General features: G+C 36.8%; 1 protein-coding gene and 1 pseudogene across 1 annotated transcript; one reads left to right on the top strand and one right to left on the bottom strand.

Moving 5' to 3' along the window:
- Positions 1 to 20,811: 20,811 nt before the first annotated feature.
- LOC120781198 lies at positions 20,812 to 58,557 on the top strand (the record flags this gene model as incomplete). The annotated part of the gene is made up of 5 exons (XM_040113316.1): positions 20,812 to 20,984; positions 41,938 to 42,048; positions 45,029 to 45,167; positions 48,725 to 48,833; positions 58,427 to 58,557. Coding segments are annotated over 3 exons (308 nt in total), but the record flags the coding sequence as incomplete, so codon positions are not given.
- A 17,767-nt stretch (positions 58,558 to 76,324) lies between these two features.
- LOC120781197 lies at positions 76,325 to 132,069 on the bottom strand (annotated as a pseudogene).
- Between the last annotated feature and the right edge of the window lie 10,437 nt (positions 132,070 to 142,506).

Genomic DNA, 142,506 nt, shown 5'->3' with positions numbered 1-142,506 from the left:
AGCGAATAGATTAAATGTGATCTTATCACTTTATATTTTTTCGAAACATGCTATTTGGCGGCAGAGGCTGACTTAGTGTTGCTCATACGCTGTGATGTACGTATATTTAATGCAATACATTTTTATAATTTCAATACAATAATTTACGCGGTGAGGAAAGGAAAAAATGTTAGTTTGGATAATTCAATAGAGTAATTGCCTAAGTAAAAAATATAATATTAGGAGAAAAATGATTGATTAAGGATTATACTATAAATTTCTTCTTACTTACCATCTTGTACAAACACTAATAGTAACAGAAGCAGATAGAGTATCAGTGTTTTGTTATAAAACAGAAATTTATAAATTCTTCTACTCTTTAAGGGGGTTACGGTTTCAAGATATAAAGAACATTTTTGCGAATTTATTTCTTAAATATGGATCGAGTAATTTTATTCGGATCATTTGTACATTATTGAGCACACTTTTGATAATATAGTGTAACCCATCCCTGAAATGACAAAAAACTTGATATAAATGATAGATGGCAGTTTCAAAAAGCAAAAAATAAAAATCTATTCTTAACTATGTCATTTCCGAGAGAATGTTCACCTATGTGTATAGGGGAACGTTTTAAAACTTCTCAATAAAGTGCTCTTACAGTACTTCTTATTTTATTTGATCATATATTAAAGTTCGCTACTATATATAAATTCCACTCCTCTAATCAAGAAAGTAAAACAAACGGAATAAAATGCTGGTATGGAAACCTTTGTCATTTGGCGAGATATCTTCAAGAAGTTAGACATGGGTTATTGGCTTGTGCAGCGTTGCAATCTGCGAAGAAATTGTGCAATCATTAAAACTACACAACCTATGCGGTTTTTTTTAATAGATAGAGGAAAGTTTAAATGTACAATAATATACATCAAACATTGGAAAAATACTGTTATTTTTTAGTTTTCTAATGTTAGGTCGAAAATAATTAAATCTTTTCCGCTAACATTGCAAACGCAGGTTGAACTCTACGTGATTTATCAAAATAATGTATTGTACCCATTGAAAAGGTCTACAGAAAACTTCGGGATGGTATAAGTCTATCTCTTATGGATATCCCATAATAACATTTTTTGTCATTTACTTTTTACGACAAATAGTGGCTAATTTTCGAAGCGGTTTTAACCAATACAGCATTAATCCTTATTCAATTAAATATCTTAAATACATTTTTGATTTAATATAGATAAATATTAAATACTGTATTTGATTTAAATGAATAAAAGACATTACAGATTTCAAAATTGCGGGACGTAGCGTTTGCGGTAGCGGTATAGGCGGTGGGAGCGTGCATATGAATATCGCGTCGGAGGCCGCCGTTCTCCCTATAGCACTTCGAATTTAGCAGCGATCGGACGAGTTTATTAGCTCTCTGGCGAGGAATATTTATACACAAACGATGAAGTATATGCGTACAATTCAAACTGATCCATCCTCAAAAATAATACAGTTCCTAAATATTCGGAATAGTAGATTAGAACTGCAACCAAATACACAGTAGAATGGATTGTAACTGGCTCAGTAAGCAGTCTATGAATATTATACCACGTGCATCGCAAAAGACCGATGTCATAACTTTGCCAGCCGACTCTTTCGTTTTTCCACGCTTGAAGACTGGTTCATCATGTGCAGTCCACTATTATGTATGTTGATTGTACACACGAAATGCTTTTATTATAGATTTTTTTGTAAACTAATACAAGTTACTTCACAAAAATGATATATCTCATTAACTAATAGTTATAATCTAACTAAGAGAAATCATATACATGGTAGTAGTAGTATTATCTATGGATCACCCACAGTAAAGCGTAGACGGGTCCTCTAGTTTGAATCTTTTTTATTGATTTTTCGGGTTTAGCTTTTAATGAAACTCTACTGTCAATATGTGACTGACAGAAACTTGTAAATTGTATTGTATAAAGCATAATGCGAATATATTTAACTGATTCTGTGAAACTTCCAAAAGTATTTTCAATTTCAATCATATTTAATTTTCTTTATGAAGATAGTTTTATCCAATATATAGTATATATATATATATATATAAGTCTTTGATTCCCTATTTCTCTGCTCACTTTCCTTACGCTCTGGTTTTTTGTCAAAAAAAGTTCATGTAAAATCAGTAGCACAGTTATTAAACTGAATAGTATAACATTTATAAAAACAAGAGTAAGAAAGATCTAAGTTTGGGTGCAACTGAACATTTATATTCTCGCAACTTGCAAGAATCAACGCCAGGGAAAGACCTTAAGATGTAAAACGTCTACCGCCGAACTTAGCTCTTTCTTACTTGTTTATATAAGTTTTGTCACATGGAATTAAATTTTCATGTAAATATGATGTACTGGCTTTAGCTTTACTGTATCGCACAAATACAATATTGCAGCGCATAAAGTGTAGTATTTTTAAAAATTGCATGAAAAGAGCGTTAACTGACCGCATCTTACATATATTTGGCTCAAATATGTTTGCTTTGAGACTAAAGTGGTTTTCCCAAGCAAAGCCGGTTTGGATATACACAATCTTTCTCTTGTCACTTTACAAATTATTAAAAATATACATACAACTCAGAAGGTATATTTAAAGGATTGTATTTATGACAAGATTCATATCAAGGAAGGCTTTGAAATGTTTTTAGCAATATCGCTTCACCAACACCCACATCTTTATTACATACATTTCCACTTCCCTCATCACATCTTGTATGTGCTCAAGGTGGTTGGTCTTTAAGCTTAAACTCAGTTTGAAGTTAGAAATTCATATATTCGTTTATTGACTGTCAGTATAGTATGTTAAACATACTATTCGGTATCGAATTTCGCGAAAAAGGATAAAATTGTTGGTATCATATTCCTGTTCGACACATTCCGCATACATTCAGGACATAACGCATTTCCTTCAAGGCTATATCATTAATTTTTTAAGATAACTAATTATAAAAAAGATTACGAAATTAATCCGAATTTATTATAGAAACTGTGCTAAAGTAAAAGTAAAATCTTAGGTAATTTAATTACTGAACTTAGCTCCAAATATCCGAAAATGTATTTAAATAAATGCTTTGTCAACTAGCAAATCGCCGAAGTTATAGAAGAAGTATACAAATATGTACATGGCCAACTGAGTCGTAAACAGAAGCATTACCCAACTGTTGCTTGCTCTCAACGTATTACACCAAAGGGAATTTGGAAACCTACACACACTCATCTAGTTTAAAGTGAATATACAGCAAGTTGTTCAGGCAATAAATAATGAGGGGAGAATGCTTGCAAGCATTCTTCAAGCTATAAATCCATCAGTTTCAAATGTGGAAATGTGTGGCCATAATTTTGGGTTCTAACTGGTATTAAAGACAGAACCACAGTAAATGTGTGACTGTGGTAACGACAAATATACGTACATATATGTATTTACTTATCAACAACTGAGAACCGGAGGTAGAAAAATATACTCAACCGAAACGCTGAGACTTTGAATATGAGTTGCAAGGTTGCATAATGACAACGTATTTGCTGTTCCTAATACGGTCGTCTGTATCTGTACGTATATAATCGCAGTTGACTGCAGAGAGACGGTCAAGTGAACTTAAATTCAGCCTGTCACAACATTCATTAAATTTTGCAGCTACTACTTTTTGGTTTCTAAATATGCAATTAGATAACCAAATATGTATAGTATATATATTATTAGTTCTATATTATATTATATATCAGGCGTTAACGTAAATTCGCACTTTACTATAGTTAGAAAGTGAAATATCTGACGACGGAGTCATTACAAACCAGAGATAAAGATATGTCCATCTCATGTTATTGGAAATGTGAACCAAAATCACCTCCTGAACTTTGACCGTTGAGTTAAGTTCAGGAAGTTTTGACGTTTTGCAACTGGAAAAAAGGGACGGGAAGTTGAAACTCAGCTCACACAAGTAAGGAAGGGTTAAGTTCTGATGTAACCGAACATTTTATACTCTTGGAACTTTCATGTACATTAATAAGCCTATTGTTATGTCTAGAACGAGTTTTCACCCTATTTTATTAAATCTAAGAACAAAAATGCACCGCTATAAGAAAAACATGCTCTCTCAATTTTTTTAAGATAACTTACATATTAGCCGATATATGCGGTATAAGGTCACCCGGAAGTTCGAAAATATTTACATTAGGTGTATGGAGGCTAAGGATAGTATTGACCCGATTCAACTCATATTTAATACACAGAATAACTATTGTGAGGAAAGGATTTTCTTCGAATTTCAACAATATATCTGATACATTGACCGATATTTTTGGTAAAAAGTCAACTTTAAGCACTGGAGCCACATATGGCAAAAACGTTGTCGACTTTATTCGTAAATAAAATTTTCACTGTATTGAATTGTTTATTATACTATGCATAATAGTATAAAATGTATACCACAAAAACGCGTGGTCGGATCCACTAGTTTATTATAAAAAATCATATTCTGTAAATAATGTATTACCATCACCCATCATTCATTATTGGATACTATTCAACTGAATAGACCACGTCTAGGATGCAGTGAAGTGAATATAGCAGTGATAGAGTTCACTAAGACCGTTGGAAGTCGATTGCTTCACTCTATGGGCTCTTGAAAAGTTCCAAGAAGATCTGACATTTCCGAGCCAAATTTTTTGCAGCGATAAGGCCCATTTCTGACTCTATGGGTATGTAAAAAAGCAAAATTGTCGCATTTGGGATGAAGTTTTTCAGTTTTTTAAACAATATTATTTAAGTATTTCATAATGAATCTGAGAAGATAATTGATTAAGGTTCAAGTCGTGATATTTCTCTCATTTCTGAACATAGAATATATTGAAAAAGATACGCACCACTTTAATAATGTACAATTGTGAACTTTGTTCAAATTTAAATAAATATTATATAAGTATTGCAATTCCGACACCATGGATTGAATTTTATAAAAAAAAGTGCCAAGTAAATTTTGTCTACAATTGTAACATCTGCTATTAAATAACTAAAAACACTTATACTAAGCTACTAGTATAATTATGGTCTATTACAGTAAACAGCAATGTTTTGTCTCACCTTTTGGGTTTACTCGTACTGATATATGTACATATGTACATTAGGGTGGCCCTTATTTTCCAAAGTATTCCGATTCTCGATCGCACCCTCTAGAAATATGAGAATAGCCAAAAAACTAGTATATACAAAGTTTTAGGTCAATCAAAAAAGATTTAGAGGTTGCGCAAGGAGCTTGAAATCCTGAAAAATTACGAATTTTTACATTTTCTTAAATTTAGTCTACCCTACTTCATTTGTTATGTGCGAAAGGTAATTTAACTCTCAATAATAAAAAATATAATATTATTTCTTATGATCTAATTAAAGATGATTTATTATGTGAATCAAATTGTTTTTTATAATCAGTTACAACTTGTAATAAATATTGTTTTTGTTGTTCGTCATTTGTTAGTATTCTATTATATAAGTTTTACTCCACGTTCTGCTGTGTCGTTAACCACTTTTATATTTATAACAATATCCTTAGCTTTTTGATAGGTTTCTGTATCCTTCCAATAAAGTGGATCTACCTGCAGAAATTGAGGTGAAATTCCAAACCGTCCAAAAAAATCAATTGTATTTGCTGTTACAAAATCATGTAGTTCTTTTCTTATAAATTCATTGATTTCACTGGATCTTACGTGTACCCTCTTTACATTTTCCGTTTCCTTGTCGCAGTTGTCGATGTTTTTAATTTTTTCCACAATATTTTGTTTCATGGCATAAGAAACGTCATCGTCGAATAATGTCAATGCAATACATTCTTCAGACAGGTACCAGAGGTGTTTACAAAATTTTTTTATTGCAATTTCAGAGATTAATTTATTAACATTTCTATACTCGTGAATTTCTTTAATAAAAGATAAGTCTTGAAGAGGTGCTTTAGATGGATTGGTGCAGTTAAACCAAAGCTTGACGTAGAATCTTATAATAAATGCGCATATACTTGCTAACGAATTCTCTTCATATTCCGTTAGTTTGAACTGTTCACGAAATAAAGAGATCTTTAAACAATATAATGCCTTAGCCATCCACCGCGCATGATGAGTTGGACCTGGTACACGAAATTTTACGCCGTTATTTGCTCCTAGACATATAGACGTCAATTCCAATAATTCCCTATAGTCATCTCTAACTATTTTCTTTTTCATCTCTTCCTTACAAAAATTTAAAATAGTATCTACGTTATCATTCAAACGTAAATTTAATTCATTGTTTTGTAACAAGTCTTTAAAATTGTTTTTATCAATATTTTCCCAATTCTCTTGAAACCGGCGAAGCAATTGGACGTCTTTACTTGTATTTACGGGAAGATAACACTCGAAAACCCCTCTCAACAATATTTCATATATATGTATGTATGATGCCGACAAGGTAGATACAAAAGCTTTCGCTCAAGTTTTTTTTTCAAAACAACAGGCCACAATATGATCCTTCAAGTCCCATTCAAATATCAGTTCGTACAGCGTATCAGCTATTTCTGAGCCCGTTGCAGCATATAGTTTTGGAGCCCCTATTAAGTGTTCGCCATTCCTGTCAGTAACAACAACTGGAAGTCGTTCCACCTTTTCTCGACCTGTTATTTCCGGAAGGAGTTTTCCATCCCAATGCAAAGTGCCACAGTGTATCTATTTAAAAAAATTTACCATTCAAAATTTGTTCATTCAAGTGCTATATAGATGTAATGTATATTTTTTAATTAAAAAATTTCAAGGGATATACATATGTAAGAAAATTTGTTTGAGAGTTTTATTACCCGAATACCGCGATTCAATGATCTAATCCGTACACGACTTACCTTGAGGTTTTCTTTGTTGTTTTCTGATTTTTTTAACCGATTTAAATGCCTTTGGCGCTGCAATGACGTACGGTTTATTATGAGTTCATTTGTATTATGTCCTAGTGCTTCAGCAACGGCAGTGACAATATGCATTGCTGAACGATCACTAATTTTGCATTTATCTAGGGCAGATACGACTCTTTCAGTGAAGACGTACTTCGTTCCTCGATTTTTGATGGAAGTGGAGCATGATGGATGAGAATCTTCTTCCATCTCACTTTCCAAACTTGTATGCACATCATCACTGTCTGAAGACAATTCTCCTGCTACAAGTACATAAATGTCACCCCATTCAAATTACAGTTTCATTCAAATACATACCTGTGTTGATTGCCTCAATTTCGTTTTCCATATTGTCTACCACTCGTATCTTTCTTCTCATTTGTTCTTCTAAAATCGCTGCCTTTCTTTTCTCTTTTTGGGCAGTTTTGGTATCAACAACACCAAAACATCCTGGTCGCCCCTTTTTTCGTTGATTTATCAAAAACTTTTTGTCGGTGTCAATTTTAATTAGTTGTAATGCATTAGCATGAGCAATATCAAATAAATCATCTAACATTTCACTAAATTGCTTTACTTTTTGTTTTTGCTTTTCACTAGACCGATTTTTACTTTTTCCAATAGCTTGCCATTCTCTATGCATATTTTCCAACTTGTCAATGCAGTGTTTTTCATCTCTAATTGGTATTCTTGCTTTTTCCCAAAATACGGACACTTCTTTTATAGTCAATCTAGCACTCTTACGAATTGATAATTTCACTATGTTATGATTATGAAAAAAAACTGATAACACTTGTTTATTTGATGGTAGTTTTGCACCAAGAATTTGAGAGCTTGACGTTCCAATTAAGTAAATTTTCGACCGAAAATTATATTCACTCATTTTATAATATTTTGCAAATTAAATTGTCTACACGCCACGATTTCTCTGTACTCACTTTTGCGACTACGTTAGCACACTAGCTTTTAGCAATACAGAATATAAATTTTTATGACATTAGAACCGTTATAACGGTATATCACGAGCATGCGACGCTTGAGAATGCACGTGCAACACATTTAATTTACTTTCATATTTGTATTTCTGTAACTTTATCATCAATCAACCGATTTTTAAGATTATGGTAATTTTAGAAAGGTAATAAAATGCAGATCTTATTACGGTATGGAAAACCAGCAAGGGATAGTGTGGCTTTGAAATATGGAAGTCTGAGACATAAAAATGGCAAAAATTCTTAATTTTTCAGGATTTCAAGCTCCTTGCGCAACCTCTAAACCTTTTTTGATTGACCCAAGACTTTGTATATACTAATTTTTGGGCTATTCGCATATTTCTAGGCGGTGCGATCGAGAATCCAGAATATTTTTTTTTCCTCCATACAACTAAGGGCCACCCTAATGTACATACATTTACAGGCATTTAAAACGCAATAATCGAATATCTGCATTGCGTCTAAGGAATTGTAGACTGTTTTATAGCCTAATATGTTTGAATATCACATAATTCTGTATACATAATGAGACTCCTGACTAACAGAGTCACTAAATTTCGATTGTGACAATTAGAGACATGAGACAATAGTGACAAGCAGAGTACCGGCATTAGACTCACTTATTTCCATTTTGCTTGATGTACGAAATATTTGTTTTAAAATTATTCTAGACTTGAATTCAAATTAGATACATACTATATATATGTATGTATGTTATGAACTCAACCATACAGTAAACATTTAATTTGTTTGGGTATACATTGCGAGAAAAAGGAATCCGGTATTTGTAAATAAAACGCAAAATATTTAAATATTCATCAATATTTATTTTGTCGCCTTCAAAATAATCGCCACCAGATTTAATACACTTATGCCAACAATTTTTTCAGTTCTTGAAATTAAGTTTTTGGCTTTAAATTAAGTCACAATCGTGGCTCGATGCGATAGTGCATTATTGTAGTATAAAATCTTTGAATTGTTCTTCCACAATTCCGACCGTTTTCGGCGAATGTTCTCACGCAAACGCCTCAATACGAACTGACTCGCGAGAGATGTTGAGCGCACTTGTCATATCTCTAACACTTGTCTGACTATTTTGAAGCAACATCCGTCACTTTGTGAGTTGAAGAGGTCGTCCAGAACGAGGCATGTTCTCAACGATTTCTTGACCATCTTGGAAGACCTTGTAAAAATGGCAACTCACTACTGAGCTATACCCGTTTAAGCAGCTGCTGTAAAAAATTGGTTTCCAGACCGCGCTTATATTTGGTATAGTAATTAGAAATACCAACTTAACAAATTCGAAATATCGTTTAACTGGGTTATTAAATTACAATTTTCGAATGCCTTTTTTGGGATGTAAGACGCTAAAGTCATCCAAACAATCGGAAATTAAATTTGGGCAGAGATCTACACCAACTCATTTCACTTTTATACTAAAACATACTTTTTTTAAGAAATTTGCATAATTTTACTTTATTTCACTGCAATGCATTGACACGTTTTCAGAACTAAGCTGTAGTATACCCAATATTAAACGTTTATTTTGTTGTTTTCTAATTTCTTTAAGATATCTTACATATTGATATTAAATACGGTGTAAAGTTAACAGGATCCTAGAAGTCTTCCTATTGGGAACATGGGGGCTATGAACCGTTAAAGTAAGTTTTTTCTATCATAACATTATTGGCGCTCAATTTATTTACTACTAGCATTTCCAGTTCGCTTCGCCGGGCTTTGATCAAGCATCCATGAACTAATAACACTGGTAAACACTGTTTTTGTCACATGAACTTTGTTATGATTTTTATTTACGTTGGTGTACCCTCGTGAAAAATATGTAATAGTTTTGTCTCTATCACATCCAGTTTTTTTGTAAAAGCTATGCCTAAGGATGGAGATGGATTTTTGAAGTTATACTTCTTATACGAGTTCGGAAAAGGTTTCGATAGATTCAGGTTGCACAACCTTGCTCAATATGAATCTACGCAACCTTGCTCAAGCGCAACCTTGCTCAATATGAATCTACGCAACCTTGTCTGCGAAGATGTTCGAGCAGCAAGCGAAGCGGTGACAATCCAAGAATGATAGAATACAAGATTACGACAACCGCCATTATGAAACGTCATAGTTACGTGTTGAGAAGAAGAAGAGTGAAAAACTGTCAAATGGCTTGCAACTTGTAAACAGAAAAGTAAACACTTTTGTAAATTCGCAAAATATTATTAATTCTTTCGATTTTAATGAAAAGTTTTAGTGAAGCGATTGAGTATTGTTGAGTGAAAAGATTTGAATGATTTCTAAAGAAATATATCGGCCTATTGATAATAAAATTGTCTATTAAGTTGTGATTCAAATGGAGAAGACGTTTCTTGTGTTGTATATAAATATATACATATATTATAAGTTCAGATGTATCAGATGTATGAAATTATGATAAAAGAATTGTGAAATTATTAGTTTAGTATTAAATATATCATTTCTTTTGCAAAATAACACCCCTTTTTTGGCAACTTTTAAATCGGCCGGAAAACTGCAAAAACTCGTTTTCGATCCTTTAATTGCATAATAATTATTACAACAAACCACTGCACATTTAATTTTAAAAAATTAATATATTTATGCTTAGAAATTTAAATAAATACAACAGTACACTTACACTGGTTTTCTTCATTTGAACAATTTCCACGCATGCTACACTATTTATTGTGGATGTGCCTAAAACTAATTATATGCATATTTTCTCATAACAATATTCTAAACATTCCACTGAAATTTTTCCTGCAAAGACGAATGAATTAATATTATTTTGGGAATTTCAAAAAGTGTTTACTTTTCTGTTTACAATTTGTATGCATTTCTATGCTTGTTCGTCTCAACGCATAAGTGTGACGTCACGAAATTGTTGCACAATGTATTTGTTTTTGTAAGAATTGTCAAAAGCTAAACCGAAAAAAACTAACTGTAAACTAGTGTCGTAATCTTGTATTCTATCATTCTTGGTTTTCGCGCCCGGTTTGTGTGTTTTTGTTTTTTTTTTGGTTTGCTGAAACTGTTTGCTCGTTTTATTTTATAAATGCACTTTTGTTTTTTTGTTTCTGTCACCTTTTTTCTCCACTCTCTTCATAGTTTTGTTACCTCACAGATATATGTACATATATGTTTTTGGTTTGTTTGTGTGGGTCACTGCTTTTTTTTGTATTTTTTTTTGTTTTTTAGTTTTTTGTTCATTACATATGTTTTTGTTCTGTTTCGATTTCTTCTTTTTTTTTTGTGTCACTGCACTTCGTATTATGGTTTTCTCCACGGCACTTTATTATGTACATATACATATGTATATTTCACTTTCGCACTTTGATTGCCACTAAAATTGTTTATTATTGTTATTATGTTAATTTATGTTATTTCTTATTGATTTTAATTTGTCTGTTAAAACCGAAGGTGCCTTTCGTTAAGGCTCGAAGGACCATGAATAGTTTACCGCCCCAATTTATTGGGGAATATAAACCACTGATTTCAATGTTCACTCACACTCGCGCGAGTGTTTAAAATGAAAAAAAAGGCTATTTAGTTAAAAGGTATGATTTATTTAAAATTATCGTTTATTTACAATACAATGGTTTGCGAAAATAATTATATCGCGTTGGATCGCTGTAAATCGGTGCAGGCGGAACGATGATGTTCGAAGCCAAAGTGGGAATTACGCGGCGCAGTGTGTATGAATGTGTGTTGGCGGGCGAACTTCAGGTCGAATTGTTGACGTGCAAAGGTATGTGGAAACGCGACGAGTGTCTGACGAATTGTGTTCGCTATCCTTTTTCCCATCCTTTTTGTTGAGTGGGTTGATTGATGTAGAAGTGTGGTGAGCTGTGTTGAGTGGTATTGTATTATTAGTATGGTGGCCGCCTGCTGGGTGATGTTCACAATTGTGGTGTGATATAGAGTCATCAGCTGTGGTGAATTAAGCTGTCTTATTAGTGTGCGCCAGTTTTTTCGGGTAAAGTGGGTGGATGCTTAACTCATTTAAACAGCTATCTTTATCAATTGTCGAGTGAAAATTTCATTACATGTTATAGATGGGAAGTGAAGTTATTGCGTTTTAAGTGTCGGTATGTTTGGTTTATCGGTGCGAAAGTAAACTTCGAACAAAGAGCTAACATTAATTTTTGTTTTAAAATTGGTAAAACTTTTACCGAAACTTTTCAATTGATGAAACAAGTTTATGACAATGATTGCCTATCCCGTAGCAGGGTGCACATAATTGACGAAAAACATGTGGGCCAACCAAAATTCGCGATCACCGGAAATTCCATCGAAACTGTGCGTGAATTCATTAAAAATCAGCGGAAATCATCATTGAAGTTCATGGAAATTCACCTGATACTTCAAACTTTTCGGAAAAATACATACATTTGCCCATGAAAGGAAAGGTTTATGCGGACGTAGAGGTCATTCATAAAGCTTGCATCGGCATACTGGAGGCCATACCGGTCAACGAGCTACAACATTCGTTCGACATGCTTTTGTACCGTGCAAAAAGCTGTATTGAAACAGAAGGAGACTATCTTATATATAAAAATGAATCTTAAAATGTGTTGCTAAGCGAATAACTCAACAACGCCTGGACCAATTTTGCTAATTCTTTTTTCTAAGTGTACGTTGAGGTTCAAGAATGGTCTTTACGGCAAGAAAATTTCGAATAAGTGCCGGAAAACCTCTAAAAACTGCCCTTTTCTTTTTCCCATACAAGCGAATGAATGTTTGTTTGTTAGTAACGCTAAGAGAACGGCTGCACCAATCTTGATGAAAGCTATATTGCAATATTGATGGTACGGATGGATGGAGGAGGTCCTCAGGATTAAAAAGTGTTTGCTCATATACCCCCCTCAGACTCCTAGTTTTCGAGATATTTCTATTTAAAATATCAAAAATTTGTAATAGTATGCTCCCTATGTTGAGCCCCCTTTTCACACATTTTTCAATTAATGTATATTTAATTACACTGTACACATTCAAATATTATATATCCAAAATTTACACTAATTGTGTATTTTTAAAGAAAATAAATATATGTATGTACTTTAAAGACTATTTTGCACATTCAAACTTTCAAGAGATTTGTATGTTTCAGAGGTTGTTCGTTGTGGATCGGGGAAGGTTTAGAGATAAAAATGCCGAATATATTATAAAGGATTAGTGCGATTTTAGACACCTAGGCCTTTAGGCTATTGTGAAATCGCCAGGACTAAAATTCGTTACTCTATAATGTCCTCGCTCAACCGTCTTCTGCTCTTTATGAAGTTACTCAGTACAAAAAGTTTTATCTGTGCAACATTCGAGATACCGCCAAAAAACCCTCCACCGACCATTGTGATTATTTTGCAATACAATGCTTTGCATTCACATAGATAATGTTCTATAGTCTCCTTCCTCTTGAGTGCTTCTACAATAGTCATTGTATGTATGTGCCTCTAGTTCGCTGTCATCTCTGCCAATTCGATTGTGACTTGTTGTGTTACCGCTACTAGAGTTTTAAGAATATTTCTTTTGAATTTTATTAAACGGCATGTGCGGCCTATGTTCCATCGAGACTCAATTTTTAAAATGTTAGATCCATTAAGAGATCAAGGCATTCTTTCACTATATTTGATGAAGAGACACTAACTGAGATATTGTTATGCATTGAGGTTAGTTTAAGTAGTTTGTTTGCTTGAGTCGTATTTTTTGAACTTTTATGGGAAAACGCTGTAGTGATTCGGGTATTTCCATTGACCTTAGCTGTAAAAATACTTATCTCTGCATCGCTTTCCATCTCATCCCTTCCCACTCTTCTTTGGAACGGAAGGGAACATTGATTGGCAAAAATATCCGCTGAACCATCCCCGAGATGTTTGACTGTTAATAAATAGCACAGTTTCAGGACGATGGTTGCTAAAGTTTGACTTTTTATTTGAGTACAATTTGAGGAGCAACCTCAGTAGCACGGTATTCAATTAGAAAGTCGTACTATGGTTAGGGGTACAAAAAATAAGGGATCAAAATTTCATGCGCTCCATAACGAGGATAACCGTGACTGGGTCCCTCAAATATCCCAGTCTATTACGGAGCTTACGGATACTTGGCGCCATCTCTAGGAAGATAGGTTTAATTATGTAGTGGGGTCTATGCGCAAGCTAACCTACTTTCCCCAACGCTGGTGGGTCCAGGTTATGAGCTAGAACAACAACAATATTAAAGGATCAAAAGCGTCTGGCTCTCCTGAGAAAAACCGGAGGGAACTAGTTGTTCCGTGAACAGTCAGCATAAACACTTCAGCTAACTTGGCCATTTCCCTTAAAGTAATCCCCTCGCGCTGCAACACACTTATGCCAACGAATTTTCCAGTCATCATAGCACTTGGAAAAGTCCTCCGTCGTGATGGCCTTCGCGCCTTCTGCGATTCACCTTTTATATCCTCAATTGAGTCTAAACGGTGTCCTCGGAGTGGTCATGTGTATTTGCTAAATAGCCAGAAGTTACACGAAGGTAAATCAGGCGAATGCGTTGGTTGGCGAAATGATCACGAATAACCAACGCAGCAGAAAATGGTGCATTATCGCACTGCTTTCTTCAATAAAGCGACGCCTATCTCAAGTCCTAATGAATTTGTTGACGTGAAATTTAGCATATAGTAAACATATGTCACTAGCAACTTACAGACCAACTTACAGAAAAAAATTTACCGATTCGAAAAACACAAGTATAATTTAAAATTTGATCACAGTAAATTATAATCCTCAACTCTGGAATATATTAGTGTAAGGACTGGTAACTTAATTATTATTAATATTTCAGATGATCACTTAAATATATACAACACTTCATGAAAGGAAAAACAATAATCTCTTCCAAACTTTTAAAACATTATTATTAATGATACATAGGAGTCAACTTTTAATTATTGAAATTATAAATATTTTTTAAATAAAGGCTTACAAATTCAAATATATTAGTTTTTATATTTATCTTAAAACAAGGTTTACTATTTTGTAAAATGGTCAGTAAAAATAAATATATTAAACTTTTTACATAAAATTAATTCTCTAAATGACAATGTAAATGCTAATGGCGACGATATTGATATATCGGCGATTAAAATGTATCTACAAAATTAATCGGTCAATTCAAGGTGCTCACTCAGCTCAGCTCACGGGTATCGAACTCTTCTAAAACTTTTATAGTTTTGTCTAAGAGACTATGGGTCTAAAACCGGTTTCGGGCCAGCGATTTCAAGGCGAAATTAGGTTTTAGGGATTATAAAATTTGTTTATAAATTTTTTGAATTATCCGAATGAAATTAAATGCAAAGGTGAAACTCCATTTTATGCTGATTATTTGTCGAATTTATCCAAATCGAACAGTTGTATCATATATATCTTCATACAACTTATTATGCGGATTCTTTATTTTCCAAGGTATTACCTTTATTTAAGAACGTTAGAGGACATAATTTTGCAGAATTGTCCTCTAATATGTTCTTAACAATGATAGTGGAAATAAAGACAAATGAACAAGCTGTAATGTACATATATAAAACTTACGATTTTTCAAAATCTCTTAAAATCGTCAGAGCTCCCCATTTTTTTCAGAAGAAAAATTATTTTACATAAGCCGATTCTCAAGACTTTGATAACGATCATTCAAGTACCGGTTAAACATTTCAATAAAACTAAAAACGTTTTGTTAGTTCTTTTGAGCCACGTTATTTTACATAAACAATGGTTAATGAGAAAAAAGATCTTTATCTTGATTTGGATCAGTCAGTTTGTGAGACAACTATTTCTTGTAGTGGCCGATACCGTCGATTGAAACAAATGACAAGCTTACTGAGAAAAGGATGTGAGCAAAATTTCAGAACGATGTCTCAATCACTGAGGCAGACATTTCCAAATCGACTCATCTGGCCATGCTGATCATTCATACATATTTTATAGGGTCTTCACCATCGCATTTTCTCTAAGTGTTAAGTATTTTTAATATACCCAGTTCAAGGTATAACGACTGTTGTAAAATATAACATAACATAATATATATAATAAATATAACATAATATATATCAAGTTCCTTTATAAATACTAGTAGTTTTGACCAAGCCATATGTTTGTTCGGTTCACCGGACGGAAAATATAGACTTTATGTGAGCCTAATCTTCCATAATATTTCCCTATCTATGATACTCTTGAATTGTTAAGGAGTGTGGAAGCCAAATGCTGGTCTGGTTAGCATAGTTTTGTAAAGAAATTTTAGGACAAGAATCTCCATAGAAACTGTTAAGTTCAAAATCGAACATCTACTCAAATAAACGGTTTCTTTTTTCATGTTCATAGCCCTTCCGATGTACAATCCAAACATATCGGAACGTTAAAATTTCTTACAACAGTATTAATATTTTCACAGTACTAACTACATAAATCAATGTATACCAAGTAAAGCCACAAACACATAACTGAATCTGTGAGTGCCATATGCACCTAACCTCCCACACTAGCACATTATTCCCTCCTTGGTATCAACATAAGAGTAAAAAACTCAAACTCAATGGGCTGTGCAACTTTGCCATTACCGTCAGCACTGTCACACTCACCACTCACGCTATATTTTCTTGCCTTGATGGCCTTTTCTGCCTGAGTGACACCATCAGCAACATCGTCTTCATCAGCATCAGACTTCAGACTTCACACTTGTGATTTAACTTTTTTTCCGACTTTTGCTTGCATGCAGAGAAAGGGAGAGAGAGAGTTGTAAGTTTCCGTTTGGCGTTTGTTGTTATGCTCATTTAACATATTAGTTAGGGTAAAATCATGTTATTGATATGTTTCAAACAAAAGCTATTAATATAAACTCAAGAGTAAGGCTTAGAAGCATTTTGACGGCTGTATAGCAGTATTTTTCAGAACTGTTAAATTTTAAAACCATAGGAAATTGCTACGATGAATGACTGTGTATGTGTAACGTCAACCGATTCCTAGCTTCTTAATCTTCCTGAACGTACTATATAAAATTTGTGGTGGAATATTCAAGAAATTGAATGTGATATATAAAACGTTTTACAATGGTATCAATATCGGTTTGGATCGGTCCGAAACTACATATACTTTCGTTTAAAGGGAAAGATGACTGATCTAGTTCGGTTTCACTACATCATATTTAGATATGACGAGCAATAAGATTGTAGCATCAAGTCATATATCTGAATAAGATTTCATACAATGTATAGATTAAATAATAAGTACTGCTCATAAGCACTTAACAAAAATAAATTTCTTTAAGTGGAATTGTTTTTCGTGAAATTTATGAAAAATCAATTTCGTAAAGACTATATTTATATAGTGTTTCGTCATGACAATATTACATACTTTACTATATTAATGAAATGAACACCAAAACCGAGAAGGAAATTGTCATCAAAAATAGTCATATTCATTCTAGCGACTAAAATCAGTATTAATATAATTTTTCATGCCGTAGCTCTTCTCGTAGCTACTTCGTTGAATATATCTTTTAAAGAGCGGCATGTGAAAGGATTTATAGTAGTCATGGAAGCATGATTAATATATATATGTATGTACATATGTGAATTTCAAATCGATTAAATGTTAACATAAAGGTTCGCCATAATCTAGAATAAATTCATTTATACTCGATACACACATTTACAATTACTGGAAGGTTTCTTAAATTATGTTCTAAATAACAATTTTTACTGAATTATTTTTCATATATTTTCTGTCGTCTTTCTACGACAGAAAAAATCCTTATTTTTTATCTTTTAAAAATGGTTCAGGATAGAATACGGAGTAGCTTAACATATTAAATATGTTACAAAAAATTTTGATATTCGGCCCGAAATGCCCATATTTCGCCTAAAGTTAGCTTGGACTTAAGATTTTGTTTTAGGTAATATACAATGTTCCGTAAATATTTTGCTCTTGAATTCTGAAGAGCGTTATCTTTCACGTTAGCACTCAGAGCGGACAAAATTACTTAACTTTTTTAATGGGAAGATGTATTTTGTCGGATATTTTAAAGTAAGGCGTCTTTAATAAAAGCTTTTTTCAAACTGTTGTGTTGTATTGATTGAAATTTTACTTCGAAAAGATACTTCGAATCCACAATTATAGAACTTGCTAGAATCTCTTTGATAAAAAAATTAAAAGAAGAAGAATAAAAACCAAGCCACTTTATTAATTGTCATTCTTTACTCAGGTCATGGGCTAGAATGATTGCCAGTCATATTCTGTTAAGAAACGAACAATGATGGTCAGTCCTATATGATCGTTTACGCAATCAGTCAATTGGAATCTTCAGAATAAATTCCTGGCAGGAATTTGAGTCTATATCGGTTTAAGATAAACATTTGGATTAACGTAAGAAGAAAATAATTTAGTCCGAAGTCGACAATCGCGATTTCATTGAAATAGACGAACATACATACATTGTTTCTTAGCCATTCCCTTCATGTCGAGATTAGCTGATTATAAATGCAGTAATAGAATCTAATGCTGGAATTCGCTCGAGCTTTGCACCACCTTATTCAGTATTTCTGTGCAACACATATTTACGATACTTTATATGGTTTCTATGCAACATCCTGCATGTGTTGCAAGTAGAACTGTTGCAGAACATGGAGGCTTTATTGAGTTTGTTCCCTGAAATTTCCTGTTTGATCGTGCGACTTTTAAGCCATTAGTTTAAACGATGTTGGAGTTTCAAATTTAAGGGTGTAATTACATGAATGTGTCTGTGACTAGACCTGCAACTTGTACGGGAATTGCAAGAAAGATTTGTAAAAGATGCACTTGAACCCATTGCGGTTTATTACATAGCATGTGTCTCCAACAAATGTGTGCGAAGAATCTTTATAACGGGTGTTTTTTAGACGTGTGGTTTTCAATTATTTGATACCTTTTTCGTATGTGGTCTTTTTGACGGCTAATTTTTCTCTTGCCATTTAAAAATGAACAGACTTATTTTGGAAGAATGTTTCGAAAGTGTGAACATTTTAAGTCGACATAATTGCCCAGCAGAATCGCTCTTCCGAGCTACTATGAATCGGTTTCGCACCACGTTTATTCCAGTGGTCTCTACCACCAAAGGCGCTATTGCTGCTGTGGAGCAAAGTATCAAAGAAAACCCGAATGCATCCATCCGCGCTCATCAATTAAAGCAGTGCCCATCCATTCTACGGAACATTTTCTTTATTTTTAAAATGTAATGGCAAATATATATCTTTCAAATACAGCTAGTTCTCGACCATAACATAAAATTATACGTATTTTATTTCTACATGAAAAAAACACATGTCTAAAACAGACACCCTTTATCAATTTGTTGCCACCAACCCCTGTCAGTCTCACTCCATTCCCACAAACAAACACTCATCCGGGCATTTTTACAATCCAACAAACAAGTAAGCAAAGAAACGACGCTGTGGAGAAAAGACAAACCCTTGCCAATTCCAGCAACTTTGCTCGGGCTTTCTAAAAGGTCTTTCTAAAACATAAGCGGCAACGGCAGCGTCTACTTACAAGGTGCTTTCCAAAGTAAACAGGACTTTTTGAATCTAGCTCCATCTATATGTCGACTAGTGCGTTAGAATCTGCTATCTTTATCGATTGTCCAGTGAGAATTTCATGACATTTCATGGATTGGAAGTGAAGTTATTGCGTTTTAAGTGTCGGTATGTTTGTGCTATCGGTGCAAAAATGAGCTTCGAACAAAGTCAACATTAAATTTTGTTTTAAAATTGGTAAAACTTTTACCGAAACGTTTCAATTGATGAAACAAGTTTATGGCGATGATTACCTATCCCGTAGCAGAGTTGCTCGAGTGGTTTCAGCGTTTTCAAAGTGGACGTGAGGACATAAATGACGATCAACATGTGGGCCAATCAAAATCCGTGATCACCGGAAATTACATCGAAACTGTGAGTGAATTCATCAAAAATCAGCGGAAATCATCAAATGGAATTGGATTTGAACTATTCCACAACATCGATTTATCGCATTTTTACCGAACGTTTGGGCTTACGAAAGGTGTGTGCACGGTTTTTTCCAAATTGACTGTCGACCAAAAATTGCTCAGAATTCAACATTCGAAGGACATCATTATCTGACCAAAATCACATTTGAACCATTAACCACTCCCGTATTCACCTGATATGGCACCGTGCGACTTCTTCATGAAAGCAAAGCGTTATGCAGACGTATAGCTCATTCAAAAGGCTTGCACCGGCATACTGGCGGCCATAGCGGCCAACGAGCTAAACCACTCGTTCGACATGCTTTCGGACCTTGCAAAAAGTTGTATTGAAGCAGTAGGAGACTATTTTGAATAAAAATAAATTGATTTTGCCGAAAAAACCCATTTGTTCCGTTTTTTTTTAAGTCCTGTTTACTTTGGAACACACTTTGTATCAGTTAGGATTATAAAGAACTCGGCGAAAGTGTTCTGCTGGTAAGGACCCAAGACAAACTGCTGAGTCATTGTGAGCGCCCTGCTGCTAATACTTGAAACCCAAGCGACAGTTAACCAAATCATATAAAAGGGTTTTAAGCAAACAGTTGAAAGACGCGAAGGGGGTAAAAAATGTGTAAATACAGAAAATATTTGAGAAAGAAAAAAACGAAAGATTATATCTAGGTGGCTTGGACATGATTGCAGTCTGGTTTCTGAGCATTGCTGCACCTGTCCGGCTTGAAGTGCTTCTTCGGTTTCTACTGTTAGCATAAAATTGCAATCTCGTAACTGTATATACACATATTAACAATATCAAAAATTAATGTGTAACCTGGTGCTTCATATTTATTTATTTCTTCTTCGCTTTGTTTACTTTTTGTGTTGCTCTTTCAGATGCTTTCAACTACTTTGACATTCAAGGACCTAATTTCTCGCATGAGCCGCCATCGAGCGTCGAATTCACCAACAATGCCGGCAGCAATGCCGATTGCATAGCACATGGCAATCCTCCGCCGAATGTCGACTGGCTGCACAAAGACAATAATCCCATCACCTCGATATCAAAGGTAAAAATTATTCTCTCTAAAACTTAGATATCGGTTACAGTTAGGCGTGCAAAACTTTTATGCAAAACTTTCTTTATTTTTTAACTCTCTTACCTTTATTTGTTCTATATTTTCGAGCGAACAGTTTTCTTTAAATGCATCATCCAAAGTTGCAGGAGGTCTGATCGAAGTTAAAAGGGAGGGTAGGATGTTAAGTCTTCTGTTGGGAGCTCCCCATTAACTACACTTTCAGACTACCAAACTACTGTGGCGTCTTTCAAGCAGAGTCGGCTGCCTTCATTGTCGTAGACGATGTACTGCTCCGAAGTGCAGCAATCCTTCAGAGAGGTGTGCATTCGCTCCAAAAGCCAACTCGCTCGCTGACTGTGCGCTAGTCAAGGAATGTAACTTATAATAGTAACAAACATCAAAACAACCTTTTGTTTCCGTAAACAGAATGCAGAAACAACCTTGAGCTGGAACAATTGAAATGCACTATGACTACAACAAACAATCCTAAATAAACAAGTATCAAAACAACATTGAGTTTGAATACCACAACATCCTTATCTTAAAACAAAGCAAATGTATCTAAGCAAACAATATATGTACATATATGTAAAGAAACCTAAAAAATAATATAATCTGTATCTAAACAAACTATCAACTAGTAATAAGTAAACATACTAGTTAGTATAAATAGAAGTAACAACGGTGTAATAAGTTAGCCTTAAGAGTATAAATAGAGAGCACACATTTCGGTGCATTTCAAAATACATTCTTTTGACTCATTTTTACTTCTGGTAAAAATTAACTCGCTCAAAAGTAGTCAAGATGTGCATGACCTTGTTAGTACGAGTAGTAGAGCCTCGATTCCAGGAAGGCGAAGTGGAAACTTCTTGTTACTTACTTTTCTATTACACGGCTTTTACTAAACTGCGAGGTTCTGTGATTAATTAGGCGAACTTCCAGAAATGTACTATTCGCAAAGCGCTTAGTCTGCAGCAATAAAAGTTTCAGTTATTTTACGTTCTCTTCAATGGATCTTGGTCGTGTTGAAACAATTTAAGGATCGTGCTTGACGATTTTTTGCCTATGCAGACGATGTAGCTCTCATGGTCAAAGGAAGGATATCGTAACTAATTGGACGTCCGGAAGCGTCCACGCTGTTCACACAAATAAACCTCCTGGTTAGCTGGATTTCGCGGAAACTTGCTCAGCTCTGGGCTACCATCGGTTTAGGTGCAGTTGCAAGATTCTTTTGCCCAAGATCGATCTCACTAGTTGTGGGGTTCCAGGTTGTCATTATCCTAGCGAAATCCATTCTATAGGGCCTTACATGACACAATCTGCACAAGCTCTACGCAGCGAGTTAAAAACATCTCTACACTTCCTTGTTGATTATATAACGTTTTCGTGATCATGGACATAACCGCTTGGAAACTCACACTCTAATATCCCAATGAGCTAATTAGAATAGAAGTTAAAAACCTGAGAAAATTGTTTATTGGCCATATAGCACTTTTTAGGGCTTCACAAACTACGGCCTTCGAAACTTTACTAACCTTAGTTATACGAGGTGCTTTCCAAAGTAAAGAGGACTTTTTGAATCTAGCGTCCCTTGGTTGCGCAATCTATATGCCTATATGTTATCCTTATCGATTGTCCAGTGAGAATTTCATGACAATTTATTGATTGGAAAAGAAGTTATTGCGTTTTAAGTTTCAGCATGTTTGTGTTATCGGTGCGAAAATGAGTTCCGAACAAAGAGCCAACATTAAATTTTATTTTAAAATTGGTAAAACATTTACCGAAACGTTTCAATTGATGTAACAAGTTTATGGCGATGATTGCCTATTCCGTAGCAGAGTTGTCCGAGTGGTTTCAACGTTTTCAAAGTGGACGTGAGGACATAAATAACGATCAACATGTGGGCCAATCCAAATTCGTGATCACCGGATACTCAATCAAAACTGTGCGTGAATTCATTAAAAATCAGCCGAAATCATCAAATAACAAGTAAGGAAGGGCTAAGTTCGGGTGTCACCGAACATTTTATACTCTCGCATGATAAAGTGATAATCGAGATTTCATTATACGTTATTTACATATTTTTCAAATACCGTATTTTTGTAAAGTTTTATTCCGCTATCATCATTGGTTCCTAATGTGCTATATATGTATTATACAGAGAAGGCATCAGATGGAATTCAAAATAGCGTTATATTGGAAGAAGGCGTGGTTGTGAACCGATTTCACCCATATTTCGTACATGTCATCAGGATGTTAAGAAAATATTATATACCGAATTTCATTGAAATCGGTCTAGTGTTCCCGAGATATGGTTTTTGGTCCATAAGTGGGCGAGGCCACGCCCATTTCCAATTTTTAAATAAAGCCTGAGTACAGCTTCCTTCTGCAATTTCTTCCGTAAAATTAAGTGTTTCTGACGTTTTTTGTTAGTCGGTTAACGCACTTTTAGTGATTTGTATGGGAGGTGGGCGTGGTTATTATCCGATTTCTTCCATTTTTGAACTGTATATGGAAATATCTGAAGAAAACAACTCTGTAGAGTTTGGTTGACATAGCTATAGTAGTTTCCGAGATATGTACAAAAAACTTAGTAGGGGGCGGGGCCACGCCCACTTTTCCAAAACAATTGCGTCCAAATATGCCACTCCCTAATGCGATCCTTTGTGCCAAATTTCACTTTAATATCTTTATTTATGGCTTAGTTATGACACTTTATAGGTTTTCGGTTTCCGCCATTTTGTGGGCGTGGCAGTGGGCCGATTTTGCCCATCTTCGAACTTAACCTTCTTATGAAGCCAAAAGATACGTGTGCCAAGTTTCATCATGATATCTCAATTTTTACTCAAGTTACAGCTTGCACGGACGGACGGACAGACAAACATCCGGATTTCGACTCTACTCGTCACCCTGATCACTTTGGTATTTGGTTTTGGGCTTACGAAAGGTGTGTGCACGTTTTGTTCAGCACAAATTGACTGATGACCAAAAATTGTTCAGAATCCAACATTCGAAGGACCGATTGTGACTGATTATTTGACCAAAAATCACATTTTAACCATTAACCACTCCCGTATTCACCTGATATGGCACCGTGCGACTTCCTCCGTTTCGGAATACATTTGCCCTTGAAAGGAAAGCGTTATGCAGACGTAGAGGCTATTCAAAAGGCTTGCATCCGCATACTGGCGGCCATACCGGCCAACGAGCTAAAACACTTGTTCGACATGCTTTTGGCCCGTGCAAAAAGTAATGAAGCAGAAGGAGACTATTTTGAATAAAAAAAAATTGGTTTTGCCGAAAAAAAACCATTTGTTCTGTTTATTTTTAAAGGCCAGTTTAATTTGGAACGCACCTTGTCTATATATATATTTTTCTATGACTCCGGTCACTTGGAAAAATTCTAGTGATCTCAAGCAATCTTAAGAAACATATTCAATCTACAACAATAGTAACTACTGTTTTATTTATCGAAGCAACTTTAAAATGTTTTGCATACAAAATCGGTATTCTTCAATTAAATTTATAAAAAGTACCGATATAGAAATAAGTAAGTTTGTGTGCGTAACAGTGGAAGGAAAGCATTTCGCTTTCAAAAAGTTTGTTGTTAACTTAAATTCTGTGTACCCTTTAAGGCAAAAAAAAATTATAACGAAATTTAAAAACAAAGTCCCTGGCTGGCGCAAGCACTAACACTGAACCGGATACATGAGCCGCAGTCCGAACAATGCACGGTATTTACTGTGCACTTACAAAAAGCGAAACAACTGCAACCAACATAAAAATTCGAATAAAATGCAGTATCACAGAATGACAATAAAGGCAACAAAAACTTACGGTCGACCTGAAAGAAGCGCTAGGAGTTGAGGCGCGCCCAGAGTCAGTTTCGAACAAATTCAATCAATAACCACTTGAACCAAACTTCCGCCATAGGCGGCTCGCCTGAGTTATTTCGATATGGCACCGAAGGTACGGACTGTTGATTGGCGGGTGGAATCGAGCGAGTGTCGTTAAATACATATAACAGTGAGACAGGCTGGCGCGGTCGGCAGAGAAGACAAATACTGCGAAAAATGATGTTGTTGGTCAGGAAGATTAACGGGCAGTCAGACAATGTACATAGCAGCTTTGCATTTTATTCCGCACAACAACAACTATAGGATGCTCCACTATTGCGGGTTTTTTTTCAATAGTGAGTACAACAATGGCATTGCGCTTGGGTGTTGTCGGCTATGCAGGAGTCCTTGAAACTATCACCTATAAATGGGTGTGTCTGTGCGTATATTATATGAGTGCCTTTGTTGTCTTACCGGGACTCATCTCGCTCCTTTGATGCACTTATCATTAATGCCTGTCATGGATTTCTGAACATCTGTACTTATGGTACGGCCAATAGCCGTTATTTGTCGTAAGTTTTTACATATGAAGTTCAAAAATTGCTGTTGGTGTCTCTGAAGTCCACGCCCACTTCTCAATTTTAGGATTAAAAGCTTTGCATTATTTCCAATTTCCATTACACAAAATCACTCTTTCAATATTTCTACATTTTTCTACTACTCCCTGCTAAAACATTTACCTCTGTCTTGCGGGTCTGTCATATGCTCGCTAACGGTTCACTTAATTTCCCCCAGTTCGAAGCGGAAGAGCTCCGTCAAGATGTTCATTGGTCCGTGTATCATTGTGTGGCCAGCAATGCTGTGGGTAAAATTGTTTCTCGTGGCGTTCTGATCAAAGTAGGTAAGTACTGCCATAAGTTGCTATTAGAAATGAGAGAATATCAATCGTTCACTTGGTTTGCTCAACGATTCGCAGAAATGTATCGATTCAATGCATTACAAGTGCACTGTATCCTAAGAGATTGGGTATCGAAACATTTAAGTATTCTCGAGTTATTTGCCTCATCCTCTTAGAGAGGTTCCACGTCTACTCTTCTTGAAGATAAATAACTTTAAGATATTTTCAAGTCCATAGAAGCTTAAAATTTAAACTTATCTTCTTCATCCACTTTTCTCAGCCCACATGTCGCACGTAGAGTTATATTCACTGAAAAGGAAACGTCAGAAGTAGATTCCGCGCTTAAGGCTCTCTGCTGACCTTATTATAATTATGGCTATCAGAACCTGGCTATTCATTGGTTGATAAAATTTTGTTTATATCTAAGTTTTTTTGTGCATAATCTTTCTTTAGCGGCGTAGAAAACGCTTACGCGGTTGTAGTCAAGTTAACAACATCGCGCCAGTCGTTTCTTCTTTTCGCAAGGTGGCGCCAATTGGAGAATCCAAGCCAGATCCTTTTCCACCTAGTCCTTATAACGGAGTGGAGGTCTACTTCTTCCTCTACTTCCCCTGGCGGGCGCACAATCATTATAACTTGTAACTAACAACCGGAAACTAATTTTTGACAGTACTATTCTTACTCGTTAGGTTATGAGTTGAGAAATCTTATTCAAGACCCACGGCGTACATATAAGTCGAGAAAAACTTGAAGGGGATCGACTATATAATTATATATGTATAAAACTGAACTGCTGAATTGAGGATAAGTTTAGTAGGCATACTACCTCCGTCTATACCGACGGGTTCATATTGAACTGCGAATTAGGAACGGAGTCTTTACAATTATTTTTCTTTTCGTCTACCAAACACAGCTAGCATCTTTCAAGCAGAAATACCATTCATAGAAAATACCTGTGGAATTCAGATAGCCCTGTGGCATTACTAGCCTTGTCATCGGAAAAGATTTATTCCAAAGTAGGAAACAAATTTGGAAGTCCTTAAGCTCAATGGCCACTTGTCAATAATTACCGTCACCAGTGTCAGGAAAATGTTCCACAACGAAAAAGCGGACAAATTGGCCATATCAGAAACCCCTCCAGGCAAGTCTAAGAAGAGGTATTGGTATTAGACTTGTGTTATTACTACGCCTAGAATGATCAGGCGAACCTAATATTACCAAAACGAGATAAGACAAGAACTACGGACTTATTACACTTCCTCTGTAAATGTCCAGCTCTATTACAAACCCGACATAGAACTATTGGAATCCATCGGATACCAAACCTTGAAAAATATCTACAAAAACCACAACGGAGATGAGTTGTTCCATGTAGGGTACTAAATGGCTTAAACATTACCATGAAACAAGATAGCAATATTTACAGGACTTGCGATAGTGTTTCAAAATGGCGCATCTAGTGCTAATTAAGTCCGAAGCGGCTGTATTCTCTACAAACCCACAAGTAGATCTACACTCTCTTCGTCCGCAAGTCTACGTAGATATTTAGTCATGTATCGAATTGATCGGAATTTATAACTTCAATTTTAAAATTTGCAAAAAATAACATAAGAGCTTAAGTTAGGTTAAAATTAACATTACACATCCTAGTGTATTTTATTGAACACTAGTGTAAATAAAAAATTTGTTTTCTTTCCTTAGCACGAAGATTTCAGGTCAAAGTTTTTGTTTAATTATAAGGAAAATGTTTAACCCAAATGTAGTGTGTTTGTGCTATAAAAATACTTTCACAGAGCCAAGACAACATTCTCATTTATTTACATATATGTATGTGTGCGTCAATTATGTTTCTATGTAAAGCTTCGCATGCCAAACGCTGAGAAATGTGGAAATGAAGTGAATATAAAACTTTACGACTATCATGAAAGGGTTTCTGGTATTTATGGGGAAATTTATACTTCCTTCCCGCAACGGAATTGAATGAAATTCGCCAAGGAGTTCATCTAAGGTGGTGCTGTGCGAATTAATTTGAAAGCTACGAATATTTTGAAGAAGTAGATATGTGTGAACGTATGTAGCGAAGTTTTGAAGCTGTTTGAGAGGCTCCTTTGAAGTTTAAAGAATATTCAAATATGGCCTAGCACAGTAATTTTAAATTAGATATGCACTGGCCTAATTATATATGTATGTGTTTACATATATTCTTAAGATTTGTTGTACAAAATTATAAGAGCTTAAAAATGTTGAAAGTAAAGAAATGAAGGCACTCCATTCGGTGGCTGCTGCACTTGGTGTAGGCGTTGGTTGAGACACTATACTACCTACATTTAGTCGAAAGTCTTTTCGTATACAAACTGCAACTATTTTTCTTTTATATTTATAATCTACTTATATACATATGTATATAAAAGAAAGTTGTGTTAATTGCACCATTTATAATTCAAGAACGGATGAACCGATTTGGCTGAAAATTGGTAGAGAGGTAGCTTAGAACCAGGGTAAGGACATAGGACACATTTTATCTCTTTATGTCAAAATTTAATTCAACTCATAAATACAAAAATTATATTTCAAATAATAAGCATTTTTTCAAAATTTGAATATTGCATTTCTTCAAAAAAGAAACAAAAAACACAATAATAAAACAATAAAAAAAACTCACACCGACGCAAAAATTCGGTTTTAATACGATTAGAGAGCACTCAAACACTTCTAAGAATCAGTTATTTCTTGTTTTTATTGGATTATGAACTTGCGAGGCACCCACTTTGTACAGAGCTTTCGCATCTTTAGAGCATCATTGTCCTCGGTGCTTAATTCGCCTGTTTTCAGCTTAGCAAATATCTTTTCAACGGTAAATTTCCATGAGCCAAAATTCAACAGTATTTTCCCCCAAAACGCAATGCTTTATTCACACACGAAATGCTTTATGATCCATTTTTTTGTAAACTAACACAAGTTGCATCACAAAATTGCTATATCTTATTAACTAATAGATATAATCCAACTAATAGAAATTATATAGATGGTAGTAGAAATCATGTAGATAGTAGTAGGCCTACAAAAAAAATTTTTTGGTTTGGTGCAGCTCTGTGCGCATCAGTAGTCGGTATAGTAGGTAGGATGAACCACATTCCCGCTACTAGATGTTTTTTCTTCTTTCTTATGAACAAGAGCTGATATGGAAAATGTGACTTGTTTTCTCGTATCAAGTCACAAAATACATCCAAAATCAGGTATAAAATCTTAGGCAAAATGAGTGTAGGCCAGTGTTATCTATGTATCAGCCACAGTAAAGCGTGGACGGGTCTTCTAGTAATAAATAAATAAACAAATATGTACCATTTTGGTCGACCACTTTCTATTTTTCCGCTAGAGACATTATTCCAGAAGTATAAAACTTTCATCAGTGTAAATCGAAATTTCCAGAACGAAAGCGAGGGAACCAATGTTGTGCCTCAGTAAACTTCACAAATTTCATTGGTATCTTGCGTGAAGTAGATATAACCTATCCTATTCTTCCCTTTTGTATACAAAAATTTCAAAATATAGCGAATTTCTTCATTATTTTCACTCGTTTTTGAACAACTGTAGCTTTCTTTCAACTTCCGTGAATTTAATTTTTGGTGAAACGAAGCTTAAAATCTCACTTTCCAACACTATATGGTATGACACAATGTGATTGGTAGCACTGGAGATATACGACTGCAACGACATCTATTGACCAAAAAACGAAAAGATTTTTTCGACTACCAATATATATAAGAAACGCAGAATTATGAGCAACAATATGCCAATTATAATAACTTTTTCAAAACTGTGTTAAGGCTGAGCGGAAAAGAACACCCCAAACCGGTTAAACGTCTATAGTAATACTCTCGTCGACCTTTTGGAAATAGCAAATGAACACATTCCAACGCCCTCGCTACTTTTTTTTCTTGATTATTGACTATTTTACGTATTCTACCCGAACTCCTCGCTCTCCTTCCTTCTCTCGCTGCCATATATTTTGCTCTATTTGATACGGTTTCGTTGGTGTACTTGGAATATTTAATTGTTTGGTTTAATACTTATTTGAGGCTGCCTAATGCCAAGAAACATATTACCATTAACTGCATGGCGCGAACCTTGTAAAAACAACAACTATGAAAGCCACCGTTCACCCTTAAACCGCTAAATGTTATAAGTATGAAACTTTTTCCCTTCCTTTTTTAAATAAGTTTAATTCTGCTCTTTTTTATTATTCTCATTAACGCTTGCAAAAATATTCAATAAAGTAGCAACATTACATACATATCTACACATCTGCAGTGCATATGAAAGGGATTAGGGTAGTGCTTTTTGGCATGATACATTTGGCGGACGCCAATTGTTAAAGTCATCTGAAAGAATACATTAATTATGGTGGTAAAGAGGGCTTTTATTGGAGTTGCTAGTTAGTGGCCATGAAAACGCCCATATTTAGATGAAATCCAAAATCTCAGGAATTACTCGACCAATTTCAACCAAATATTAATGTATGTTGTTACCTAAATATTCCCACAAGATGTTTTAAAAATGAGTAAAATCGGATGACAATTACACAAATAGTGCCGTCAAGATATTATATCATATTATCAAAATCGAGTTATAAGATCTGCAAATATCTAACAAAAAATAATGAATATATATTAGATGTTAATATTAAAATCATAAATTAAGTAATATTTTTCTAAAACCGTGTATCCTCTTGCCTTAAATGGATGAAATCAGAGTGACAATTTTTCATGTTTGATACAAAGGGTTTTCACAGGCTTTGATCCCTCGACTATGAAACGATTGGCTACACCCGAACTTAGCCCTTCCCTACATGTGTTTTGTTCTTTCCTTTCTTTTTCCGACAAATAATATAGTGGATGAAGTATGGATAGAATGAAATAGAAATATAGAAATTTAGGGGTTTATGGAGGTCAGTGTTGTTCATAAATACAAAGCATTAAAATCTAGATTGCGCGATGTGTGAATGTACATACCATTAATAACCAATAAGAGTAGTGTTAGTTGGACTTCTACAAAAAGTAATACTGCCCTAATATACGTATATAGTCATGTATATATGCTTGCTGGTTTATTAGTATATTTTGGTTGTTTTTGTTTACCTCGACCAGTGTTTAAAACTTCCGTCATACAAATTTGAGTGTGCATTATTAAAAACAATTTAGCAACTTTGACACTGCGCATTTAAAATCTTAATAAGGGTTTCATTGTGCGTTTTAATGTTAGAAAGGCAAACTGAGTAGTTGCGGGTTTATTCAAAGGCGATTTTTATCTTTAACTGCGGCATGCATTCAATCAAGAAGCTTTTCACGAGCTGAAGGATACATATGTATATGTATATGTATATACACTCGTGGCCTCGCAAACCTTATAACTCAAAAAATTTTCAAGTATTGTGCATATTTGACTACATTTAATAGCGGTACTTTTTGCGATATAATTTTTTTTTATTTAGAAATTAGTTAATGACATGAAACAAAACAAGAAAATACGTTAACTTCGGCTGCACCGAAGCTAATATACCCTTCACAGGTGCATTTCTTTTAGTAACTGTGTGTTCAGTTTATATGGAAGCTATATGCTATAGTAATCCGATCTGAACAATATTTTCGGGGATTATATTATTACCTTAAGGGGGGGTAAGGTTTGTTTCGTCGAAAAAAGACCTTTTTTCGTGAATTTTTTTAGAAAAAATTATTGCTGTAGGTTTATTTTACTTATTATTATATGAAGGTAAAACATTTGAAGCATACTTAAAAAAAGTTTTATCGAAAAATCGCAAGGAATAACGGATTTATAGTCGATCTCTGCAGGCACCTCGAAAAAAAATTGGTGTGCGGTGACCAGCCTACAGCATCACTGGATCATCCGAAACCAAAAAATCAAAATGCTTTCTTTAGTTTAATAATTTATCTTTCAATTGACTTTGAGTTTTTTTTTAATTGATCAATTTTTCAATTTTTGGTACCATTTTCAAGCCAAAATTACGATTTTAGACGAAAAAATCGACTTATTTGTTATTGTAAAATTCTTAGAAATTAAAATTTTTGGAAAACGTCATTCGAGAGTTATGTATATGTAGAACATTTGTACGAAATTTCAAAACGATCGATGCAGTAGTTTTTTTTGTAGGCTGGTCACCGACTTTAAAAATGACATATTTGGGAAAATCGATTCAAAGTTTTGTACACTCAGCGCAGGTAGCTGGAGGTACAGTTGTTCAACCTGCTGTAACTTAGTTAGTTTTTCTCCGAATGACCTAAAACTTTAACACAATATTCTTGAGATGTTGATGGTTCAGAAAAAAATTAAAAAAAATGGAAAAAAAAAGTTGTCAAACCTTAACCCCCCCCCCCCTTAAGCAGCAATCCAAGTCAAATTTCGTGAAGATACCACGTCAAATGCGAAAGTTTTCCATACAAAAACTTTTTTCCGATCGTTCAGTTTGTATGACAGCTATATGCTATAGTTAACCGATCTGAACAATTTCTTCGGTGATTACATTGTTGCCTTAGAAAATAATATATACCAATTTTCGTGAATATATCATGTCAAATGTGAAAGTTTTCCATACAAGAACTTGATTTCGATCGTTCAGCTTCTTGGAGAGAAAATGACGTTTGCAAAATTTCAAAACGATATCTTAAAAACCGAGGGACTAGTTCGTATATATGTATATAGACGGACGGACAGACAGACAGATAGACGGACATGACTAAATCGACTGACATGCGATGAAAAAATTATATTTTTTTTTGTTTTAATTTAATTACATTTACACTATATTTGAAATTAATTTTTATTTTATTTTTTCTAATTGAAACACGAAGTTTAGTAGGTGTTTCACTTTAAAAACAATAAAATCGGCCGCTTTTGTAAAACACAGAAAAGCTAATTTGTATTTTATTCATTCAACCTAATAAACTAAAAATTATAATTATAATTAGATAACATAATTAAGTCTACTTATGCTTACTTAACACATAAAAAACAAAATTGAAGAAAATCCCGATCGAACGAAAAAGTCCGAAAAAAAATTTAAGAAAGCTTAGTGGTAAGGTTTGTGTGGTCACGAATGTACAAACATTCATATATATCATATAATATATACACATACACAAACTATGTGTGGAATTATTGTTTGTTAGACGGTTAAATCGAATGAAAGCGGGAACCTACAACTGTTTTTGCGAGAAAATTGTCTTAGATTGGAAAGGCTGGCAGTTTTGATGGAAAGTTTTAAGCTCGGAGAAAATTTTTTGTGCCTTATTTGTAATAACGTTGATTTTAATAATACGTTAGAAGTTTTGACTTCTCTCCTTTACCTATTCTGGAGAAAGCAAAACCAACGGCGCGGTCATTAAGGCTAATGATATTAATAAGTACCATCGGTATACGCCAGCAGTTGTACATACACTCTTATAAAAGATTGTACCTGCTCGATTAAGCTCTGCAGCTCGGATTATTTTCTCCAGCAGTACATTGGGGAGGTCGCATGAAAGGGAGTCGCGTTGTCTGAAACCGCGATTGCTATTAATGGCTCGGAGAAGTCCTTCCCGATTTTGGCTGCCCAGAGGATACTTGGTCAAAGACCAGAAGTGCTGCTTGAGCGTTATGTGAGAGAATCGTTTCTGGCCACTGCCATATAAATGGCAATCTGAATACTTTCCTCACTTGTGTGAACTTCTACACATGACTCCATCCTTCCGCAGCATACATCACGAGCAATAAAATAAACAACTCTACACACATTTATAAACGGTAATCATAAACATGTAAATTACACAAATTTTACTGATATTTCTGGACATTTCACATACCCTCGCTTTCATTTCAAAAAACTACATTCACATACATTTCCGCCCGTATATACGCGACATGCAATTTGTATGCCTAAAAACTGGCAGAGGGAACGCTATGGGCTGATAATGGTAAATGTCGCACCGAAAATTGAGCCAGTGTAGGTAGGAAAAACAGAAAAATTATGCCCGGACGAAAGCGAGTTGCGTCAAAGTGAAGCCTAACAACCCACACAAACACACGCTGGGAAGCTTTCATGCAACACTTCAATCAGTCGATGAGTGAAAATGAAAACTTGCAAAGCTGACAGCTTCGAAATTTCTCATACAATCTATACATACACACTGACATACTATTGTTTGCTGTAATACACCGATTCCAGTTGCAGTATCTTTCCGAATGGTTTTACTGTCCAGTGGACTCAAATGCAGAAAAACACTCATACACCCTCATGTTGATTACACTCATTTGGATACAAACTTGCTGAGCTGTATTTTGTTCTTTTCATATCAAGGAGTGTAGTGGTTTGCTGAGCCCCCAATTTCAGCCACATAGACTGTTGTAGACAGTCTAAAACCGTATGTGGTCGAAAGAGAAAGTTCCAAAGTAAACAGGACTTTAAAAAATAAACAGAACAAATGAAATTCATCAATTTATTTTATTCAAAATAGCTTTTTGCGCAGTCCAGAGCATGTCGAACGAGTGTTTTAGCTCGTTGGCCGGTATGGCCGCCAGTATGCCGGATGCAAGCCTTTTGAAGGGCCTCTATGTCTGCATAACGCTTTCCTTTCAAGGGCAAATGTTTTCCGAAACGGAAGAAGTCGCACGGTGCCATATCCGGTGAATACGGGAAGCGGTTAATGGTTAAAATGTGATTTTGGGTCAAATAATCGATCACAATGAATCGAACGTTAGATTCTGAGCAATTTTTGGTCGTCAATCAATTTGTGCGGAACAAACAGTGCACACGTCTTTCGTAAGCCCAAATGTTCGGTCAAAATGCGATAGATCGATGTTTTGGAGATGCTCAATTCCATTTCCATGAACTTCAATCATGATTTCGGCTGATTTTGGATGAATTCACGGATTTTGATTGGCCCACAAGTTGATCGTCATTTATGTCCTCACGACCACTTTGAAAACGTTGGCACCACTTGTGCACTCTGCTACGGGATAGACAATCATCGCCATAATCTTCGGCGCAGATTTGCCGCGAAAATAAAACATTTTCTTTCATCTATCTTTCCCAAATCCAGCCGCGATATATTCTAAATTCGGTTAAAGCAAACACGGAGTCCGATTAGTCTGAGTCGGTGCTAAAGTTCTCTTGCGGTAGTTGTGCTATCGAAATATGAACCTTTGAAATTATCGGATTCTGCTCGTATATACTGCATTATTAGAGTTATTAAGTAAAGCTTTTTGCTCGCTTATCCGCTTGTATGCTGAAAACAGACCCGACGAATGTGATGACAACAGCGGTGATGGTGGTCAAGTGTGCGGGAGTTGACAGGAGGCGTACATATATTAGGCGTTGTCGGTGCGTGCTTTTCACTGCTTTTCGTTCACATTGAATTACGGTTTTCCGTTCTTGTTAGCTTTTTTGCAAATTTTGGTTGTTTCTATGTGAATATCGTGCGGTGTATATTGCTGCACTGCTGCAATTGTCGAGCCAAAATTTGAAATTATCAACGAGAAATGTGAGTTTGCCTCGTTTGGTCGTTCGTTTGGCCGCCTCGAAACGTGCAAGGATGCAATTAGGTTCTGCGCTGTTTGTGCTTATATATCTTCACATGTACATATACGTATATATACTCACTGTATATATATGCACACTTTCAATTACGCTAGAGTTGTTGTGTTAGCGTCGGGCGGACGTTGCCCTTTATGGGAAAACTGGCGTTGTTGCGGTGCTTGTTTGCTATTTCTGACTATAGTCCGAATACAGCAACTGACCACCGTCAAAATTGATGCTACTGCATTATCGCAGAGTTTTCTAAAGCTGCATATAGTCAAAATTATAAGAGAATGCAGTACATATGTCTTAGATGGAAAGTAACAAAGTTGAAGATGTCAAAAACAAGGAAAACGAAGAAACTTCAGAATGACCAAAATAAGGGTTTTGGTCAGTTTCATCAAATGAAATTGTTGATCCAAACTTCAACAAGACTTCTTATAAGATTGTAAGTTCTTTGAAGAACTATAACCCGATAGCTCAGATGTCTTAAAAATATTTCCTCAAAGCTTTCAATTTATGCTATAGGTTGTAGTGGGTCAAATAAGCGGTACCGCTGGCAAAAAGGACGTTAGAATCGATGTCTCAAAAACTGAGTTAACAACATCGCGTCAGTCGTTTCTTCTTTTCGTTATTTGGCCAATTCGGGATACCACGCGCCGTTAGGAACTTATTTACCTGATCTCTTTAATGAAGTGTAGGTCTTCCTCTTTCTCTGCTTCCACCGGCGTGTACTGAATCTAAAACTTTCACAACTGTCGTGTTTTCATCCATACGGATGACAAAACCTAGCCAACGCAGCCGCTGTCTCTTTATTCTCTTTCTCCGTAATTTGTAATACCATTTGCACGATGCCTCGAATCAAAGAGCACGTGCGTAGGCAAATTGTGCACAACTACTGCATCGAAAAAAGCCTTTCATACAGAAAGCCAGCAAAACGATTTAAAGTCAGTGTAAATGATGTGAAAAATATTATAATAAAGTTCAATGAAACTTGTTATCTTAATGATTTTTCAAAAAGTGGTCGAAAAAATCCCTTGAGATCCAAAACTTGAATCAAAATTGTTGGTCTTAATGAACCAAAACAAATCAATATCTGTGCGCGATTAGGCGAAAAAAGCTAAAACCAGTGCTACTATGATTTAAAGAGTGAAGCAAAGAAATAATTTAAAACTTATAAAAAAACAAAAGATTCCCAAAAAAGGTCAACGACAAATAAAAATAGGTAAAACAATGCTACGCAAGTTGTACGAACGTTTGCTAAATGGTTGTGTTGAGTGTGTTATAATGGACGATGAAACATACGTAAAAATGGACTCAAGAACATTACCGGGTCCGCAATTCTATACGATACCAAAAGATGGAAGTGTCGACCAGCCAGTTTCACCAATTGAGATAGAAAAATATGGCGAGAAAATACTCATCTGACAGGCTATTTGCTCTTGCGGTCTTAAGACCACTCCATTTTTCACAAAGGGTACTATATCAGTCGATAATTATAATAAAGAGTGTCTAAACCATCACCATATGTCACTTTGTAAGAAAGATATCGTGTCAACATTATTTTGGCACGATTTAGCCACAGTGCACTACGCCCATTCCTCCTTGGCTTTGTTGAAGAATAACATTGTCAATTTTGTTAAAAAAGAGGAGAACCCCCAAACGCTTCAGAATTTCGTCCTATAGAGAAGTATTGGGCAATTGTCAAACGGAACTTGAAAAAGGACCATCGAGTTGCCGAAATCGTTAACGAATTTTTAAAAAAACTGGCTTAAGGACGCAAATCATGCCGTTACAAAAGAAGGTGTGCAGAATTTAATGAAGGGAATTAAACGAAAAATTCGGCATAAATTAATAGAATAAAATGGAATATTTTTTTTACTAGTTTTAATTAAATGTGGATGAAAACTGTTATATTTGTTATTAAAAAATTTACAAGCAAAAATTAATAAAATCCATTACGCTACAAGTTAAACATTGTGTTCAGCCGCATCTTTGGTAAACAGACGCTACAATTATTGAACACTGAAGCTTCTTTCCTTTCGGCCGTGACCCCACGCTCCACACAAGTGGTGCTCACACTCCCAGGGTGCTCGGCGAGGACGCAAGAATAGAAATTAAATATAACCATACGACTTTAACTGCTTACTCAGAAGCCTGACTATACCCCCTAAATATTATATTTTCTATCCACAAGTCATAGCATCTTAAGGTGGTAGAATTTCAATTTCAAATCATTCCATCAACAGATCTTCCACCATATACAAGAAGACCAACACTAAGGTAGTTGGTGTAGAATTTACGATATGGTCATTCAGAGATAGATTTTCTTGCTCGTATCTCACAGAAAGGTGGAATTGTTCAAGGGCATCGTTTAATAATAATCCTAATCAAAACTAAGTTATAAGATTAGATTTCTAAAAGTATTCTAGTTTAACCATCTCTGTGCAACAACTTATATTGCACCTTTTACCTACTTACACTTGGATGTGTGTTTAGTTCCAGCAACATACGCACCAAAACACACATAAACATGATTATTGTATGAGAATGCAAGCACTTATAATCTTACAGTTTGGCATTTGGCATTGGCACAGTTTTCACAAAATATTGCAGAATTGCCACAGTTCGAATTACGTTCATATCTTTGCTGAAAAGGAACCATTTCGTAGAAAAAATAAAAAAAAAATAAGAAGATATTAAAGGAAAAGTAATAAGAGCACTTCCATATGTGTTATTTAGTTTTTGTGTGATGAAATCGCAGTAGGAGCAATTTACCAGAACTACAGGAGTGGTTGTTAACTGTAAATCCTTGCGTCCGCCGCCGAGTTGAAGGTTCATTTCATGCCTTCTTAAAGGGCTACAAATGGGTTAGGCATTAGTAATTTCGGCTAGCATTGTAATATTTACTTACTCAAGCAGTTGCATTTTGTAGATCAGTGTTAGTTACACATTGCATATGCACTGACATGTGAGTGTGTACAAAAAAAGGTTAACAGGGCTCCTAATGTTAAGCAGAATAGTCTTTAAGAAATAAGTATTACCGCATGGCGTTTGAAAACTTATTCCTTTTATTACAAGAATTTAGATTGTCAGAAGGTCTCAGTGGACTATTTGAGATACGTAGTATAATATTTTTGGGTAAATTACGGAGCTGGTTTTCTAAGTGAAGGATTAGATTTTCCATAATTATGGGGTTTCATCAGACTCCCAAAATAAATGTTTACTTCTTTATTCTCCGATCCGAATATGTATATTTCCAGCAATTTTTTTTTCCACTTACACCAAGTACCCAACATTATTTAACAGTGGGTAATACTGTTAGCTGTATATATACAATATACAAATTGTAAAAGACATTACCCCATTTAGTCATCTGCATTATCTACATAATTTTAGTTCACGAAAACCTGGTCTTATACTTGCGATGGGTCTTGGTTGATTTTCTTTGCCGAACTCTTGTTCGTATTCGATGGCAAGTTCTTCTGGCGGTTGGAATAGAAATTCCTGTCTTGTAATTTCTCCTCCCGTAGTTTCTTTATATAACAGCAATGCATTTATCCCGGCTAAATCCAAGATATTGAAAAATACTTGCAAAGGCCATCTCCAAGATTTAGATTTTACCGAATAATTTCTGGCCATTTGGACGGTCGGTGTCAGTGTTCGGGTAATTTTCTTCAACTTGTACGGAGTTGTGCATTGAACTGAGAATTAGAACTTTATTTCTTGGTTTGGCACAAAGTGCCAGTCATAGTAGCTCTTTTCTATTTGCTCTAAGTGTCCCAACAATCGTAGTTTTTTTTTTGCTAAAAGTTTTGTTGCTAAAGTTAGGTTTGTAGAAAAGTTGTCCGTGGTTATATTTCTTCCATATCCTACATACGTTTCTTCTAATTTCATAGCAACAAACAAGATGAACTGAGGGTTCTCTACTTTCATCTTTTCCCAAATATGGAAAGCCGTATATTATTGATCTGCCACGTACGATAACCAAATTTTTATACCAAATTTTTATACCAAATTTGTCCAACCAAATATTGGGCATGTATTGAGTGAATGTACACCTTGCTTTCGTTGGAAACAATTGTTTGTGAATATTAATATATGGTTTACTCATAGTATTTGAGAAAAAAGGCGGGCTTCACTTTTAATTCCATAGAAGTGCTATATCTATATTTTTAACGTCATATTCGTCGTCGCGTGCATACAGAATTGCAAAAAATTCCTATAGCTTTGCAGTAGACAGTTCCCATTTATATCCTAACACTCTAAATACCTCTGCCGCTGTGCCGCCAATTATCACAGAAAATTCTATCTTAACTTCACCTTTCATAATATTACGGTTACTTTACCCAGTCGGGCCTGTTTCCCTAAAATTATTATAACCAGGTGCTCTTCCGGGTTTGGACCCTACTTTTCGCTTACGTCATTTTCACTATCGGAAGTAACTAAAAATTCCCTTCCGTTTCATCGTCTACGTACGTTCGAAATATTCTCTTCGTTCTCATCAGTGTTCAAGTCGGTTTCAAGTGGATCATAATTTTTCGAATTCCGTATCCAGAATATCCTAATCATCTTCAGAACATTCTGCATCAATACCATTTATTCTCTTTAATAATACATTCTCACTCCTCAAACATTTTGACATTTTGGGGTAAATATTCAACGGAGAAAATAAAAACTAATATATGAAAATGTTAATCAATATAGATAAAAAAGATTAATAAAAGATAAAATATGAAACTGACTGCGACGTATTTTTAATCTGGTTCAGTTTTTTGAAAATGGCACTTCTAACACCTAATACTATATAAAATATTACAAAATAATAATAAAAGACTGCGAAGTATACTCTTTGTAACTTTCACATTTCGATGCAATATATTCGTGTCACAAGCCTATATTGTTTGAATTCGTGAAAAGATGTCTATACATTTCCTTCAGTTATAAGTTTATTTCTTCCGACCCAGACCGTATCGAATGTCAACCGATATTCGAGCGAGAACTGTAAACACTTGAAAGTGAAGTAAACCATTTCCTGGAAGGCACTTTTCTGATAAAATCGTGCCACAACTATATTATCATTCGCTTGTAACAACTGTAAACTTTTAGCATTGAGTCTTAAAGAGAAACTATTACAAAAATGTATAAATCGTACTACCTGTCAAATAAACGGTCGTGACAGGTAAGACAAATTACAATTTTTTCTCAGAAAATAAACAATAAAAAAAAAAGGAAATGTCGAAAAGTTTTACTTACGTTGAATGTAGGAAATCCCAATTGAAATTTAAAAAACCGTCATTTGATCGGTTCTGGTAGGAATAGTGCTAAAGCTTAGGTATAATAACACCGGTCAACACGATTTTTGGGTCTGACATCTACATGTTAAATTTTAGTTTCTCCTATGACAAAAATACGGGAAAATTTTTTTTTTCCGGTTAAAGTTTGCTTTCATAGAAATTATAGCAATTTTTCGATGATTTTTATATTTCTTCTACAATTTCACTATAGATTATAATTAGAAAACTTTTTTTTAGATACAAGAGTCATTTTTATTCAAGATGTGTGATAAACAATAATATATAAATGTAAAATAACCAGAAATTACTGTCTAAAAGTGAATATTTTTTTATTTCTCTTATGCTCATATGAGCTCTCTCGTATTAAACCCCAAATATACTTATCGATGTAGATCAGCCTAAAGCAAACTAGAAGAGCTAAAGACTAATATTTAAGTGTTTTTCAATTTCTAGAATCAGAATTCAAGCATGAGAACAGAAACCCCAAAAAAAATATTTTTTTTGTTGGCCGGTGTAATCCATTGCATTCGGGAAGTTCTTTTACCATTAATATTGTAATTTCGAATGTTATTTCCGATTACAAATGTCCACCTAATCAACATTGCAACACTCCCAAAAAGTTATGTGAATACATGCTCATAAAGGTTGAAGTGAAATATGTATCAAGAGACCGAATATATTTCCAATATAATCACTACATTTCTAGGAACTTTTTTCCATTTGTGACTGAGCTATAACTTGATCTTGATCACGTAAGTTTTAGGAGTCATTCAGATTCAATAACTTTCATAGAGGAATGGACGTTTTGAACTCAGTTACAGCAACCAAATGTATGTAATTTTCAAGATGCATGCCAATTCCTTAACTTCGCTTCTCTGATAGATGTTCACCCATTCATGTGCAAATTTGAATTGTTGATGTTTAAACCTCAGAAAGTATTATGTATACTCGTATGAGCTTCAATAATGTTGCCGAATCGACAGTCGATAGACGGTAGAAATCCGGGTCAATTCGGGTATAATTCCGACTGTCGTAGGAACGGTGCGCATATTGCTCTTCATTTTAAATTGATTTCAACCCATCTGCATAAAACATTTTTGTATTTATTACTAAACTTGTCAACACTTTATAAAAATTTATTTTGATTTTTGCTTTTGCCATTAACGAGCTATTAGGAATAATCAATGTGGCCCGTATTAGGAGTTCACAAATACATGCACACAAATGTATGTTTAGGTACGTTTTTTTCAGTAATGTGATAATGTAATGTTGTATGTCTTGTTGTTGTAATTTGAGTAATTAATGCATTTGTAATGTTTTTCTTTTATTTCCCTTTTATTTGCAGCTGTACATAAATCAACGTTACGAACCGCAAGTGCAAAATCCAGGAGGTTTTATTGGTAGCAATGTGTTAATTAAATGGAATATACCGTCGATTGTTAAGGAGTATGTAACGGTAACATCATGGCTGCAGGAACCAAATTTCAATACATATCCATCGTGGAAGTGAGAATTATATGTTGAACTAATTACAAGTTCAATGGGGTCACGATAAGAGTCGTCATACTTAAAGAAAATGATAATTAATATACGAGTTCTCGATGTCAATATAAAGAACCGTTATTATATGATATCTTAAAAATCCGAATGAAAAATATCTGTTTGAGAAATACCCAAGCTCCGTTCTAGCTTTCTCCGTTCAAGTGTTATAGTATAATAAAAATTTAAATATTGGCCACTTTATCCAACCCCAGCGATTTAAAGAAACTTAATGGAGGTGACATGCTTTCTTAGCGGATACATCTTTTCATGTTGGCTCTTGCATGTACCACGAAAGGACAGTTGAAGTCGCGACAAGTAGTTTAAATTATTTTTTAGGGAGATTGATAACCTGCTCAAATTTTTAATGATGTATCCAAAGAATGATTGTATCCAAAGAAGCGACTGCTTTCTATTTCTTGTCACTGATGGAGTGAACCCTCTAATCGATCCAATAGGCTAAGTGGCTATCTTTATTTTGAACTGTTGATAAGCATACGCTTATATACAGGCTATAGGTCAATCTTAACAAATAATATGATTCGTGAGTGAAAATAATCTCTGTTCATGACCGTATTTTTTGCATTCTTCTTCTTCTTAATTGGCGTAGACACTGCTTACGCGATTATAGCCGAGCTAACAACAGCGCGCCAGTCGTTTCTTCTTTTCGCTACGTGGCGCCAATTGGATATTCCAAACGTAGCCAGGTCCTTCACCACTTGGTCCTTCCAACAGAGTGGAGGTCTTCCTCTTCCTTTGCTTCCCCCGGCGGATGCTGCGTCGAATACTTTCAGAGCTGGAGTGTTTTCTTCCATTCGGACAACATGACCTAGCCAGCGGAGCCGCTGTCTTTTAATTCGCTGAACTATGTCGATGTCGTCGTATATCTCGTACAGCTCATCGTTCCATCGAATGCGATATTCGCCGTAGCCAAAGCGAAAAGGACCATAAATCTTTCGCAGAACTTTTCTCTCGAAAACTCGCAACGTCGACTCATCGGTTGCTGTCATCGTCCAAGCCTCTGCACCATATAGCAGGACGGGAGTTATGAGTGACTTATAGAGTTTGGTTTTTGTTTGTCGAGAGAGGACTTCACTTCTTAATTGCCTACTCAGTCCAAAGTAGCACCTGTTGGCAAGAGCAATCCTGCGTTGAATTTCCAGGCTGACATTGTTGGTGGTGTTAGTACTGGTTCCCAAATAGACGAAATCGTCTACAACTTCAAAGTTATGACTGTCAGCAGTAACGTGAGAGCCAAGTCGCGAGTGCGACGATTCTTTGTTTGATCACGAGAGATAGTTCGTCTTGCCCTCGTTCACTGCCAGACCCATTTTCTGTGCTTCTTTGTCCAGCCTGGAGAAAGCAGAACTAACGGCGCACTTGTTGAGGCCGATGATATCGATATTATCGGCATACGCAAGCAGCTGTACACTCTTATCAAAGATGGTACCTTCTCTATTTAGCTCTGCAGCTCGAACTATTTTCTCCAGAAGCAGGTTGAAGAAGTCGCACGATAGGGAATCGCTTTGTCTGAAACCTCGTTTGGTATCGAACGGCTCGGAGAGGTCCTTCCCGATTATGACGGAGATTTTGGTGTTGCCCAACGTCAGCTTACACAGCCGTATTAGTTTTGCGGGGATACCAAATTCAGACATCGCGGCATAAAGGCAGCTCCTTTTCGTGCTGTCGAAAGCAGCTTTGAAATCGACGAAGAGGTGGTGTGTGTCGATTCTCCTTTCACGGGTATTTTCCAAAATTTGGCGCATGGTGAATATCGGGTTGGTTGTTGATTTTCCAGGTCTAAAGCCACACTGATAAGGTCCAATCAGTTTGTTAACGGTGGGCTTTAATCATTCACACATTACGCTCGATAGCACCTTATATGCGATGTTGAGGAGGCTAATCCCACGGTAGTTGGCGCAGGTTGTGGGGTCTCCTTTTTTATGGATTGGGCATAGCACACTTAAATTCCAATCGTTGGACATGCTTTCGTCCTACCATATTTTATAAAGAAGCTGATGCATGCTCCTTATCAGTTCTTCGCCGCTGTGTTTGAATAGCTCGGCCGGCAATCCATCGGCCCCCGCCGCTTTCTTGTTCTTCAGGCGGGTAATTGCTGTTCGAACTTCTACGTGGTCGGGCAATGGAACGTCTGCTCCATCGTCATCGATTGGGGAATCGGGTTCGCCTTCTCCTGGCGTTGTGCATTCACTGCCATTCAGCAGGCTGGAGAAGTGTTCCCTCCATAATTTAAATATGATCTGGGCATCAGTGATTAGATCACCTTTGGGGGTTCTACAAGAATGCATTCGCTTACTGAAATTAATTGATCAGTCATCATCATAGTTCAATGACCTCAAGGTCTCAAAAGTACTAAAATTGCAACAACTTTCGGAATTCCAAGAACAGGCAGGCAACTATTTGCTTTTCATTAGTCTAGGAAAGCAAAGCAAAGCAAAACGAGCCAGCAGTAGTCAGCAGACGGGTTTTTTCTCGGCGCTACACTTTCAGAATTTCGTCTCCAGTGCTACGAGTTTTAAGTGTTTGTAGTTTTAGTGTGGAACACCCGACAAAGGGCTTACTCGGTCATTGGCCATCTTTCATTGAGCCAGCTCGTTGCACATATCCTTGTTGAAAATTTTATTATTATTATTTGCCACAACCGACCAAAACTATTTAAATACCGAGTGTGTGGCCTGAATTATTAGGAATGCATACGTGGGTGAGCGTATGCAGTTGTAGTTAAGTATATAGCGGAAAATGTTAGACAACGAATCAACAAATGAAAGCAGGACTAATATAAAGCAAAGGAATACATTATTGCACACCTCATTTCTCAATTCGTTTTATCGCTTCTTTCTACACATATTCTCACATTCCTTACTCTGTATTTTTAGATGAGAAAAATCATATGCTACTGACCGGCGTACAACATCACTCGCACCGATGCGCACAAAGTTTTTCGCTGCCGCACCCATCACAAGCTGACGCAGGACACCGTTGTGAGCAGCAATATGGGCAAAATTCAATTGACTGGTAAGTTAACTACAGCAACAACAATGCTAACAACAAATAGTGGCTACCTTCTTTACTGGCGTAAACACCGCTTACGCGATTATAGACGAGTTGGCTACCTAGCATTGCAAAAGCGATACACGCTTGACCTCACTTCACGGTTCATGTTCATTTTAGTTGCGTGTTCTACGTATTAAGTGTTTGCGACAAGAACCACGTAACTCAAGAACAGAAATATAAATTTTTTGTTATATTAAATCATGATGACGTATAGTATTTCGTGAATTTAATGAACAAAAGGTTGAATTTCGCTAAAGAAATAAGTCGAACAATAATCATTTGGTTTTACTACCGTTTCAATTATTATTTCACTTCTATAAAATGTTGTGCAAAATATCGATAACATTTCAGTGCAAATTGAAAAGAGTTAGGTTAATTTGGTGCGCTTTCAGTTACCAACAGAGATCTGTTAGATATCTTGGTCAATATAAGGGTAGCTGAAGTGTGTAATCTCTTCCAATTTGCTCTACTACAAAAGGCTTTACAGGTTTGTCTTTGTCTGCAACGCCATTTACTTTCGGTCACTTACTATTTTTTGTTACTAACAACTTTGTAACTACGCATCAGTGGATCCATTCAGAGCTTGTTATTTACATCCTTCTTTCTCACTACTGATGTGGGCCCGTCTAAGCCCAGCACTCCAAACTTTGCCAGTTTCCTCTATCCTTTTCAAGATGACACCAGATGTACACGGGCGGCCCCAAGTACTCCCGAGAAGAGTTCTCTCGAGTGCTCCAAATGCTTGCCATCTCGGTTCGTCCTCGTTCATGTTTCTGCACCGTATAATTGAACGGAAATAATCTGATATTTATAAAGCGTAATTTTTGTTCATTGAGATAAGGATGTGCTTCTCAATTGCCTACCATTCCTAAAGCAGCACATGTTTGTGAAAGTTATTGTGTGCTTAATATTCTGGCTTAGATTGTTTGTTGAATTTATGTTGGTTCCGAGATAGTATGCAAAATCCTTCACTTAAAATTAATAGTTGTCAACAGAGACGTTGTTCCTAAGAAAGACCACAGAGGTCTCCAAGTATTTCATCTTACCAAAGTTCACCACAACATTAACTTCGATGGCTTCTCTTTCTTAGCTAGGAAAGGCCGCGCTGACGATTCTGTTGTTTAGGCCTAGTTATGATGTCAATATTATTTGCATTATGCTTTTAGAGTAGAGGGTGTCATAACGGTTCAGTTTAGTGGTGCGTATCAATTTTTCTAACATTATGTAGAAGAAGAATCGCCCTGTCTAAAGCCTCGTCTGATATCGAACGGCTCCTAGAGGTCTTTCCCGATTTTGACGGTTCTGATAATTGTGGCTAACGTCATTTTGCATATCAGTATGGTCTCGCACGGGATGCAAAATTTAGACACGGCATGGAATATGCAGCCATTGTGTCGAAAACGACTTTAAAGGTAATGGGTCTCGAATTATTTGTGGAGAATCAACTTGGTTGTATTATACAAGGTCTGCGGCAAAAGAAAGAAAACTTTTTAAATATAACTGTTTCTGCTGGCGCCACTTATTGGCGGGTATATGAAGTAAAAAGCTTGATCTCTTGTTGACATTTCGTAAAAATTTTAAGACAATTGGATAACTACAATCGACGTTATCGATCAAAAAGTGACAGCAGTTTTTGGTCATCGGTCGTAAAATGGATTTTGAATAAAGAGCAAATATTAAAATTTGTTTTAAACTTGGGAAAACGTTTACTGAAACATTTCAAATGATGAAAAAAGTTTATGGTGTTATGAAGCGTCTTTTGTCACGCATTTGTCGTGCTCGACCACAATACCGTGAGGCAGGGTCCTGGCGCCTGTTGAACGATAATGCGCCGTGGCATCGATCGACGCTTGTCACTGATTTTTTGACAAAAAACTCCATATTAACCATTACTCACTTACCCTACTCACCAGATCTGGCAACCTGTGATTTTTACCTATTTAGAAAACTCAATTTGCCCATGAAAGGACACTGGTTTCAGGACATTTCAGCTATCCAAAGGCGACGACCGGTATTCTCAAGAGCATTCCGAAAAATGACCTTAAAAACTCATTTGAAATGCTAATTGACCGGGCTAAACGCTGTATCGAAGCATCAGGAAACTACTTTGAATAAAAAAATATAACTTTTGAAAAATATTAATTTTTTGTTGTTTTTTTCACAGTCCTGTTTCTTTTGCGCCAGACCTTATAATAATAAGCCCCTAAACAAATTTTTTAACTCAAAAATTCCCAATGAAAAAGAGTTTAGGAAGTTTTTGCAGCTGATCTAGCATCCCTTTTTCATCCGAATTAATATAATATTGAATTATTTATATACAAATTATTAAGATCTGTCTCGAAAATATTTGCATAGCTAATCCATTGAGGTATTTGTGTTCTCGGACATTAAGGCTCAATCTTGTAAAAGGATAGCTGATCTGCTTTTAAGTTACAATTTATGTGTTTGAAAAAGAAAACTGTAGAAGCCAGGAGATCCATCTTTGACCAATTAAAATTTTCAAAAGTAGAGTAGTTGCTCTTTACGTCAACTCAAGCTGCAATGTTAGAGCGGAAAAAATAAAAATTATAGAGCCAACGTGACTTTTCTATTATTTATTCAATTAAAAGGATATGCATCTTCCCCTCAGGTAACTCTAACTTGACCCCTGTCTTTGATTTTATTTCAATATTTTAGCTTTGACTTCTGTGGGAGAGAATCATGCTTAGCCGAAATATGATGTGATATAAGCCACGTGCAAGGTACACATCCAATAACGGCTGAACGAAGTCCATATATTGCTACGTATATCGTTTTGAAGTTTTGGGATTATGGACTCTATAGTCAAGCAATTATATTTTAGTTCAATTAAATTTTTTGACGTCGGGTAACTTTCATGGATCTTTGGATCTTCAAACCCCATCTCCACAAATCATTTTACTGAGATATTTCGAGTCTTTTTGGTTTGTGTTTCTTGCATATTGTAAATTTTGCCTATGAGGAAAGCCGAGTGAAAATGGAATTCGACTATTGGAAGCACCTGATTAACATGTTACGAATTTCCCTCTGCCAACCGCTGCGAATACGTTGCTTATGACTTTCACAATAATGTACCGAGGTTACTCCAAGCATCGCCAATCGCATGAGGGTTTTATAATGTTGCGGTGCGTTAATTACATCGTCAAATTAATTACCGATAGTTTCGAAGCTAAAATCCAAAGGCAACCTAGACATGAAGCTTGCAATATGTATACGCTGCAGGCACTTGAAAAGTACTCAAAAGCGCGTACGAGCGCAAATAAACAAACAAAAAAAACAAGAACTATTTAATTGTGGTTGTTATTGGGAGTAAATGCATATGTAATTGCCGTTAATATCTGTTTCATTTGCGCTGAGTTCTTTGGAACATTTTTGTTTATTGTTGTTTTTGTTGGTAACTGTTTTCTATAAGCAAGTGTATTCTTAATAAGCCGGTATAATATTTTTGTAAAAATTTTTAACACTCTCACTCTTTTTCTTTGTCTCTTTATACTCTACAGAAATGCGAGAACTCGTGCCGCCCATTATGAACGAGAAGGCCACAAGCGTGGTAGCACGTCTGGGCGATCCCATTGTTGTGCCATGCGCAAACCCGAAGCCTGTCTATCGGTAATTATTGCATATTAATCATTTAATGCTTCTTTAAATTTCACCTGCAACTCGTAATGTACGTGCCACTTAGGATTACAATATGTTGAATGAAAATATTTAAATTTCTACAGAGTTGAAATGAAATAAAAATACGTTTTTACTTGGGTAATTTAAAGACAATTTGATAAGCGCAACTTATACATATGCCCATAAAAGATAGCGTTTAGAAACTCAGTGATTTAGTAAGTCTTCCTTGTCAATATAATTTATACTGTTCGATCTCACCAAAGAATAATCAGTTTCACTATTGATACCAGAAACAACATAACAAGTAGTATAGATAAGATTAGATAGTAACACACCTAGGGTGTTATGTACAGTTCTCCTTGGAGTAGAATCCTTGGAGTAGTACGTCAGCAGCGAGTCCGAGCAGACGTGTTTTTTAGTGGTCCAAAACATCAGAAAGAATTGGTGATTTTTAAAGTGGTAGCAGACTTGTTTTTGTGTGTTTTTGTTTGAGACTTACCGGGAGACTGGAACTGGACTTCTGATTGAGTGGATGCTAGTACCAAAAATTAGATAAGTACTTTGATTTGGTTTCAATAGAATAGAATTTGGCACTTACCTGCCCCTTTTTTGATAATTTTATATACATAAAACAAAAAATAAATAGGAATTTCCCCTCGTAACAGCGTATCAAAACGTGCACTTAATTCCTTTTTGCCGTTTTGACTTAGTCTATCAGCTGTTTTTTTTGTTTTGTTTCTCCTTTTTCTCCTTCTTTGTTTTGCTTTGGTTACGGCATTGCCAACCATCAAAATATAAGTAAGGTTTATTAGGGCAAAGACTGAACGTACCCACTGACAGGTGTTCCCAACTATTCTCTGGCAGAATTATGGCCTCTGAGAACAGTTTGGGATGCACACCAGAGAATCCTTTTCGGAGGAACTCAAAAATTTTGAGAACGCCTCCAAAAGGCAAACCTGAAGGGGCCACCGCTGCTGGATCAGCAAAAATATGCGAAAATCCCGACCAAGCAGGCAAAGGTGGCAAATCTGAGCAGCTCCAAAATAATGGAAATAATGAAAATCCCAGTAATTACTGCATACTGGGTAAAAAAATCAAACAGCTCGAAGGCATGATGTCTGGTCAGAGACATATTAACCAAGCTATGCGGGATCTGATAAGCTGTATCACAAGCTTGTATGACAAAGCAGAAAAGCAAGAGCACCCGTCGAAAAGAGTTATGGTAGGAAAAGCGTCGCAGGTATCTCCTATCAAAAGTGATAAAAATGCCCCAAAGAGACCTCGCGAGGTATTGGGATATTTGCCACCAACAAAGAAGCCGAAAAACATGAGTCATAAAGTGCAAGCAACATATAGTGAGGTCACTGAATGCATGCACAAAGACAGTGTGGGAGACAAGCGCGCTGGCGAGAAATGGGTAAACTTCGTAAGAAAGAAGAAACCGATCGTGAAGAAAATCAGATCGAAACCAGACGCTATAATCTTAACAAATAAGGAGGGAGCGCCGTATGCGGATATTTTGAAAAAAATAAAATGCGACAGAGGCCTTGAAGAACTGGGTTCAAACGTGAGGTACATTAGAAAAACCCTCAAAGGAGACCTGCTAATTGAACTAAAAAATCAAGCAGAAAAGAGAGCCGACACGTTCGAAAGTGCCCTAGAAGGAGTTATTGGTGAGATGGCCGTAATACAGCCAAAAACATAAAAAAATAAAAAAGACTTGGATGAGATAACCACCCCTGAAGAAATCTGTGAGGCATTACAAAAGGAGTGTGGGATCCAGAACCTGGGGAAGCAAAATATAAAAAATTTGCGGAAAACTCGAAGTGGCACTTAAATAGCTCTTATATGCCTACGAGCTGAGGATGCCAAAACTTTACTTAAGTGCGGTAAAGTAAAGATCGGGTGGTCTATTTGTCGTCTCCGGGAATTTTCACCTATTACTCGTTGTTTTAGGTGCTTCCAACTAGGACATATAGCACCCAAATGTAGCAGCCCCATTGATAGGTCATCCCTTTGTACTCTTTGCGGAACCCCAGGTCACATGGCAAAGACATGCACGAATTCCCCGAGTTGTATGCTCTGCAAAGGGGAACACTCTGTTCTGAGTACGGCCTGTCCTAAATACGCAGATATGTTAAAGTCAACGAAAAAATGAAGATACTGCAACTTAATCTCAATCATTGCGCTGCAGCACAAGACCTTCTAAAACAGACGGTGCTAGAAGAAAACATAGATGTCGCCATATTAAGCGAACAATATTCTCAACGTTCGGAAAGCACTTGGTGTAAAGATATAAGTGGCAAAGCAGCAATATGGGAGTGCAAAGGACAAGCCTTCACATCTCGCTCCAATGAAACCCATAATGGCTTTACATGGGCGGAATATTTTTTGTAAGCTGCTATGCTCGCAAATTAGTGAATTTGAAGATTTTCTCCTGGAGTTGTCTCTAGAAATCAGAAGCAAATCTCCAATAATAATAGCGGGAGATTTCAACGCATGGTCTACTGCTTCGGGTAGCAGAATTACAAACCATCGTGGTCGCCTCATTCTAGAATTTTTGAGTCAAACAAACCTTATGATTTTAAACAGTGGCACACAAAATACCTTTCAAAAGGGAAATAAAGGATCAGTAATAGACCTAATGTTTGCCAACGACGCGCTTAGCAGGCATACTAAATGGAAGGTGTCAGACTTGTATACAAATAGCAATCATATGGCTATAATTGCCGAAGTTTCGTTCTCACAGGAAACGGAACTCTGTCGTAGAAATACTTCTCGAAAACGAAGTTGGCGGCAAAAAGACTTTGATACTAACGTTTTTGAAAGCGTCTGGAGTGCGGCAAAGGCATCAGGCGAAGATGCCGCCCACTTAGTATCCGCTGTGCAAAAAGAGCTAGTTGCAGCATGCGATGCAACTATGCGCAGAACGAGACACAATATAAATAGGAAGCCGGTGTACTGGTGGAACGACGAAATCGCCAGGCTGAGGAAGCTCTGTCACTCAGCTAGACGCCGCCTACAGCGTAACCAGGGAGGTGATAACGAAATCAGACTCAGAGAATCATTTAAATATCAAAAAAAGCTCCTGAAGTCAGCCATTATCCGTAGTAAAAGATCCTGTTTCGAAAAGATCTGTGAAGAAGCGAACATAGACCCCTGGAGAACGGCATACAAAATTTGTATGTCAAAGTTTAAAAATAAGTCTCAGCAACCTAAGAACGCATCCTTTATGAAAAATGTTGTCGAAGCGTTATTCCCAACACATGCCTCAATTTCCTATATTAAACGAAACGAAGCTACGGAGCCACCCCTATTAGTCACAGAAGACGAATTATTGGCTATTGCGAAAAAAATCAAAAACTCTAAAGCGCCCGGAATAGATGGTATACCAAATAGAGCCCTTAAAGAAGCCATAACTCTAAGGCCCAGCCTATTTGTTAATATGTACAATGCGTGTATGTATATTAGAAGAGGTGTTCCCTGATCCGTGGAAAATACAGCGTCTGGTTCTACTCCCAAAGCCAAAAAAGCCATCAGAAGAACCTTCATCCTATCGACCTCCTTGCATGCTCGACACAATTGGGAAAGTGTACGAAAGCATTGTAAGAAACCGCTTGGAGCTAGCAATCCAAAAAGCCGGCGGATTATCAGAGAGACAATACGGCTTTATTAAAGAAGTCCACTATTGACGCATTAAGAGAAGTAGTTGATACTGCAAAATGTGCAATAAGTGGAAAAAGATGGAAAGGTGGCAGGAAAAATATTACTGCGCGCTAATAACCCTGGATGTGAAGAATGCGTTCAACTCCGCAAAATGGGCAAATATAATAAAAGCTCTACACGATATAGATGCTCCTCATTATCTGATAAATATTATAATGAGTTATTTCCAAAATAGGATATTGCTATACGAGAAGGACGAGGGGTACCTCAGAGCTACACTATCTCCAGTGGAGTACCGCAAGGCCCGGTTTTAGGCCCGTTGTTATGGAACCTAATGTACGACGGGGTAAGTTAAGAATACCGCAACCACAAAATGTGAAAACAATCGCTTATGCGGATGACCTTGTAGTGGTAGCTGTAGCTAAACATCTGGATGACCTCCAGATCAAATGCAAGGACAGCATAAATGGTCTGCGCCGATGGTTTACTACCAAGAGTCTAGAGCTGGCTGAGCAGAAAACAGAAGTCCTGCTCATAAGCTCAAGGAAAATTGAGGAGAAAATATCGCTGACCATAGGAGAATGTGAGATTACTTCACAGCCGCAGTTGAAGTATCTTGGGGTAATAGTGGACTCAAGACTCCAAAGTCTGCAAAGAACACTTAGAAAATGCGACGGGCGCAAAGCTAATAAAATATTTAATGCGTTATCTAGAATGATGGCAAATAAGGCTGTGCAAGCGTTCCAGCCGATCGATGTTTAATAGCTAAGGGCAATAAGTTCAGTGATCCTGTATGCGGCTCCAATATGGATACAGGCGCTTGTGGAAACAAAATCATATGCTAGACCAATTAACACAGTGCATAGGCTTTCAGCAATACGAGTGATAAGTGCTTTCCGAACCATTTCAAATGACGCTGCTGAGGTATTAGCCAGTATGGCACCGATTGACATCCAGAGAGACGAATTCGCGCGAATATATAACTTATCAGAGACGTCTACCACAGCAAAAAGAGAAGAGAGAATAAAAAGCATTGCAATGTGGCAGCAGCGGTGGCAAACTTCATGCAAAGGACGGTGGACCTACCGACTGATTCCGGACATACACTCGTGGATAGGTAGGCAACATGGAGACCTGGATTTCCACCTTACTCCAAATACTCAGTGTGGCAAGGGTTGTTTGTAGCTATCTATTCAAATATCGTCATGACTTTAGTCAATAGCTGTCCGACGTGTACAGAGTGTATAGAAGACTCCTGAACACGTAAGGTTCTTCTGGCTGTCCCTCGGTTTTCTAGTATAAGGGAAAAGCTGAAACCACCACTGGAGGCAGTATCACGGTGGAAATGTATTGACAGCACTTTATAGCAGCGAGTCCTCTTGCAAAGTGGAATGCTGTCAGCGAAGCGGCAAATCAAATAATGACAAAATTGAGACATTTAGAATAGATTAGGCGTTAGGCGTCAGTCAGTCCAGCAATAGAGGAGACTCAAAAGTCTTCTTCTCTCCCATACTTTGTCTAGTGGTCCCGTGGGAGAGACATGAGGTGGGAGTAGGTTAGGTTTAGCGGATTAAAGTCCCGCACTCCGGCTTTCGATGCTTCCTCCTACTATAAAAAAAAAAAAAAATTGTACAGTTTTCCTTTAACTGGACGTCGGCCATCGGCAAAGCGCCCAGAACCTAGCATAAATATGCTTAGATTCTTTAGTTATATAAATATGAAATCCGAGATAATGTTGCCTTGTTTTCACTAATACGGGAGATAGTACTATCTCATCTTTTTCCAAATGTTGCAACTGGCATTTGCTATGGTTTGTAATCGTACCGCATTAATGCCGATCGGACAGTGTACAGTTAAAACTTCAATAATTACTAAAACGGGGACTTTTCTGTATGTGAAGCGTATGGGTCTGATTATGAACGAGGACTTTGGATTACCACAGTCGATGGAACAATGAGCTGTACGAGATATACGACGATATTGACATAGTTCAGCGAATTTAGAGGCAGCGCCTACGCTGATTAGGTCATGCTATTAGAATGGAAGAGAACACTTCAGCTTTCAATTGAAGTGAGTACTCGCCGGTGGAAGCAGAGGAATAGAAAGGCCTCCACTCCGTTAGAGAGGGGTGGAAAAGGATCATTGGTATCACGAATCGGTGCCAATAGCGAAGAGAAGAGACGACTGGCGCTCTGTTGTTAACTCCGCTGTAACCGCGTAAGCGATGTCTACGCCATTAAAGAAGAAGACGAACTGAACCCTTTTCTGTGTGCAAGGCGTTCACTAGACTTCTTTTGACTTACCCTGAGCCAGAATTGCGACTGCATAGCTGCTAATAGTTGGCCAATGTCTGCTGCGTATTTAACAAGCCATCAGCGAACCAAAGGAAACCAATGGAATTCCCATTTTTCAGTTAGTGAAACTGAAATACCTTCCCTATCAATCTAACAAGGCGTGCTGTTTCTAGTCATACTGCCATGATCATTCACCCAAACCTGTCTAATCATGTAGTAACTCGATGCTTAAGATAAGTAGTCTAGGCATCCTTTTACTAGTGTTGAACGTATGGTTAGCGAGCTCAAGACTAATCTCGCTGCTCTACTACCAGAGTATAGGAAGGAGTCAACACTTTGGAAAAATAGATCTACTGCTACCTTTATGGTTACAGTGGTTAGAACGCATAAAAATGGAGCTGATAGATAGTTCCTGACGGTGTACTAGCACCCCAAACTAATATTTGAAATGGAGATGTCACCCAGCACCAGTTATCTACATACTTTCATTTCTGAAAATACATACAAAAAATCTACGTAAAGGCACCTCATGTGAAAAACGAAGTTGAAGATGAATAGAGAAAGCTATGCGAATAATAAGAATCTGAGTCTTCAATATTCTGACGAGCTTTTAGAAATAGTATGTGTAAATTCACTAGACATACCAAATGATAGAGGATGCCGAATAAACTTGCGCAAAAGGAAAGGCAAGAGAAATTTCAGCAGTGCATTTTTTAAATTATACAGATACAGTGATTTTAATGCTAAGAATTTCGGTTTAATTTTAATATTGCATTTTGATGCTGAAGCTGTGATTAAAGAACTCAGAGTTTAATGTGAATTTTACGAATTTTTAATAAGTTCAAAGTTAAGCGTAAAATTTTTTGCGAAAGGTGTTTTAAGAAACTGTGAGTTCAAGGATACTTTCTGGGACTAAATTATACGTTATGCTAAATGGGCAGTTAACTCGAGTTTATTGCGATAAAATGTGAACGTATTAAAAAGGCACGACAGTGCAAGAAATGAGTGATCGTTGATATATTTTCAATACCCTATTTATATTTAAAATACCCTCTTTCCTGTTTGCGAAACGAAAGGTACTTTAAGTTATTGAAATAACTGCGGACAATTAAAATTGACAAAATTTAAACGAATGAGGGCAGTTCAGAGTTTAACATGAAAATGGAAGCAGAAAATATGAGGGAGCCCTCATAACCACTGCAGACTCAAATGCCGCCACCTTCGCTTACATACCACCCAAAGCAATGTATGTATGTGACGAAATATTTGCAAGGGAATGTCATGCATATTTGCGTACAACTTGACGGCACACCAAGTCAAGCTAAGACAGTACGAACAGACCAGCAGCGGCATGGTGGCGAAGAGTAAGAGCAACCATGTCAGGAGCAAGCAGGGAAATATTTTAACACACATGACTGCTGAAACTGTCCCGTTGCACGCTGGAACCGTGGCAACCAACTGTGCCGGGCGAAACACAAAGGGAAAATGTAAATAGCAGAAAATTAAGGAGCAGAAATCCTAAAAGCCAGAACGACAAAAACAAAACAACAACAAAAGAAGAAGAAAAAGCGATCCAAGCGAAGCAAAAAATTAACAAAAAGGTCTAGAAAATGTGAATTGTTGTGCGACCGTATACTAGTAAGTTTGTGTGGCGTAGAGCCGGGAAGAAACTCAAGCGACAGTGGAAATACTCAAGCGCGAGCCTATTGGTCTGGGAAAAATGAGCACCAGATTGTGGCTGTTAGGCGTATGCGCCTTTTTAGTATGCTACATTTATTTATTTGTGCTAAATATGTGTTGAGACAGTTTTTGCCTTTTCCACACGCACATTCTTATATGCCCATATTACAGTTCATACGCTCGAGTACATTGACATGCAGTATTTTAATATGCCTCAGCAAGCAGGATGCCGGCAACTACATACTATTCGTCTATAATAGCGACCACCGTATCGTAATATCATAACAGGAAGGCGCCCAATGTGATATAATTGTTTTGTGAATGAGACCTCATCCTATAGAATTTAGATTAGATTTTTCCTTCTTAAATGAAGCCAAACCTATTTATTTCCGTAAGATATGGAAAGAATAATCTCTCATCTGTTAGCGCAGACATACTACAACGTAGAGACCCTGCATTTTCCAATCAACCTCTCTCATTCTGATATATACGGTATAAAGCAACTTCAAAATTTTTAAACTCATATGTTGGCTGAAGGTAAAATTTTTCCGATTACTTTTCAATTTTGGTATTGATGGCGCTTGGCATTACCAAGAAAAATAGCTTCTCTAAATTTCATTATTTGCGTTTTACTAAGATAAGTAACAAAAAGACGAATGAATTCCGGAAATTGCTTATATCAGATGCATGGGGAAGTCAACCGGAGAGTTCGAAAATGTTTACATTAGGACTATGCGGGTTATATGAATTACTGTACAATTTTATAAATTTTTAGTAGTTAGGCGCAACATTACCAAAAGAAGATGCCTCCTAGTTCAATGTCAACTCATACTTACGATTAGCCATCAGACATCTACTGGCATTGTTGAAATATCGGAAGGATCAGTGAGTGTCAACAAGGAATACTTTTTGAGGGTTGTGCGTTGTTTGCGCGAAGGTATTCATAAAATTAGGCCGAAATTATGGGCACAACGATAATCCGCATTCCGCATTGATTCTTCTGAATTCTGGTTATTCAGCAAACTCTACCGACCCCTCCGGGAGACCCTTTTGAGTCATTTGTAGATTGTAAATAATAATCACTCCGCGCATTGAATACTATTCTGAAAATTGAATTTTGACAAATGTTTCGAGGATTAGAAAAAACTTTAGCACATTTAAATTTCGCCCAATTAGCCTAATGATTGGTGTTTTTGTGTAGCTCTAACCGTAGATATGTGTTATTTTCCTTAGACGCGCACGCATCCGTCTACTCTCCACAGAGCACATACGCATTACGTCCATTACGAAGGAAGACAAAGGGATGTATCAGTGTATTGTGAAAAATGATTTGGAATCGGCCCAAGCCACAGCGGAATTGCGACTAGGAGGTGAGTAGAGTGCTAATTATGGCAATTACTTGATTATATTTCATAATTGCAATTAAGCTTTATTTAAAAGTGTGAGCGCAATGTTCAAAAGGGGTGGGTCAAACAGATAATTGAAAGACTAATAGGAAAATGATGTAGAACCCTAGCAACGGCAGGGCATTTTCTTTTAGAATGTTTCGATGGATTGATTCCTACTTCTACATTTCTGCTCTCCTTGTGAACCACGTAGTTTATACATTCGCAAATCTCTCTCAGTGACGAACCTCCACTAGTTAGAAGCCTGCATAATATCGCAGAAAAAGTTTGAGAAGATTTCGCGGTCCTTGGAAAATACTTGGGTGTAAACTCTACAGTACATTCCAAGCACACCTACGTCTATAATCTTTTTATAAGTGGAATCTAATCTCACTTGAACCCAATTATGGAAATCGCACACCCTGCTTCATAATGCAAATGTCTTCTTAACTTTAGGAACGTGGATCTAATAAGTGTTTCAGGTTCTAATAAGTGTTGCGTCTTTTGTTAATAATATTTCAGATTATATTACTTAACTGATAACATAATTTCCTTGCAGAGGTGGCACCGCAACTAATTTACAAATTCATCGAGCAAAACATACAACCAGGACCGTCAGTTTCGCTGAAGTGCAGCGCCAGTGGCAATCCAACACCGAAAATTGGCTGACACTTGGATGGATTTCCGCTACCAGATGTGAGTATGACAACCCTAATGATATATTTAACCTATACTATTAAGTATAACTAATAAATTCATATATAACATACCATAAATGGCAAATGTTGACTCGACCTAAGATAAATGTAAGCAGTTTAGTTTCCGTTTCAGCTATTAGCTGCCTATATGACTATCAGGGTGGCCTAAAGTTGATTGCATTTAACCACGCAATTAAATATGTCGTGGTACATTCTCACAACTTTAAAGGAGAAAAGTGTAAAGTTTAACATGGTCTCAATGATTTTGCGCAAAAACAGTTCATTAACAAGATTAAAACAGGAAAAATAGAGAGAAACATTATTAACTCGATTGCTCAGCTGACAATTAGTTTGCACCACTGAAGACGAGGTGTATGCACATTTTATTGCCACTGCCAACGTCTTCATATTTCGAATTCAATTTTTCCATTTGCGGAAATTGCATATCTGAATCCATACATACGTAGTTATGTCCTTAACGGGTGTTTTTTAGTCGTTTACTCGAGTGGATAATGCGCAATACGCAGCGAAGACGCTACAAGAATTAAAGTCGAACGACCATCGACCGCTTCGCGAGTTCAGTGAATAAATCCAAAACAAACTGTCCACCGATCCTGATATTTACCAAAAAGTTTTGTTAAGCGATGAAGCACACTTTTGATTGGATAGGTATGGTAATAAACAAACTTGTCGCATTTGAAGGGAGTGGAGTGGAGTACATTCTAAAAAAATCACTGTTTGGTGCACTCTATGGTATGGTCCATATTTCTTTAAAAATGAGCCAAGATTAATGACTTTTTCGTCCCTGAATTGGATTCCATTGAAATGATCGACTTTTGGTTAAATCGAAATAATCAGTTCATTGAAGGAAACTTATGGTATGTTTGGATATGAAAATTTTTACTTATTTCTTTCTATTTTTGAATTACTAAAATTTTCAAATGATTCTTACATAAATTTTGAACAAATTCTTATGATTTGAAATATAATTTTTGTATTTATGAGTGGTATTGAATTTTAGCATAAAGAGATAAAATATAGGATACATTACCTACTCCTTACCCTGCTTCTAAGCTACCTCCCCACCAATTTTAAGCCAAATCAGTTCAGCCATTCTTGAGTTATAAGCGACTTTCTTTTATATACCAACTTGTACCATACTTGTAAATGACAATAGCAAAAAAGAAAAAAAAAAACGACAAACACATGCGGGAGCTGTAGCACATGAAAATTTTCAATAGCTCTGCTGTGCTACCGCTCCCAATTTTTTGCTACCGCTACGCCAGAGCATAGCGCAGAATTCAATTTTTTGCTCCCGCTCCAGCTATAGTTTTTTACCTAACAAAACTCGGAGCAGAGTAGAGCACATAGTTTCCATTGTTATGCTAAAGCTATGCTGTGGCTCCCGACAAAGTGAGAGCGATAGCGATAGCATAGCAATAATTTTAGAAATTTTGCTGCTACGGAGTAGTAAATGAGAACCCTGGTTCTACAAACTTGTGGTGATATAATGCAGCAGAGAAATGCATGAAATATTTTATTTCGAATTTCATTGTATAGTTTTGTCTAAAAGGACGGTGTTTTGACTGAAACTTCTCATAGAACTACAATGTGTAAGCCTTCTGATGACTATGAAGCTAAAAACCCTGGTACTGGTGAACGTTTTTGGTTTTCTTCATCAGTCAACTTTCTATTTTTTATACCCTGAGCAGGGTATTTTAAGTTAGTCACTAGGTTTGTAACACCTTGAAAAAATATATCATCATGAAATTTGTCATGGACTATTGTCTAAAGCAATTCCGAAGAAGTTGTTGAGACCGCAGCGCTATAACAATATTTGTATACTCTTTTAGGCTATTAGAATTACACCTAAGTACGGTACTGTGGACAAAAAATACTAACACTTTTTAATTTTAATTTCGCCGAAATATTTTTTTTTCTAGGTTGGTATGAGTATCAGTGACATCTGTGTATTATATGCTTGTCTTTCTGATATACTAAGAAGAAGTTGCATTAAACATTGTAATCAAATTTCTGTACCCAAGGGTTCAGAATATTGGAAAAGCCATTCGGTGACAATTCTTTGTCGCGGTCAAGTATTTTTGATTGGTAAAAATTATTCAAAGATGGTCCAGAACGTGACGTCCGCGACTGATCAATATGTCAATAAAACAAGAAAAAACGTTAACTTCGGCTGCACCGAAGCTAATATACTCTTCGCAGGTGCATTTCTTTTAGTAACTATGTGCTCAGTTTGTATGGAAGATATATGCTATAGTTATCCGAACTGAACAAGATATAAAGGGTGGGCTATCTAACATTTTAAATTTGAATTATGTATCTATATTTCGACATTGGAAACGTCAAATACCAATCGGAAAGTGACAGATATTCAGTAAGAAGTCTAAAATTTACGAAATGGGTCACTATTCAGTAGAAGAAAACTGGGAAATATTGAAAACTTTTTTCCAAAGTGGTGAGTCTTCAACACAAACTGTGAGAAATTTGGCAAAACAAGAAATGAACAGTGCCATCAGTTCAATTTGTGCAACAATTTGTCAAGCGTGTGCGTGAAACTGGCTCGTTGGTGGATAAACCAAAAGGTCAACGTTCATTTCCCGCGCGTTCAACCGAAAATATTGCGACTGTGGCTGATTTTGGTCTGGTGGAATCATCGGCCCATTTTTCTTCGAAAATGAAGAAGGAACCGCCGTAACCATCAATGGTGAGCGATGTCGCGCAATGTTAACCAAACTGAAGAGGAAGACTTGGACAACATTTGGTTCCAGCAAGACGGCGCTACGTGCCATACATCAAACGCTACACTCAATATTTTACGCCCTAACTTCGAAAATCGCATAATCAGCAAAAGAGGTGATGTGAATTGGCCTCCCAGAAGTTGCGATTTAACTCCGTTGGACTATTTTCTGTGGGGAGCTGTTAAAGATAAATGTTACGCCAACCATCCAGAAACTATTCAAGATCTAAGGCACGAGATTCAAGCTGCTGTAGCTGCCATAAGGCCTGAAACCATAGAGAAAGTACTCCAAAATTGGGTGGATCGGATAATGTACTGTAAACTCAGTCGTGGTGATCAGTTGTCCGAAATTGTTTTTCACAAATAAATTTCATAAAACAACCTTTTAAATAAATGTTAGACCTTTGAAAAATATCAATTTCGTGAAGATACCACGTCAAATGCGAAAGGTTTCTGTACAAGTCCTTGATTCCGATCGTTCGGTTTGTATGGCAGCTTTATGTTACAATGGTCCGATATCGGCAGTCCCGACAAACGAGCAGCTTTTTGAAGAAAAAATGATGTTTGCAAAATTTCAAAACGATATCTCAAAAACTGATGGACTAGTTCGTATATATAAAGACGGACAGACAGAACGACATGGCTAAATCGGCTCAGGTTAACATACTGATCATACTTATAGGGTCTCCGACGCTCCTTCTGGGTGTTACAAACTTCGTGGCAAACTTAATATACTCTGTTCAGGGTATAATAAAGGAATTGATGCTTAAGAACTGACGACTAATAGTCATAGATTCTGTTGACATCTTTGGAATATAAGAACGACCAGTGAAAACCAGTTGTAAAATCATTTAGGCCCAAGAAAAGTAAATTCACGGTTGGCTCACTACATTTTTTCGAAAAACAGCGTATCGTAAACGGCTGTGAAACAATGCTCTCAGACTACCCTATCACAACGATTTTGAACTTCCAGGTGTCTTTATATCGGCCAACATGTGAGTTATCTCAATGAAAATGGTAAGGGGTGTTTTAATGATGACGGTGTAACTTGGTGCCTAAAATGGATAAAACAATCATATAACAAACATATAATATCCGGGTGACTTTATATGTTTGGTAATGGTATGTGAGGTACCTTAATGAATCTCAGCAAACATTTTTTTATATAGTACATAAAGTTGTTTGAGTTTCGATACTCCAGTTCACATTTTACACCTTAAGGTATTTCCCTTGCTTTGATTCTTTCAAGTTGCATGTGTATAAAATGTTCGATTGCACCCGTACCTAGCCTTTCCTTACTTGTTAATGCTGTAGATTAGTGTTGCTGACAGTTTCATTGTTGCTAAAGTTGCTGGTGGCCGCTAGGCCAAGCGACGATCGCGTGTTTTGCATAAATCGCATTTTGATGTTATGCATTAGAGGATACGCAAATTAAAGTCATCATCAGAGTTCTGCGCATTTGAAGTCTCCAATGCATCTGTCTTAGAATGTACGCCCCACAACCTTCTAGTCTGTTGGAGTATTAAGACACATGTTTGGCCGTCTGGTCTCCTTTTGCCGGCTGCGTTAGTTTCGCTGCTATCTTGCGTTGGTGCTTTGCGTTAATGTCCTTTTGGTACTCGTTGCGGTAGCAAAAGTAGTTGGCAGCTTGAAAACTACAACTGGAAAGTTCAATTGATTTTGTTGTTGTGGTTGCAGTTGATGGTTCCATTGTAGTTTTTAGTCATATTACACATATGCGTTCCGATATATGCCATCAGCACAACACAAAAAACTTTAAACCCTAACTATGGCTTTGAAAAGAAGAATAAAAATTTATCATATAGTATGAGAATTTATATTCTTGCAAAATATTGTCAGAAAGAACGAACCTCACTTAAAATTGAGCTTGTGCCGATTTCTTTGATGACGAATGTGAGTATATGAAGGTTATGTTGATGAAAAAACTATAAAAGAATACAAGAATTTTCCAAAATGGATACCTCAGTCAGACTCCTCTTATAATCAAAGGTCGTAAGAATCCAAGAGTTAAAGGTCAGATTGATAGACATATAATATGGGCAAATAAATGTATCGGAAATAAAACCTTGTTTTCTTCTCTTCAAATTTACAAGTGAACACATACTCGTGCTGTACTCACAAGTCGCAGTAGACAGTCAAAACGGAAATAGCTTCCGAAGAGAGAAATCAGATGGATTATCATAGTGTATTGACAACAGTATATGTCCAGGTCCAACAAGGTATATGCTCCTGCTTACAAGAAAGTTACGAAAAACATGAACTTGGGCCATCGGTTAGGCGTATATTCTTCTAATTAAGAAGAAAAAAGTGTTTACTACAGTGTTGATAGCTTACAAATGTGAACTCTAATAAAGGTGCTTCACTTTTTTTCGTCAAATGTGATCAAACTTACAACGAATGAATTATATCGCTAAGCTGTTGATCCGCTCAGATCACTCTTCCAATCCTTTGATCCTTCCAAGAAGCAGTTCCTTGCTTCCTGGTGACTTCTGAAACTTAAGAAGCTAAATAAATTGCTTTCGGAGCTGCTGAGTTTTTATCGACTTCCATTCTATAGGAAAAATTTACGACTAATTTAATAAAAATTATCATTTTCGGTTTTAGCAAACCAAAACTAGCAAGAAAAAGCCTCTATCATCACAGTCACAAAATGACTGTAAACTGGTGTAATGAATTAAAATATCATATAAATAACATTGTTACGAAATGTTTGGAAAGCTAAATTTAGAGATTCTGATTAAATTTCGGGGTTCCCTACTTTTTAGCAAAACAAACAGAAGCTTCAAATTTAATTTAGAATGTTTATTATTACTTATTATATTTCCATTTATTCTGCAGTTTTTAATAAAGTTGCGTAAAATTGATTGTACTTAAGCGTCTTTATATAACTTTGGTCACACTTTCTCTCACGGTTCTAAATGTTTTCAGTTACGTCATCTCTATTACGACAAGTGGTATTGAAAAGTAAACAAATAACATGAAAATGTTTTAAAAGGTATTGACTATTTTTGAACACCACATTTTAGCAACGATTTATCATTTGCACATTTTAATAACAATTAATTTGAAGAATTTTCAGCAAACGATACACAATAAAAGCCGATAGTAATTGCACATGTCAAAAATATGAAAATTAAAAAAATAATACCAAATAATATTTAAAAAAGGTGGAATACAAATAATAATATAAAAATGAATTTCCACGCTACTCACAATAACAGAATTTTTTAATTTGCACTGAGTAATTCGCAGCTCATAAAAAATATTTTCGCATTTAAACTTCACGCTATTTCAATCATCTGTAAAAATGCATTTTTTCCAAGCCTGCTAAAATATAAAATGCACTAACACATACATACATACACCCACAAAAGGTTTTACAAAAACACATGCACATGCTGGCATTTCCGCTTTCACCCACTAAAATGAAAAGAATACGCGAAAATATGATGCAGTTTAGCGGTGTTGAAATGAAAGAAAAACACAGCACACGCGCTACACACACACACTCATACAACACTCACACACTTAAACTATTTTAATTGTTCACCTGCGTTTTTCCATTTTGCTCTGCTACTCTATTTCTCCTTCTTTACTTCTTTCCACGTTATTCATAATTTTCACTGCTGCTGTTTTTATGCTATACCTGTATTTTTTACCGTTATCTCCTTGTCCTACCTTTATGTGTTTGCATTTGGTGCGCATTTTGTTGTTGTTGAAATTTTCCTTTTATTGGCCAGCATCCGTAATTTTTGCATTCACTGTGCACATACAAAGATAAACACACATATATACATACAGATAACACAATATTTTCAAACAGCGTTGCGTACGCTTTGACATATCGCTCTGTAGAGGAATTGATGAAATGTAAAAATGCAATGAGAAATGTTAATTAAGCAATTTAACGCATACTCACACAAACAGCTCTGAGCACACAAATTAAGTTCAAAAGCTCACATAAATATGAAGCTATGAAAACAGCGCAATTTCACTGCACATCAAAACGCAATGAAATTCCTATCATCAGCCGGTAACGATTGCTTAAATGCTTAAACGAGCATACACATTTGCACTTGGATGAACAAATACATACCTTCGATATTGCAGTTTTGCATTTGCATCCAATTCCCTTCGAAGTTATTATTTCTTACGTCAGACGCACCCACAGCTTTATATTGTGATTCCCAAAAATCTAAAAAGACAAAAAAATACTCCTTCACATCATTGCTTTATTCTATCCAAGTCTCTTTGTTCTTGGATCTTTGATTGCTAACACTCTCACGTAACTTCGTTTTTAAGGAGGGTTGCTAGATAAGTTCCCTTAATTTTTTTGGCTTAAGATCACTAAGAGAATATTATCACTTCGCCAGTAACAAAAATTATATCACTTCAAGGTCGGGTAAAACTTATTAAGTCATGAGAGAAAAGGTTTCATGGTTAATCCCAGACGTGAAATCGCAGATAAAAAGCAGTCTTTGTCAAGAAAACTTGTATAATTGTAACTCAAGAATAAAAAAAAAGCTTCTTGAACTCAGCACATCACTTTATGGGAATTAAGTAGCTCACCTAGAGGTTTGAAGACATGAGGTGGACGATGGTTTTTTCTTGAGTTTGCAAAAGTGAGACAAGAAAAAGTGTGGATTGTCTCTTTTTTCCTAGTTTTGGACATTTTACTATCACAACTGTTTTCCGCTCCAATCAGTAACTACCTTGGGAACTCATAATGATTTCGGTGTTATCTATTATTTCTTAGGTTTTTTTTTAATAGTTCATAGTTTGGTATACGGAATTCGGGTTTTTCATTCCCAAAAACACTAGTACACATATTTCCAGCTCGGAATTCTAACCGTGTAACCACCTGATATCGCAATCCTCTTCATTTTCTGCCTTCTTCTTTACCACATCTTCCTCGCTGGTTTTATGGCAAAAAGAAGAATGTTCAAAGTTTCCAGACACATCTCCATTTAAATACCCAGCTTCTCTGAAGCTAATAGCAGCCAAACCCCTTTCGGAGGGCAATTAGTTTTTTACTAAGAACTCAATCTCAAACAAAAATAGTTTTTTCCAACTCCAAAAAAAATAAAAAAAATTATCGTAAAGTATTCTGACTTAAAATTCATTGCAAGTTCATCCAAGTGATTACGTTAAGCAATTGCTTCACTTGCATCCATACACATACATGCTTACAATAAAAAACTCGAAAGCGCAAGTAATAACATTTTCCATAACACATTCTCAACCTTAACCATCTTTTCCTTGTCCCTTGCTCAGTGCACTTGGCACATGATCAACACGCCTGCTTGCTTGCAATGAAAGTTTATGTGAATGATCAGCATGCAGCATACACACCACGAATTTTGCAAAACATTAAGCACCTTATGACTCACCAACAATCACCGCAGACGTTCACCATACATTTCCAGCGCACGATTATTTTTGAGAAACGAAAATTAGTTGGTGAAATTTTAGTTTGAATGAAAAAACGAAAATGTTAAATGTATGGGAACCTAAAATAAAATAGCGACCCTTTAGAGTTGGTCAATCACTAACATTTGAGGGGGTAAAGGTTGAAAAAAAAATTCAAAAAAATTTTTTGAAGCACCCTAATGTCCATAATATTGTGGGTAATGCCCTAATAACGCTTTATGTTACCTATGAAAGTTTCCCTCAAATAGTATGTATTAGTACAGGCTTCATTGAGATATTAAATAGTCATAGTAGAGATTTCCATGAGTATACTATATATGGAAATAAAGTATTCTCGAAGTGTTGTCTTTTAAAAAGAACTTCATTTCTAATTAAATTAAATTGTGGCCGAAGTCTTGTATTTGAGAACCCTCGCTTATTTGTTTTGTTCTCTTTTTATTTGTTCAACCGAAATTATTGTATGCCTTATTTAAGTTTTCCTTTTTCTAATGTGCTAAATTTGTCTCTATCTTTTGCAGTTATTAAATGAGAATTGTTTCCCACGACGACTTTAGTCGCTAAAAGGTGACCAATTATATCCGCTGTCGTTTCATCGCCAGAGCCACTAGGCGACACGAGGAGCATGGTGTATGGATGTATTTTGAAGAAGTGGCGGTTTCATCCACAAACTTAACGAAAGTGGGCAATTTTTAATAATTTACGCAATACGTACTTAGAAGAAAATCTTCCACTTAGATCATCATGGCGCATACGAACCAAAATACAGGAGCTGAAACCGAATGGAAACTGGCTGGGAAGCTGATAAAGAAAATGACAACGGAATTCAGATCTCTGTCAATGAACTGGTAGCTTTAAATTATTTTATGTATTTCTTCGTGTAAACCCATATTAAAAATTACAAGGGTTATAGAAGAATAAATGGCATATATAAAGTTAAATGCAATTGTAAATTATTTGCAGTTTTAATTTTTTCACTCGGTAAGTAAGTCAGTAGGATCTACGTCATAGATCCAAGTATGCTTGAAAGTTAGATGTTTCATTAAAAGAGAATTGGAAGATTGTTGGGATTAACATCACAGCAACGATAGGTATACTATTCCAAATATTAATGAAATTCTTAACTTAGCGCGAAACTTCTCCCATTGAGATCGGCTATAAATGGATATAATGAGTTTTAAAATATTGGATTTAAAAATGCACCAGCAGCCTTTAAATGGAGGAAAACATTGCTTTGGTTTGCGTGATTTTGGATGGATTTTAAGGGAAAGATTCCATGGTTTAAAAAGATGCGGCTGTAGCTTTTAGAACTTCTCTGCATTAAGACGAAGATTCGCTAGACAGAGATGTCGTAGATTGAGCGAATCAAAAATAAAGAACATAATATTGGCTTTGCTTAAAGGTTTGAGTCAATTACAGAAAAAGCACTAAAATAGTACTATATTCTGCTGTTAAAACATATCTTGATGGCGCATGCTTTCTCCACAACATTATTGTTCTGGTTGAGTTTGGTCGCAAAGGTCAAAGGTCAAAGTCAGCAAAAAAAGTCGAATTGCTGATTTCGGCGAGATGGAAAATAAAATGATCATCGATTTCATCACAAAAATGCCAACATATTATTGGTAGGAAATCCTAATTCGAAATATATTCTGAACTTTTAATAGTTTTCTTAGACAACTGCTCTACTTAGTCCGGTTACTTCAAGCTGCTTTGAGATTCCTGTTCAGTCAGAATTAGAATATGAACTATAAAGTCGAATTTGTATTAAATTTCTTCAGGTAAATAATAGCGATCTGATAATTACAATTAGTTCTTATGGCATATGACAATATTAATTTCCAGATTTGAAATGCATAGACACTCTTCTGTCTTTAATAATTAGTAATAATTTTCATCAAAAAACATTTCACTTCAAAGCAGCGACCGCATGACTGCAACTGCTGTCAACGCCATTTCCTGTCGCAAATTGCTGTTCCAACAACAAACAAATTCAAAATAAGAAGAGCAACCATTTTAACGCTTTTTTTTAAATGCGAACATTTCATTGGAGTTTTTTGCTTTGACGTTGGCTTCTTGGACGGTTTTTGACTTACGTTCGTGCCATTATTTAGGAGCAGAGTGTGAGGATGGTCTTTGACCAAGTATCTTCTGGGTAGCCTAAGGACATCCGTTCGAAGGCGAGCTAAGGTGAGAAGACGAAACATCCCCTACATAGGGTTGTGCGCTGGGTTTGGGACCCACCACGTAAAAATCAGTACCAATGAAAAAGACAAAACTGCCTCGGATGAGAGACCCCCCTTTTGATGACGACCATGGCAAACGAAATAAGGACTACGATGTTAGGGTATGTACCTGGAATGTCCGGACCCTTAATTGGGAAGGTGCCGCTGTCCTTCGAAAATTCTACGAAAAAGATGCGGCGGCTATTTGAAGGTTTCAAGACCGTAGCATACTCTTGTAGAACCCCCAAAGATGATCTAGTGACCGATGCGCAGTGCATACTTAAATTATGGAGGGAACACTTCTCCATCCTGCAGAATGGCAGGGAACGCACACCGCCAGGAGAAGGCGAACCCGATTCCCCAATCGATGACGATGGAGCAGACGTTCCACTGCCCGACCATGAAGAAGTTCGAATAGCAATTACCCGTCTGAAGAACAACAAAGCGGCGGGGCCGATGGATTGCCGGCCGAGCTATTCAAACACGTCGGCAAAGAACTGATAAGGAGCATTCATCAGCTTCTTTGTGAAATATGGTCGGACTAAAGCATGCCCAACGATTGGAATTTAAGTGTGCTATGTCCAATCCATAAAAAAGGAGACCCCACAACCTGCGCCAACTGCCGTGGGATTAGCATCGTCAACAAACTGATTGGACCTTATCAGTGTGGCTTCAGACCTGAAAAATCAACAACCGACCAGATATTCACCATGCGCCAAATCTTGGAAAAGACCCGTGAAAGAAGAATCGGCACACTCCACCTCTTCGTCGATTTCAAAGCTGCTTTCGACAGCACGAAAAGGAGCTGCCTTTATGCCGCGATGTCTGAATTTGGTATCCCCGCAAAACTAATCCGGCTGTGTAAGCTGACGTTGAGTAACAGCAAATGCTCCGTCAGGATCGGGAATGTCCTCTCAGAGCCGTTCGATACCAAACGAGGTTTCAGACAAGACGACTCCCTATCGTGCGACTTCTTCAACCTGCTTCTGGAGAAAATAGTTCGAGCTGCAGAACTAAATAGAAAAGGTACCATCTTCTATAAGAGTGTACAGCTGCTGGCGTATGCCGACGATATTGATATCATCGGCCTCAACACCCGCGCCGTTAGTTCTGCTTTCTCCAGCCTGGACAAGGAAGCACAGAAAATGGGTCTGGCAGTGAACGAGGGCAAAACGAAATATCTCCTGTCATCAAACAAACAGTCGTCGCACTCGCGACTTGGCTCTCACGTCACTGTTGACAGTCATAACTTTGAAGTTGTAGATAATTTCGTCTATTTAGGAACCAGTATTAACACCACCAACAATGTCAGCCTGGAAATCCAACGCAGGATAACTCTTGCCAACGGGTGCTACTTCGGACTGAGTAGGCAATTGAGAAGCAAAGTCCCCTCTCGACAAACAAAAACCAAACTCTATAAGTCACTCATAATTGCTATATGACAACAACTGATGAGTGACGTTCCGAGTTTTTGAGAGAAAAGTTCTGCGAAAGATTTATGGTCCTTTCCGCGTTGGCCACGGTGAATATCGCAAGCGATGGAACGATGAGCTTTATGAGATATATGACGACATTGATATAGTTCAGCGAATTAAAAGACAGCGACTACGCTGGCTATGTCGTGTTGTCCGAATGGACGAAAACACTCCAGCTCTGAAAGTATTCGACACAGTACCCGCCGGGGGAAGCAGAGGAAGAGGAAGACCTCCCCTCCGTTGGAAGGATCAAGTGGAGAAAGACCTGGCCTCGCTTGGAATATCCAATTGGCGCCACGTAACGAAAAAAAGAAACGACTGCCGCGAAGTTGTTAACTCGGCTATAATCGCGTAAGCGGTGTCTACGCCAGTAAAGAAGAAGAAGTGAGCGGCGCCATGTCCGTCGTAAAATTTTTACACCGGATCTTATAAAACCTTCTCATAATATATTGAGCGTAAAGTTTAAGGACTCTGGCGTGTTAAGATATTAATTTATCGCGCTTTTAGTAGTTCTTAACAGTACCGTTATTTGGAGAGTGTGGGGTGTCATCATCCGATTTCACCCATTTTAACACTGTCGGCAATTGTTCTTATAAGAATTGTCCTATGTCAGAGAACGGAGCCACGCCCACTTTTTACAAATTTCGTGACCATTGGTGACCCCTGCTTCTGCAATTCTCTGTGCTAAATCACAGTTCAATAACTTGTTTTTGTGCTTAGTTATGGCACCTTATAAGTTTCCCTTTAATGGCGGTTGGGGGCGTAGCCATCTTACGATTACGGCCATCTACGAACTCCGCCATACTTTTTTGCCAAGAAATATCCTTACCAACTTTTATCAAAATATGTTAATTTTAAGTCAAGTTACAGCTTGCACGGACAGACGGGCGGACGGACGGACAGACAGACAGTCATCCGGATTTCAATGCTTCTCGTCGTCGTGTTAATTTGTCGCTTAGTTCTAGGTGATACGTTCAACTGAAAAGTGAACAAAACTATTATTCTCTGAAGCAACATCTTGTAAGAGTATAAGAAAAAAAGCACTAACGCGCAAGTGAAGCGTGGAGAGCAGTAGCGAGGGACAACACAGTCACTACCGCATGAATGGCCAATACTAAAGACGATGTGTGAACTCTAGGTATGTAAATACTCACCTCTTGTAAATTTCAAATTTAATAATGCTTTTTGTGACACCCTGGTAGTCTGAAAAATTGTTTCACAGATGTTTACGCGACGCTGTTTTTCGAAAAAATGTACTGAATCAATCGTGCTTTTACATTTCTTGGGCCTAAGTGATCTTACAAAATGGTTTTCACTCGTCGTTCTTATATAGCAATAATACTAGCAAAATCCATGATTGTTAATCGTCAATTAAGGGGGATAAGGTTTTAAAGGCAAAAAAAAAGGATATATTTGTGTTTTTTTTTTTTTGTTACGACATGAGTAATATAATTTTACTAAATTTAAAGACATATTATTGTACAACTTTTGAAGTATACGAGTATTAGAAAAAATGTCCAATGAAAAATATTAATAAATAAGCCTGTGACGGTGAATCTCCAGAAGCGCTTGGAAAAAAGGGGTTTAGTGGTGAACATTATAACTCGTTACCGGATCATCTGATACAAAACATTTATATGCGTTTTAAATGTGATATATTTCTCGAGGTAATCAGAAATAGTTTTTTTTATTTTTTGCAGCACTTGGAAGTAATATGTTAGTAAAAAATAAAAAAAAATGGAAAAAAATTCCATCTGATTACCTGTTCATATATATGAAGAAGTAATGTTCAAATTTTCAAAAGGATCGGTTCAGCAGATTTTGAGTTCTAATGTTCACGAACTTCAAAAATAACGTTTTCGGGAAAATCGATTTGAAGTGGTTTATACATCAAATCTACTATATACATCGGCCGGTCGTTTAAAACACTGTAACTCCGTTATTTTGACTATAATTGACTCAAAATTTGTACACAATATTCTCGACATATCGGGCGTTTAGAAACAAAAATAAGAAAAATAAATGCACAAAAAAAATTTAAAAGCTCCTCCTTAAGCACCAATTTATTTATTTTATTGACATATTGATCAGTCGCATTCTAGACAATCTTTGAATCATTTATATCAATAAACAGTAAGGAAGGGCTAAGTTCGGGTGTCACCGAACATTTTATACTCTCGCATGATAAAGTGATAATCGAGATTTCATTATCCGTCATTAACATATTTTTTTATTTTGCTGTAAAATTAATTAGATTAGTAGTTCCTGAGATATGGTTTTTGGTCCATAAGTGGGCCACGCCACGCCCATTTTCAAGTTTTAAAAAAAGCCTGGGTGCAGCTTCCTTCTGTCATTTCTTCCGTAAAATTTAGTGTTTCTGACGTTTATTGATAGTCGGTTACCGCACTTTTAGTGATTTTCAACATAACCTTTGTATGGGAGGTAGGCTTGGTTATTATCCGATTTCTTCCATTTTTGAACTGTATATGGAAATGCCTGAAGGAAACGACTCTATAGAGGTTGGTTGACATAGCTATAGTAGTTTCCGAGATACATATGTACACTCGCCCACTTTTCCAAAAAAATTACGTCCAAATATGCCCCTCCCTAATGCAATCCTTTGTGCCAAATTTCACTTTAATATCTTTATTTATGGCTTAGTTATGACACTTTGTAGGTTTTCGGTTTTCGCCGTTTTGTGGGCGTGGCAGTGGGCTGATTTGCCCATCTTCGAACTTAACCTTTTTATGAAGCCAAGAAATACGTGTGCGAAGTTTCATCATGATATCTCAATTTTTACTCAAGTTACAGCTTGTACAGACGGACGGACAGACAGACAGACATCCGGATTTGAACTCTACTCGTCACCCTGATCACTTTGGTATATACAACCCTACTCTTTTAGGTTTAGGACTTACAAACAACTTTGTTGCGAGAGTATAAAAATACTTGTTCGCGGAAAAGAATTTTCAGCGAACGTCTTTTTCAACATTCTAAATGCTTCGACCCAAGAAATTTGATTACAGAGTTTAATGGAACTTTTTCTTAGCGCCGAATGCACTTTATGTACATCAGAAAGACAAGTACGCGGTTTCAACAATTTCTTCGGTAATTGCACCATTTCTTTAGATAGAATAGTCCATGCCAAATTTCGTGAAGATATCTTTTATCTTGTGCAAACTTAAATAACTTAATAATAAACTTAATACCCTTCTCAGGGTATAAAAAATAGAAAGGTGACTGATGAAAGAAACCAAAGTACTTCACCAGTAGCAGAAGTTTACCTTCATAGTCCTCATTTTGTAGTAGCGTATGCGGACATCTATTAGTACTGGGATATACAGTTTAGATGGCTTACATTTTGTTGTTCTCTTAGAAGCTTGAGTCAAAACACCGTCTTTTGAAACAATACTATACAATGAAATTCGAAATAAGATATTTCATGCATTTCTTTGCTGCAACACATCACCACAAGCGTGTGGAACATACCAACAGTGGTTTCTAATGCTTTGTAATTGTAATGAGTGGTATGAAAGTGCTAGTGTGTTGGTGCAACACCATTACGTCCTCTTCGATATGTCATATTCAAAGTTGCTGGTGACAGCAATCACGCGTTAATGCTTCACTATACACATATACTTCTTAAAGCATACTATAAATAAAGGGTGTTTTTTTAGACATTTGATTTTCCTGTTATTTCAGCTTTGTATTGAGTCCTCAGTAAGGCTAACCTCTCATTACGTATATTAGTGGGACTCTTAACGGGACACTGTCCTATTGGCTTACATGAAGTAAGAATGGGTATCTTACCAGATGCTGACTATAGAAGCTGTTTGGAAGAGGACGAGGTAGAAACAAGCCAGCACTTCCTGCTTGACTGTCCCGCGTTTGGGAGGTCAAGACTTAGACACTTAGGGGCGCATACCTTTGGACATCCCACCGAACTGCCGGGTGTTGAAGTTAAGCGTCTGTATAACTATGTATTGGCTACAAAGCGCTTCGCCAATCTGTAAGTTCGAACACGGGAGTTCTCTTTTTCAATGGCATCACAAAGGACTACATTATTAGTCTACGTGTGATCTTTGATCAGCCGTCCAACCTAACCTAACCTAACCAGCTTTCTATTTTAAAAATTATTTGGGACATGTGACTTCCGCGGCTGACTTGAACAAATATATGTCGAGAGACCCAATTTCCGAGGTCTTTTAGCAGTAATGGACTCATATGTTTGCGATAACGCGCCAAATAATTTCATCAAAGAAGCAACTTAACGCAACTCTATAAAAATTTGTCTAAATATGTTAGGACGACCCACGACCCGAGATAATACAAAACCAATTAACAATACCCAAAAGTTTCCTTCAATTAATTGATTATTTCGATTTAACCAAAAGTCTACAACTTCAGCAGCATCCAAATCAGGCACGAAATAGCTCATTTATAAAGAAATATGAACCAATGGATAGGGGGATCCATAGAGTACACCATACCGCAACCTTTTGAGAATATACTCCACTCCACTCACTCCAAATGCGATAAAAGTGAGCTTCATTGCCAAACAAAACTTTTTGGTAAAAATCAGGTTGATCGTCGTTCGACTTCAATTCTTGCAGCAGATGAGTTTCGTAAGTCCAACATCCTTTCGAAAATTTTTTCATAGATTGGATGGACAAAACTCCAATTGTTGCATATAGACTTATTTGGGTCTTCTTCGATACTCTGCTCCACAGCAGAAAAAACCCTCTTCACTGCGCATTGTACGGCATCCGAGGATGTGCATTATCCACTAGAGCAAACGACGGAAAACCCCCGTTAAGTATATAACTACCTATGTATGTATTCATCTATGCAGTTTCAGCAAATAGTAAAATTGAATTTGAAATATGAAGACTTGAAGTGGCAACAAACTGCGCAGACACCTCGTCTTCAATTTAACAACCTAATTGTCAGGTGAGCAATCGAGTTAGTAATGTTTTTCTCTATTTTTCCTGTTTTTATCTTGTTAATAAACTGTTGTTGTGCAAAGCCAACGATACCGGCTTATATTTTGAAAGCTCTCTTCTTTCAAGTTGAGAGGATGTACCACATTTTATTTAATTGTGGGGTTAAATGCAGTTAGGACATCCCTACAGTCATATAAAGAGCTAATAACTGGAACGGAAACTAAACTGCATATGCATATAAAATCAACAACCTCAGACACCACTGTCGGCTAATATACGAAAAAATGAGAAAGCTGATGAACTTTAGAAACTCCCTTTAAGTTAGCTGAGAGAGGGGAATAAATCCTTACTTCCTTTGGAAATATCTGATTCTGCAAATCAACTAAGGAAGTTTAAGTTTGTGATTTAGAGATATACAAGTAATAATCGATATCCATCGAGACCTTTTAAAAGAAATATACTGGTGCTAAGGTTTTTTCAAAATTTTCCTATTTATCTTTTTTTTATCTTTTTGACCCACCCCATTTGAATATTGCGCTAACACTTTTAAAATAATCTTAGTTAGAGTTATGAAATAAAATTAAGTAATTGCCATAATTAGCATTCCACTCACCTCCTAGTCGCAATTCCGCTGTGATTTGGGCCGACTCCAAATCATTTTTCACAATACACTTATACATTCTTTTGTCCTCCTTCGTAATGGCCGTAATGCGTATGTGCTCTGTGGAGAGTAGACGGACGCGTGCGCTGGAACGCAGTGGCAGTGGCAATTAAATTTTCGCCTCCTGGCTATGGAACTTACCAAGGGTGGGTGATGTAACGGCAATTTGTACTTCCAAAGTTTCGCTGCCCTCTGAGTTGGTGGCAGTGCAGAAGAAGGCTCCACTGTCGGACCGATCGACTGCGGTTATAATTAGCGTGCCTTCCTTGATTTTTCACGACATGTCGCCAGCAAATACTGTATGGACTCCTCATTGTTTGGTCGTTTCGTATGCCAGCTGTAAGTAATTTGCAGTATGTTGATATATGTGGAATTTTATTTTTCATATTTAGCAAATATTGAGGCTACAGAAAATTTTTAGTTTTCTTCCCTAAACTCTTAGCTCAATTTCTTGAGAATATCTATTTGGCAGCGAAGTTTTGTATTCGTGAATAACTGCGTAAGTCGTGTAAGATTTTGGATAATTACTTAGCTTAATTAGCCGTTAAGTGTGTAGGCAATCTGCTATCAAAGCAATTTGTTTAACCCCAAATTAGTTATAAAGCCTCAAAAATTATGTCGTCCTCTTCAAAGTAATCCCCCTTGGCCTCAATACACTTGTGCTAACGTTTTTTCTAATGCTCGAAACAGTTGTCAAAGGTCAGGTTGCGGAATAGCCTTCAATACGCGTAGCGATTAACATTTACTGTCTTCAATAGACACAAAAGGGTTTCACGGAGGGGTCGTCTGAGTTTGCTGAGTAATCACAATTCAGAAGAGTCAATGCAGAATGTGCCGGTGCGTTATCATGGTGCGAAAATCAAGAGTTGTCGGCCCATAATTTTGGCCTAGTTTTAGGAATACTCGATGCACAACCCTCAAATAGTGTTCCTTGTATACAGTTTGGTCGCTCGTAAGGAATTCGAAGTGCACCACACCTCGACCATCGAAGAAAACTGTCAACATAACTTTGAGTTTTGACCTGTTTTGACGTGGTTTCTTTGGCTTCGGCTTACGATGTTCGGTCGACTGATCGTCTATTTCCGGCTCCTAAGCATTGATCCAATGCTCATCACCAGTAATAATATATGCCATGCAGTGGCGTAGCTAGGAAGGGCGAAGGAGATCGTCGCCCCGGGTGCAACGTCTTGGGGGCGGCAAAATGGTATTTAAAAACTCCAATTCGGGCAAATATTCCTGCAAATTGTGTCAAAAGTGTGCAAGATATAGGGAGAAAATGTTTTTTTCTATGGCTTTTAATAAGATGCCTTGTAAATTTGCTATCAATTTCCTCAAAAACCGTATTGTGAGAATTGTGGAACTTCAGAATTAGCGTGGCTTCTAGTTCTTAAATTTCATATACTTAATATCGAAGGTATTTTGTAAAAATTCACTTTTGTTCGAACTACCTCATGAAACTTGTAGGTAGGTAGATAAAGGGGGCCGGCAGAACATCCTTGGCCCCGCTGCGTTTCGAAAATAATAGTGCTTTCACTTTGCTTAGTTTAAAATAATCTCTCAAACTGGTACTCACTGATTCTTCCGATATTCCAACAATGCCAATAAGATGTCTGTTGGTTAATCGTAAGTATGAGTTAGCATAGAACTCTGAAGCGTCTTTTTTGCTTTAATGCTATGTTCTAATGCCAAATTGGAAAAAATCGGGACAATTTTACCTTTAGACTCCGTAAACCTCATATATGAATTTCAAAATTTTGAGTTGCTTCATACCGCAGATATCGGATGACGGAGCTTTGACGTGTCAATTAAAGGTTTTCTAAAGGCTTTCTTTATTATTATATGTCTGCGCTTACAGAAAAAGAAATAGTTCTGTCTATATCTTTCGGAAATAAATGAGCTCGGTTTCGTTTGAGAAACAAAAACTTTATCACAGGACGAAGTCTCATTTACAAAACAATTATATAAAATTGGGCGCCTTGCTGTTATGAGATACATATATAAGCAGTTATTTCACGTATCTTCGGTATGAAGTGAAAAAATCTTGTGGCGTGTCTAATGCCACTGTTTTTGGTGGTCGCTATTATTGACGAATAGTATGTTGTTGCCGGCATCCTGCTTGCCGAGGCATATTAAAATACTGCATGTCAATGTACTCGAGCGTACCAACTTTAATGGGAGTATGCGTGTAGACAAGGCAGAAACTGTCTCAACACATATTTAGCGCAAATAAATAAATGTAGCATACAAAAAGGCGCGTACGCCTAGCAGCCATAATGTGAAGCGCTCATTTTTCCCAGACCAAAAGGCTCGCTTGAGTATTTCCACTGTCTTTCTTTCCGGTTCTATGCCACACAAACTCACTCGTATATGACCGCACAACATTTCATGTTTTCTAGACTTCTTTGCTTCGCTTAGGTCGCTTTTTATTGTTCTTTTGTTGTTGTTTTGTTTATGTCGTTCCGGCTTTTAGGTTTTCTGCTCCTTAATTTTCTGCTTTTTACATTTTTCCTTAGTGTTTCGCCTGGCACAGTCGGCTTCCACGGTGCCAGCGTGTGTTAAATTATTTCCCTGCTTGCTCCCGACATGGTTGCTCATAGCCTTCGCCAGCTCCTGCTATTGCTGGTCGGTTAAGCTTGTACGCAAATATGCACGACATTCCCTAGCAAACATTTCGTCACATATAGTACATACATTGCTTTGGATGGTATGTTAGCAGAGATGGTGGCATTTGAGTCTGCAGTGGTTATGAGGGCACCCTCACATTTTCTGCTTCCATTTTCATGTTAAAATTTTAACTTTCCACATTCGTTTAAAATTTGCCAATTTTAATTGTCCGCAGTCTTTTCATTAATTTATAGTGCCTTTCATTTTGCAAGAAGGAAAGCGGGTATTATAAATATAAAAGTCATTGCGGGGAGCGGAGAATACCTGTATATGTATAACTTGGATCACTTGAACTGTCGTGCCTTTTAAATAAAAATTTTCCTTGAACTTAACTTTCTTAAAACACCTTCCGCACAAAATTTTACATTGAACTTTATGCTCATTAAAAATATGGAAAATTTAAAATTTATAAAATAAAAGTTTCTCTTGCCTTTTCTTTTGCGCCAGTTTATTGTCATTGGGCATTATCTATCATTTTGTGTGTCTTGTTAATGTTTACATATCATATCCAGTAGCTCGTCAGGATATTGAAGACTCAGATTCTTATTGTTCGCATAGCTCTCTCTATTCATTTTCAACCTCATTTTTATACTCTCGCAACAAAGTTGCTATGGAGAGTATTATAGTTTTGTTCACATAACGATTGTTTGTAAGTCCTAAAACTAAAAGAGGCAGATATAGGGTTATATATACCAAAGTGATCAGGGTGACGAATAGAGTTGAAATCCGGATGTCTGTCTGCCGTCCGTCTGTCCGTCTGTCCGTCCGTCCGTCCGTGCAAGCTGTAACTTGGGTAAAAATTGGGATATCATAATGAAACTTGGTACACGTATTTCTAGGGTGCATAAGAAGGTTAAGTTCGAAGATGGGCAAAATGGGCCCACTGCCACGCCCATAAAATGGCGAAAACCGAAAACCTATAAAGTGACATAACTAAGCCATAAATAAAGATATGAAAGTGAAATTTGGCACAAAGGATCGGATTAGGGAGGGGCATATTTGGACGTAATTTTTTTGGAAAAGTGGCCGTGGCCCCGCCCCCTATTAAGTTTTTTGTACATATCTCGGAAACTACTATAGCTATGTCAACCAAACTCTATAGAGTCATTTCCTTCAGGCATTTCCATATATAACCACGCCCACCCCCCATACAAAGGTTATGTTGAAAATCACTAAACCGACTAACAAAAACCCCAGGCTTTTTTTAAAAGTTGAAAATGGGCGTGGCGTCGCCCACTTATGGACCAAAAACCATATCTCGGGAACTGCTACACCGATTTCAATGAAATTCGGTATATAATATTTTCCTAACACCCTGATGACATGTACGAAATATGGGTGAAATCGTTTCACAACCACGCCTTCTTCCAATATAACGCTATTTTGAGTTCCATCTGATGCCTTCTCTGTATAATATGTACATTAAGAAATGAAAATACAATTCAATACTCAAAGTACCCAAATTGATTTAATCTAATTAATTTTACAGCAAAATAAAAAAATATGTAAATGGCGGATAATGAAATCTCGATTATCACTTTATCATGCGAGAGTATAAAATGTTCGGTGACGCCCGAACTTAGCAAATTAGCGATATTATCCTTGGTTTAGTGACTGGCTATGTTATTATTTCATGGAAGCTGCGTATCTGTTTAGCTTGCTAGAGAAGGTACTACAGTCCCAATAACTGCCAAATGGGTTCAGTTGGTTTCCTGTGGTTGGGCAACTGTTGTCTGCTGTAAATCATAAGAGGTCTAGAAAACGCTATGTATACCGTAATTCTATTCTTCTTCTTTAGTGGCGTAGACACCGCTTACGCGGTTATACCCAAGCTATCAACAACGCGCCAGTCGTTTTTTCTTTTCGATAATTGGCGCCAATTCGATAAACCAAGTGCAGCCAGGTCCTTCTCTCTGTTCTCTTCCATCCGAACAACTTGACCTAGCTAGCGTAGCCGCTTCTCTTAATTCGTTGAACTATGTCAATATTATCGTATATCTCGTACAGCACTTTATTCCATCGACTGCTGTACTCGCCGTTGCCAAAGAGCAAAGGACCATAAATCTTCCGCAAAACTTTTCTCTCGTTCATAACCAGACCCATACGCTTCGCAGACAGAAGAGTCCAACTTTTAGTAATTTTTGAAGTTCTAACTGAATACTGTCCGATCGGCATTCACGTTTTTGCAGATATTAGGTGTTGCAGCTATTTGAAAGATGAGATAGAATCGTCTCAACCCTTCCTCCTCGAATGTTCTGCCTTTGCCAAAACAAGGCAATAATATATCGGATCACATATTTTTCGAATCCAAGCGAATGGCGGTAATATGAGTAAAGCACCTAAGCATTTTTATGCTAGGTTCAGAGCGCTTTGCCGCCATTGCCAGATCAAATCAAAAATACCTCGGATATAATACTTTAAGACATCCAGGTGAAATGTAAAAAACAGCTTAGCAGATTTGTGCAAGTCTCAGGGCGCTGTTTCAATTGATGGTCATTTAAAGGAGTTTTTTTTCTGGTTTTAGAAATAACTGTACATAACACTCTAAGTATGACACCGTCGAATGTAGGGGCTCAGCCATATAATCTGATCTAACTACCTAGCTATAATTGGTGTATGAAAGTGTGCCAGTTGATTGAGGACTGATTTATTTAACATTTTAAAAATATTTGAGTTGCATCCCAAGTTGAAACCTTTTTAAGGAGTAGATTAGAGATGTCAATGCCGACGGATTTCGGAGGTTTCTGGTATTAAAAGTGAAAATGATTATTCTTTGGTGAGATCGAACAGTATAAATTGAATTGACAAGGAAGACAAACTAAATGGCTGAGTTTCTAAACGCTTTCTTATATGTGCATATGTATAAGTTACGTTTGTCAAATTGCCTTTACATTACCCAAGTAAAAACGTATTTTTATTTCATTCAACTCTGTAGGAGTTTAAATATTTTCATTCATCATATTGTAATCCTTAGTGGCACTTATAGGTATAAGAATCGTTAAATGATTAATATGCAATAATTACCGATAGACAGGCTTTGGGTTTGCCACGCATGGCACAACAACAGGATCGCCCAGACCTGCTACCACGCTTGTGGCCTTCTCATTCATAATGGCGGCACGAGTTCACTCATTTCTTTAGTACAACAAGTAAGGAAGGGCTAAGTTCGGGTGTCACCGAACATTTTATACTCTCGCATGGTAAAGTGATAATCGAGATTTCATTATTCGTCATTTAAATATTTTTCAAATACCGTATTTTTGTAAAGTTTTATTCCGCTATCATCATTGGTTCCAAATGTTTATACTCGTATTATACAGAGAAGGCATCAGATGGAATTCAAAATAGCTTTATATTAGAAGAAGGCGTGGTTGTGAACCGATTTCACCCATATTTCGTACATGTCATCAGGGTGTTAAGAAAACATTATATACCGAATTTCATTTAAATCGGTCTAGTAGTTCCTGAGATATGGTTCTTGGTCCATAAGTGGGCGGCGCCACGCCCATTTTCAATTTTTAAAAAAAGCCTGGATGCAGCTTCCTTCTGCCACTTCTTCCGTAAAATTTAGTGTTTCTGACGTTTTTTTATGAGTCGATTAACGCACTTTTAGTGATTTTCAACATAACCTTTGTATGGGAGGTGGGCGTGGTTATTATCCGATTTCCTCCATTTTTGAACTGTATATGGAAATGCCCGAAGGAAACGACTCGGTAAAGTTTGGACATAGCTATAGTAGTTTCCGAGATATGTACAAAAAACTTAGTAGGGGGCGGGGCCACGCCCACTTTTCCAAAACAATTGGGTCCAAATATGCCCCTCCCTAATGCGATCCTTTGTGCCAAATTTCACTTTAATATCTTTATTTATGGCTTAGTTATGACACTTTATAGGTTTTCGGTTTCCGCCATTTTTTGGGCGTGGCAGTGGGTCGATTTGGCCTATCTTCGAATTTAACCTTCTTATGGAGCCAAGGAATACGTGTACCAAGTTTCATCATGATATCTCAATTTTTACTCAAGTTACAGCTTGCACGGACGGACGGACAGACGGACGGACAGACGGACGGACCGACAGACATCCGGATTTCGACTCTACTCGTCGCCCTGATCACTTTGGTATATATAACCCTATATCTGACTCTTTTAGTTTTAGGACTTACAAACAACCGTTATGTGAACAAAACTATAATACTCTCGTTAGCAACATTGTTGCGAGAGTATAAAAAGAGAAATACGATTGGCGAAGCTTGGTGTCAGCTTGGTGTCAGCTCGGTATAGGCTTGTGCATTGTGCAAGTCATAAGCAACGTATTCGCAGCGGTTTGCGGAGAAAAATTCGTATCATGTTAATCTGGTGCTTTCAATAGTCGAAATCCATTCCCAATCGGCTTTCCTCATGGGCAAAATTTACAATACAGGGTTTTTCCAGAAAGGAATAAGACTCAAACTTTCAAAATAGGCTATTTCTGCGTCGGTGCAGCGCTACCAGCGCGATTTCCAAGCAATGAAGGCGTCACGGAAGGCATTCTTCGGAATAGCCTTCAGAGCCGAGGTTCATGCTGCTTGGATCCCCTTGGTCTCAAGATGCTTGCCTTTCATCGGGATCATACTGAAATATCCATAACTCGTCATGAGAAAATCAGTCCTATTACTTTCCGGACAAACCCTGTATGCAAAAAACTCAAACCAAAAAGACTCGAAATATCTCAGTAAAATGATTTGTGGAGGTATGGTTTGAAGATCCAAAGACCGATGAAAGTTACTCAACGTCAAAAAATTTAATTGAACGAAAATTAAATTGTTTGACTATAGAGTCCATAATCCCCAATCCTCAAAAATATATTTGCAGCAATATACGGACTTCGTTCAGTCGTTATTGGATGTGTACCTTGCAAGTGCCTTATACATATCACGTCAAATTTAAGCTAAACATAACTCTCTTCCACATAAGACAAAGCTTAAATATTGAAATAAAACCAGAGACAGCGGTCAATTTTCGGTTACCTGAAGAGAATATGCATATCCTTTTAACTGAATAGGTAAGTGTAGCATCACGCTCGCTCTATAATTTTAATCTTTTTCGCTCTACCATCTCAGCTTAAGTTGACGTAAGGAGAAACTACTCTATTTATATGAAAATTTTATATGACAAAGATGGATCTCCTGGCTTCTACAGTTTTCTCTCTTCAAACACATACGTTTTAAATAAAACGCAGATCAGCTATCCTTTGACAAGGTTGAACCTTAAAGTCCGAGAAGAGAAATACCTCAATGGATAAGCTATGCATATATTTTCGAGACAAATCTTAATAATTTGTGGATGAATTATTCAAAATTATATTAATTCAGATGAAAAGTGGATGCTGGATCAGCAGCAATAACTTTCTAAGCCACTTTTGAATTTTTCATTGGGAATTTTTGGGTTAGAAAAAATATTTAAAGTCTTACTATTAACAACCGGGTTGACTCTCCAAACCAATCGACAGCCATCACCTTTTTTTCGATTTTAAAGCCGTTTTCAACACATTGGCTGCATATTCCATGCCTTTGGCATCCCGTGCGAGGTCATACTCATATGCAAAATGACGTTGGCCACAATGATCAGCACTGTCAAAATCGGAAAAGACGGAGCCGTCCTATATCAGACGAGGCTTTAGACAGGGCGATTCTTCTTCTACATAATGATTGAAAAAGTGATACACACAACTAAACTGAGTCGCAATGACATCCTTTACTCTAAAAGCAAAATGCAAATAATATTGACAATAACAGAATCGTCAGCGCAGCCTTTCTCAGCCAAGAAAGAGAAGCGAACGAAGTTGATGTTGTGGTGATCGTGAGTAAGATGAAATACCTGGAGACCACAGATTCCTTCCTTGGGAATTACATCGCCGTTGACAACTATTAATTTGAAGTGAAGGACTTAAATATTTAAATTCAACGAACAATCTAAGCCTGAATATCAAGCGCAGAATAACTCTACCAACATGTGTTACTTTGGGATCGGTATAAAATTGAGAAGCCAAGGACTCGACGAACAAAAATTACGCTTTACAAATCTTTTATAATTTCTGTCCTATTATATGGCGCAGAAATATGAACGAGAACGAACCGAGGAAACTGTTCTCGGAAGTTCTTGGCGCCACCCACGTACAACCGGAGAGACCTCGCAATGGAGAGAGGCAACTGGTGAAGCTTGGAATTCTGAGCCTACACGGATCCATGGTTGTAGGCCAAAGGTTAAGGTCCGGTTAGTAATAAAAAAGAGTAAGTGACCAAAAGTAACAGGCGTTGAAGACAAAGACAGACCTGTAAAGCCTTTTGCAGTAGAGCAAATTGGAAGGGATAACGAACTTAAGCTACCCTTAGATTGACCATGATATCTACCAACTGTCTGTTGGTTATTGACAACTCATATTTTCCACAACACTGTATAGAGGTGAAATAATACTTGAAACGCTGATAAAACCAAATGATTATTGGACAGAAATTGCAGAATTTTTCACTAAATTCAGCTTGATTTAATATGACAAAAAATGTATATTTTTTTTCTTGAGTAACGCGGTTCTTATCGCAAACACTTAATACGTGCAACACGCAACTAAAATGAACATGCTTGGCTATCAACAAACTAAATGCCGTGAAGTGAGATCAAGCGTGTATCACTTTTGCAATGCTAGGTAGCCACTATTTGTTGTTAGCATTGTTGTGGCTGTAGTTAACTTACCTGTCAATTAAATTTGCCCCCGTCAGCTTGCGATGGGTGCGGCAGCGATAAACTTTGAGCGCATGGGTGCGAGTGATGTTGTATACCAGAAGTTCGCCGGTCGGCAGCATACGATTTTTCCCATCTAAAAATACGGAGTAAGGAATGTGAGAATATGTGTACAAAGAAGCAATCAAACGAAATTGACAAAAATGTTGCGTTTTATTTTAGTCTTGCTTTCATTTGTTGATTCGTTATCTAACTTTATTCCCCCAGATATTTAACTACAAGTGCACATGCTCTCCACATATTCATTCCTAATGACTTAGGTCACACACATGTGACTTCATATTTAAATAGCTTTGGTCGGTAGTGACAAAAAATAATAATAAAGCTTTCAACAAGGATATATGCAACGAGGTTGCTCGATGGAGGATGGTCGATGGCCGAGTAAGTCCTCGGTCGGTGGGTGTGTTCTACAATCAAACCCCGAACTCTCAAAACTCGTAGCGCTTGAGGCAGAAGTCTGAAAGTGTAGCGCGGAGGAGAAAACCTGCTTCTGACTGCTGATGGCTAGTTATGCTTTGGTGATGGAGGGCGTAGTTCGCCAAATCTACATATGTCATTTAGACTAATGAAAAGCAAATAGCTGCGCAGACGAAATTTTGACATTTTCGAAAGTTGTTGGAATTTTAGAACTTTTGCCAATGTTGGTTACCGATAAATTAATTTCAAAAAGTTAACATATAATTTCTACTTACCTACTGCTAGCGATGGATATACATATATTGAAATTTGGTCCCTACAGCAATGATGTTACCGTCACATACTCCTTAACAAACGACGGTATATTACATTTAAGTAACACATTGCCACCAATAAAACCTTCTGGATTTTGAACTTCCGGTTCGTATCGTTGATTTTCAACTACAAATAAAAAGTAAATAAAAAAAAACATTGCAAATGCATGGCGAAAGCGAAAATCACAATAAATATTTACAACGTGCTGACAAGTTTACTACTCGGGAACACATTGGAACATTACACCGTTGAGATTTACTCCCTATATTAGGTAGCTGCAACTGAGAACAATTCGTCCATTCTTCTATTAGAAGATCACTTCCGTGATAAATATCAAGTTACAGCTCAGTCACATTCTAAGCCCTAAAATGCGATGAAATTGACAAAAGTTTCTTGAAATATTGTCATTGAACTCAAAAGATCATTGCTCTTTTGATAAATATGTCGCTTCAATCCTTATAAGCACATATTCACATAACTTTTTGAGATTGATGTAATATTAATTATGTGGACATTTGCAATCGTAAGTAAAAACTAAGTTACAATATAAACGGTAAAAGAACTTCCCGGAAACAAATGATTGTCATACCTAAATCTTCACCTCTACTAACTTTGGAACAAGAAGATATAAACAATTTTAACTACACTGGAACAAGGATAAGCTTTTGTAAAAATACTTCGGACTTTGAAAATATCTTGACAAATCTAATTTATTTTTGTAGAACGACTGCATTTTGATCGATAAATTTTTTCACAACTACATGCTATAGTATTCCGATATCGGAGTTTCAGGCAAATGAGCAGTTTCTTAGAGAGAAAAGGGCGTGTGCAAAATTTCAGATCGATATCTCAAAAACGGATGGAAGTAATATATGTGACCTGGGAACGAAAAGGGACCCAACGTGCGAAAACTAGTTTTCTGGGAAAAGCTGTTAAAAATAATCGTCAGTTTCTCGTTATCTCATTAATTGTTTTCCTTTTTTTTGACATCTAAGCCGCCTTTCCGTAGACCAGGTCACATATGTTTATTTTATAAGGGGTGATAGAGGTACTATTTTGAATAGCCTTTTGTTGGCAGACCACGCATGGGTCCTGTCAAGCTGTTACATTATTTTAGTTCAGTATTATTTGGCATTTCATCATAAAAAAAACTTTCTCCTGAACAACGTTTACAAATCTTTTACTTACTTTACTACAAAAATTGCTTTGTTACGAAAATTCAGGTTTATAAAGAATGAGGTTTGCGCACCTCGCTCAATTTATAGACAACACAATCGTCCTACTGAGCTTACTATTCGCAACACCATCACCCATTTTGAGACCCGGCATTCATTACTCGATAATATTCGACCGAATAGACCATGTCCAGCACGCAGTGAAAAAAAATATTGTAGTCAGAGCTGAGAGTGTATATATACCGTGGAGAGTTCATTTGGCGCCATTCGCTGGAACTCGGACTGATATGTCGAACGAATTGGTGCATTTCACGTCACCATCTTAAATTAAAAGCGTACACGATACAGATTGTGTAAAAACTGAAGCCATTCGACCTTCCCAAGCGATATTATTTCGCTCTAAGGGCTCTTGAAAAATTCCAAGAAGATCCGACGTTTTCGAGCCAAATTCTTTTCAGCCAAGACACCCCTTTCTGGCTCAATGGAGAAAGCAAAATTTACTACGTTTGGGACGAAGAGCAACCTGAAGAGATTCAAGAGCAGTCATTTCAAACAGAAAAACTAACGGTTTAATGTGGTTTGTGGGCCGGTGGAATCATCAATTTATATTTCTTCAAGAATGATGCCGGTGAGAACGTAACTGTCAATGGTGACCGTTATCGCGCTATGATAACTCGTGATCTCGGTGATTTTTGGTTTCAACACGTTTTGAGCCGGTCGATTGGCCGCCAAGATTGTGTGTTATGATACCGTTAGATTTTACTCGTGGGTATATGTAAAGTCTATGCGGACAATCCCGGTTCGAACCGGGCCTTGGAGCAAAACATCACGGCTGTCATTTACCAGTTACCAGTAAAAATGAGCGAACTTGTTGAACTATATCTGAGACGTAGCCGCGACCAACACTTGAAAGAGATAAACACCAGAGAATGTTCTTTAGAAATGTAAGAAATCTCGAAATGGATCATCCTTTAAAATCCCTGACGTTTACTTTGGTTGTTACAAACTTAAGTCAGTCAGCTTTTCCTTCTTTCATGAGAAATTTTATTGCCTTTACATCATTAGATCATTTTGAGCCATATTTTTTCAACACACTCACACGTCGGTGCATATGTGCAACTAACACTGATCTGCAGAGTGCAACTGCTTGAGTAAGTAAATATTACAATGTTTGCCGAAATTACTAATGTCTAACCTATTTTAGCCGTTTTAGAATACTTGAAATGAACCTTCAACTCGGTGCGGACGCAAGGATTTACAGTTAACAACCACTCCTGCACCTCTGGTAAATTGCTCCTCCTGCGGTTTCATCACACAAAATACTGAATACCACGTGATGTAAGTGCACTTATTACTTTTCCTTTATTATCTTTTTTATTTTTCTTCTTTTTTCCTACGAAATGGTTATATTTCAGCAAGGATTTCAACATAATTCTAACTGAGGCAGTTCTTCAACATTTTGTGAAAATTGTGCCAATGCCAAATGCCAAACTGCAAGATTAAAAGTGCTTGCATTCTCATACCATAATCATGCCAATGTGTTTTGGTGCATATGCTGCTGGAAATAAACGTGCGTCCAAGTGAACAAGGTGAATTCCAAACTAAACAAGACTTTTTGAATCTAGCTCCCCCTGGTGGCGCCATCTATATGTCGCCTGGTGCGTTGGAATCTGATATCTTTATCGATTGTCATGACATTTCATCGGATGGATGGAAAATACCCACTTTATTTTCAAACGTTCTTTTTTTCTAATTTATTTCTAGTGATAATATTTTTGAAAATAAAAAACAAAATAAAATCAATTGAATGTGTGATTTGAGAGCCCTTGTAATTTTTGTTAATTCTACTAATGCCTCGTGGTCTCTTTCAGATCATTATACCCCGGGGGGGTACATTAAGATTACCACGCAGTCTGTAAGTCTGTAACACCCAGAAGGAACGGGTCCTATAAAATATATACATTTACAAATGGACACCATAATAAGCTGAGCCGATTTAGCCATGTTCATTTGTCCGTTTGTCTGTATATACATAAACTAGTCTTCAGTGTCCGAGAAATGCGTGCGTATGGAGAGCTTGAGAAGCTGGACTACAGGGATAAGGCCGGAAAATTTTATGAAAAAACGTGGCGTCTAAAGGAAAGTTTTGAGGCCGGAGCTTACTCTTGAAGGACTCAAAGAGGTGATATAGTGGCTGATGTTCAGTTCCTACTGCAATTATATAGGGAATACTTCTCGTGTCCGCTGAATGGCAGGGAAAGTGTGAAATGTGGAGTTAGATAAATTCCCCAATCGATAAGGATGGAGTCCGCTCTCTACTATGATGAAGTTCGAATAACAACCGCCTAAATGACAACAAAGCGATAGGAGCTGACAGATTACCTTCACCAGCTGGCTATTTAAATACGGCGGCTGAGAATTGACAAGGTGCATACATCAGCTTCTTTGAAATATGTGGTCGGATAGAAGCATTCTCAACGATTGAACCTTGTGTGAAAGATTGAAGCCCACCAATTTGATTGAACCTTGAAAGTTTACTACCGACCAGATTTACACCATGCGCCAAATCTTGGAAAAGAGCCGTGAAAAGAAGATCGAAACCCACCACCTCTTCGTCGATCTTAAATCCGCCTTTTACGGCACGAAAAGAAACTACCAGTATGTCTGAACTTGATGTCTCCGCAAAACTAATGCGACAGCGTAAACTGTCGTTAAGCAGTACCAAAAGCTCCGTCACGATCAGGAAGGACCTGTCCGAGCCGAACGAACTTAGTTAGAATAACCTAGTTTCGATTTACTAACGATCGGTGTTTATGCTGAAACGCGCCAATGACTATCAGGGTTCTAGCTCGTCAAGGAGTTCACAATCTTATAAGAAGTCTTGTTGAAATTCGGATCAACAATTTCATTTGATGAAACTGTCCAAAACCTTTATTTTGGTCTTTCTGAAGTTTCTCGGTTTTCTTTATAAGACGTATGTACTGCATTCTTGCATAATTTTGACTATACGCAGGTTTAGAAAACTCTGTGGTAATGGAGAAGCATCAATTTTGGCGGTAGTCAGTTGCCGTATTCAGACTATAGTCAGAAATAACAAACAAGCGCTGCAACAACGCCAGTCTTCCCACAAGAGGCAACGTCAGCCCTACCGAAACACAACACACCACACCCGCGCAATTGCAAACGTGTATATATATACAATGAGTATATATACGAGTGTATACATGTGAAGATATATAAACATAAACAACGCAGAACCTAATTGCATCCTTGCACGTTTCGAGGCGGCCAACCGAACGACCAAACGACATATGAGGCAAACTCACATTTCTCGCTAGTAATTTGCATTTTTGGCTCGTCAACTGCAGCAGTGAAGGCAATAAAAACCGGATGCTGTACACATAACAACAACCAGAAAGCTAAAAAAAAAAATAGAAAACCGTAACGCAATGTGAATGAAAAGCAGTGAAAAGGACGCACTGACAACGACTAATATATATACGCCATATTGACCACCATCACTGCTGCCACTGTCACATCGGTTCAAATTTCTTGGGCATATTTTGCGCAAGCAAGCGGATAAGCGTGCAAAAAGCTCTATATACCAGCACGGGCAATACCATATATACGAGTGGAATCCGATAAGTTCAAAAGTTCTTCCCAACTACCGGAACAGAACTTTATTACCGATTCAGATGAATTGGACTCTCTGTTTTGTTTTAATTAGAATATAGTATTATTGTGTCGCATCTGTGGAGTTTAGAAAGATAGATGAAAGAAAACGTTGTATTTTCCCGGAAAATCCGAAGAAGTTGAGACTGCCCTATAATGAATGCCAAACATTTCCAAGATGCATTACGTATGGTATATACATTATAAACCGACTAGAGAAGGGTAACCCCGGCGCAATATTTGGTCAATAAGGTGGACTTCGTTTTGTTTCCTTATTTAAAAAAATATTAGTAGTTGAAGCATCGTTGAGTCAAATGTATCGAGCTAAAAGAGACATATTTTGAGAAATAAGTTGCCACTTTTCAAAGTGCTTGTGTGCTCTTTTAGGCCACGTACGTACTTAACGGACTGCCCTCGTGAGTATGTGTTTGTGGGCGCTGGTATAGAACATAAGCAGAGTAAATAGGTCCGCTTTTATTCTTACAAAATAACACTTCAAGCGAAGTGCCTGGTGTGCTCTGCTCGACGTAGCTATCCACCATAAAATTCTCTCTTCACAATTCGACTGTTTTTGCTGCCCAGGCGTGTGTATTAAGCCTGATTTTCGGTGGTAAGTATTGGTAAAATAGCATCTAGAAGCTGTGAATGCTCTCTTTTCGTGCGGCAGTCTTCGACTAACACGATCAATGCATTCCACAAAGCGAAGTTGCGTTATTGTTGTTGTTTACATATTTTTGTCAACACAAACCCATAGTACCAACAATGTAATGCACACAAAAATTGAAGAAACAGGCGAGCAAAAGAAAATGTTGTGCATCTAAAGGATCGAAAAGCTTGAACGACTGGTAAAATTTTATATACAGTAGCGGACAACCGGACGCATTTACGGACAGAAAAAGAGAGAGGACGAAATGGGTGGGTATCAAGAACTTGACAACCTGCCCAACAGAAGGAAGGTTTCAAGAACGGAGCACATCTTTGTAGAACCCCCAAAGGTGATCTATTAACTGGTGCCCAGAGCATACTAAAATTAAGGGTTGAACACATCTTCAGCCTTATAAATAGCAGTGAAAACATAAGACCAGGAGATGGCGATCCATGACGATGGAGTCTAAAGAGCAAAAAAGCGGCGGGGTCCGATGGATTTCCGAGTTATTCAACTACGGCGACGAAGAACTGACAAGGAGCATGCATCAACTTTTTGTAGAATATGGACGGACGAAGGCATGCTCAACGATTGGAATTTAAGTGCGCTCTGCCCAGTCCACATCGCATAAAATAATGTTCTATTGAGCGTATTGTGGGAAAGATTAAAGCCCACCATCAACAAGCTGCCTTTGATAGATTTTCAAATATACTCCAATATATATTGGTGCTAATTCTATGTGGCTTAGATTGGTGGTTCAGCAAACCAATATAGTCTTTGACATGAGAAGAGCAAACTACCGCTCTGCAAGTTTGTATCCAAATGAGGTAGTTTATATTAACCGAAATGAAGGTGTATGCTTTTGTGCATTTGAGACCCCTGGACAATAAAATCCTTCGCCAAGATACTGCAGTTTGAGTCGGCGTCATGCGAAATTAAAAGAACACGGAAAGAAGTATAGCTGCCTCACAACAACAACAGCAAAGTGTATTACAGCAAACAATAGTATGTAAGTATGTGTCTATGTATAGATTGTATGAGAAATTTGGAAGCTGTCATCTTTGCAAATTTTCATTTTCACTCATCGACTGATTGCTTCCCAGCGTGTGTTTGTGTAGGTTATTAGGCTTCACTTTGATGCAACTCGCCTTCGTCCGGGCATAATTTTTAGTTTTTCTTACTTACGCTGGCTCAACTTTCGGTTTAACATTTACCGTTATCAGCCCATAGCGTTCTCTCTGCCACTTTTTAGGCATACAAATTTCATGTTACGTATACGCAGTGGCTTGTCATTTATAAAGTCTATTACCATACGCATCTAAAAGTCCATTGAAATAAAAAAAAAAGATTTCAAGGGATGTAAAACAATTTCACTTACTTCGTTTAGAATGCTCCCAATTTTTTTTTTTATTTCATTAATTAAAAAGTGTATATATCATATTTCTTAAAAGACAGTTTATTTATGAATAAAACAGATCTTTTATCCGATTCATACTTCATCCAATGCACTAATTGTCGGACAAGGGAAAAAGAAACCAAAAGCAAGTAATATCGGGTGTAACCGAAAATGTCATACTTATTATTTTATCTATAATTTTATTTTAATATTATAACTAATTTATTAATGTTGTTAGATTTAAAGGCAGAAATTATAGTTCCATTTTGACAATATGATGTCATATCTTGACTGCACTATTTGTGCAATGTTTTATTTTTACTACTTCATTGATTTTTAAATTGTATACTGAAAGTAAAAGAATCAGTTGGAATTTAAAAGTTTGTTGTAGCGGAATTATGCGTGGCTCTCTTCCGATTTCAACCATTTTCAAAGTATCTTGTGGGAATATTTAGGTAACCACATCCAACGATATTTGGTTGAAATTGGTCAAGCAATACCTTTGGTTTTGCATTTCGTCTAAAGATGGGCGTTTCATGTCCATTAGCTCTATTTTTACAACTACTCCAAAAAAATCTTCCTTACAACCATGACTGATGTCTTACGAATATTTCAAATGACTTTGACAATTGGCGTTCGCCAAATATGCCATGCCAAAAAGCACATTCTTAATCCCTTTCATATGTACTGCAGCTGTGTAGATATGTAATGTTGCAACTTCATTGAATATTTTTGCAAGCGTTAATGAGAATAATAAAAAAGCAGAATTAAACTTATTCCAAAAAGGAAGGGAAAAAGTTTCAAACTTAAAAAGGGCGCTAGAAACATTAAGCGGTTTGAGGTTGGACGGTAGCTTTTATAGTTGTTGTCATATTGTTGTTGGTAGTATGTTTCTTAATATTAGGTAGCTTCAAAGAAGCGCAAATCCAACAATTATGATATTCCAAGAGACTATCGAAACCGTAGCACGTAAAGCAAAATGTATGGCAGCAAGAGGAGGAAGGAGAGCGAGGGGTTCAGATATAAAATGTAAAAGAATCAATAATCAAAACAAAAAGTAGAGAAGGTTGGCGTTCGAATGCGAGGTATACAAAAAATAATAAGAACAGCAAAAGCGACTACTTGAGCCATTTCAAATTGGTTAAAATGTAGTATTCTAAAGCGCCTGAGTATATTTCTTGTCATCACTAATTCTGTACTTGTAACTAATGTCCCCTTTGTGTTTTATTTGTCGTCTAAGTATTGGCAGCCTGCCGTTTTATGTGTATGTTTAGCTATTTTAAATGTATGTGTGTATATTCGTACCCTTTTGTACATAACTTTTATGTGCTCATTTGTTTATTTTAAAATGGTCGATGGAAATATTACTTTAGACGCTGAACCGGTTTAAGGCAGTTTTGCAAAAGTTGCTACAAGAGCCATATTGTTTCACATCTGGGTTTCTTATATATACTGATGCTGCTGCTACTTCGTGGTTTTGATATTTATATATACAATGTGCGATATTTTACTAATACTAACTAAATTAATTTACTAACTGAACTAGTGTTCACACTGTATAGTTTAGATTTCCTAACTTATGGGCTAATTAAAATTCCAAAAATAGATCTTCGAAGCTTCACTACTTTAATAACCAACAACACTTTGAAGGGTTAAAGTCTAAATACCAAAGAAAAGGTAAGAAATTAGATGAGTGTTGCCAATTCTAAATGGAGGAGTTAGTCCGACAAAAATATGGACCTATAAGCAGAATGAACTGGCGTATCGAAAGGACGCTTGTCCATATTACATAAGCCTATATTCATTGGTGAACTTTGTTTGAGTGAAGCCACAAGAAAATCTGATGAGGGTCCGCATACCTAGTATTTTTCCAAAAAACAATTGGTTATAAAATCTCAACAGATGCCATCACTATTTACACAATCATTCAAAGAAGTGCTTTTACTTTTTTCTGTCAACATTTTTAGGCAATTATAACTGTGCACAATAAATCTTAAGGATATATGTAAACACAAACATATACAGTTAGGTCAGTGTATAGTCAATTAAAACTAACGGCGCTAGGCCATATTTACACATGCCTTAAATTACAAGGAGGCCTCTCAACCAACTTCAAAGATATGCTTACATACGTCCGCACATACATCTCTACTTCTTTTAAATATTCTAGTTTTCAAATTATCTCACACAACATCATCTTACGTAAGCTCCTTTGCAAATTTCATTCAATAAAGATGCGGCAAGGAAGTGTGAATTTCCCAATAAACACCAGAAACCCCTTCATGATAGCCGTAAAACTTTATGTTCACTTCATTTCCACATTTCTCAGCGTTTGGCAGCAAAGGTTTCACAAAAGCATAACTGACGCAAACATATGTACATATATGTAAATAAATGAGCATGTTGTCTTGGCTCTGTGAAAGTATTTTTATAGCGCACACATACATTTTGATTCAATATATTCTTTTTAATTTAACCTAATGGCCGAACAGTTGCAGAAAAGCGAGCAACTTATATACGTGCGTACACTCAAAAGGAAGTAAAAATTTTTTTATTTACACTAGTGTTCAATAAAATACACTAGGATGTGTAATGTTAATTTTAACTTAACTTAAACTTTTATGTTTTTTTTTGCAAATTTTAAAATTGGAATTCCGATACATGACTAAATATCTACGTAGACTTGCCGACGAAGAGAGCGTAGATCTACTTGTGGGTTTGTAGAGAATACAGCCGCTTCAGACTTAATTCGCACAAGATGCGCCATTTTGAAACACTATCGTAAGTCCTTCAAATATTGCTATATTGTTTCATGATAATGTTTAAATCCTTTTAGTACCTTACATGGAACCATTCATTTCCGTTGTGCCTTGTACCCGATGGATTCCAAGTGTTCTATATCGGATTCGTAATAGAGCTGGACACTTACAGAGGATGTGTAATAAGTCCTGAGTTCTTGTCTTATCTCATTTTGGTAATATCAGGTTCGCCAAATTGATCATTCTAGGAGTAGTAATAACACCAAGTCTAAGAAGAGGACTTGCATGGGGGTGTTTCTGATTTGGCCAATTTGTCCGCTTTTTCGTTGTGGAACATGTTCCTGTCACCGGTGTCGCCAATTATAGACAAGTCGCCATTGAGCTTAAAGACTTCCAAATTTGTTTCCTACTTTGGAATACATCTTCTCCGACGACAAGGCTAGTAATGCCTAGTAATATGAATGGTACTTCCGGTTGAAAGATGCTGGTTGAGTTTAGTAGACGAAAATAATTATGAAGACTCTGTTCCTAACAAGCAGTCCAATGTGAACCCGTCGGTATAGAGGGAGGTAGTATCCCTACTAAACTTCTTCTCAATGTAGCAGTTCAGTTTTATACAAACTTGTATATAATTATATAGTCGGTTTCATTCAAGGTTTGTTCGACTTATATGTACACAGTGGGGTTTGAATAAGATTTCTCTACTCATAATCTAACGGGTAAGAATAGTACTGTCAAAAAATTAATTCCCGGTTGTTAGTTACAAGTTATAATGATTGTGCGCCAACCGGGGGAAGTAGAGGAAGAGGAAGACTTCCATTCCGGTGGAAGGACTAGGTGGAAAAGGACCTGGCTTGGAATCTCCAATTAGCGTCACCTTGCGAAAATAAGAAGCGACTGGCGCGCTGTTGTTAACTCGGCTATAATCGCGTGAGCGGTGTCCACGCCAGCAAAGAAAAACAAACATTCTGCACAAAAAAACTTAGATATCAACAAAATTTTAGCAACCAATGAATAGCTAGGTTCTGATAGCCATAACCATAATAAAGTCAGCCGAGAGCCTTGAACACGGAATCTATTTCTGACGGTTTCTTTTCTGTAAATATTACTCTACGTGCGACATATGGGCTGTGCGAAGTGGATGGAGAAGAGAAGTGAGCCTTTTAAACTTCTATGGACTGCAAGCTACTTATCTTCAAAAGAGTAGACGCCGAACCTTCTTCTGGTGATTTCTTCTTTGCGAACATACCTCAAGGGGTCTTCTTTTAAGAGCTTCACATCAACTCTAGTTTTAGGATAAAAGTTCCATATAGTTTTATTAAAGCGGATGTGTCATTTTAGGAATCGTACCTTTAGTGGAATCAAAATTAGCTATTGGAATAAATATGCGACTGGCTCAAATCGGTGTCAACATGAGACGGTTTTTGTGATCCGCGCGCAGGAACTCATTGCGCAAACAGCCAAAAATGTTGACCCGTGGCCCGTGTCAGCTGATACGACCTATCTTATGGGCGCGCAATGTAAGTGAACAGCGAAAACGCTCTCTCTTTGCCGTAGGATGCCGTAGGTATCCACGGCATTTGGATTTTCGCCGTAGAAACGTGTCAGTTGATTGCCCTCTCACAACGCAGGGTTGCCAATCTCGATATACTGTAGTAATTATAAAAGTTGTCTTCAATATGTTTGAAATTTTCTTAAAATAACTCAAAATCGGAGTCGAATGCTATTATTTATAGATATATAAACTATTTTTTAATAGTTTGTTTTCACTTTTTATATTTTATAATATAAAAAATTGCAAATGAAAACATAGATGTGTACAAAACTATATATGCGTACTGAGCAATGGCAACATTGTTCAAATGAAAACAAACAAAGATTGCTGATTTCTGCATTTTTACCACGGGCTCAACTTTTAACACATTTTGCTCTCTAAGGAAGGCAAAGGAAGGAAGGGAGTAGCGTTTTTGCCTGTTTCTGCTATCACAGTTCTTATGATGATTAGTCCAATTATTTAAGTAAATGCGACACTGTCTAAGAGAATGAGGCAAATAACTTGAGAATACTATTATACTTCGATACACAATCTCTCAGGATACAATGCATTTGTGATGCATTCAATTGAAACATTTCTGGTAATCGCTGCGCATAAGTAAACAATGTAAATGATTGTGATTCTCACATTTCTAATTCCAACTTATCGCCGTACTTACCTGCTTTGATCACAACGTCACGAGAAACAATTGTACCCACAGCATTGCTGGCCACACAATGATACACGGACCAATGGACATCTTGACGGAACTCTTCCGCTTCGAAGGGAGGGAAATAGAGTGAACCGTATGACGGACCTGCAAGAGAGAGGTAAATGTTTTAGCAGGGAGTAGAAGGAGAAATGTAAAAATATTAAAACAGTGATTTTGTGTAATGGAAATCGATAATAATACATAGCTGTTAATCCTAAAATTGAGAAGTGGACGTGGATTTCAGAGATACCAACAACTTTTTTTTTACTTGAGTTGGAAAAATTTGCGACAAATAACCGGCCATTGCCACCGAAAGTACAGATATTTGGAAATCCATGGTAGGCATTAATGATAAGTACATCAACGGGGTGGGATGAGTCCCAGTAAGACATTCATAAAATTAAAATATACGCACACACATACCCACTTATAGGGGGTAGTTTCAGGGGCTAACGCATAGCCGACGACACCTAAGACCCGGCACAGCTGAGCGCATTGCCAATGCCACATTGTTGTCCACACTACAATAGCAAAAACAGCAGCAGTGGAACATTGACGTCGCTCGGTGCTTGTTGTGGCATCTTATTCGACGTTCCTAGAGTAGTTGTTGTGCGAAATAAAATGCGAAGCTGCTACATTGTCTGACCGCCCGTTAATCTTCCTGACTAACAACACCCTTTCCGCAGTATTTGTCAACTTGCTGACTGCGCCAGCCATTCAACAGTCCGTACCTGCAGTTCCATATCGAAATAACTCAGGCCAGCCGCCAATGGCAGAAGTTTTGTTCAAGTGGTTATTGATTGAATTTGTTGGAAACTGACTCTGGCCGCCCGCCTGAACTCCGAGCGCTTCCTTCATGTCGACCGTAAGTGATTGTTGCTTTTACTGTCATTCAGCCGCTCTGCTTTGTATTTGAATTTTTATGTTGGTGGCAGTCATTTCGCTTTTTGTATGAGAACAGTTAGTACTATGCATTTTCAGGCTGTATCTCATGGATTTAGTTTAGTGTTAGTGCTTGCGCTAGAGACTGCGACATTGTTTTGTTCTAAGTTGTGAAATTTCGTGACCACTTTTTTGCATTAAAGGGTGCACAGATTTTAAGTTAACAATAACTAAATATTTATAAACGAATATTATATGTATTTAAGTGCATTCCATTCACTGTTTTTACGTATACATACTTACTTATTTCTACAAGGTGCTTTCTAAAGTAAACAGGACTTTGAAAAAAAACAGACAAACGGTTTTTTTCGCAAAATCAATTTATTTCATACAAAATAATCTTCTTCTGCTTCAATTCAGCTTTTTGCACGGTCCAAAAGCATATCGAACAAGTTTTTCAGCTCGTTGGCCGGTATGGCCATCAGCATGCCGGTGCAAGCCTTTTTAATGGCCTCTACGTCTGCATAACGCTTTCCTTTCATGGGCAAATGCATTTTTCGGAAAAGGAAGAAGTCGCACGGTGCCATATCAGATGAATACGGGGAGTGATTAATGGTTAAAATGTGATTTTTGGTCAAATAATCGTCTTTCGAATGTTGGATTCTGAGCAATTTTTGTCGTCAGTCAATTTGTGCGGAACAAACCGTGCACACACCTTTCATAAGCCCAAATGTTCCGTCAAAATGCGATAAATTGATGTTGTGAGATGTTCAATTCCATTTCCATGAATTTCAATGATTTTTTCGGCTGATTTTTGATAAATTCACCCACAGTTTCGATGGAATTTCTGGTGATCACGGATTTCGATTGGCCCACACGTTGATCGCCATTTGAAACGTTGAAACCACTCGTGCATCCCGTAGCAGAGATAGGCAATCATCGCCATAAACTTGATTTATCAATTGAAATGTTCCGGTAAAAGTCTTACTAATTAAAAAAAAAAAAATTAATGTTGGCTCTTTGTTCGAAGCTCATTTTCGGACCGAAAACACAAACATACTGACACTGAAAACGCAATAACTTCACTTCTAATCAATGAAATGTTATAAATTTCTCAATGATAAAGATAGCAGATTCTAACGCATCAGTAGACATTTAGAAGGCGCCACCAAGGGGCACAAAATTCAAAAAGTCCTGTTTACTTTAGAAAGCAGCGTCAGGTAAGACCTTATAGAATAAATGACGCTAGGACATTGACGAGCTAGAACCCCACAACTATAGAGATCAATCTTGGGTCAAAAGAATCTTGCGACTGCGCCTAAACCGATGGTAGCCCAGCCCAGAGCAAGTTGCCGCAAAATCCAACTTACTAGTAGTGGCACAAACGAGAAGAGGGGAGCCCCGAGGGAAGAAATGGCTTCCGGCTCTACTGTGGCCTGAAACCCATACTAGTCTTTTTACAAGGCTAGTATCGAAGCCCTGATATCGGAGGTTTATTTGGGTTAACAGCGAGGACACTTCCGGATGTCCAATTAGTTATGATACAATTCCATTGACCATGTGCGCTACATCGTCTGCATAGGCAAAAAATCGGCAGCCACGATCCTTAAGTGTTTTTAGCAGGTTGTTCACGACCAAGATTCATAGAAAACAAGTATGGAAGGGCTAAGTTCGGGTGTCACCGAACATTTTATACTCTCGCATGATAAAATGATAATAATTTACATATTTTTTATTTTGCTGTAAAATTAATTAGATTAGATCAATTTGTGTACTTTGAGTATTGAATTGTATTTTCATTTCTTAATGTATATATTATACAGAGAAGACATCAGATGGAATTCAAAATAGCGTTATATTGGAAGAAGGCGTGGTTGTGAACCGATTTCACCCATATTTCGTACATGTCATCAGGGTGTTAAGAAAATATTATGTACCGAATTTCATTGAAATCGGTCTAGTAGTTCCTGAGATATGGTTTTTGGTCCATAAGTGGGCGAGGCCACGCCCATTTTCAATTTTTAAAAAAAGCTTGGGTGCAGCTTCCTGCTGCCATTTCTTCCGTAAAATTTAGTGTTTCTGACGTTTTTTGTTAGTCGATTAACGCACTTTTAGTGATTTTCAACATAACCTTTGTATGGGAGGTGGGCGTGTTTATTATCCGATTTCTTCCATTTTTAAACTGTATATGGAAGAGCCTGAAGAAAACGACTCTATAGAGTTTGGTTGACATAGCTATAGTAGTTTCCGAGATATGTACAAAAAACGACCGGGGCCACGCCCACTTTTCCAAAAAAATTACGTCCAAATATGCCACTCCCTAATGCGATCCGTTGTGCCAAATTTCACTTTCATATCTTTATTTGTGCCTTAGTTATGACACTTATTTATAGGTTTTCGCCATTTTGTGGGCGTGGCAGTGGGCCGATTTTGCCCATCATCACTTTGGTATATATAACCCTATATCTGACTCTTTTAGTTTTAGGACTTACAAACAGCCGTTATGTGAACAAAACTATAATACTCTCCTTAGCAACTTTGTTGCGAGAGTATAAAAATAATTAAAGAAAGACGCCACACTAGTTTGGTAGTTTGAAAGTTCAGTTAATGGGTACAGAAGATTTAACATACTGCCCTCCCTCTTAACTTCGATCCATCCGTGAAAAATCTGTTCTTCAATGCTTTTGTTCTGTACAGAAATCTCTAGTGGATGTCCGAGCAAAGAAGGAACCGACAGGAGAAGGTTTCGCCGCCGTAATATAACGGAACGGTTATAACGGAAATAGAGAACAAAACAGGTATGAGAGTTAAAAAATAAAGAAAGTCTTGCATACATGTTTTGCACGACTAACTGTAACCGCTATCTAAGTCTGAGACAGAATAAATCTTACCTTTGATATCGAGGTGATGGGATTATTGTCCTTGTCCAGCCATTCGGCAATGTTGCCAGAATTGTTGGTGAATTCGATGCGCGATGGTGGCTCATGCGAAAAATTAGGTCCTTGGGTGTCAAAGTAGTTGGAAGCATCTGAAAGAACAAACATAAAAAATAAATAAAGCAAAGAAGGAGGATAAATATGAAGCACCAGGAAACGTATCAGTTTGTCACATTGTTTATATGTGCATTTACAGTTATGAGATGGCAATTTAAAGAAAAAACTCCAAGCATTAAAATATTTTATTTATGTATTAGAGAAATTAACGTTAAATGCGATGATTGCTGATGCTAACAGTAGATAACCAAAGAAGCACTTCAAGCCGGACAGCTGCTAAAATCCACCTAGTAATAATGCAGCTAAATGCTTAAAAGCCAGACTGCAATCATATCTAGATATTATCTTTCGGGTTTTTCCTTCACAAATATTTTTTCTATTTACACATTTTTTTACCCCTTTCGCTTCTTTCAACAGATAGCTAAAAACCCTTTTATATGCTTCGGCTAACTGTCGCTTGTGATTCAAGTATTATCAGCAGCGCCGCTCACAATGTCTCAGACAGTTTTTCTTGGCTCTATGGAAAGTCTACCTTACCAGCAGCACTCTTTCGTTCGTTCTTTATATTCTCAAGGGCTATGTAGATGCTGCCGTTGCCGCTTTTGTTCCAGAAAGACCTTTTAGAAAGCCCGAGCAAACAGTTGCCGGAATTGGCAAGGGTTTGTCTTTGCTCTACAATGTCGTTTCTTTGCTTACTTGTTTGTCCGGATAAGTGTTTGTTAGCGACAATGGTGTGAGGTGACAGAGGTTGGTGGTAACAAATTGATAAAGGGTGTTTGATTTAGACATGTGATTTTTCAAGAAGAAATAAAACGCGTATAATTTAATGTTTTGGCCGAGAAATAGCTATTAAAAAAAACGGATTTGCCATTACATTTTAAAAATAAATAAAATGTTCCATAAAATGGATGCGTACTGCTCTATATGCGCGTTGATAGACTCATCCGAGTACTTTCTCCACAGCAACATAAACCAATTCATAGTAGCTCGGATTAGCGATTCTGCTGGGCAATTAGGTCGGTTCAGTATTGGGCGTAGTACGCTAACCGAAATATTATTTTGATAAAAAATGTTCACTCTATTCAAACATTGTTCCGGAATAAAACTGATCATTTTTAAATGTCACGAGAAAAATTTGCTGTCAAAAAGACCAACTACAAAAAAATATCAAATGAATGAAAACCACCGGTCTAAAAAAACACCCATTATAAAGATTCATCGCCCACATTTGTTGGAGACACATGCTATGTAATAAACCGCAATGGGTTCAAGTGCATCTTTTACAAATCTTTCTTGCAATTCTCGTGCAAGTTGCAGGTCTAGTCACAGACACATTCATGTAATTACACCCTTAAGTTTGTAGCTGCAACTCCGTTTAAACTAATGGCCTAAAAGTCGCACGAGCAAACAGGAAATTGCAGGGAACAAACTCAATAAAGCCTCCACGTTCTGCAACAGTGCTACTTGCAACACATGCAGGATGTTTCACAGAAACCATATAAAGTATCGTAAATACATATGTGTTGCACAGAAATACTGAATAAGGCGGAGATAAGTTCGAGCGAATTCCAACATTAGATACTGTTACTGCATTTATAATCAGCTGATCTCGACATGAAGGGAACGGCTGAAAAACAATGTATGTTCGTCTATTTCAGTTCAAATCGCGATTTTCGTCTTCGCAGTAATTTATTTTTTTGTCAATATCAGTAAACAAAATGCTAATCTATCTTGGACTAAAAATTATCAAATTCCTGCTAGTAATTCATTTTGAAGGTTCCAATCGACCGATTGCGTAAAGGTACACATAGGATTGATCATCATGATATAAGTGGCAATCATTCTAGCCCGCTCTTTATAAGATATACTACTCAACGAAGGAGCTTTGATACTGTGGGTGTTAGAATAGCACAATATGAAAAATTATGTTGATACTGATCATAGTCGCCATTGACTATGGCACAAATATGACTATTTTCGATGACAATTTCTTTCTCGGTTTTGGTGTTCATATTATTAATATAAATATAAGGCCCATCTGGTAAAGTTTGTAATGTTGGCATGATGATATATATACATGATGATATACAATCTCTACTTTGTAAATATTGTTTTTACGAAATTCGTTTCTCATAAATTTCACGAAAAACAATTCCGGTTAAAAAACTCATTTTTGTTAATATCAGTGCTTGTGAACAGTATTTGCTATTTAATATATAGATTGTTCGAATTTTTATTCAGATATATGACTTAATGTTACAATTTTATTAATCTCCGTATCTGAAAATTATGCAATGAAACCGAACTAGGTCAGTCATCTTTACCTTTCAGGGAAGGTAGATGTGGTCAGTCCGATCTATGCTAAAGAGAGTCATTGCTCGTGTCGGATCATTTTCTTATGGTTTTAACATTTAAAAGTTATGAGAAAATATGCTATGCAGTCGCCAAAGTGTTTCTCAGCCTTACTCTTGAATTTGTATTAATTCCCTTTGCTTGGGACATCTCTATAAAATAATTTTACCATATCTAATATGTTACATGAGCATAACAACAAACGTCAAACGGAAACATATAAATCACAACTCCGTCTTTGCTATTGGTTTTGCAGAGATGGAGGCGAAATTAAACTGAAACCAAGGAGATGTAATTACTACAGTGGTTGAGAAATTGCAAAGGCATATGAAACAGTAAAAGCTCTGCTCAACCGACTTCGTGGGTTTTCCCGCTCCACCAATACCGTAATTTTTAAACTCCTTTGTCCCATGCTCCTTATCCGGTTTGCAAAGGAGTTTAGAGATGACATTGACATCAACGATGATACTGCTGATGAAGACGATGTTGCTGATGGTGACACTCGTGAGTAAGGGAATCAGGTACGAAAAGGCGTGAAACACCGTGAGTGGAGAGTGTGACAACGCTGACAGTAATGGCAAAGTTGCACAGCCCATTGAGTTTGAGTTTTTTCCATTTATGTTGATACCAAGGAGGCAAAAATGTGCTAGTGTGGGAGATTAGGTGTAGATGCCACTCACAGATTCAGTTATCTGTTTGTTGCTTTACTTGATTGATACTGATGTATGTACACTAGGCATCAAATGGAAGTATAAATTTCACAGAGGTTTTTCAATGCAGTTTATTAAAATAAACAATTAATATATGAATTATATTTACATAGATATTTAAGGAACAAATTATAAATGAAGATATTTTTTTCCCGGAATAGAAAGAAAAAATGTTACAATTTAAAAAAAGAACTCTTAAACAAAAGTGATCAAATGAAAGTATAATTTTTTAAAAAATACAATATGTTTGGTTTAAAAGTAAATTTAGTAATTAATTTTGCCTTCTTTATTCTGCATTACTGCACGAAGACGTTTTGGCATGCCTCGAACCAAATTTCTAATATTTTCACTGGAATAATGTCAAATTGTAGCTTCGTCTCTAAGAAAAATAATTGGCAGTTTGTACGGCTGTTTTTTGAAAAATTAACCACAAATGCCGAATTGCATTTAAATACGCTCACTGAGCTGGCCAGGCTAGTTTTTCGATTAAGCCTTCTTCAAAAAAGCGAGTAGACAGGCGAGTTGTGCGTTGGGGGTCGTTATATTATTGGAAGGTCAATGGCTACAAGTTCACTTTTTCCTCATTTATTTTCAAATTTTCGCTAAGAATGTCAACATACCTGTCATTCGTCCATCAATGATAACTACATTACCTATACCAAATTTTAAGAAATAGCCCCAAACCGTGAGACAACATTCTCCATGCTTCACTGATGATTGTATGCACTGTTGTTTTAAGCGATCAGAAAGTTTACACCACACTCGCTTACGTGTTTTTTAACTCCCCAGCTCGAATTTGAATTCATCGGATCAAATTAATTCATCTTAAAATGTGGTTGGCATATTTAGATATTGTTTTGCAAACTCTAGTCCTTTTTTCCTACTCCAAATGGAAAACATAGGTAGTTTTTTTTGGGACATAATTTTTAAAACCAGATTTTCGTAGTTTCCTTTTCATTGTACTAATGGAAACATCCAAACCAAAAAACGTTTTCAGAAGCTTTCCTTCGTACAAGTCCCTCAGAGTGTGTAGCAATTTTGGAACTTGAACCTCCACCGTATTTAGTCTTGCATGTCTTCCTTCTCTTTAAATATTCAAAAACCTTTCTTGCATCTCCGATCGAAATGGAATACTCTTCATATATTTTTTGATATGTTTCACCCCTCTTCCCATTTTCTAAAATTAAGATCTCATTCTCTTCAATTTTTCATATTTTTACTAAGGACAGAACAAACAAATTTTCACCCTAACAGAAATTCCCTTAATAAATACAAATTTATTAAATCTGTAGTAAAATTCAATTTTACCTTGAAAGAAATGAGCCAAAACTAATATTATATAATACTTTCATTTGACGCGCGCTCATAGGCTCACCAGCGAAGACCAATCATACTTTTTGCGTCTAAATAATAAGTGCAAATATTACTCCAACTCTTTATTTACATAACGGTGCATCTACATGAAATGCTTTATGAATTTATTCTTAAGCGAAAATGTAGGAAGTAAATTAATGAACTGAGGCTGCCAGTATACATTACATATAAACTTTTATTTGATGCTTAGTGTATGTAGTTAGTACGAGGGAAGTAGTACACTGTTGTGAGAAACTTTAACGTTCCAATATGTTTGGAGTGTACATCTAAAGGTCTATGAACATGAAAAAAAATAGTTTAGTGGGGTAGATGTTCGATTCTGAACTAAACCGTTTCTATGGAAATTTTTGTCCTTAAATTTCTTATACAAAACCGTGCCAATCAGACCAGCGTCTGGCTTGCATACTGTTTAAATGAGTTAAGCCTCCCCCCACTCTACCTCTGAAAAACTGGCGCACCCTATCAAGACAGCTTAATACACCCCAGCCGATGACACCATAACACAACACAACACCAACTCAACTCACCACACCTGTACACCAACCCCCTCAACAAAAAGGATGGACAACGGAATGGCAGATTCATACTTTATACATCGTTACATACACTACATACACACACAAAATATAAATTTATTTTATAAATAAAATTGTTAAAACCCAAAGTGTATAAAGTGTTTTTTATTTTAATGAAAGCAGTAGTATGTGCTCCACAATATATTGGATACACACACAATTCCACCTAAACAATTCAAGAGTATCTTATGTAGATAGGAAAATATTGTGAAAAATCTGAGATTAAGCTCACAAATATGCATAACATAGAGTCTATATTTTCCGTCCGGTGAACCGAACAAACATATTGCTTGGCCAAAACTATAATTATTTTTAAAGGAAACTTTATGTATATTACATTACATTATATTATATTTTACTGTTGATTTAAAATGTATGTATGTACTCAGAATCAGTTTTTGGAAAATAGTGTTTCTTCCGAAAAAAGTGGAGACCTCTGGCGATTTTAGTATGTGTGTATTTTACTAAAAACTACTAAATTACGCCTTGAAATGGCAAAATTATTAAAGAGAACTGAGCTGAGTGAGCGCCGAGAATTGACTGATTAAATTTGTGGATGCATTTTAATCTCCGATACATCAATATCGACGCCATAAGCATTAATATTGTAATTTAGAAAATTAATTTTATGTAATAAGTTTAATACAGTTATTTTTATTTACCATTTTAAGAAAGAATAATTTTAATTCTAAGAAAAAAATAAAAACAAATACATTTGAATTTGTAAACATTTATTTAAATAATATTTATAATTACAGTAATTAATTATGTATCACAACAATAACAATGTTCCAAAGTAAACAGGACTTTTTGAATCAAGCGCCCCTTGGTGGCGCCATCTATATGTCGACTGGTGCGTTAGATTCTGCTATCTTTCATCGACTGGAAGTGAAGTTATTGCGTTTTAAGTGACAATATGTTTGTGTTATCGGTGCGAAAATGAGCTTCGAACAAAGAGCCAACACTAAATTTTGTTTTAAAGTTCGTAAAATTTTTACCGAAACATTTCAATTGATAAAACAAGTTTATGGCGATGATTGCTTATCCCGTAGAAGAGTGCACGAGTGGTTTCAACATTTTCAAAGTGGTCGTGAGAACATAAATGACGATCAACGTGTGGTCCAATCGAAATCCGTGATCACTGGAAATTCCATCGAAACTATGCGTGAATTCATCAAAAATCAGCCGTAATCATCATTTAACTTCATGGAAATGGAATTGAACATCTCCTAAACATTGATTTATCGCATTTGGACCGAACATTTGGGCTTACGAAAGGTGTGTGCACGGTTTGTTCGGCACAAATTGACTGACGACAAAATTGCTCAGAATCCAACATACGAAGGACGATTATTTGACCAAAAATCACATTTTAACCATTAACCACTCCCCGTATTCATCTGATATGGCACCTTTTCGGAAAAATGCATGAAAGGAAAGCGTTATGCAGACGTAAAGGCCATTCAAAAGGCTTGCACCGGCATACTGGCGGCCATAGCGGCCAACGAGCTGAAACACTGGTTCGACATGCTTTTCGACCGTGCAAAAAATGTATTGAAGCAGAAGAAGACTATTTTGAATAAAATAAATTGATTTTGCCGAAAAAACCAATTGTTCTGTTTTTTTTAAGTCCTGTTTACTTTGGAAGGCTCCTTGTAATGTAATTAAACTACCATATGTGTTGTTGCCTTCCTGAAGGTAGGGTTCACTTTATATCCACAGGTGGTGCCAGTCTTTGTTCGCGGAACAACTTATTCCCTCCGTGTTTCTCCAGGAGAGCCGGACGCCTTTAATCCTTTAATATTGTTGTTGTTTTGGCTCATAACCAGGATCCACCAGTGTTGGGAAAGTAGGTCCGCTACGTAACTAAAGATACCTTATTAAAAATGGCGCCAAGTATCCGTAAGTTCCTTTCGAGACTGGGATATTTAAGGTCCCAGCCAAGCTTATCGTCGTCCCATCATACATCTTGGTCCCTTTTTGTATCCCCAGCCATATTGCTATTTGAATACCGTGCTATTGGGGTTCCTCCTGAAACTGCACTGAACTAAGTAATCAAACCTCGGTTCGGTTATTGGCGGTTATTGGCCTCGAACGAGATGAGATCAGTAAATATCAAATGGGTCGATACGTAAACTGTAATAAAGCGCTTTGCAGGAGATTTACTTTTGCATTTCATGAACGTTACTGTGAGTCTCGCAGTTCATTTCGAGAATGGCCAAAAAGTGTATTTCATCCCAGGAAGTACATTACAGCCAGTGGAAACATCGTCAGAAACAAAATTAGCCTTGACTTGCGTCAGTGATCCGTTTGCGAGAACATTGCTCTATTCGGAAATACCTTGATATTATTCATGAAATGCAACGTTGAAGAAATAGTTAGGCAGAGAGCAAGGCCAACCAGTGATTGACATCCAGGTGTGTTCTCAACTAATGCCTTAGGACGAATTTACACAATCCAATCGAAAAACGACGATTGCTTCTACTTTCGGTTGCTAGTGATAAATGTACTTGGTTTAATTTCATTTGAGTCACTGCGTACTGCGAATGGTACGGAATGGAATCAAACGATGGACGTTCGATAGCTACTTCGCATGCCACTAAAGTTCGCACACTTTTCGCGATGATCATTTCGACATATCACCCTTCAAATCCGCGTCAATTGTGGGATACGAACAAAAATTACATTGCCGAAGACATTTTACATCGTATCCGATAAGAATTGGAAATAGGCAAATTCCGGTTGATACTTACAGTGGTTTGATATCAATTTCACCTGCCTTTTGTCAATTCACTTCAACGAAATATGAACTCATCACGAATGTTTATCCGAACATTGGCCAAATTAGCGTAACTGCGATTGCTTGAGTGCACCCGCAATTTTAGCTGCCAAAAATACGAAGCTGTGAATTATCCAGTGGAGTTTCTACAATCTTTGGAGGGGCTTGGTATGCCGTCGCATTATTTGTGTCTCAAAGTTGGATCTGTCATTATTATGTTTCGCAATCTTCTTGCGCCGAAACTGTATAATGGAACCCTACTGACTGTGCTGCAACTATCAAATACAAGGAGCGGAACGCTTGATTCCACGAATTCCTTTGAGTTCCAGCGAATTGCCATTTCAGTTCGAACGTATACAGTTTCCAGCAAAAATTGCATTTGCGATGACAATCAACAGGACACAAGGATAGTCGCTAGAAGTGTGTGGCATAAATCTGGAAATGCCATGCTTTTGACATGGCCAGATATACGTGACGAGTTGGAACACCATCTTCTTCAAGCTGCGTTACATTGAAAACAATTTAGAAAAATCTAAAAGAAATGATTTTTAAAATGGATGTCTTAAGGACAACTAGGATGAGAAAGATACTGTTTAAAGATTGATATTGCTTTTCAAAAGACAGAGGGCATTGCTAACTCTTCTCTGCTGGAGAGTCAGTTGAGGTTTTAATGAACACGGACTTCTGTGGTAGTCAGCAATCCTCGGCAATGCGTGTTCACCAAAAACAAGCTGCAACTATAGTAAAGCACTCTGATCTCATAGTCAACAGCAAGAAAATAGAATAGCTACGTCGTTTGGGCTGGCTAGGTATGTTTTAAGGATAAAGGAAAGTAGAAGAAAGCTTAGAAAGTTTTCGATTCAGTACTCCGTTGGAGATATTAGGTGGAAAAAGAACAAGCTGCACTTGGTATCTAGAATTGGCATGGTGGTCAGCATTAAATAAACAATATAACATCAGAAATTGACAAATTTAATTCAAAGGACTGCGGTGTAGGGTATATATGGTACTCCAAGGGTATTGATATCTTCATCTTTATGTCTACCAAACTCACCTAGTAGCTTCCAAATGGAAGTATTAGGCATAGATAAGACTTTGTGGAACTGAACAATTACCGCAGGATAGAGAAAGCGGTAATTCACACTTACACGGATAGCCAGGCGGCACTCTGAATAGAGTAAATTTCCTGATTGAGTACCACCCTCATGTTTGTTCCCGTAGAGGCATACCACAAGTTAAATACCGAATTGTGTGCTGATGCAACCACAAATACATAAATTTCAATTATCAATTTTAATGTTAATTGCATTCCTGGCTTTTTTTCGCATTCGCACACATATACAATATGATCTGCATGTACGTACTGTGTATTTGCTTTTATTCCACTCACCTGTACTGGTTGTAACGATGATGACCAGAAAGGCTATCACGAGTGACACTATAATATTAGTCGTTCTTGCGCTGGCAAGTGGCAGCTGGCGAGGCGTTTTAGTCCAACCTTTGGTCGCTGTATAATCAAATTAAGGTTTTCGCCGTTTACTCATTTTCCCAATGGCTCGCTTATCATCCATCGGATCGGAAGACATATGGAAGATAAATAGTTGACGCGACAATGAAGTGATGTAATTTTCTATAGCAAATGAACAGCTTTTGGTGGATCCACGGAAGATACAATTTATTAGTTAAAAGGACGCGTAAAGACTGCAAATAAAGATGAGGAAAGGCAGAGAGTAAATATTTCAGTATGATGTCAAAATGGTCGCGTTTCATGAAATATGTATAAAGAGTTGTGAATAGCGTACCGCCATTTTAGATTAGCTAAAAAATTAAACACACAAATAAAGATACATACATAATTACATTCCAAACACACATACATACATATGTAAATATATCTAAAAGCGTGATTGCGACAAAAGGTAAAGGCTGTACATATGAAGAAAGATTCATCTGAGCTAAAGGTACACGACAGGTCTCTCCTCTAATTCATTCAAGCAACCAGTAAAGTTCCTTCCTAATGCAAAATGTATTTAATACCTGTTATAATCCTTCATGTCTTTATTAATGCCTTAAAAGCAAAATAATATAAAGTTTGTAAAACCAAAGGTGTCACATGTGTGTTGGGATTACAAAGCACAATTATGTTCTTCTGTCATTATTTCGGTGATTTGTGGCACTCATATTGAAGGTATGTTACCGCAGAAAATTTGAAATAAAATTCGTGCATATGTCCAAAATATGATCATCTTTTGAGTTCATTAGAAATTTCCACTAAACTCAACAAGTTTGAATTATCATACTCCAAAAATAATTGAAAGACCTAAATCGAACATTTTGAAACTATTAATTTATTATTATAAGCAGCGGCTGAGAATCCTTTGGAAAGTACAAAACACGACATACATTTTAGACAGCCCCACCTACCATAATCTTGTAGTCAAAATATTCATAAACAATTAAAAACGTTACCCTCATAAAAATTTTTTTATCTTGATTTTGATCGGTCAGCTAATATAGCAGCAATGTGCTATAATGTTCCGATCATTGCAGTTTCTTCGGAGACTGCAGGGATGCATTATCATCGGTGCCAAATTTTGTGAAGATATTTTAATACAAGCCTGAGTTCTATTCGTTAGTTTATATGAAAGCTATATGCCATATTGATTTGATCATACAAATTTTTTCATAGATTGCAGTATTGGCTAAGGCAAATATAATTGAACGATAGTGGCATTTCCAACAACTTGGGACCTTGGTACGAAAAGAACGTGTGCAAAACTTCAAATCGTTTTCTCAAAGTCCAAGAACTAATTCCTTCTGCATACATATGTATATCCAGCCTAGCATACGGACATGGCTAAATCGACTCAACCCGTCACACTGGTCAATTATATATATTTGGTTTTGCAGAGGCCGGCCTTATCTTTTGGATGTTAAAAACTTCATTTTTATTAGCGTAGACACTGATTATGCGTTATAGCTTATTTTACAACAGCGCGCCAGTCTTCCTATTTGTTATTTGGCGCCAATTGGAGATTCCAAGTGTAGCTCATTTTCACCCTGGTCTCAAAAACGGAGTGAAGGTTTTCTTGCTCCTGTGCTTCCCCCCGTGGAAACTGCGTCAAATAATCTCAGAGCTCGACTGTTTCATATATACGGACGACATGACCTAGCCAGCGTAGCCGCTCTTAATTCACTGAACTATTCAATGTCGTCGTCTATCTCCTACAGCTCATCGTTTCAATGACTGCGGTACTCGCCGTTATCAATGCGCTAAAAACCATGAATATTCCCCAAAATCTTTCTCTCGAAAACATGTAACGCCAGCTCATCATATGATGTCATTGTTCATCCCTCGGCAACATATAGCAGGACGAAGGTGATAAGTAACTTGCAGAGTTTGATCTTTTACTTCTCAATTGCTCACTCAGTACGAAGTAGCAACTGTTGGAAAAACTTACTCAGTAAGTATTATGACTAACAGGGACGTGCGAGTATACTCTTGGCATCAGTCACTAGATCACCTCTCGGAATTCTACAAGAGCATGTTCGGGTCTTGAAAAATTTTGTTAGTCGCCGAATCTTTTCGTAGAATTTTCAAGCATTACCTTTCGGCCAGCTTCTCAAGCCCTTCGTACTCAAGCATTTCAACCTTTTTTGGTCTGAATAGTTGAAAAAAATGCTTTTTCTTCTCTTTACTGCGAAGAGGGCGGGAACTGCGTCGAATACTATCAGAGCTGGAGTGTTTTCGCCCATTCGGACAACATGTCCTAGCCAGCGTAGCCGCTGTCTTTTAATTCGCTGAACTATGTCAATGTCCTCATATATGTATCTCATACAGCTCATCGTTCTATTGAATGCGATATTCGCCGTGGCCAACGCGCAAAAGACCATAAATCTTTCGCAGAACTTTTCTCTCGAAAACTCACAACGTCGACGCATCAGATGATGTCATCGTCCAAGCCTCTGCACCATATAGCAGGACGATAATTATGAGTGACTTATAGAGTTTGGTTTTTGTTCGTCGAGAGAGGACTTTGCTTCTCAATTGCCTACTCAGTCCGAAGTAGCACCTGTTGGAAAAAGTTATCCTGCGTTGGATTTCCAGGCTGACATTGTTGGTGGTGTTTACGCTGGTTCCAAATAGACGAAATTATCTACGATTTCAAAGTTATAACTGTCAACAGTGACGTCAGAGCCAAGTCGCGAGTGCAACGACTGTTTGTTTGATGACAGGAGATATTTCGTCTTGACCTCGTTCACTGCCAGACCCATTTTCTTTGCTTCCTTGTCCAATCTGGATAACGCAGAACTAATGGCGCGGGTGTTGAGGCCGACGACACCAATACCTGTTTGATTAAGTTGTGCAGCTCGAATTATTATCTGCAGCAGCCGGTTGAAGAAGTCGCACGATAGGAAGTCGGCTTGTCTGAATCCTTGTTTGGTATCGAACGGCTCGGAGAGGCCCTTCCCGATTCTGACGGAGCTTTTGGTGTTGCTCAACGTCAGTTTACACAGCCGTATTAGTTTTGCGGGGATACCAAATTCTGACATCGCGGCATACAGGCAGCTCCTTTTCGTCCTGCCGAAAGCATCCTTGAAATCGACGAAGAGATGGTGTGTGTCGATTCTCCTTTCACGGGTCTTTTCCCAGATTTGGCGCATGGTGAATATCTGGTCGGTTGTTGGTTTGCCGGGTCGAAAGCCACACTGATAACGTCCAATCAGTTTGTTGATGGTGAGCTTTAATCTTTCACACAATACGCTCGATAGAACCTTATATGCGATGTTGAGGAGGCTAATCCCACGGTAGTTGGCGCAGATTGTGGGTCTCCTTTTTTATGGTTTGGGCATAGCTAACTTAAATTCCAATCGTTGGGCATGCTTTCGTCCGACCATATTTTACAAAGAAGCTGATGCATGCTCCTTATCAGTTCTTCGCCGCCGTGTTTGAATAGCTCGGCCGGCAATCCGTCGGCCCCTGTCGCTTTGTTGTTCTTCAGGCGGGCAATTGCTATTCGAACTTCTTCATGGTCGGGTAATGGAACGTCTGCTCCATCGTCACCGATTGGGGAATCGGGTTCGCCTTCTCCTGGCGTTGTGCGTTCACTGCCATTCAGCAGGCTGGAGAAGTGTTCCCTCCATAATTTAAGTATGCTCTGGGCATCGGTCACTAGATCACTTTTGAGGGTTCTACAAGAGTATGCTCCGGTCTTGAAACCTTCTGTAAGCCGCCGCATTTTTTCGTAGAATTTTCGAGCATTACCCCTGTCGGCCAGCTTATCAAGCTCTTCGTACTCACGCATTTCGGCCTCTTTCTTTTTCTGTCTGCAAATGCTTCTCGCTTCCCTTTTCAACTCTCGGTATCTATCCCATCCCGCACGTGTAGTGGTCGATCGTAACGTTGCGAGGTAGGCTGTCTGTCTTCTCTCCGCTGCGACACGGCACTCCTCGTCGTACCAGCTGTTCTTTTGCACTTTCCGAAAACCAATGGTTTCGGTTGCAGCTATACGTAAGGAATTTGAAATGCCGTCCCACAGTTCTCTTATACCGAGTTGTTGACGAGTGCTCTCAGAGAGCAGGAGTCGAGTAGCAAATCGTTCGGCTGTCTGTTGTGATTGCAGCTTCTCGACGTCGAACCTTCCTTGTGTTTGTTGACGTGCGTTTAGGACCTCGGAGCGCACGCAAATCTAAAACACTGGAGACGTGTCTTCCGTCTATCACAACATGATCGATCTGGTTGGTAGTTTTCCGATCCGGAGACAGCCAGGTAGCTTGATGTATCTTCTTGTCCTGGAATCTAGTACTACTTCTTCTTCTTCTTAATTGGCGTAGACACCGCTTACGCGAATATAGCCGAGTGAACAACAGCGCGCCAGTCGTTTCTTTTTTTCCCTACGTGGCGCCAATTGGATATTCCAAGCGAAGCCAGGTTCTTCTGCACTTGGTCCTTCCAACGGAGTGGAGGTCTTCCTCTTCCTCTGCGGATACTGCGTCGAATACTTTCAGAGCTGTAGTGTTTTCATCCATCCTGACAACATGATCTAGCCAGCGTAGCCGCTATCTTTTAATTCGCTGAACTATGTCAATGTCGTCGTATATTTCGTATAGCTCATCGTTCCATCGAATGCGATATTCGCCGTGGCCAATGCGCAGAAGACCATAAATCTTTCGCAGAATTTTTCTCTCGAAAACTCGTAACGTCGACTCGTCGGTTGCCGTCATCGCCCAAGCCTCTGCACCATATAGCAGGACGGGAATTATGAGCGACTTATAGAGTTTAGCTTTTGTTTGTCGAGAGAGGACTTTAGTTTTCAATTGCCTACTCAGTCCGAAGTAGCAAAGAAAAAGACAACCTAGTACTACAGATAACCATATGTCGGACCCGGCAAAGTCAATCAGCCTCAACCCGTTTGGAGATCTTTCGTCGTTGAAGCTGAATTTACCGACCGTAGTGCCAAATATACCTTCTTTGCCCACCCTGGCGTTAAAGCCGCCAAGCACGATTTTGACATCGTGGCGGGGCAGCTCTCATAAGTGCGCTCCAAGCACTCATAGAAGGCATCGGTGGTCACATCGTTCTTCTCTTCCGTCGGGGCGTGGGCGCAAATTAGCGATATGTTGAAGAATTTCGCTTTGATGCGGATTGTGGCTAGACGTTCATTCACCGGAGTGAATGATAGTACTCGGCGACGGAGTCTCTCTCCCTCCACGAATCCCACCCCAAGCTTGCGGTCCTTTATATGGCCACCGTAGTAAATGTCACAAGGACCTACTCGTCTCAGTCCTTGTCCCGTTCATTGCATTTCTTGGACGGCGGTGATGTCAGCCTTTATTTTCGTGAGGACATCAACCAGCTGGGCCTTCCCAAATAAGGGACCGGACATTCCAGGTGCATGCCCTCAATTTGTAATCCTTATTTCGTTTGCCATGATCGTCATCAGAAGGGGGTCTCTTATACGAGGCTGGTTGTTGCTTTTCATTGTAATAATCTTTTACGTGGCGGGTCCTGAACCCTGCGTACAACCCTATGTAGGGGATGTTTTCGCCTTCTCACTTTAGCTCGCCTTCAAACGGATATTCTTAGGCTAACCAGAGGATACTTGGTCAAAGACCGGAAGTCGTGAGCTGCTGAAGTCATATGTAAACGAATCGTTTCTGGCCATTCCCAAGTGAATGGCGATCAGAGAGCTTTTCTCACTTGCTTGAATTTCTACACATTACTCCATCCTCCGTTTATTATTGCAGCCCACACAACAATAATCTACTCACTTCTTCTCTGTGATTACCTGCCAAAGAAGGTCACTGTGTGTGAAAACAAAAAATATCAGCAAAGCTGAAGAAGAGCTTTGAAGCAGCTGCGAAAACTCCTGTAAATCTTCTTCGAGCTCATTTGCATATATCACCTGTGTAATGTTTCAAACAGTATGTTGTCAACAATTCAATTACCAACATGACAATCCCGTTCTGCATTTGCATGTGGCCAAGAGGAAGATAAGTCAAGCATTGTAATGCGAAGTTGGCGAAAATTTTGTTGAAAATCTGCTCTTTGGCATAAAAAATAATAAATAGTAATATGATCATGCTACCATGTGACAATTACCTGTAATAATTCACGACATTTGAAATTATATGTAACCAGTACTATTAGGGTGCACCACAAAGATCGCACTTGGACTGCTATGTAAGAAGCAATTCTTAACATGTGTATACGGGTGGTTTTCAATGGGGCAATACTTTTTTCAGAGTTGGTCTTATTGACAGCTGTAACTTCATTTATACTCAGTTTACTTACTTCGGAATATATGATTGCACTTTCGGTGAATGGGGCCAAAACAAGCCAATCAGCGATTTCGATTTTCATAAGTAAATTTTGCTCAGCGAGAAAGCTCACTTTTAGTTAAATGAGTATGTTAATAAACAAAATTATTGTATTTTGAGTGATAGCAATCCACAGCCATTGTTGAGACACAGTTACATTATCAGAAAATCACAGTTCGTTTTGACTGCTCTACGGGCATGAAGCCGACAATAATGTTACAGTAATGAAAAACGCTATAAGGTCATGATTAATGACTGCTTTGAGAAAAATTTAATGATGTACATATATGTATGGACGAGCTTTAGTTCCAAACAGACCGGGCTACATGTCATACTGCCAATGAAATAATTAATTTATTAACAGAAACTTTTAAGAAATGCCTTAGTTATATCATGCCATGATAATCATAAATGACATCGTGCGATTTAATATCACCTGTTAATTGCTCGTCTACGCAGATCGATACCATTGATGGTCAGATATTGAGCCATTTTTTTAAAGATAATTAGAAATCGTTATATTAAATTATTTTATTTTTACTTGAAAATCACATGTCTAAAAAAATTGTTTAGTTAAAGCAGAAGAATCTTAAATGTAGACCTCTTTCTTTATCGTGGATGGGAAGTAGGCGTGGTTGTAGTCTGATTTCGTCCATTTTCTCACTCTGATGGAAATAAAAGACCACCAAGTAATAAGTTTAATCGAATTCGGTCGGTCGGGTGTTGAGATATGTGATTTCAACAAAAAATGGGCGGGCCCTACTCATGTTCTAATTTTCACTCATACCATCTCGCAGGTAAAATTCAATGTCTGGCGTATATAGTTATAGATTTAATTTTTGGGCTACATTAAATTTATTAGAGGCCGGGGCCACGATTTAAATTAGCTACTGTGGCGGAAAGCTATAAAGATGATTTAAAAGAATTATTAATTTTAGAAATTTTCGAGGCGTTTTTGTCAATTTTTCGAAGAAGGCAGAACCTAAAATCCAGATACTATACTAAGTTAGTTTACATTTCTTCTTGTGTGGAAGTAAGCTAACAACTTCAATAAGAATAGTCCAAGGAGAACATGGTTAAGAGGGCGTAGTCGAACTCTCCCGAGCCGTATTTGATTAACATAAGTAAACTAGTTTATTAAAGCTGTTACAACATTTGCAACTAACTTCCTAATACAAATTTATATTCGATAAAATTTAATTTTCTGTTGATACAAAATAAATTACCATAACTACAGAAAGCGGAATAGGAAAATCCATATATTGCATATACGATGATTTTTACTGGAGCATGGCAAGCAAAATCAGAATCGTGGATGTAAAACTGCAGAAGTCAGGTGTAAAACGGTATATGGGAAATATATAAAGTTCATAGTGGCACCCGATAGAAGATACTGTAGGTACATGTTTTTAATACTCACTGGTCATAGTCAGGTCGTTAGACAGATGAAACTATGTTCATACTGAAATTCATTGCAATGACGTAACCTTATAAATTACATAAATTTTACTCAAACAAACAGATATTTACATGCAGACATTCCCAGGACAATACGCGTATATATAAAATTTTATATTATTCCACATAATTATGTTACATTTAAATGCATACACATATTTAATCCTTTGATACTTACATATTTACGAAACCATTTATTTGGTGTGGTTGCATACAGTCAAATTAGTGTATGTACACATATATGTATTGCGCTGATATCGGCTTAAGTATATTCTACTTGTATACTTTAATATAATTATTATGGTTAAATTTTCCACTTCGTCTCCTTAGAAATTTTACAACTATGCGTCTATTAGCATGCATTCTTCTCTAATATCTTTAAAATTTGTTGTTTTGTCGAAACATATATATTGACAAATGTAATTGCACGTTTTTGCGCTCAAATTGACTCGCCGCCGGAATATTGTTGTTTTAAGTAATAATATCACTCCTGAGCAAACGCTTTCTTACGTGAAGCATCGCCTTTATTTCGCACATTTCTCGCTTTTGCCTTCAAATCACGTACCACACATTATTCGCAGATTATTGCTCTTAATTGAAGATCAGATTTAAGTAATCACTTGCCAAAATGGCTTTAAGTAATTGAGATTTATATGTTTCGGAATTTAATACGTTTTTTCAATTATTATATGCACTGTTTTCTAGACCACAAAAATTTTATATTCAATATATTTTGGAACTTCTTTTGCATATTTGGTAAAATTCACTGTTTGTCACGTTTGTTATAAGGACGCAGATTAATAAACTAGTGGTTTTTTCATTATATTATATATTTTCAAAATTTTATTTAATTGTAATATACAATTGAATAAAGTGAATTTATTAATTCAGACTTTTTACGGATAAAACACCCGGACCTCTCTGTTTCCTGAAAATCGTGATGACTTTCTCGACTTCTATTCGGTGAAAACGTTTCGCTTAATACTTGAACAATGTAATTTGTTATAATCTTCTAAAACTTAGCCCTAGTCGTCACATACTGAATATTATGATTCCATTGCTATTGTTAATTTTATCTCTTTACATATATCAGTTACTATACAAGGCTAAGGTGAGAGTCCTGTACTTCATGTATTTATATTGATTTCAAAATTGGGATATTTATTCAAACTGTATAAAAAACTGGATGTTTCAGACGACAAGTGAGGCTACTATGGGCAAAAAATAGTAAGATTTTGTTCATAAATTTAAAATTCTCAATTTATTCTTCAAACTTTCTGTCGTCTCCCTGAAAGTAGTCCCCCTTGGCCCAACACATCTTTGCCAACGTTTTTTCCAGTCCGACGGTACAGTATCGTGATCCATAAACCAGTTGTCGACACATTATTCCGGATCTTTTTTACGAATAGCTCAGCGTAAAAGATGTATTACAGTCAATAAGTATTCTTTGTTGACAATTTGGCTGGTGGGAAAAAATTCGGAGATCCCCACACCTCGATAATTGAAGAAATTCCATACATAACCTTGAATATTGACCTGCTTTGACATGATTTTTCCGGCTTAGACTCACTTTTGTGTCGATATTCGGCCGATTTATCGTCAGTAATAATATGTTCAATGACATCCTGGTAGTCGGACGGCCTTCAACATGGAAGTGGTGCGTCATTAACGCGTTCTTGACTTTTTGAATAATTTGTACTCAGCAAAAACACTTGCTTGCGACAATTGATTGTTACCGAAGGCCTTTTCCAAGAAATTTCATTCCGCGCACAAAATTTATTGGAAATACTTTCTTCAGGGCAAGCGTAAGCTGAACTGTTTTTGCAGTCGGCAAGATTTCTCGAAAACTACTAAATGGTCTTTATGAAATTTTACAGAGATCTTTAAGATACAGTTCTTAAAGACTTCAACGAAGGATTTTTTTCAATTACAACTATTAAAAAACATGTCGCCAAATTTTACCTCACATTTTCATTTATTGAAAAAAATCCAATTTTCAGTATCTTTTCCTTCGTCCACGTTCTAAGTTAAGGTTTTAACTAAAACACGTATTTTTCACTTTAGATTATCCTCTAAGGAGTTATCCTGCCAACGCGGGCGCATCTTTTTTCCGACGGTCAGCCGGAAATGGCTGAGAATTTTTTTGCTAATAGTGTATGTTTCTAACAATAAAAAATTTGAGAAAAACATTTCATTTTTTATATGGGAAAAAAACGTGTTCCAAAAAGGCTTTTTTTTACCCGAAATTCTTGTAACCCCTTTAGGACTCATATCTTTGAGATACTTCAATCAGAGTATAGATCCTAGTAAAGAATATTTTGAAAAACAAGAAAACGATGTTTAATATTTTTTTTGTTTCCTAATATGAAAGGCAGGCTCGTAAGTCCAAAAATAGCAACCCGACATCATCTATAAGGTTTTTTGCACTTTTATAAACTTTTATATTCAAGCAATTCAGATTTCAACGCGCACTTCCAAGGAATGAACAAACAAACATTAAGTTTTATTTCATTTTAATCTTGCATGTTCTTCCGTATTTGAACTTCTTAACTGAATTAATTTGATATACTATAAAGCACAGTTTTTGTAATTGATTTTTTAAAACATATGTCGATTCGACATAATTGCTCCACATTTATAACATAAGTTTCACATTTCTCCCATGACATATTAATTGACATATTTTCACACTTTCCATATTGTTTAATTTATTGTATATATATACAACGTCAATTTTTGAATCGGTTTAAATCATTCACTCAAGCGTTAAGTATTCACAATTAAAACTGCAAAACAAATACCAATTGAATAACAACAAAAGCTAAAGCAGGCATACATACATACATGTGTATGTCAGTGATCACAGCATAACAATAATTAATAATATATTTGCACGCTCAGCAGGAAACGCAGACTCAAAGGCACTGCTGCTTTACTTTTCTATTAGTCACGTGACGTCGCTCGAACGCCATGCGGCTACCGGCAGACAATAATAACATTAAATGTACACAAGTGGGAGCGCACATGCTTTTAGTTTCTCTATTTATACATGTATTTGTGCTAGCTTGTTTGCCATATTTGTTTTTATCATTAATTATGCGTAACATGTGACTTCGCAGCCACGACCGACTGACCGAGTTATGACCGCGTTGCTGTCAACGTCAGCATCAACATTTGCCGCCAATTAACTTTGCGCGTATATCCGTATAGTAAATTCACAAATACACAAGCACAAGTATTAAGTAACACACTCACGTACAAGTACCTGCAATTAGCGGCTTACTTTTTGCCTGTTTACTATATACTTTTTTATATACTTGTCGTCGGAAGTCCTAAAACTTCGTTTCACCTCCGTTTCCGCACAGTAGTTACTCTACACAAACACTGCAATGGAAGCCGTTACTTAAGAACATGATTTAGAGAGCACTTAATTAACGGTAAATTATCAAAGGCTGCAGATTGTGGCTCACCGACAGCGATTTTGACAACACATTAAATGCGCGTGTGCTTTGCTTTTGTTATATTTGTTGTTTGATCAATTTGTTGTTGTTGTTGAAGTTTCACTAACATTTGCTGTCAGTGGAAAATGTCACAGCAAATGCGAAAATGTCAGAAGCAATTAGCAACTCTTTAGCTCATCGGTGAGACGGCTGTCGACCTACTCCACCAAATTGACTGACAGCCAAGAGAGACAAAAATTTTACATATGAAACTTTTCTGTTATTAATTTCTTTTTCATTCATAAAAAAAAATCGGTTTTAGGTGCAGCACTAACACTTACACCTTTTATAATTTTTTTTTATCTTTTTATATATTTTTTATAAATACACTAACGTTGCACTTTCACTAACGGTAGTTTTTGTTATTATTTTCTTTTTTATTTCTCAAAAAAAAAAAAAAAAAACAAAATTGCGGATTTCAGCACTAACACTTACACCTTGAATATTTTTGTTTATATTTTTATAAATATAGCATTACACTTTCACCAACAGTACATTTTGTTATTAATTTCTAATAACTGTCACCATTTAATGAAAAAAATTCAAAAAATTGCACGCATTCACCAAAGAATCACACAAGTTTCGTTACTATAGCAATATGTATGTAAATTCCGTTTATACATACATACATATAATATATATATATAGACACAAACAAATTCATGTATATATGTATATTTGCACATGCAAATGTGCTTTCTCGCGCACTTCTGCAAGGTTCTCTGACACTAACACTAAAGCACACCGAAATGCACTGTAAATACCTACACACACACACTCCACTGTAGCAGTTGTTGTTGTTATCAAATATTTTCGTTATATTTCATTCCGGTGAGTGTACCAGTTGTGTTGACAGCGCGACGATGACTGTGTGATGCAGTGGTCCAGCGAGTTGGCACCAAGCTAAAGCCATGTGATGTATATAACAACAGTAACAAAAAGGTGCTCTTTCGATTGTGACTATGGTGAATTTCTACTAAGATAGCTTTTGAGAGAAGACGCGAGAACACGCAAAGGATACACAGAGACACTACTCTAAATTGAGCTCAGTAAAATGTTGAGAACGAGCGCAATGGGGAGAGCAGAATTGAGCGACAAGGATGCTTCGTGATCGGCTATGTAGACGTCTTTTACGTATTTATACATTATACATTAGCAGGATGAGTGCAAAGGAAGTTTCGTGAGTGGCTATATACATATATGTATCGTATCTATATAAACGTTTATATACCTTACTCGTATATACTGCATATTAATTTAAATAGTGGATAAGTTCGTCATGCTTTGGACGCAATTGTCATTATTGATAGTTAATAAAACCAATAAAAAGCTCTGAAGATTTTAACCTTTTCAGAACGGTCTGGGTTAACTAAAACCACTCTAATTTCTGTTTTGAAATTAAAGTCAAAGCCCATTAAAACAGAAATGTATCCCATCTCAACTTTTTCTTTCTTAACGTGATTTTTTGGGAATGTGGTTCTAGCCATTCAAAAGTTAAGCTTAGTAAACAGACCTATTTCAAACATTTTGGTGTTAAATTAAACCATTTACTATCAAACTCGACATAGGACTTCATATAGATTCTAAGTTCGAGGGCCGAACTTTGGGAGATATTTTGCTGAATTATGTACTATATATACTCAAAATAATCGCGATTCTGGCTCTATTTTATTATAGAGACCCTTTATCCCTCGAAAGTCCACAAGTAAATATCTATTCATTTAATAAGTAAGCTTAGGCATAATTTCCTACACTTTTTTGTAAATCTGTGTCTGCTAAGAAAATTGAAGATAATATTCCTATTCTGTAATAATTGCTTTTCTATTTTAATTAGTTCATTTATGATTATCCGTAACCAAATTTATCAAAACTTAGTAGTCAAATAAAGTAATTTGAGTACACCTTATGCCGTGGAACCTGAACTCATTCCGTTCCAGTTTGAATTCATTAGCACAAATATCTATTCATAACTCGACCCTCTTTTCAGCTTTTCGTAAACACAATTTGTCGTTCACCACGTCTCCGTTTGCATATCTCAATTATTTTACGAAAATTGTCGATGAGCCGGTGAATCACTTTGGCTACAGTGCACGTAATGTTGTCTTCGAGCTCCTCGAAGGTTCACATACATACATATTCAAAAAAATATTCTGTCTGACGGCCAATGAGCCTGAACAAAAATTGCATTTCTCAGCAAAATATAAAATAAAATATACAATTCTACCGAAAACAATTGTGGACAACGACCTTAAATATGTACATATACACACTTTAATATTCATAAGTCTCGTACGTGCTAAAATGATACGACTGGCTTCAACAGATCAGTCAGCGGCAAGGCCGTCAAACCAAGTTCTTTGTTCAAATTAAAATTCGTTTAGCTTCAAGTAAATATAGCTATGTACATATGTGTTAGTGAGCTGGTGGCGTTTCGTAGATTAGAAAGTAGTTGAAAGTAAATATATATTGGTATGTATTATGTGTTTTAATGTTATATACAGCAAACGTCATAGACTTACTACGAGCTTTACAGCTGCTACAGGAAGTCTTGAACCAGTAAGCACGTGCCAAGAACGGAGTAGTAGCATACTATCAGGCGGTGAAAGTGTGTCCCAGTTGCGCTTGACCTTGTGCTCGAATGAAGTTCTCAAAAGCCATTTATACGCAACTTAAATACGCTTTGCAAACTTCTGTTGACTGGTTAAATAATCATAACACCTGCCTGGCAGAGCACTTTACCTAGCACATCCATTTAACGGGGACTTCTTTTCGTTTTTATGTTCAAACTTAGCACGCCTGTTTGACTTTTAATGATGAACCATTTTGTGAGTTTTTATGTGCGTGCTTGTTGCTGCTATAGTAGGTAGGACCATTAGAAGAGTTTATAAATAATATTTATTAAAAGTCTTTAAAAGCGGCAGCGGTGTTAGCAGCAACAACAACAATAAGAACAAAATAATAAGAACACAGCAACAGCTCTTGCTAAAATCAGTAAAAACAAGTACCCAAACGATATAAGCAAAACATGGAAGCCCACTTAATGAAAATATCTTCACATACAGAACTATATACCCATTATGCCGGATTCACATTTAATTTACTACCTGTCTGTAGCATTTTTAACATATTTTAACATTTTTGTAATTTAAACTTGCAACATCACACTCTGTAGAGTCTTTGTTGGTTGGCAGTTATATGTATATGTGTGTATGGTTTATGCTGTTTATTTGTATTTTTATACCCTGAACAGGGTATATTAAGTTTGTCACGAAGTTTGTAACACCCAGAAGGAATCGTAGGAGACCCTATAAAGTATATATATAAATGATCAGTATGTCGAGCTGAGTCGATTTAGCCATGTCCATCTGTCTGTCCGTCTGTCTGTCTGTATATATACGAACTAGTCCGTCAGTTCTTAAGATATCGTTTTGAAATTTTGCAAACGGCATTTTCTTTTCAAGAAGCTGCTCATTTGTCGGAACGGCCGATATCGGACCACTATGACATATAGCTGCCATAAAAACTGAATCGGAATCAAACGCTTGTATGGAAAACTTTCACATTTGACAAGATATATTCACGAAATTTGATATATATTATTTTCTAAAGCAAAAATGTAATCTCCGAAGAAATTGTTCAGATCGGTTAACTATAGCATATAGCTGCCATACAAACTGAACGATCGGAATCAAGTTCTTGTATGGACAACTTTCACATTTGACAAGATATATTCACGAAATTTGGTATATATTATTTTCTAAAGCAACAATGTAATCTCAGAAGAAATTGATCAGATGCGTTAACTATAACATATAGTTTCCATACAAACTGAACACATAGTTACTAACAGAAATGCACCTGTGAAGGGTATTTAGCTTCGGTGCAACCGAGGTAGTTAGGTAGGTGGGAGTGCAGCCCTATCGGGCTCAATTAGCACTTGATGTGCCATTTTGATACACTATTCGTAGAACCTTTGTATCTGCTATTATGTTTCACTTTCTCTCTCAAACCATTTTGAGGTTTCGATGAAACTACTTATGTCCGATATGCTTTTGGTGGAAATCCATTCAAGGTTTGGTGCTTGGTGGATTCCGAGTGTTTTGTGTCGGATCTGTGCTAGAGCTGGGCATTCGCAGAGAAAGTGGAAGATTGTTTCCTTGTAGGGCATACCCATTTTGGACGCATGTTCCCCAAATGGCCAGTGCCCTGTTGTAGTAGCTGTTATTCTGTAAGTACTTTTTCTTGACTTATTTAATAAGTCATTGGTTCTTTTACATACAACATATGACAGGTTGGCCATAATTGTTTAGTTATGACGCATTTTTTAATGTTTTTCCACCTGTTGTTTGCAATTTGTTGGAATTGTCTATTGATCTCTCCTTTTATCGATCCTAGCGGGCTTGGTATTAGCTCCGCTTCGGATTCATTGCGGAAAGCTCCTGCCTTTGCCAACTCGTCTGCTTTTTCGTTACCGAAAATGTTCCTGTGGCCAGGAACCCAGATCAAGTTTAGTTGGAGCTTGTCTTTTATTGAGTTTAGTGCTCTCTTGCAGTTGTGAACTATACTGGAATTTGTCATGGGTGAAGACAACCGAAGTTAACGTTTTTTTTTTTACTCTATTATAAATACTTTTGTATTTTGCAGTTTTTATATTTTCATATGCATAGGATGGAAGGTAAACGAAAATTTATTTAGAAATTGTTGCACCTTGCTCACTTCCGGTTTATGCAAATCTTTACTCTTTATAAGCATACTTTGGTGCACTAAGCAACGCGTTCAGATTTTAAACAAAGAAAACAGTTAGGCAAAATGCATAGATATTGGATATGAAGTCCAATGCACATTAACCTGTCAACTATTTCCCCATAAGAAACTGGTCTTTTATCATAACCGCCGATATCGAAACATTACAGTTTTACGGAAATTTGTTTAATTTAACAAACAATCTTCTCGAAATTGGGCATACAATATTATCTCAGAAAAGACTGTGAGTAATTTTAGAGGCCAGATCATCATAGCGTATAGCTATTGTTAATCAATTTAAAGCTCTCTGATAAACTATATTTTCTGTTTTGTTTTGTGGTGGGTCAATAAAATAAGACGACGGTTTGCCGACGGGCGAACACGCGACGTGTAATTGTCATGCGCGAAATAGGGTCCAGGTTGATTCCGCAAATTACCAATGACTGGCTTTTCGAAATATATTTATGGAAATGGTAATGTATAATTCCTCAAGTGCTATCGATATGTCGACACAATAATCTGTTGCCAAATAGGTAATAGATTGCAGCTCGTTCCAGGGTCATAGGAGCACTGCGTTCGCGGAATCGCTTAGTTTCATTATGTCGTGGGCACTAATGTTGTGCTTGATATGCACGAAATCGTTCGTGCTTCATTTACACTAACCAGAGAAAAAAATTCTGATATAGAAATACGACATTTTTTTGATCTATCTCTAGTCATCAGTGGGACTAGCACGTGAAGTAGGTCCTCACACATTTGAGTGAATACGACGACCTATAGTAGGTCAAATTCTCCTCGGCATCGTAAGTTGTAATTAATCGAAGTGAGAAAAGTTTTCACGCATTTAGTAGCAAAGTGTCACTATCACAAAATATCAACACAAAAAAGAGCACAAAAGTGGAAATATCATTATCACAAAGCATCCGATGGTTATCAAATTAATAATATTATAGTTGCATTCAGAAATTTAATTAGCGATAAAACGGTTTTTAAATCTACATAACTGAAACTATTCTTTCAATTTGACTTCTGAACGACGGACGAAATGATGTTAGCTAGCTCAGATGAAACTAAATGTTAATCAGAAGGGACCAAGTTCTGGTCGTTTTTGATCAATGCATGGTTCGAATTGATCATTTGTTGTCTATAGCAATTAACTTTAATAGCTTAACTAGGTTTTAGAAGCTCATGATATAAAATTCCTTTTTAATCCCACCAGAAACAGAGCATTGCCTTCTCACAGAATCGATCTGTTTTTGCAGTCGATATTGATGGTTATTCCAAAGTAACCCATGAGTTACTCCGTTTAGATACTTAAAATAAGCAAATTCAACGCCAGTGATTGTTCGATGCAAAACTGTTTTTTACGTGTCTTTGAAGCAAAATTTGCTTTTTCGGTTTTCCATTTGTATTTCATTCAATTAATTTTCCACATTTTTCGATCTTTCCCAAAACTTTCAAACGGTCTGAAATTGTTTGTTGTGCAACATTACATGGCTGCTATTTGCCTTTGACTCAATCATATTCATACAATATTTCTTACAGTTCAGCATCTTCAAACGTTCTTGCTGTTCTCCCACGTTCTTCATTTCTCACATCAAAATCATTATCTTTGAACCGTTGAAACCATCTTTTACATGTTGCTTCTGATAGAGAATGATTACCTCGACAATCATTCGATGCGACCCCGCAGCATGTAAACAAAGAAATAAAAGAGATTCTGCACAGTCACGTGGACATCCGTGCAAGTTTATATCCACATGTCGAATCCCATTACCATAGCGAGTCAATTCGTTAACGCTAATAAAAGTTTGAAAGCAATTGAAGTTATTAAATGAATTAAATAATACTATGGATTAAGCTATTTTTATACTCTTGCAATCTGTTGGGACATAGCATAATACTTTTATTTCACCTAACAGTTTTACGTATCATCTAAAATATATATATAGTACATATATATAAATGATCAGGATGACGAATTTAAATCCGAGTGACTGTGTGTCTGAACAGGAGATCACAGTAGCCGGGGGCAGTTTTTTGAATTTTATTAAAAACAAAACAAAAAATATTTTTATGATCCATTTTTTTATGGAGTTTTTATTGATATCTTAAGAATACAGAAAAAAACTTTTACAAAAAAATATTAAAAATTAAAATAATTAGAGGGGGGAGAGACAGGTGTAAAAAAACATGGCGCATCCTGTCATTTTTTACGCTTTTTTTTAAATTCCTTAATTTTTTTTTAAATATTTAAAACAAAAATTTTGACACGATGCTGGTAGGAACGATGAAGGATTATAGAAAGAAGGTCCACACAAAATGTATAAGTATAAAATGTAAGTTATATAGAACTTGAGATAATGCCGGTACCATGTGGAGAAAAGTAGTTTCGAGAAAAAGCGTTTAAAAAAATCCGATACGGCCGAACCGTGTTTTAATTTTTAAAAATCCTTCGGAGGATATGTTCTTAAGGGTGTAAACTGTAAATATATGGAAAAAAAATTGAATTTTTCAAAATTCTAGAGTAGAACACGCTCTTAATCTACATATCTCCTAAGTCACTAAATATAGAACAACTAAATTCGCCTAGCATAAATACTACTTAACCTCTACTGATAGTGTGAGAATGGTTGAAATCGGAAAATAACTTCTCTCATTCCCCATATAACGGTACTTTTCAAAACTACTAAAAGGGCAATAAATCAATAACTAATTACGCCATAGGTAATAAATATTACTTTTGAGATGGTGTAAGAATGAGAGCCAGTGTGCTCTATATGATTGGTTAAGGGATCGTCTAAGTGTGACGCTTCGAACAATCACTGATTTTCACAATTTTTTTTAATGTTGAAATAAACCAATCCGTCCGGTTTTATTTTTATTCATTAGGTATATAATAGTTAACACATTTTGTAGACAGCTATTAAAAAACACAACCTATGCTACTTTCAGTGTTTCATATATGCTAACAATATAGTTATCCTTTTGAAGGCTTTTCTAATGAAATTTATTATTTTATATCATTATGTTATATGTCTATGGTGCATATGTTAACTTATCAGTGTATGCGCTGGTCAAGGCTTATATTCCCAAGTGGTTTATGGCAAATAAATACTGCGAACTGTTATGTAACTTCTCAATAGTAAATGTGCAATTAATAATTTCTTGAACCTATTGGACAATCTCATACCGGCTTAAATATGTTTCAAACCCTCAAAAAACGGCCGACACGAATTTGTGAGATTAAAAACTAACTTAATGAGATCAGATTAGTTGTATCTTTTGGTTGTACCGCGAACCTAAGTCGAAGTTGACTAACGAAATTTAGAATCCTCAGAAAAATTTTCCGAGAGTTTTATCGAAGAGACCTAAATTCCGTAATTTAGTTGTTTAAAGAACACTTGACTGTCTGGCGACAAAAAGGGAAAAAAAAAGAACGACTGGCGCGTATTGGTTATTGTAAACTCAGTTATACCCGCAAAAGCGGTGTCTACGACAATAAAGAAGAGAAAGAAGAACACTTAGCTGAAAGCTTAAATATCCCAGAACAGAATTGTCGGAGTCCTCTCTGAGGTTACACCATATAACAACTCTAGTTCAGTAATTAGAATTGATGCATTGACAGACTCTGAAAAGAATCTAAATCCATTTTCTGCCGTCGAAACCAAAATAACCTCATGTATTTATAAGACTAAAATAAAAAAGAAGGACAATAATTCTAAAAAGCTTGAAAGGAACAGAGAAGGGCAAAATAATATAATAATATTTCATCCATTTTCATACTATCGGCAAGAGTTCCTATAATATTTGATCTAAGTAAAATATGCTCATCTATGAATTCGGAATTGTTTTTTATTGAGTTTTGGTTTCATAATAGTTGTGTTCTCCTGATATTGCATATTAATTTTATCAAAAAGACTTTCTCGGTGCAGTAACACATACAGTAAGTCGAACTCTTGGTCTGAACCTAAGTCCGGTAGCTTCATTATAACATAAATTTCCAGAGTCTTACGATATGTGCAAAAAAAGTTTGGAAGAAGCCCAAAACCATTCCTTGTCTCCCGTGCTTCTCTTTTTCCCCTTCATTTCTACAAAATTTACTTGGGTTCTTGATAATTGACAACGATTCAATTATTACGCTGCTTGTTACCTCATTTTGCACCATGTAGTTAAGAAGTCGTATATGGTTATTTATATTCCGACTTCAATTGTATCGTTTGATCGCTACAAAGAGGCCAAGCTAGAGCACAGCCACAGTGCACTAAGTACTGATTATCACAGGAAACCTTGAGAGGTTTGGCGAGTTAATTACTTAGGATTACAGAAAATTGGAATCTGTTTCCTTTTAACTTAAGTTCAGCTGGCCAGCTTGGTCTTTAAATCTCTTTTCATAAAAATCCTTAAGAAATGATTTCCACTCATTACCCGAACGGATCAAATGAAATCTATACGAAAAATTTAATGATTACTTGCGATTAATAACGAAAAGGAAACTGCATGAGACAAGAAGAAGGGAAAACAATTGTGAAAACATTGCTATCGAGTTCTTCTTGGTGGCATCTTTTTAAGCGCAAACTTGACGAAGTTTTTCTTTCTTGTGCTTACAACCTGACGCGGGTGAATGATGTGCTGTGGTAGGGCGTAAATACTTACAGGCCGGCCAGGAGCAAGGCGGATTGACCAGTATTGGCAGAAACATTTGGACTTCAACGATCATGTGATATGTGCTGCTGTGTAGCATGTCTGTTACAGATACTATAAACCAACGAAGCATAACAGAAATTGCATAAAATAAATTCAATATAAACAATGATATCAGAAACCGAGTTAAAGGCACAGCACGAAACCGGTGTCAACAAAGCGCGGAGAGCAGCAGTGGGCAGTCTGGAAAAGCCACATATGGTAAAGTGAGGTTTCTAAGCAACATTTAAGACGATAATGCCGATGTCTTTAGCTGCACGATTTTTGACGTTGCAACATGTTGCTGCGGATGATGATTGCTGCTATGGAACTACGCCGTGGGTTGAATACCAAACGCAGGCACTGCAAATTGAAATAAAGGCAAAAGTCATAACGTCAGGAAGAGTCACGCAAGAGAGAAAAGCGAAGCGAAAAACGGAAGCAAATCCCAGTATAAAAAGTAAGACAACGGAATAGCGTAACGGTTAAGGAATTGCATTAAAGCTACGATGTGAATCTCTGAGGAATCTAGCGTACACTTAAGTACCATGTGTGGCAGTAAAGTATTTGAGAGGCTGATGAGGTACGGCAGTACGGAGTCCAAAGAATTATATCAAAATGAAAGACGATCAGCATATCCTTCGAGTGGTGAGGTTGTTTGCCCTTAAGCACTTAAGCACTTATACCAGATACATGCACAACAGTTTGAGGTGCAGAGGCCTGCGCACATATGCACAAAAAGAAGGTAAGTGTTTGTCGTTCAAAAGCGCACTGAGGCATTCAGTAGTCGAGTCAGCATGATGGCATTGCAAGCTCTCCTTCTTTTCTGTTTCATTCTCAGATACCACTTCAAACATTCTATGGCCATTGTGACAAATTGCGTGTTTAATATTTGCACCGTCATCAAGCACTCGCACGCGCTCTAACCCCATGCAGCGATGCATTGATTCACATTTGCTTAAAGCGTTACCAAGACAAGCTGACATTCAACTCCCAAACAACTTTCAAACCAACAGCCTTTTAATTACCGGAACAATATACATATGTAATTTGTCATGCTGCTTCAAAGTCATTGCGATAAGCGATTTTAACATGCAGTTACGGAAGTGCAAGTTCGTTTCGTGTAAGCACTGTGGGTAAAAAAATTACATGTGTCCAACAACTGATGTAATAACAAAGTTGAATTTTCAAATAAAAAGAAATGTTTGGCAACCTCCAAGAATATTTTTTAAGTTTTGTAACTTTCAACTTGTTTTAACCTCGACCATTCTTTTCCATATGCGAAGGAATATCTTGAATCTTTTAATTATGGGCATCTTCGTGCGGAGTGCAAAATGTTTACTGCCATTATAACTGGCACTGAATAATCCATCCGATCTGTTGATATTAGGAAAACTCTTGAAGCCATTTTATACTAAACAATGTTTTCGCAATTTTTTTTTTAAGTTATTCCAGCTGATAAAGTATGTTTGATATTATCGAAAAAATAACGGAAGCTACAATGTTGAGGTATTCGTTATGTAGAGAATGACAAAAAAATATCTACAATGCGATAAGTTTGGCTTCCTAAAATTAATTTTTAGCAGCACTGTATAGTGTCCCGGCATACCTCTTTGAAGGACTGGAACTGGAACGTCTCTGTGGAATTGGAATTCTCATCGAATGGGTACTGGAATTCTGTGGAATTGGAATTCTCATCGAAGTGCACAGTAGGTACTGAGGAGCCCTATGAATTTGAAACAGGTCAGGCGGTTTGAGAGAAAATCTTTCTTAGGCGACATTTGTGGCGATCTTATACCTCAAAAGCAATGAGGTATCACAAAGAACTTGGTATCGCCGTAGTTTCAGAGAACTTGAGATATATATTCATCATACCACAAAGCAACATATAACTTTACATTCTAAACGCAGTGGCAGGTGGGTGGAGTAGGTAAATGAGGCACCGCAATGTGAAACAGCTTTAGATAATAACGTTCAATTGTTAAAACCCCTGCGATAAAATTAATGAAGTGAGAAGGATCAAGAGTGCATGACCAAAAGGACGGCAATATGAAGCAACAACAGCTAAATAAGAATTAAGAGGAAATGAAATTTTGTGTGCAGGAGAGTTAAGGAAATTCGTATATCAAACGCTTGCATCGAAAATTTATCCAGTTAGCAGTAAATCGGACTGAGGCATGAACGACGCCAACAACTCCAATAAGATGCTACAACAAACAACATCAAATGCAGAGTAACATAAGCACAGCGTAAAATGATGTTGGGTAAGTTTTTATTTGTATGAAATTGCAAAGCTTTCAAATAACGGTTATGCATCCATACCTACACACAGGCACACCCCACCCGTCCACCTTTTCGGCAATTTGACGCTTGTCTGTTGCGCTACATGCTAGCGAGATAAAATCATTCAATGATTACTTGCACTCCCGAACAACTACACTCACACTTATAGATATTGTAAATACCGGCACAAATCACGAATTTGTTACATAAAAACAGTGTTAAAATTAATTGTGGCACTGCTACCGCAATGAAAATATCATAGAGCGCTGAATTTCAAGGGCAAATGTATGCTGTGAAAAGCGAGAGATTGAGATAACCGTAATCCGTAATTTATTACTGGTTGATTAAGTGTTTAATGCATTTTCAAAAGTGCCTCTAACATATGCAAGAGCTTTTTGTGATATAATCGGTCTTTGAATGCGATAATAAATATTTGTATTGAAAGCTTAAATTTCTTGTTTTTAATCCTTTTCAGATTTGATCTGATGATATAAATTCAGAAGAAACATATGTTTATCATTTTGAACCAATTTGCCCCAAAACTACACATAATTAGTTAGCAGGAATTTCTACTCGTATCCATATTAAATGCGCCAAGTCATAAGCCAAACCTTCAGCAAACGTTTTCGTATTAACCCTCCGTCTTTTACTGGACCATAGTAGACTCTACTATACATTCGTTTTGCCCGAGATCATACATACGTATCGAAGCTTCAAATGCTGTAACACATCCTTAATGATAACATTTCAGCCAGGAAATGAAAGAGTTGTGTCGTTGCTTAGTAGCTAAGTGAAGTAAGAGCAATTTTACGCCCCAAAGAGGTTAGGAGTATAACCACACCCACTTCCCATGCAAAAGTAACTCTGAGAGCATATATTTCTCATGATGATATATCGTAATTCCATAATTGTTTGTTCTAGCTCGCATAAACCATATATAAGAATTTAAATGCGATGGGCGTGAAAAAGGTACCATCGATAAGTACTCAAATACTTTTTTTATATGTATATAGAAGGAGTGTTCCAAAGTTAAGAGGACTTTTTGAATCTAGCGACCCCTGGTGCGTTAGAATCTGCTATCTTTATCGATTGTCCAGTGGAAATTTCATAGCATTTCATTGATTAGAGATGAAGTTATTGCGTCGCAAGTATCAGTATGTTTGTGTTATGGTGTGTTTGTGGTATATTTATATTTAAATTTATAACTGAGGATTTTCTTAAGAAATGTACTCTAAGACGACAAAACCATGTTTGGCTGCGCGTGACTTTAACCATCCTATCCAAGCAACTCTATTGGGTCGGCTAGTAAGTAATTTAATTTTTTATGCGATTTAAATTTTTTATTAGATAAAATACATTATTAAACATGTAAGAAAGGGCTAAGTTCGGCTGCAACGGAAGATTTTATACTCTTGAAACTTGCGCGAATCAAAACCAGGGAAACACTTTAAGGTATAAAACCAATCATATAGAGTAAAGTCAGCCGGATATTCGAAAATCTTGATAGTAGTTATATAGGGGCAAAATTTAACTGTAAATATACGTATATGTATATATATTCGAATATCTTTATATTAAGTATGTGGGGGCTAAGGAAAGTATTAGTTCGATTCAACCAATTTTTGATATACGGACATACTATTATAAATCAAGAAAAAACGTTAACTTCGGCTGCACCGAAACTGATATACCATATACCATCACAGGCGCATTTTTTTAGTAACTATGTGTTCAGTTTATATGGAAGCTATATGCTATAGTAAGCCGATCTGACCAATTTTTTCGGAGTTTATGTTATTACCTTAATTAGTAATCCATGACAAATTTCGTGAAGATATCAAGTCAAAATAGGAAGTTTTCCATACAATCCCTTGATTCCGATCGTTCGGTTTGTATGGCAGCTATTTGCCATAGTTAACCGATCTGAACAATTTCTTCGGAGATCACATTGTTGCCTAAGAAAATAATCCATACCAAATTTCGTGTATATGGCAGCTATATGCTATAGTAAGCCGATCTGAACAATTTCATCAGAGATTACATTGTTGCCTAAGGAAATAATCTAAACCTAGTTTCGTGAATATATCTCGTCAAATGCAAAAGTTTTCCATGCAAGAACTTTTTTCCGATCGTTCAGTTTGGATGGCAGCTATATGCTATAGTTAATTTCTTCGGAGATTACATTGTTGCCTTAGAAAATAACATATATCAAATTTCGTGAATATATCTTGTCAAATGTGAAAGTTTTCCATACAAGAACTTGATTCCAATCGTTCAGTTTGTATGGCAGCTTTACGTTATAGTGGTCCGATATCGGCAGTTCCGACAAATGAGCAGCTTCTTAAAGAGAAAATGATTTTAAAACGATATCTTAAAAACTGAGGGATTAGTTCGTATGTATACAGACAGACGTATGGACATCGCTAAATCGACTCAGCTCAACATACTGATCATTTATGTATATATGTATTTTACAGGGTCTCCGACGCTTCCGTCTGGGTGTTACAAACTTCGTGACAAACTTAATATACCCTGTTCAGGGTATGAATAGGATTATCCCTTCGTTGCAGTTACATATACTCGTATCACACATTGACCGACACTTTCGGTTAAAAGTCCACTATAGGTACTGGGGTCTAAATATTGGGAACCTGGGAGCTTAAACAGTTTTTACTAGATTTAAGCAATTCATAGGTTCAATCATAAGGTTGCACACACTAAATACATAATTCATGCAAACTTTTATCCCGTTACATGGGGAGTGAGCTTGGTTATCCTCCGATTTAATCCATTTTCACACTGTCGGTAGAAGCGGCTGTCGTAACTTTAGTGGTTTAGGAGATATGTACATTAAACCTGTAAGAGGGCGGGGCCACGCTCTCTTTTTCAAAAATTTTCGCGCACAGGTGCCCCTTGCTGTTGCGATCCTCTCTACCAAATTACAGCTTTATGTTTTAATTTAGTACTGAGTTATGGCTTTTTATAAGTCTTCGGTTAATGGCGATTTGTGGGCGTGGCAGTGGTTCGATTACGAACTCGAATTTTGATTGCACTAAGGCACCTGTGCACAAAGTTTCATAAATTTATTTAAATTTTTACTCATGCTACAGCTTGAACGAACGGACGGACAGACAGACGGTCAATCGCATTCAAGTTTATTCACGTAGTCAAAATAAACACCCTAAACAATCAATCGATATAGTAAAACTTTGACTGTTTTTGTTTAAATCATTACGATATAGGCATAAATATCCGTATAAAATAATACACAACATTTTTCAGGGTATCTAAATAACTTTCGTTAGGAAAGTCCATACATGAACTTGCTAAAAAGTAGGAAATGACAAAACTCTGTTGGCAACCTTTGCTGCACCTTTCAGTCGATCACACACTGCTTCCTACATCTCCGCTGGCAGTTAATCAAGAAATCTAAATATTTGCAAACCTTTATAATGCACTGACACAATCGGCTCCAATCAGAGTCTTCTTGAGCGCTCAAATATTTAAGGATTTAGGTTATATTTGATCACACGCGTATACGCGTACATTCGCACATCCGAAAACACTCATTTACATAAACATAAGTATATCAATGAAAGTATATTTAATATACATTTTAATAAAATGCTCACAAATTAGCTTTGAATTGTGGACAGTCAGTCAGGTCTATATAATCGGAATGAACTTGGCTGTAAAATGTATTATATAATAGTTGAGAGCTCGTACTGAGAGTAAGCAAAAATAATTTCCGACAATAGCCTTTTATATCACTAAAAAAATTAACCAGCATTTGCATTTACCTTATTCCTTTTTTATAGTGAAAAGAAAGCAAGAAATCATATGTTTAGCAGTATTTAAAGTAGTATCTTCATCAACTTATGCTAAAAATTTCAAATAAATATTTTTTATGGAGCTTTAAATTCTTTAAAGTGAACACTTACGGTAGATTCAGACCTTTTTCTTGAAAAAACTTTGTAAAAGTTGAACTCCATGGGCCAATCATTCCTTGAAGTTACGCGAAAAACTTTCTCAAAAATTTTTATTGTAAACAAAAGTTTTTTTTTTCAAGTTAGAACACTAAATTATAAAATTCAAAACTATCAGCAATAAAAGAAAACAAATATTTGCAAACCTCGCTTTATGAAAATCTTTTTAATCTTCATTATGGCATTTTGGCTTTAAAAGGTACCTTATTCAATGCTATGTTATCAAGCGCTGCTACTGTTGCATATTTTTCTTTGCTACTTTGTACCGCTAAACTATCACCGGCTGTTATTTGTCTCTTGGGAAAATAACAAATAAAGCTTTACCAAACACCCGCTCAACACAAGCGTAAAAGGAAACAACGCAAGCATTTATAAACAAAAGAACAAAAAAGGAAAAGGTAAATGTATCCACTGGAATATCGCATAAGACGCAACCTTGAAAAAGTTGAACGTAATTTTCACGGTTCTAGTTAAGCTTCTTCCGTAGTGCATCTACTTTCGAAATGAAAGTGACTGGGCGGCACAGTAGCGGGGCCACGCCAACTTGTAACTATCCTTAATCGCATTGGGCAATTGTTGAAGCACAGGTCGGAAATTGGGGATACTCTGCAGCTCAGCAGAAAAAGCAAAACCCCAAAGCGTTCCAAATCAGCGCAGTTGCGGATCCAGAAGAGAATAACATACTGCAACAACAGCAAGAATCAAAATTTTGTTACGCGAATTTTTGCTTTCTTGTCTCACAATTGAGTCGGTAGTCTGTTAGAGTACTTTTGCAATGCGAGGAAGTTGAAGCGATGGATGTTTTGGGTTGATTTATTCTCCATTCAGTTGACTGCTTGATCCCATCCTGCTGATTCTAAATTTTATTGGTGTGCAATTGCGCTTGCTGGCGTGGTCATAGCTCTTGGACATTGAGATTGCGATGCGCAAAGGGGAGTAGACAGCAGAACACAGATAGCATAACGAAGCTGCGGTTTTTGCGCAGGTGAAAAATCTATTTAAGAAAAATACTTATTTCACTGGTTTGGTTTAATTAATTCCATTTGACTTGTGCCCTAACCCCTGCTAGGAATCGATAGCCAGGTGTCAAACGGTTAGAGTCAAATTTCAAAATTACCAAAGTGTTGCAGAGCATTACTTTACCTGACGGCTTGCATTTGGACAAACACGAGTAAATATCATTAATTGAGGAAACATTTCATCAATTCATTAATTTAAATGAAAAATATTTTTGACCCGTTACTGGAACGCACGTATACTTTAGCAAGAGCTGTCAACTTATAGAAATACTTTAAAACTATTTTAAAAAGTAAACATCATTCGGTAATCAACTGATCTAACGAAACTCCGACAGTATTTCTGAGTTAGAATACACTAAGAATTATGCTGAGAATCATCTGGTTGGGTAAGTGAGCTGTATAGTTCAACTGCGAAAAATACTATCCTTATATGATAATATGAATTGCCATTTCAACATCGATTTAGCTACGGAAATAATTGATGCGAATCGTAAACTTTCATGATATTGAGACAACTATAGGCATTAGTAGGCCAGCATACATTCAATATGGCATGATTTGATTGTTAAATTTGTTTGTTTATTTTGGATCGCACAAAAGCTGGTTCGTGTTGATTGGTCGAGAGAAGTAGAAAAAACAAAACCATAGTAAATAGCAGTCGACTGTATGGGATTTCCAGATGAGTGAAAGCACTTCGAAGCAAATGGCTGCTTGTTTTCTTTTTGAAAAAATGGAAAATGCCGCTACTATACCACTAGAACAACGCCGAATTGCAAATTCTAAGTGGCCGTCAATAGCCGAAGACGAACCCCCTTTACCTAGGCAATGAAAAATCGACGGACTTTTAGCATTCAAAACATGGATTTGATGAGTAATCTACCGTACAGTGACTTAGCACAGAATGAGTTTATTTTATTTCCATTCGTAAAAAATAAACTAAGAGGGCAACGTTTTTTTTTATGGAGATACCTCAAGCAATGTATAAAACTTAACGGAAAATATTTTGAGGAAACAATAAAGCTATTTTCGACAATTATTTTTTGTTTTTCTTTTCTAATTCCGAAAAATAAAAACATCTCCTCAGAGGCATACCATGAAACTATTTATGTTATTTTGTAATTTTAACAAGTGAAGCTTATATTTTTACCGAAAACAATTTCCCAACACCGACACTTTTAAAAGACTTGGTAGCATAGTAACTTTACTTTTATAGGCAGTATGAAGATTACAGGATACATCCTCATCTTATTGTGATAGAGGTTAGAGTTTACCTGGATTTTAACATACTTTTTCACTTTTTGCTCTAACTCAATCCTAGTTATCCACCAATAACAAAAAAATCCAATCATGGATGTTCCTGGGCTGGCTATGGAAAGATTCATAATGCCTTTCTGACAATGGATTTATGAGCATCGCTAGCTGAAAGCTTCTTAAAACTTGAATAATTCTCCATTAGTCTATTACCAACAAGGTGCACACCGAAATTAAAGATTTAGTTGAAAGTCAACTTATTTTTGGTGCAAGTTTATGGTGAACACACTCTAGCTGTGCGAACAGGCAAAAGTTGACTTTGAAGCCGAACAACATCATAAGTGGTCAAAAAAGTTTGAAAATAAAGAGCTGAAAGCAATACCCGATGAAGATTGTTATCAAAATTTGAAGAGCCCACATAATATTGCGAGTGACTATATAACTTACAATTATAATTATATTTTAAGTTTCAATATATGGTCAATATATTAGCAAATTTTCGTCTGCCTGCATCCCCTTCACCGTAATCGAATTCTCTTAAGGCTTACTCTTCTACTACTGTGATTCACTCGGGCACAGCGAACCGGAAAAAGTGATGTGTTTGCTCTGTATCTTAGTCCAGTAACGTTCCTTTCTATTTATCTCATCGTCAGGATCAATGGCTGAACATTTTCTGATATATATATTTAATGAAAAAATAAGAAATTCGAAATAAGAAACCCCATTGAATTTTCCTGAAGCATATTGAGCTAAAACGAAATATCCGTATTATCATCTTCACTCTTTCCTGAATTGTCAACACTATTTTTCCATACGTTTACTGTAACAAAGATGTATTTGTCCAAGTAACTGAAAGCTAAAAGTATATACATTGAGATATTACAAATAAAAAGTACAAATCGTGAATAAATAACGTATGTAAAATGAAATAAAATAACGAAACGTAAACACGAATGTTGTAGCGAAAAGGGTGCCAAATGAGATTTTCTCCATCATTTGAGCCAGTTCAAGCAATGCGAAAAGACGCAACCTTGAAAAAGTTGAACGGAAAATACTTCAAAAGTATTTGGACCTAAAAGAGTTGCACATGCCAAATAAGTATGTGAAAGCATTTCGTTTGTAAATTTGTGGCTATTTCTGTGTTATGTCAAGCGAAGTTAAGTTTAAATTACAAAATAGTTTCTTTGGATACTTCACGCCGGCAGGCTGAGCCATAGAGAAGGTTGTAAAACTGTTGAAGCTTTGTAAAACATACATTTGTATTGAATATAGGATAGGGTTGTGTGTGAGCGCTTAAATTCATATACCATATGGAGTTCACAGTTGCATGTGGAATTTATGTAACTAAATAGCAGTACATGAAAAAAGGAAATGAAGTCTACAAAAAACAGACGACATATATTTATTTAAATATCTAAACTTCATATATTACTTCAAAGTATATATATAGAACTTTTCCGCTGTGGCTAATATTCTAACAGCTTTATTTTTTAGATTTAATAACAGGAAGCGCCGCTGAAGAAGATATATTTTTTCTATAAACGATCCGTATAACTCAGTGCGGCGCTTTCTGTCTTGTGATTAAATGGTTTCAGAGCAGATTTAGCCCCAGAAAAGTAATCACATGGTGTACCTGTAAGACAAGAAGATTAAGAGTGTCCTTCCCCTAGTTTTCGTATACCTATTAACCGGCCCGCAAGTCCGATTACAAACATTCGTTTGACTTTATATGTCACCTTATACATTAGGTATATGAAGACCAATGGGAGTATTGCCAGGCTTTTATCCTTTTTTGTTGTTATATTGTATATTTTCCGTGAGGTTTTCACGAAATTCAGAAAGCATTTATTATTTCCTCTGAGGCATGCGCCATTGTGCTATTGGCGCACAGCAGCATTTTTTTGGTTTTCTGAAAACTATTTGAATTGATTTTAATTATTAACTTTCAAAGTCAAAGAA

This window comes from Bactrocera tryoni, unplaced genomic scaffold, assembly GCF_016617805.1.
Source record: "Bactrocera tryoni isolate S06 unplaced genomic scaffold, CSIRO_BtryS06_freeze2 scaffold_494, whole genome shotgun sequence".
Lineage (NCBI taxonomy): Eukaryota > Metazoa > Arthropoda > Insecta > Diptera > Tephritidae > Bactrocera > Bactrocera tryoni.
This window is presented reverse-complemented; position numbering and strand designations above follow the sequence as displayed.